Here is a 121,896-nt window from a genome sequence, read left to right as displayed (position 1 = left end):
CTAACGTACAAGATGAAGCTTGCTAACACATATCTCAAAATCATGTTGAAACATTAAAAAACAACTGATATTGCATTGAAATTAGATCCTAATCCAAGCTAAACATCAAAACACGAGTTATGCAGTACCTGTGGATTCGACAGATAGAGTGCCAAAGTTGGCGTCCTGTTCACGGTTCACATCATGGATGTATTAAAGGTTCACCTGCTTGCTCAGGTGCCCAGGCCAGTTTGTTTATTTCTGAGCTGCGCATCCGCAGAACTTGTAGCTAGGGTGTCCCTGATGGATCAACAGCAGCACCATAGCGCCCGCTACTGATGTCAAAGTGTATTACCTTAATGTAAAGATAGTAACGAGTGTTAGAATAGTTCAGTTATTAACGAAAAATCGGGGGGTGCTTGTTTAATAAACCTACACATATAGCATTTCCCACCTCCTACACGTCATAAAAAGTCATAGTATAGTACATCATAAAAAACATATACTCATAGTATAGTTTGCCATAGAATAATAATAAAAAGTAATAGTATACTATGTCATAAAAATGTCATAGTGTAGTATGTCATAAAAAATCACAAAAAGCCATACTATAGTATGTCATAAAATGTCATAGAATGTCATAAAAAACATAAGAAAGTCATAGTATAGTATGTCATAAAAATAATAAAAGTAATAATATGGTATGTCATGAAAATAATAAAAGTCATAGTATAGTATGTCACAAAAAACATAAGAAAGTAATAGTAAAGTACGTCATAAAAAACATAAAAGTCATAGTATGGTATGTCGTAAAAAAACATAAGAAAGTCATAGTATAATATAATATGTCAAAACAATGTGATAGTATAGTGCGTCATTAAAAAGTCATAGTATAATATCTCATAAAAAATGTCATAAAAAGTCATGTATAGTATGTCATATAAAAGTCATAGCCTATGCCATAAAAATGTCATATAAAATGCATCGAGATATAAAGCATTATGCAAGCTGAACTTATTATACACTATGTCTACCACTTATAATACTTTATAAACTCTGTTATAAGTTATCATGCATGATTATTAACATTCAAAAAGAGTTTTATAAAGTCTCATAAATGCATTATAATGTTTTATGAATGTGCTCATAATGCATTATAGACATGACGTTCATATAAAGTGTTACAGATTTTTCTTGCTGTGAGTTTGATAAAGCTGTATTTATTTTTTTATAGAAATTAATATTGTCTTTGTACTTTCAGTTAATGAGATCTAACTATAGATGTTTGCTTTGTTCTTGTATACATTGTGCCACCTTCTCAAACTCTCTGTTTTACGTTCTGCTTTTGCATTAATTTCCATCTGTCTTAACCTTCATTGGTTGATATTTAGCGTCCTCCAGTGGTTAAAAAAGGTAAAACACCAATCTAGGTTGATTCAAAGTTGTTCAGTTACTTATTAGTGATCATATATTTATTTGTTAAGAAACAATAAGGACAAGGAAATAGTGCAAAGTATGAAAATAATTGCTAATGTACAAATGAGGGGAGGTGATATCAATGTAAGAATCAATGTGAAGTAAACTGATCGGCCTTTTGATGAATTTCAAATGATTTTTCACTATCTCAGTTGTATTATGATTTATATAGGTGTAATATTGGTATGGAATATTTAAGTTTTCGAGGTTGACATTTAACCCTTAGATGCACAAGTTCGTTAAATCTACACTCCTCCATAAGTAGCTAAAAAATCTGAATTAACAGTTTTGTTAATAATAATTGCATGCTATCTATATAATTTTTCCCCAAATTTGCTTAAATTATGGTTATGTTAATGCTTGTTTGAGATTTTAAACATATTTGAAAGAAATTACAGAATGAATAACACCCAAGAACAACATCAACAACAATAACTGCATGCATTTGTGTTTCTCTGATCATACCATGCTGCTATATAGCATTTTACACGGCAAGTTTTTACTGTACTGCTATTTCTATTCAGAGGTAAAAAAAAAAAAAAAATAGAAACAAATTTAAAAATTAAAAAAATTAAAAAAAATTAAAAAATTAAAAAATAGTTGTTGTAACCACAGTTAAGGTGTGGGAATTTTTTTTTAGGGTTCTAATAAATTTCCATGGGAAATGTGTATGGGTCGATTTTGGCCCATGTATAATAATAATAATAATAATAATAATAATAATAATAATAATAATAATAATAATAATAATAATAATATAATAATAATACATTTATTTATATAGCACCTTTCAAAATAAGGTTACAAAGTGCTTTACAATAAAAGTATGATAAAAGTAACTAACACCCATAACTTAAAATCTAAACAAAATAAAATCATATAAATCGACACATATGGAAAGTTGCTGCAATAGTACAAAAACTTATTTTATCAGAAAGTAAATTAAATGAATAATAAATGAATAAAAAACTTGAATCTGGGAATATCAGAAACAAGATTTCAGATGAAATGCTTTATAATAAACTTGAATATTATCAGCAAAATGTATTAAAAATATCAAAAGTCAAAGTATTCAATGCAGAAAAAAAATCCCTGTTACTATTAGACATTATATGATTAGATTATTATTATTAAAGCTTATGCATTCATGGCCAAGAAGCATTTCACTGTTGTAGTTGGTCGAGCTAATTTTAATAGATTTATATACTGTTAGGTAGTTTAATACCATTGCATCATATTTCATAAAGTGATCATTTGTTTTGTATGTTAAGTCTTATTCTGTAAAGTAAAGCAGTCAAATGTATAAATGTAGTGGAGTAAAACGAACAACATTTTCCTCCTAAATGTAGTAGAATAGAAGTATAAAGTAAATGGAAATACTCAAGTAAAGTATGGCTCTATAAGTACCTCAACTATGAACTTAAATACAGTAGAGTACTTGACTGTTTATGCACTAGTTACTTAAACCACCACCATGTGTTTGAGGTTGACCTTCTTAAGCAAATACACAAATATAACCTACAGTATATATTCTAGCTCATCTCATTATAAAAAAAAAAGTTTCTAAAGAAAGCCCCAAAAAAATGCTGATCTTCAAGGCTCAAACATCTGAAAAGTTTATTTTTATATTTCCAAACATCAACTATGTTTTCCTAAAGCTCCACCCTCCTCCCCATCGGTTCAGAGGGATTTTTTTTCTCTTTTTTTTTCTTTTTTCTTTTTTTTTTTTTTTTTAATGTGCAGCTGCCATGTAGCAGAGGGAGGAACAGCTGGCTGAGGGAAGAGCCAGCCCGGGGAGTCAGTCACATTCCTGGCTGGGATTCAATGACTGAACCAGACACAAACAAACAGAGAGGGCGAGAGAGAGAGAGAGAGAGAGAGAGAGAGAGAGAGAGAGACTCACACATTGAGTTAGAGAGGAGACAGACTGAGAGCAGCCAGACTGAGCAGACGAGGCTTATTTCTAGCGAGTTTCTTTTATTTCTAGGAGTGCGTAAAACCGCAAGGAGCGCATAGTAACACGGTGGATAAAACGACTTTTGAGTCTCGGAGTTGTCGACTTCTTTTATCGCTTTTTCTTTCGTGAACAGCCCCTCTGTGAATACCAGCAGCAGTGAGCCCTCAGTAGTTTTCTGAATGGACGCGCTGGGAAGCTTCTCCGGTGACATGGAAATGCGCGTTATTGAGCGCGTGTAGCCGGATGCTATAGAGGACGCACCGAGATCCAGAGAAGTCAATTTGATCATTTTGAGTTGTTTTTTTTAAACTCTCTTTTTTTTCCACTGACAACATGGAGGGCACCAGCTTCCAGCCTCATCCCGGACTCCAACAAACTCTGAAGCAGTTCCACCTGAGCTCCATGCGCTCTCTGGGCGGACCGGCTGCTTTCTCTGCCCGGTGGCACCACCAGCAGGACTCCTACTTCGGTAAGGATGGCAGCAACAAATCCGTGGAGATGCTGCTCACAATACCAACTCAGACGTCGACACCTCCCGTGATGTCCGGTCCCCTCTTCATCCCGTCGGACCGCTCCACGGAGAGGTGCGAGACGGTGCTGGAGCGGGAGCCCATCTCGTGCTTCGTGGTCGGCGGTGAGAAGCGCCTCTGTCTGCCGCAGATCCTCAACAGCGTGCTCAGAGACTTCTCCCTGCAGCAGATCAACTCGGTGTGCGACGACCTGCACATCTACTGCTCCAGGTGCACGGCGGACCAGCTGGAGATCCTCAAAGTGGTGGGTATCCTGCCCTTCTCGGCTCCGTCCTGCGGGCTCATCACGCAGACGGATGCGGAGCGCCTCTGCAACGCGCTCATCTACGGTGGCTCCTATCCGCCTCACTGCAACAACAAGGAGCTGGGCTCTCTGGAGCTGGAGAGAACCGAGAGGAGCTTCAAAGTGTACCATGAGTGTTTCGGGAGGTGTAAAGGCTTGTTCGTGCCGGAGCTGTACAGCAGCCCCAACGCAGCGTGCATCCAGTGCATGGACTGCAGACTCATGTTCCCACCTCACAAGTTTGTGGTGCACAGTCACAAGAGACTGGAGAACCGGACGGTCCACTGGGGGTTCGACTCGGCCAACTGGCGGGCTTATGTGCTCTTAGACCCGGACTACACCGGCAAGGAGGAGAAGAGTCACCTGGAGCAGCTGCTTAAAGAGTTAAAAGGAAAATATGACCTGATGAGCAAGAGGTCCAGTAAATCCTGCAGAGTAAGTCTTAACATTATTATTGTTTGTATGTATGTGTGGATATTTCAACAGCCTACTACAGCATCTGCATTCATTAACATTCATTCTGAGGAAGGCTCATCCTTCTCATCATCAGGCCTGTCACTTGTCTTCTCTGATTGATTGTTTGTATCAACCTATACTGTAGGTTATATTTGTGTATTTGCTTAAGAAGGTCAACCTCAAACACATGGTGGTGGTTTAAGTAAGTAGTGCATAAACAGTCTAGTACTCTACTGTATTTAAGTTCACATTTGAGGTACTTATAGGCTATACTTTACTTGAGTATTTCCATTTACTTTATACTTCAATTACATTTAGGAGGAAAATGTTGTTCGTTTTACTCCACTACATTTATTTATACATTTGACTGCTTTACTTTACAGATTAAGACTTAACATACAAAACAAATGATCACTTTATGAAATATGATGCAATGGTATTAATCTACCTAACAGTATATACATCTATTAAAATTAGCTCGACCAACTACAACAGTGAAATGCTTATTGGACCATGAATGCATAAGCATTAATAATAATCTAATGATATGATGTCTAATAGTATCAGGGATTTTTTTCTGCATTGAATACTTTGACTTTTGATATTTTGAATACATTTTGTTGATAATACTCAAGTTTATTATCAATTATGTATAACATTTTTAATGCAGGACTTTTACTTGCTAACTACTTTTACTTAAGTACATTTTTGTTGCCAGTGTCTTATTATAGACACCCCCCAACAGAGTTACAATGCAAATCACATGTCACATCACATTATTTATTTATTTATTATTTTATTTAAAAAAGGGACCATGTACAGTTTAAAACATAAATGTCACCATTTGATGCCAGATTACAGCTTTAAGCTATAATTCACATCTGTAAATCCCTTGGCAGGTCAAAACAAAGAAACATACTACAGTCATATACAAGAAAGAACATACAAAGTGCACAATACACAGCTACACACAATAATAGCACATCACAAAATATGCTTGTCAAGTAAAAGCAAGTCATGAAGACCATGGAGTAAAGATCAGTGAGTACAGAGCTGTGTCTCCTCTCTACTCCTGAAACACCTCATATGAATGCCTCATATATTATTTCTGAAAGAGGTGACAGTGTGAAGCCTCTAACCATCAGCTGACGCCCCTCAGCATCCCCCATCCCATCCCATCCTCCAAAACTCACCGGTCCACCCCCATCACCCTCAGGGTTACCCAAGGGCATCTGCATTATGATAAATGGAGTCCCGATGATATATTTTATTAGTGTGAGAGGGGAGAGGTGGAGAGGGGGGGCAGGGAAGCCCATTATGGTGCCACGAGGTGGGGAAGGGGATAAGAGTTTAATGAGGTTTGGGATATGGAAATGTGTGTGTGTGAGAGAGAGAAGGTGTTGTGGCTGGTCAGGATAGGATAAGATATGAGTGTGTTTATGTGTGTATGTGTGTCACTGTCCAGGCTCCTTGCGTGGGTCCGAGATGTTTAGTGTGGCCAAAGGAGGGCCAGGAGACGAGGTGGCTGTTCCTTCGTCACAGAGCAGCTGCTGTGTGGGACTCTGCTAATGAGTGGACATCTCTGTATGCATCACCATGGTGCTGCTCCATGTCTGAGCAGGAGCCAGGAGATGTCTCACAGGGAAACCTCAGTACACTCTCTTTGAAAAGATGCTCAGGAAAATGTCTTATAGAAACATTTCTGAAATAACGACAGGGGGGAAGGTTATCAGTCCTGGATGCAGCTACACAGGCGTCCACAGCTGATTTATATCATGTTTTCCCCATAAATTGGACCCAGACGTCTTTGTACAGTCCAGAAATATATCTGTCTGTAGAAGAAAAAAAGTTATCGCGGGTCTTGGGTCAGCACCTGTGGCTAATTTCTTCCTAACTGCAGTCAGCAGGAGTTGATGTATCACTTGTGAGTTATATATTTTCTCAAAATGGTGACAGTCTTTTCAGTGTGTGTGAAATACTCGGGGGCTGAGCATCATGGAGGGAGCGTGGCGGAGGGGGCAGTGCTGCGTTTGCTGTGGTTCACTGTCAGTCGCGTCCCAGTTAGCAGACAGGCCTGGTCCTCAGGGAGCTGCACACCAGCGCTCCCCCATACATCAGCCTGACAGGCCGAGCTGCTGAAAGGCCGGACGGGGGCTTCGCAGACCGCGCTTTGGCTCGGCTTACCTATGAAACAAAAACTCAATGTTATCAACCTGCCTCAGCCTCCCTCTGATGTCAGAGTGTTTTATTAATAAGAGATTGCCTCGAAGGTTACCTCCTCTCTGCCTGTATCATCTGTCTAGACTCCCACCTCATCTTCTGTACGTGGTGGTGGTGGCTGCTGATACTGCGGGGAGGAAACTCATTTATTGCTGATGTAGCATGTGTTTTCTTGTGGAATAGTTTTGAAGTGTGATTTGCTAGAGAGATTTTTAAGTGTGATTTACAATTATGTCTTATTGATAGGCAGTGAATGTAGAAAGTGAAACATAACCAGACTCCTCAGGCAAAGCAGAAGCCGGATCAGAGGAGGGAATGAGACCCATTGTGTCTGTTTTGCATCAAATCCAGCATTTGGTCATTTGGCTCTTTGCTTAATGTGCAGATGAGGGCAGATTGCTGAGAGGGGAGGCTGCAGACTCTCATTCAGGAGATGCAGGGTGTGTGTGAGCCAGGCCTTGACATGTGTTGTCAAAGGGCCGTAACCCCTGACCTTTCCCCAAAGACACTGACCCAGCCATCCCCCATTCTTTTCACACCATCCAATCACGTACCCTTGCGTCCAGTCCGCTGGCCAGATGGCTGTCTGATAAAGGACGGAGGGATATACAGTGGACAGATAACAAACTCTAACCTGCAGATTGACTCCAATAAAAACGACCATTTTTGTGACGCTTAAGTCACAGCGCTCTCTGCTTCCGATTCTTAGGTGATTATTTTGCTGACACACTGACAAAAAGTATATGTAAATTTCATGGAAACTGTGTCCAATTCAAATTACTTCTTCCATTGTGTTGAACCTTGCGTGTAATCATTTGAATGTCAACTTTTCTGATTAGCATGAAAATATTCAAGAAAGAGGATTGGAATTGCAAAAACTTGTTTTTTTCCCCTTCAAAGTCAAATACTTCTGAGCATTAACTGTAAAAAAAAATCCCTAAGAAGTGAGGGCAATGTGATCAATCATCTGACTGAGTGGAGAGCAAAAGGGGACTCTGGAGAACTGTGTAGACCCTCCTTAATGGAATGGATATTAAAGCCATTCAACTGAGGCCAATTTATGCCATTTTTCATCCCATTGTTCTCCTCACTTCGATGAAATTAGCCTCGAACCTGGAGCAAGCCAATCAAAAGTGTGTCGAAGGGTAAAGGGTTTGTGTATTTGCAGTTGTTAGCAGTTATTAAAAGTGAATGAAAAATACCGCTTACATCAGGTAACTGTGGGTTTATCTGCACTTGTGTGTCTTTAGGTATATGGCGAGTATACGAGGCGTGTTTGCATGTAAACAGCCGAGTGTAATGACTGGATCAGCTGTGCGAGCCAGATTAAAATGAGCTCTCTGCCGGCTCATTTCCATTCCCATCTGTCTGCTGACCTCTGGGAAGCCCTGAAAGCTGACAGCGTGCATCTCTTTGGTCCTTGATGGGCTTGTCTGCCCAGCGTTGACCCAGCCAGCTTAGACCAGTCCCGCCCACATCACCTAGATACGCATATAGTCATTTGCATTTAGTTCAGATTTAGCACGTCTCTAAATATCGCTCCTGGTGCAACAGATTCACGATCTTGGTAGTTCGTCGCTTGGGTTTGATTTGCCTTCTCCTACTTATACTTCTTTCGGAAACTCATTCTTTTGAGAGCAGTCGCCTGACTCCCAAACCCCTCCTCAACCCTCCCATCACCTTGTCAATGCAGTGACTGCTGGACAGAGCATTGTGGCCAAAGCACGGACAGCGTGTCAAGGCAAAGGGGGTGTCGGGAGCTCCCAGGGGTTGTGGCCTCTATTCTGGCAGGGGTGACCCCATGTTAAAAGGGTGTCAGCTGGGGTTCTGTCATGGGTGATGTGCGCTAAAGACCCGCCGCCTCCTTTGTTTGAGGGCCGAGCTTTCAGAGGCTGTGAAGTGCAGCCTCTTCTCTTTGTTAGTGCCTTGTTTCTTTGGGTGCTGCGTGGATTGGTCTGTAACCTCCAGCCTCTCTCCCAGGGTGGGAAATCCATGCTTGTGTGAGTTTGCCCCGTCACTGGTTTCCTGGTTATGCGCTCAAAGACAGATTGGAGCCTGTAGTGGTGTCTGCATGTCTGATAGAGATAGGGCTGGGCCACAGTTCAATATTATTGTTTATCCACTTTCAGCAGAATCATCAATGATCTTTTCATGATATTCCCACACAAATGTTGTTCAAATCGACGATTCTTTGCAAGTTTTAATTCAAATGTAACTAAATTAGTTATTTAATTAATTTATTATTTTTATATAAAAAAATATATTATTTTATTATTTTTTATTTTTTATATTATTATTATTTGTATTTATTTATTTTACACAAATGACAAGTTTGGCCTCATGTAATGCTTTGAACACATCAAATTGATTATTTTATGTGATTTTGAATACATTTGCCTCCATGCTCTATGTGCTATATATCAATATTGGAAAATATCCTAATTAATATTGTGATGTTATATTGATTTTAACCCTATTACCTTTTTTGTTTGGATATGTTAAAGCAAATTCAAATATATCGCAATACTTTTGCCCAGATTCCTCCATAAATTATGATGTGTTTGCAGTGGTGGAAGAGTAAAAGTAGCAATACCACCATGTGAAAATACTCTGTTACAAGTAAAAGTCTTAGCTCAGTAAAAGAATTGACATCAAAATGTACTTAAAGTATCATAAGTAAAGAGCGAAGATGATACTCATAATGGCGGAAAATGTGGATATTATATTATTACACTGTATATTGTGTATGTGTTGTTAATGTTTAACAATGCATCATATTATTTAACTGATCCAGGGACAAGATCTGCAAATTAGCTACAGCTAGAAGTCTTATATACATTGCATCGGTTGCACTTTAATTAAGTGTAACAGTGCCTACATGTATTGTCCCTGTCAAATAAATAAATAAATAAAATCACATTATTGTTTTGTATGTAAAAGTACAAAATTTCCCTTTGAAATGTAGAGGAGTGTGTAATGGAAATACCAAAGTAAAGTACAGGCATCTCAAAATTCTACTCAAGTGCAGTACTTAGTATTAAATGTACTTAGTTACATCCGACTGATGTGTTGTGGGTGAATATTTACACATATTATTTATGAGAAAAAGTCATTAGGGATGTTTACATAGTTGCGAGTTAGAGGCATTCATAGTTAATTTAGCTCAGCTCCGCCGCTCCAATATGTTCGGGAGATAATGATAAAGCTAAAAAACAAAGTTTATTTGTAAAACACTTATGAAAATCATTGGTTAAAGTCAAACATGCTTGTTAACAAGTTAAAATTAGATTATAAGAAAGCCTCTCCAAGTGTTTCGTAGAGAAAAGATGTTATGACTTTATTGTACACAACTATTTAAAACTGTAAAAGAAAGCATTTCTGCAATATCAGATAGTCTCATTCAATGCAATATCAGTATCATGCCAGTATACTGTATTGCCCATCTCTATTTCTGATCGTTTCATGTGGACAGTATTTAGCTTCGTTCCTCTCTAAACCTCGATGACACAGCAGCAACACAGTGCTAATGTGTGAAAGACTTCTTGTATAACTCGCAGAGTGAGGGAGGAGGATGATTAGTGTTGATCAGCGATGATGAGATGAGGGAGGAGATGAACGCTGGCTGTGACTGCAGTCAACAAGCCAGTCGGTCCGCCGGTCCGTTAGTGGCAGAACAGATGCCTGTATTGGGTTAGTGTTATTCCACAATCATCATCAATTCCTCCTCGATCACCTCCTGATTTCCAGCTCTGTGATTAAGAGTCAGGCCCATCTGGTGCAGAGACAGGAAATCCTGGAGTCTGCATCTGCTGCTGGCTGAGCGACTAAGCTGCTGCAGTCAGGGGGGGGGGGTTAAACTCTGATAATCCTACATAACCCCTGGAATGCAGAGACCACAGTGCACATCAAAACTGTCATCTTCTCTGGACAGCGTCTTCAGGAACACGGAGAGACTGAATGTCATCCACGGACTCTCTCCTCCTTTCGTTGGCCCACTCTAAGCATCCTCACAATTTATAACCCAGTCCCTCTGGAATTTTGTAATTAGAGCATGAATTAGATATACGGCATGTTACAACAGCGTAATTGTACATACCAATTTGAGTCTTCTGATGAGACTTTAGAGGCCAGAGACATGAGCAGGATATTTATCCCCTCAAATTTTCCCTCTGTCTCTCCTTAATGACCCTCAGCTCTGAGCTAGAGAACTGTTAGACCACATTGGAGATGTGCTAATGGAGCTCCAGCCCGAGCAGAAGTAGGCCCTGCTGGTGCCATATGACAAATCGGCATGCTGCTCTCGCCTACAATCCGCCCACCGCCCACCTCTAAAGCTATCATAAGGATTAGCTCACGCAGCTAAACCAAACAGACTGCTCAGTGTTCAGACAGCATTTGGCCCAAATCTTGTTCGTGCCTCCTGTTTCGATGGCTAGCAGATCACAATCGGGGCCGCTATCTTTTCACTTGCGACTGGTGCGGTGCCGAGTTTGCAGCACAGTGCTGTGTGCGGCTGTGGGGTGTTGGGTGTGGGGTGGGAAGGAGAATGAATGTTTTAAGGATTTACACGGCTCCCTTTGCTTTTCGGGATATGCATAATTAAAATTTTTGGGATTAGGATGGTTTAGATTAACTTTGAATTCTCCGCTGAGTTCAGGAGACGGCGGAAGCGGAGGACATGCAGAGGGGCGTGAATGTACTTTTTTTGTCTTGCTAGTGACATAAAAGCTCAGATTCTGGAGAAATAGTTTACCTTGTTCTATGAACAGTATGTGTGTGAGCGTGTGGGCAGGTGTGGACCTCAACGTTCAGAGGTCTCTGTCAGATTCCACACACTCTCAGAAAGGACTCGTCCTCAGTTGGAGTCTGCTCCGTACGCCTGTGATTGGAGGGCGGCTGTGGTTGCTAAGCAGAGCTGCTCTTCCTGTGCTAAATAAGAACTTCGTGCTCTCTGGCTGGTGGGCTCAAAGAAGCGCGCCAGAACACACACAAAACACACACACACACACACACACACATACTGTACGAACGCACAGACCTCACAGTGCATAGACCTCTTACAGTACAGAGACCTCACCCTCCTCCATTCACTGCCCATCCTCTTTCATTGTGACCTCCAATGAAAGTCTCTCCTCCTCCTGCTGCTGCTGCTGCTGCTGCTTTCTCCTCCTCCTCCTCTTCCTCCTCCTCCTCCTTCTCCACTCTGCATCACACACACTTCTCCCACAGGTCAGCACTGTATAAAAGCTCCCCTCTCCATCACCGAGACCTCCATGTCTGACACCTCCTCTGCCCCGCCACCATCACTCACCTCCTCCATTTGACACCTCCTCGACCCTGTAGGACACACACACACACACACACACACACACACACACACACACACACACATACAGACACAGGCTCTCCTCCTCCACTGAGATCTCCTACTGCACTCCCCCTCACACTGCATTATACTTAGATCTCCACCTCCACTGTAGTGAGCACATGCTGTATCAGTCTGTATTCAGACTGGCCTACATACGCCGCACATGTATCACTGTGCTGTTCCAGGGGTGTGAGGGCTGATCGTCTCGTTTTGAAGAGATGAAAACTCCTCGCCATCTGTCTGCGTTTTGTTCATCATAGATAGATAGATGGATGGATAGATGGATAGATAGATAGATAGATGGATAGATGGATAGATAGATAGATAGATAGATAGATAGATAGATAGATAGATAGATAGATAGATAGATAGATGGATAGATAAAAATGGAGAGGTAGTGCTACTTTGTCAGGATGACCTCATAACCATCCTCTATCTCCTTTTCCAGGCTCGTTTCAAGAGCCCGCTAAATGAACAAATGAGTGGGATCCACATTATTTTCGGCTCTCTCCTGTTTTTGCCGTGTGCCATTACGGGCGCCTATCATCTCACGTATCTGCTCTGCCGCCAGGACATTGCATCTCAAAATCTGATCTACTGTAAGAGCACTGTGTCTTCTCCTCTTCTCCGGACCGACCCTCTCTAATAAACGGTTTATTTCTCTTAGCTTAGTCTCGCAGGGGTCAGAGCTTTAGGGTTGTATAGCAGAACAATCAGTCAGTGTTGGTGAAAAGCTGCGAGCCCCTGTGTGCTCTTCAGACCAGCTCGACATGCTTTCTTGCAGAGACGGAGCAATGCAGCATTGTCAGCAGGCACCCGTATCAAATGAATTCAGCACAGCTGTCCTAGCGGACTCTATTGCAGCGAGGGGGGAGAAAGTTATTTATTCAGTATTACAGTCACCCCGGGATCCGTCATGGTCACTCTGTGCCACAGCATCATCTGGTCAGGTGGATCTTTTCTCCTTCTTTGACCTTGTTAGTCTTGTTTATTACCTCATTGAAAAGCAGAATGTTTCTGAATCTCAGCATCCCGATTCGGTTTCTGCCCCACCTTGCTCTCACTTTCTGCTCTTTCTCCCTGCATCAGTGCAGCAGGCTGTACATTTATAAAGACAGGCGTACAGATGGGCCACAGTTGCTCACATGCTGAGGACACCTCTTCCCTCACTACCCCTCCCACTCCCCCTTTTTGCAGGTGTCTAATAGTTGCAGGGTTGCCCCCCGCGCCGTGCTCGCTGTGCCGGCTGCCCAGCAGGGCCGCCTGCCTCCCCTTGTGCTTGTGGCGTTGACAAGCGTCTGGCTTTATTTCCAGCTAGTCGACGAGCGCAGACACAGACAGCCATGGCCTGAAATAGAGCAGGCCAGCCCTTTATCCTATAATGAGGGGACTATTATAAGCCGCGTGTCTTAAGCAGAGTATCGGGCTGGTGTCAAGAGAAGAGGTAGTACATGCATCATCTTGAAAAACGTCAAGCTGCTTTTCAGATTATCATCAAAAACTAAGTAATAATCACCTCTCCTTCTGGCACCAACAGTCCTAATGTGCTGCAGAGGAGTATGTGTTTGAGTGCAAGGGCAAGTGACCTTTTATGATATGCTGTAAACACTCAAGAGAGAAAAAAACATGAAGACTGTATGACAGTTTTGAACTACAAAATATGGCTATGACAACAAAACAAGCACATATTTCGGAGATAATCAATTCACTTCTGACCTCAATTGTGTGAAATCAAATGCACAGATGATAGTGTGGTCGGGGCATCTGTCCCATATGGAATGTATGAATTATTCCAGAGGTAATAGCAGCGCATTGTTGGTGCACTCATCTTCACAAAGACGCCCATCTCTGCATGTCCATATTTAATTCACCCCTTTCAGCTGCCGAACTGTACAGGCTGCTGATATAATGAGTCCCTCCAAAGAGATTAGTCGCCCTATCATCAACGCAGCTCCCTAATTTCTCTGCCTTTTGTTGCGGTGCAGGCTGCACTAAATGGGATAAAGGGGCTTGGCCGGACACAGTGGGAGGAAGTGGCTTTTGTGTTGCTAGCAGGTGCAGTGGAATGACAGTGTGTTTTTTTTTTTGGGATGTATGCGTACATGCATGTACGTGTGTGCGCGTGCGGTTCGGCGTCTGGCCGGGCCAGAAGGGTATTTGGTCCCCGAGCGCCGCTGAGATACACCAGGAACCTCTGGAGCTCGACTTGAACCCTCAATCACAGGGCTCCTCAGGGGTTTGCAGTAAATTCTTCAGGCGAATGGTTTTCTCTCCCTTTCCTCCTCCTCCTCCTCCTCCTCCTCTTTCTTTCTCTCTCTCTTTTTCTGCTCACATCTGGTGAACAGCGCTAGCACCCCTGTCATCTTTTACTGCGTTGAGGTCATTTCCACCCTATCGGTAAAGTGGAAACACATGATGTGCAGGGTTCGGCCTTAATGGGGTGGGGCTGGCATGGACCAGCACTGACACAGCTTTACAGCCAAGAGCTGCCAAAACAGCCTCTCTGTGGAATGCCTCCGACTTTAAAATTAAAGACATTTGGGGTAAATAATGTTAGAATGCTTATATTTACCCGTTACATACATAACTGCTGTAATTAGTTGCTTTTTTTTTAAACATGTATAGGATGTTTACATGTTTTTCCTGTAATGAAATGGAGCAGCAAAGCAGAGCTGAACATGTCATTCATGGACGCTTTGAAACTGAAAACAAAAAGAAAGAAAGCCACCACTATTGTTCGGCTACAGAAGGATAATAAGTATATAATGAATACCAACTCCGGAAAGACATGTTTCTCCTTTTGGAGTTTCTCTACCGCCGTTCCAAGTTTTATTTTTGCTGTAAAATTCCTCCCCTCACTCGCTTTTTCCCTCTTAATCACATTATTGATTCCAACTGGTGAGCTGGGGAGACTTTGGCAGACACTCTGGATAAAGGGTGTGTCCTCAAGTTTAATTGGGATTCTCCTTTAGCAATAATGTGGATTTCCTCAGCTCTGTGCCCCGCTGCGCCATTCTTCTTCTTCAAATGCTTCACACCACAGCTCGCAGTGTTTGTCATTCTCGGGTATCTGAGCTTGTGTCATTTGTGAAGACTCAGCTCCGCCATCTGACACATTTTAGTTGATTTCTTGACAGTGCATTATTAGTATCAGCTCTGTATGAATTAATTGTTCTGTCACGTTGACTACTTTTTATGGTAACAGTTTATTTTCTTTTTTTTCGTTGCTGTAATGTAATGAAAGCACTGTTCTGTTTGCAACTTGCAACAGTTAAAAACATTTTGCCACTTTCTTTGCTAAAGTATCTCAATGGAATAAACAGTTTTACTGTCTCCCTTCAAGGATCCCAATGTGTCTCCAAGCAAATTCCAGTCACACTGTGGTTTCCATTTTGTGGTAGACAGAGCTGCAGTGTAAAAAGGGGTGGGCTGCAGTCAGTCAGTTACTGCTGTCTGTGGGTAGACTACAGGCAGCAGAGTGGCTGCTAGCAGCAGCTGCATGGATTTTTATTCCTGCTGTCCAACAGGACTCCATCATAGACTGCAGCAGCACTCGTTATTGAGGGCACACACTCCTGTGCTGCATGCCTCTGTCCTCATTACCTCTGCAGCAGCTTAGCTCTCTGCCTTTGTTCTCTCTCTTGGCTTGAAACTGGAGAATATGGAGAGAAGTGCTGAGGCTGCAGTTAGCTCGGCTGCCCACAACTTCTGCCGCACAGGAAAAAACACAGCACAGACAACCACCACCCCCCTAAGCCCTCTTGTCTACATATTTCCACAAAGCCAACGCACAGGGGATGCTCTACTTTGATTCATCCTCCTGACTTGGATGTGGGCTGTTTTTTTTGCTCCGTGCTTCTTACATTTTCTGGTCGTCGCCCTGGCTGCTTGTGTCGCTCGTCTGATTTAAAGATTTCATTCTTAAGTGCGTTTGTGTGCCGGCCTACTGACCAAATGCCCTCATGGCCAATCTGCTGTGTGAAAGGTCCCATATAGACTCGTCCCTCAGAGGCGTCAAACAGCAGCCGTGCGGAGTGGCTGGAGGGACAGTAAACTTTTATCACACTAATAACCCACAGTCACAGCTACCTTAATGGCTTAGGCAGCCACGCCAGGGGTTGCCTGGAGGTCAGGTTGAATTGCAGGACATAAATGGCGGAATCCAACCGGTAGAACAAATAAAGGAAGAAGAAGAAAAGGAGGGACATCCGAGGTGAGCAGAGGGGGAAGAAAGTTGTTATTGGAAGAGCAGATAATCACTTAAATTGATTTGCAGTAAAAGGAAGCCATTGATTGGACTGCTCTTTTATAACAAGGCGATCTGTGGCCTTTTAACCCTCTTTCCCACCCAACTCTGCACGCTCGCAAACCTTGGACTCAGTCCGAGCATGCCGTCAAAGGGCACAACTCCTACACAAGTGACAAGTGAGTGAAAACATTTGCCCAGCACTTGGTGAAAACATGGCCGTCGGTCAGAGAAGCAGCAGCAGCAGAAGTATGAGTGTGAGAAAGGGGATTTGTTAATGGAGTTCAAATCTAAACTTTTTCTCAGATTGCTCTCTCTCTCTCTCTCTCTGGCTGAGGTGGACGGGTCTTGAGAGTGTTTGTTTTAGGTGAAGTCAGTGCTGGAACAGAATGTTGTGAACCGCAGGCCAGACTGTGGTTCTGCGGTTCAGCTTCGACCTGAATGCAGACGGCTCTGTTTGTTTTGCTTCTCCGTTTCTCAGGGAGAAATTTAGACGCTGCCAAAGTCCTGCGCTCACACCCAAGACACGCAAATAAAAACCCTTTCACACAGAAGAAGGAGAAAAAAAAATGTACCTGGGTGTAGTCGCTACATCTGGACCTCAGCACCACCCCGGAGCATGCAGGGGTACATTGGTGTCTCTGCTCTCATCTTGTAAAAGGGCTCTTTGGGAGATGAGATGGCGTTTGATTGTTTCAGTGGCAGGATGTTTGTGTGTTTTGTTCCAAAGCCTTTTCATAAATAGCAGTTTTTATGTTGCTGAGGTCAACTGGTTTTACTAGACTAGAGAGGCAAGTCCAGAGGCACGGAGGCCTCCCCACCATCTGGCAGCCATAAAAGGGGGAGCAGGAGGTTTTTAGAGGGGGTTTATGGGATGGTCGGGTGAGACATTGAGGGGAGGAGAGACAGAGTGGATGGTGGACTCTGGTTGCCCCCGAGCTGCAAAGCTTCCTCCGCAGTCTGAATGACAGGTCAGAAGTTCATTGCCTTTTTTTTCATCCTGCATCTGCCTTGTAAGGTGAAGGAGGTGACGGTTGGTTCAGAGTTCGAGGGCAAAGGAGAGGACGTCACCATGAAGCTGTTATCACGGCTGCAAATAAAGATGTATTCCGGGCGAGAGATCTTTGTTGTGATTTAATGAGCTGGCTGTATTTTAAAAGTGTTTCAGGAGACGGTGGCTCAGCGAGTGTGTGTCCCCTTGTTGTTGCATCGCCGTCAGCTTGTTATGCTGTGCAGAAGATCAGATCTGAGCCCTACAGATGGTGCAGAATTATGTGGCTGCGTAAACACCGGTGATTCAATGGCTTGGTGTTGTTTGGGTATGCGTCACCCTCTCAAAGCGCCCTGCACACCACAGAGTAGCGAACAGTAAGTTGTTTTGTACGACTACAGAATCCAGGCTCTCTCTTTTCTGGTCCAGAAACAGCCTTTATACAGTCAGGTGGTGGCTTTATTTTGTTTGCACATCTGACTAAAGTGGGAATAACAGCATTGTTAAGCGATGAAAATACTGGAGTGCGAGGCCAGCGCGATTCTCGTGGCGATTCCTGCGATGAAGACACTCCTGAGAGTCTCAGTTATGTTCTGCTGGAAGATTTCTTTCCCAGTTTTTAAGAGCTGGAGCTGTCTGGTCCATCTGAAGCTGGATGCTCAGCCTTATAGGTTTTCCAGAATGGGGTTATCATTGCAGAGGACTGTGCTGCTTTGCTGACTCTGGCACTGATACCTCCCAGAGAGATTTCATCTTTTGTTATGCTGCAGCTGAGATGTGTTAACCCTTTAGCCCCTTCAAGATATTTAGGTGATACATTATGGAGCTCTGCTTTACCCACTGCAACCCTCCCGTGTCACCGTACGTATGTGTGTAAAATAATAGTATAGTAGAAGCCAGTGTGTTTGTCATATAAATGAGTTATATTAACCTTTTTCTCTCGCCGGTCTGTGGTCGGGTTTTTAGACCCTCTGCCGCTTTGTACAGTTTGTATATGAAGAGACGAAAAGTGCTGACAGCAAAAGAATGAGAGCGTGTTTGGCAGGCACGCCCTTGTAGGTTTCTGTGTCACTCAACTCTAATAAATTTTTAATCGTTTCCTTGCTGTGGTATAGAGCTCAACATGGCTCTGCTCAGTCACACGCTATTTAGGCGGCTCATGCTCGGTTCAACTCATAAAATGGGGGGAACAGAAAGTGTAAGGTAGGTATTTTCACTCATTAAGACCAAAAAAGTTTCTGTTTCAAGTTGCGGGCCGTTTTCTCACTTTACTATGTGGGAAATGTACCAGCAACGTTTTAGTTTTCTTATTGTAGGTTGATTTATATACAAATAAACCCAGAAGGATTTGCTTGTGTCTCTATTAGAGCGGCAAATATGAATCAATCAGTCGTTTGATAGAATGATTGACAACTGTTTTGAGAATCGATTCATCGTTTTTCAAGCAGAAATGTTTGATGGTTTTGAGGTTATAAAATGTGAGAATTGGCTGCTTTGTCCTTGTCTATAGTAAGCTGAATAACTTGGGGTTTTGGACAAAACAAATTAATTAATCAAACAATTAATCTATCAACCGAAAATATAATCAACGATAAAAGATAATTGTCACTTGGAGTATTTCTCCCTGAGGCAGACGGTGTCACCTCGCGTTATATCAGAGGCAATTTCAGCGGTTCATTTCAGAATCCGTATTATGAGGTTTATTTTGGAGTGTCTCCAAAAATTATCATGACAATGGTATTAAATATACTTCCATTGCCAAGAACTTTGATTGCACTTGACAAACTTTAAAGAAAGCATCAAAGACATCTTCAAAAGCCGCCACAGTGAAAGAGTCCCGCCAGAGATCCACTGAGAGCCTCTCAACATACTCGGGGCCGGTTTTATTCCCTCACATTTTGCGTCATGTCCGAGTCTCGAGCTCTAAGAAAAGCAGTGAAATAAAGAAAGCCCAGCAGGCCCTTGATTGAGAGGCTGGAAATGAAGGACTCTGCTCTTGCTTTAGTGGTTCCGTCCACTGCAGTGATTCAGGGGATAAAAATGTGGCCTGTGTCTCTTTAAGAGCGCTGGCCTGTCTGCAGAATGCATCAGTCCTGTGGAGCAGACACAGGCCAGCAGGAGGAGGGGGGGGTGAAGGGAGGAGCGTGGGGCTGTGCGGAGGGAGGAACGAGGACAGGAGGGAACAGCCGCAGTCTGGGCTTCCAGCCTCCTGGCTAGACTGCTGAAAGTTATTATTGAGTTCCTGTGTAGGGCCTCCCCTCCCTGCGGCATACTCCTCTGTGCTCACTACGAGGTAGACGGGGAGTACGGGGAGAGGCAAAGAGAAAAGTTGGCAGCCTCCCATGCCCCTTTGCAATGACCGTATATGCAACAAATAAAGGATAATTTTGTTTGATTGTGCGTTTTTGCAAGGGTGAAGCCTTTTGAAAGACGGAGAGCAACCACACGCGCTAACAGCCTTACAGCTGCTCGACAGCAGCTGAAACTGCGGCCTAGCTCGCTGTTGTCTTAAGTTACAGTTTAGCAGACATGTCCTGTTTTCTTAGGAATGGCCTTAACTAGTCAAGACAAGAAGGTTGGCGGTTCACCAATGAGAAAGCAGCGAACTAAATCCTCTCCTGGCGTGCTAAGTGATGAGTATGATTCAAGGACAGGTGGTGGGAGGACGACGACTCCTTCGGTCTCCTTCAAACTCGTCCTTACAGTAAAGGACGGCCATGAAATAAAAAAGACTTCTTAAAGCATAAAGAGTATCGATAGCTTCTCCGGCACAAAAGCTGGTTTGCATTTCTTGCAGTATAATTGGTAGGTTATCTTGTCCAACCTGCAGATTTGCTGTAGAAAGACCACGGAGATTACATAGTTACACACATCATCATCATCATCATGTCCTCCTCTCAGGCCTGTGCCTGCCTGCAACACTAATCCTCAGCCTGTCTTCACTGTTAGCAGCTACATTAGCGCCACAAAGCGCCTGCGTCCTTCCAGCTCAGCCCACCAAGAGAGAGACAGACTTTTATGTAACGCTCTGTCCGGTGTATTTGTTCTGAACCTGCTGTTGCTTAAAGCGAGGATCCCGCAGGTTAACAGTACCCAGCTGCTGCCCGTCCTACTGTACTGAACGTGTCACGGGCTCCGGCTCGCCAAAACGCCTGAGCCCCATGCAGCACCTGAGGCTCGTCAGGTTTTCCCGCACATATCTTCTGCAGCATGTCACACATGTGCCCTGATTAATCCCAGCATGTGTCTTCATTCATGGTCAGTGCGATCATTCGGCCTCCGTTTTTAAAGCCGTCTCGGCCAGGGTTTTTGCAGGAAAGCTGGGTGAAAAGGGGGGAAAACCCTGGCGCTGAAATGGGTATTTTGTGGAGTTCTGTTTGTTGAGTCAGAGCTTAGTTGGGCTCTACTGTTATGTGGTTGCCATGGAGAAAAACACAGGCTCTTGTGCAATAAAATCATCCAGGAAAAGACATTTCCAAGAATTTTTCAGAGTCAAGAAACAGACGGCAAATTGCAGAATTCATGAGGTGCTGCGGTCCACCACCCGCCCCTCTCAGCCCTCCATTTTAGAGCGCTCGTATTCATTTTATGAAGGCTGCGAGGCCCGAGCCCTCTCACCTATTTACTTCTGTAAGTAGATATGTTTTCCTATGAACGGAGGAGGGAAACAAAACCAGTGTTTAAGGATGGAATGTGTGATCTTAGGAACGGATGTTGTGGGTGTTTTATCCCCTATTTCCCTTACAGACAATTCCTTGAACAAGTGGAAACAAGTGAAATGCTATTTGATCTCTGTCAAATATTACTGTACACACTCACACTGTGAGGCCCTCCTACATTTGACTCAGTGAGGAGAACATTTTCAGAGGCAATGTTTTGACAATTAATTGCTCGAACACTTATAAAACCAACTGGCTTTCTTGTTTTTTTCCTCAAGCTGTAATTCTCTTCAGTTACGTCAAGGCTCCTTATTGCTCTTTAATATGAGGTCTTTCATTCTTACTGTTTCCTGTCTATCTGAATGGAGCCATTAGCCCTTTTCAAACAGCCGGTTGTGCTTTCTAGCATTAGAAATATACCTCTTATGTAGCGGTGCAGTGTAAAAGCTATGATCCTTTCAAACCGTATAAGCTAAATTTGAAGTTCAAAGCTAATGAAACAAAAAGAGCGCCTTTAAAAGCCACATTACGGGTCTCCGTCTGTAGCATTAACTTCAATAGTATTCCATTGTTTGAATGGTCTTAGAAACAGCAGTGGTGGAGAAGAGATTAGGGTTTCTAACCTGGTGACCAGGAAGGCAGCATTTCAACAGAACGACTAGAATGGTATCTATAAATTTCAGCAGGATTTATTACCTCGGTTCAACCAATTAGCTCCCGAGCAGTTCTCAGGACGTGTACTGTGTTGGTGAAATGACATCACATGGGACCCTGAGTGAGCAGTGACCCTAACTTCACCTCGCCCTCTCACAGCTTTTATGACCTCCTCTCCTAAATCTCCCTGTACCCCCGTCCTGTCCTCTCACACCTCTTAACCTCTGGTATTCATCCCATTTTCATCTTTACAAATAAACCTGCCACCTGCCCTCCTCTCCGCTGGCTGCTCGGAGGGCGTGTGGTCATGTGACTCGGCTAAATTAGCTGCGTGTTATACTGTGTGCATGGTTATTATTGCTCAAATTAAATTATTTAAAGGTCTGCTGAAAGTATGTTATATATTTAGTCTGCAATGTATGCTCATGACCTAGAAACGGAAAGAGGGACTTGTTATAGGAGCTGAAACAATTAGAAAAATATCTGCAACTATTTTGATAATCGATTAAAAAAATTCAAGTAATTTAAAAAAAAAAAAAAATTCCAGTTCCAGCTTCTAAATTGCTGCTTTTCTCTGTCTTATCTGACAGTTAACTGATTTTATTGTTGGACTGTTAGCAGGAAAAACCAAGAAGGGTTTCCTCTCTGCATTTTAATGGAGAAAATGATCATCAGATAAATCGATAATGAAATGAACAGTTGTTTGCTGTTGTATCTAGTTAAGAAAGAGAAGGCAGCTAAATGATGGCCAGATAAATCATGGGATTTTGTTTCATGTAATCTTACATATTTAAAGGAGCAGTATGTAGGATTTAGTGGCATCTAGTGGTGAGGTTGCAGATCGCAACCAACTGAGTACCCCTCCGCTCACCCCTCCCTTTCCAAGCGTGTCAGAGAACTACAGTGGTCTTCAGGTAATAACAATTTCTAAAGTCTCTCTCTAGAGCCAGTGTTTGGTTTGTCCGTTCTGAGCTACTGTAGTAAACATGGTGGAGCAACATGGTGGACTCCGTGAAGAGGATCCGCTCCCTATGTAGTCATGAAGGGCTCATTCTAAGCTAACGCAAACACAACGATTCTTAGTTTATACACTAAAGAAAACATAGTTATGAATATTATATTACATTTCTGCTAATGAATCCCCCGTAATGTTACACACTGTTCTTTAAAAAAAAAAAAAAAAAAATCATGAGTCAACCAGGGCTGCAACTACCGATTATTTTCATTGTCAATTAAGCTGTTGATTATTTTCTTGATGTCAGAAAATGGTGAAAATAGTGTTTCTTAAAGCCCAAGATGACATCCTGAAATGTTTTGTTTTGTCGACACAATATTCAGTTTACTAAATATAAAGAAACCAGAAAATATTCACATTTAAGAAGCTTGGATCAGAGAATAATTTTTTTTCTTTTCTTAAAAAAATGACTCACCGATTAATCGATTATCAAAATAGTTGCCGATTAATTCAATAGTTGACAGCTAATCGATTAATCACTGCAGCTCAAGAGTCAAGTATCACAAGATTACTGACTGATATAAAGTGCTATCTGAGTCCTTGGTGGGTGTCGTTGGGGTCAAAGGTGGTCCGCTTCATCCCCTGTACTCAGTTGTTAATGTGGAGATCCATCTGGCCCGTCAATCTCTCGGACGCTGGAGTTCCAGACCCTGGCTGAGTTTGGACTGTCATAACTAGCCGTCCCCCATGCAGTTGCTCTCCCTCCCCTCATGTCAGTCTCTTCCTGTCCTGACTCCTTCACCCTCTCGGCCCTGTGAGGGAGGTGCAGAGGAGGCGTGCGGTACCAGGTACTGCGAGTGATATAATGGTCTGTGTATTTGGAGCTGTTACTGTTTGGGTTGTGGAGAGGTTATCCAGTGACATTTTAATCGTCTGTCAGCCTTCTTTGCCGTGGCATTAGTATTAATCTGCAGGATTAAAACCCAGCCAGTCAGACACTGGACTTGCTGTCTTGCTGTAGAGCAGAGGGAGTACGCTAACCGCGAGAACGGCGGCGCACATTTCCCTGCGTACACAGGCAGGGATGTGCTTATCAGTGACAAACCAAGGTTCCCAGTCTGGAGACATCAGAGCTCAGATGAGAGGATGGTTTGTTACTGTAACACTCCCAGCTGTCTCTGACGGGACACAGTTGGTTTTTATCAGCGAGGAAAAAACAGATCGGCTCTTTCATTACTCTGCCATCGCTATCTTGTATTCAGACATAAAATCTATGTTCGTCTTTTGTTCCTGAAATAATTTTTCTGAAAGTGATTGTACACAAAAAGGTCAGTTTACTCATCATCATGAAGAGTACTTTTTCAGCCTGCGAAACAGTCATACAGTGTCTTCTGTGGCTCTGGAGGAGCCTTCTGTCTAACAAAGTAACCCTGATGATGACGCTTCAATATTTTAAACCGGGGGAATCATCTCAAGCTTCAATTGAGATGATTCTATTTTCATCTTTCTTGTGCCGTCCCCCAACTTTATGAACGTGCAATACTACTGCCCCCTTTTAAAGAAATCTTTTAATAGACCCAGATAATTTGTCTTTGCCGTATTTTGAAACTCCATTTGTTCCACTTCTTGCAAAAGCAAAAAAAAATATCCCCCTTGTTGAAATGTAATTACGGCCGTACAAGTGGAACTGTACTTGCAGAGAAAATAATGATTGTAGGACAACATGTAGTTTCAAAACACCCAAAATAGCCATTTCTTTATTATTATGAAATAGATCTATTAATTTGAAATACCTCCTTTACATTCCAAGAATTATTATACAAATGAAGCCAAAATTAAATATCTCCTTTGTCAGATATCCTTCTTGATCTCATCAAAGCAAACTGAGCATTTTATTTTTAGAAATTAATTCCTTGTTCCTCATACTGATGTCCAAGAAATGACTTATTAAGCCAAAGCTGTGTTGTTTACATTGTAGATAAGAGGTGTAAATGTTGACATCACTCATCTTTACCTGGTTTTTTTTAACAACTTCGAATGATAGAATATCTCAAAGCATTTTAAACTACGTTTTAATTATAATTCTATCAGTAAAGGTAGGTTATATATCATTTAAACACAGAGAGAAGCATCAGCAGCACAGAGTCAGATGAGTGTCAGTGTAATGCCAAGGGATTAAGCTTGCATGGCAAAGATGGCGTTGGCACTGCTGCATCACAGAGATCAAGTTCTGTGGAGGCTAGCACACATGTATGAAAGTCAGGATGGAGACACAGAAATGCTGCGACACTCCTGCATGATACTTTATGTGAAATTATGAGAAATATTGTTTACTTTGTAATTTTGGATCTATAGGGCTGAGCAATATGGCCAAAATCTTCTATCACGATATAGGTCATTTTATATCTCAATAGCGATATATATCACAATATAGCATGTTTTCTGGTAATTCAATAAATAAATAGTCGATATGAAATAACCACATGGTAAAGCCTATTTTTTAAATACTTGACAAATGAAAAGTATTTTCTCATTTTAAGAACTTGAGTGCAGAATGAACATAACAGTTTAAAGTGAAATTATAGAGAATAAATAAATAAATAAATTAATATATCACGATAGAAACAATATAGAAAAATATATACATTTTTATATTGTTTTAACGATATATATCATCATATTGCCCAGCCGTGTCTGGAACAGTGAAAACAGCTGGAAGGCATTGAGTATTTTTCTATTTTAGATGTGGGAAGTATTTTTGCACGCACCTACCTGGAAACCATTTTAGTCGCCCCGACAAAGACTTCCTCACAGCTTTCCCTTAATTCAATTCAAGAGCACAGAGACTGAATCACCGCTGTGTACTCCAGTAGTGTTGCAGCTAAAACTACCTGGTCAGAGCTCTTTTTATTTTTCTTCAATCAGCGGATACTGTTGAAAAGAGGATGCAAAGAAGAGAAGAAAAAGGAATAAGTAATATTTACATGACTAAATATTTCATTTGTTTGGCTTTAAGCCTGAAAAATCTCTCTTTACAGTTACAGTGAGATGTTTTGAACCCAGAATCAACCCAAACCAAAGTGGTAATTGGCTTTTGAATCTAATTTCCTCACGAATTCGCAGAATCCCTTTGTTCTATTATTCATGATGTTCCTGAAAGTTGCGTGAATACTTTTTCGAGTATAAGAATACATTTCACCCTTCAGGAGCACTAAATTAAATTCCATAAACGTAGGTCAGCACGAGTCTGTCTTTGCTCTTTCTCTCTCTCTCTCTCTCTCTCTCTCTCTGTCTTTCTCGTTAACCTTCATCCCCTCCGGCCTCCTGGTTAGCACTGCAGCTGCTCCTACATTATAAGTGTGCTAAATGGGAATAGAAGCATAAAGGCATTGTGTGTGTGTGTGAGGGGGGGGTGTGTGGTATGTCCCAGTGGATATGCAGGAGTGTGTGTGCCTTTATTGGTTTGCAGACACAGCCTGCGTCTTCCCTCAGATCATGAGGTCTGATGTTTAATTCTCTTATTCCAATAGTAGGCCTACAGTGGCGGGGGGGGGGCTCAGACAACTATCTGCTGAATTTGGCGCTATGTGCATCTATAAATACACCAGTCAGAGAGCACGTTTCATTTCCGAAGATAACTTTGCCTCACGACCATACCAAACATGCTCATGCTAATAATGTATAATCTGCGGCGGTATCTGTTTCGTGTCTTTTAGTCTAGGGTTTCCATGTCTGTTGAAATGACTTATGAGCCCTTTGTACTGTGAGGTCATCCTCTGAGAGAGAGAGAGAGAGTGATTTGGACACCACTGTCAACATACTGTGAGAAAGGCAGGCGGGCGGGCATGTCCATGTTGTTATGGTTGCCATGTTTGGACCTGAATTGGAATTCATTTCTCGCCGTGCAGTAGTACAGTAATCTTTCTTTTTGTTTTGCTCTCACCAGCGAGATGATCTTTTCAACAAATTCAATTCAATCAGAAACAGGTTTTTTCATTGTGCAGAAAGAAGAAATGTCATCAAAGGATTATGCAGAGTTTAGTGTGTTTGAATTCACATTGTGACATGTATGATTGCATTGAGTGAAATGACTTAAAGCAAACATAATACATACAGAACAGTACGTCTTCACTGCAGACATTCTGACTATATTTAAGCCCAGTCTTAACTCTTCAAACAAGTGGCAAAAAAACAAAACAGCCAGTACAAAATGCAGTGGAAATAAGTAAAATACTCTTACTTTAACGGCAATTTTGTCTCTCATTTCAAGAATCAAGACTTAAAGCTAGCGGTTGAATATAACTACACAACACATTTATTCAAGTACCGCACTTAAGTAGCAACTCAAGGTATTGGCACTTTACTTGAGTATATGAAATTAGTGTAGATAAAATAGTTAATATTAGCTCCACCTTGACCAAATACAACAACAGTTTGCTAATTATATATTAATACAATATAGTATAACACTCATACAGACCATTTTTTTGAATGGTGTACTTCTACTTTGGAAACTTTACGCTAATTAGTTAAGTAAAGGACAGGAATACTTCTTCCGGGTCTGCTTAAAGGACTTAATTAAAGACGACAATGACTTGAGTGCGGTGTTAAAGTCAAGTCAAGCCAGTTCTATTTATAGAGCTGCAGTAGTACAATTAGAAACGTATACAAGTGCTCTGTTTGAATTAGCCTTACTGGTTCCACTGGGGTCACAACAGTAGCTCTACACAGCTCACTTTATGAATGCTTGACAAACACTCCTTTAACACTCTGTTCTTCTGCCTTTAAGCTATATGTGTCAAGCTGTGTGGACCTGATGAGATATTTTCCACCTTTAGGAGCAGCAGCAAAGTCCTGCATCCGCCCCAGACCTCATCAAGTCTCAATCCCAAAGACAATTAGGGCAATCCAATAAGCTTTACTGTAATGCCGACCTTATGCCAAGCCCTGCAGCTCTCTGTGTGTGTCCATACTGTCATGGCTCAGTTCAGCTACATAAACAATGTTTCCTCTCCAACTGGACACAGCGGAGACAGAATAAATTGATAAATTAAGCTAAGATTTAGCGAGGGGAAATGGGAGCTTGAGCTGTATCTGTGTTGGAGTAGGGATAAAGTTTCAGGGATATTCTGGGCAGACACCAATAATTTTCCCCCAGCTGTTACAAAGCGACCACAGGGCTTTATATAAATCAGGAGACTGTCGTACAATTTATGCAGTGAGAGTTGAATAGAGAGCTCAAGGCATCCCTGTGAACATCCACACCAAACTACAGGGATCAGATTACTAAAACTAGTATTCTCTCACTTCCAACTAAGGCCGCTGCCCGAGCGAGCCGTGCCAGTTGGTGTGCCCTTGAGTGAGACAGCGCCCCACTAAGCACATGTCGATCTGGGGATTACATTCAGGGGTTTAGGAGGGGAAAAGAGGCCGTAATCTGAAACTGTTGTGTCTTGTTGCTGTGCACTTTTCTTAATGCCATGCTATCATGCAGCATGCGTCGGTATTGTATGACTGTTGCCCCGAGGAAGTTCAGCTGGGGAAACTATTTTGAGTCCCACCAGATGAGTGCCGCCCAATGTTTTATTCCTCGATAATTTAATTTGAGTGTTTTTAGCACCACAACAGATGCAAGAGGTTTTTATATTTAGCCTGCTGTTATAATACATGCAGGTAGGTGAAGGTGTTAGAGGAACAGCTCAACATTTTGGGAAATACATGTATTCGCTTTCTTGCTGATAGTTAGATGAGAGGATTGATACACTCATGTCTGCATGCAGCCAGCAGCAGGTTAGCTTAGCTTAGCATAAAGACTGGAAACAGGGGGAAACAGCTAGCCTGGCTCTGTGCAGAGGTAACACTATACATCTACCAGCACCTCCAAAGCTCACTGACATGTTGTATATTGTTTTTTAAGGTGGTCCCGTTTAGGTTAGCTGTTATGGTTAGGCATTGACCTCGAATAGTTAAGGTTAGTGTAGGTCGTCGGGCAGTTTTTGCATGTTTTTGTAGATCTCTGATCAGATTTTGCAGTTTGCGGGCTCCCTTCTAGACACGACCTAAAAACCATAATGATTTGGCTTAAAATGACTACGACATTGAACGTTCACTTTTAGTTTCACACAGGACACAAACAGTGGTCTCCTGAATAGAAGTCTGATGTTTGTTTGATCCATACACCTTTCGCCTGCCCGTACTGGAGTTTCTCGCTTGTTATACTCGTTATTATTCTACTACGTCACCTGCTGTGCGTCACTCGTACTACATCACTTGCTGCGGCCGTCTGCAGATTTACATACATATTTGTGATACGTCAAAACAAACGTCATCAGGGCTGCAAGAAACACAGCAGTCAGAAGACTGATTGAAGATCCCCCGCATTGAGACGTCTTCTTCCTCGGCTTCTACTCCTCTGTTCCTGAAGTGTTCTCAGTGTAATCTGTGGATACTTTTTCTGGAAAGACATGTTGTTGCTGAAGTTTTTAAATCTTGTTTTTTTAATGCTGTGATCAAGATATATCTCTGGTTAAACTAAACCATGCCAGCCCTGGTTTGGTGCCAGATTTACTGCATCAGGGTTCAATAAACAAATATCGTTGATTGGCTCCATGTTCAAGTGAAAAAACAGTTCAATCCCCATCACGCTCCAGTTAGCGCAATATTGACAAATGATTCTTCAAGCGGGTCAAACGCTCTCCTCTTAGAATAGACATTGATATGTTTGTGATTGTGATGTGTTGTGTAACGTGTTTCTCAGTGATTATCTGCCATGCCAGCATGAAAATAGCTGGGGCTTATCCCGGTATTACCATGCTATTATATGGCACTAATTAAAAAATAAAGCATGTCTACTCTTGCCCAGCCGCTATTAGAACCTGTTTAGCCTACAGGTTTGCTTTGAAACGCTCCCTCATTACAGCGCCTCAAAGAAATATCATACAATAGCGAGTTGAAAAGGGCAACGCTTGAATGGAGTCTTAAAGGAGAGGCTGTACTTGGCCTTCAAGTATACATTCCTTCAGCTCAGTGCTTCCTCTGTGGTCCCGCTCCCCTGGCCCACCCCCCTCCCACTCAAGACTCAGTTCCCACAGGGGACTCGGCCAAAGCAAACTCCTCAGAGGAAGTCTCCCTCTCCTACCGGCGAGAGAGAGAGAGAGAGGGATGTCCTATCATCTGGCTCAGTGGGACCTGCGAGGCAGTAGGATGTGCGAGAGGAGGGTGTTATGACTCCGTGGCCATGCTATGTCTATGATGTGGTGGTGAGTTAAGCTTGTGCGGCTGCTCTCCTGTGAGGTCAGTGTCAGATTTAGCCAGCAGGTCCCTTGTGGTGTCTGGGAGTGTCTGTTTTCTGACTCTATTATGTCTAGCGCTCTCAGCCTTCCTGGGGCTGTAAACCTCAGGGTAGAAATAGTACCAGACGGGCAGACATCCTTTTGTCGGGAAAACAACAGTCACGCCAGTAATTACAGAGTCTGATTACACCAGGGCAGCAGTTCTTAGAAAACCACCGGCCTTGAGTCAGACAGGTGAGCCGTCGAGCGGGGAGGCAGTCAGCAGCAGGACGTCTGGGTTAACAGAATTAACCCAGTAGCAAAACCAAACAGAACACTGCTCTCTATGAGTGTGAATGGGTGTGTGTCTAATGTGGTGACTGGTTAGACAGGTAGAGACATCTGTGAGTCAGAGATACGTGAGGGGAGTGTCCAGACAAACATGTCATCTGTGTGCATCTCATAAAGCAATAACCCAGTGTGAAGTAACAGTATGGAGAGGTGTGGTATAATTAGTGGCTGCAACTAACAATTGTTTCCATTGTTGATTCATCTGTCCATTATTTTCTTGATTAATCAATTAGTCGTTTGGTCTATAAAATGCACGAAGCCCAAGGTGACGTCCTCATATGTCTTGTTTTGTCCACAACTAAAAAATATTCAGTTTACTGTCATAGAGGAGTAAAGAAATCAGAAAATATTCACATTTAAGAAGCTGGAATCAGAGAAGTTTTACTTTTTTGTTATTAGAAAATTAGGACAACTAGGCAAAAATAAATGTAAGGAATAGACAGAACTGTTATGTACGCAAGTGGTCATAAAATAGGTGTACATATTATATACATATATATATATTTAACAATAAAATAAGAGTAAAATAATAAAATAAAATAAAACGTCTATATACAAGTCAAGTGTTTTTTTAGTAATCATTAAGTAAAGTTAAATTAACTTAGAACACATTTGAAAGCAACAAATGTAGACCAAAGTGCTGTACAGAGAGAGAGAGATAATCAGATAAATACATGTAAATAACGATGAAAATCAATATATAAAAGTACAAATATTCAACAGGCATATTTCATAGAGAACTAATTAATAATAAAAATAGATTATGATAAGTCATCATAATGACTGATCAAAAAGCAAAGAGGGTGGGTCTTCAGGTTTTTAAGATATCAATAAAGGGGGAAGATGATGATGATGATGAGGGTCAAAGGGTTTTTATCTGGGAGTATGAAACGAAGAGCACGGATTGGTCAGCAGATCTGATGGGTCTGAAGGAAACCATTTTATAGTTTATTCTATAAAATGACAGAAAATAATGAGAAACACAGATCACAATTACCCAGAGCTCAAGGCGATGTATTAAAACCGTTTAACCGTCTAACCGTCCAAAGATATTAAATTTACAACATAAATTATGATATTATTCTATTATAAATCAGAGAACAACTACAAATCCTCACATTATCAAAGCTTGGACCAAAGAATATTATTAAAATTAATCAAAATCAAATTATTTATTGGATTAAATTATTGTAGATTTGTAGCCAATTTATCAACTCATCTTGTTGCAGCGCTATCTGTAGTTCAGGTAGGCTATACAGCGCCAGACCTGACTCACACCACCACCCTTGAGCACACTGTACCAGACACACACACACACACATACCCTCCCACACACACATATGCAAGTCCACACCCGCACCCACCCACCCACCAAACCTCCCCACGCGTCCCGACACCCACTCATAGCTGCGTGCGCACACACTCACACACACACACACACACACACACACACACAGAGAGAGCGGCTGTGTAGAAAAGCTGTGAGACGTGATTCATCACCAGCCGGGCTTCTCGCTTAATGCTAAATGAGGTTTGTCATTAATTTCCATCTTGAGGTGATTACAGCGGAGCAGCGATTAAGGTTTCACAACTACACGCAACCCCGCAGGAGTGGTTTCCATTGAGGATTGTGAATGAAGACAGAGAGTAATCATTTGTCTTGAATCGAGACGAGGAGATGGGAGTGTTTGCCATTCCCCGAGGCAGAATGTCATAGTAGTGAGTAAGAGAGTAGCAGGCAGGTCTCTGCTGGCCTCTGCGCCCGCCTAGGTAAACATATCCTCTGTCTGACAAGTGCAGACCTGAGGGCTGCGGAGGTTAGCCATATCTCAACACATGGCCCTGCAGCTCGCCACACACACACACACACACAGAGAGACATACAATATATACAATCAGGGCCTCTGGAGATTCTGTATTTTGTGGCTCTTAACAAGGCTGATGCTCCCCCGGTTTTCAAAAAGCGCAAACATTTCATGCCTCCGTAGCCCTCCATGAACCCTCTCTGAACACTTCAACTCAATCGTCTGTCGGATCTGAGTGCAATTACTTTAATTCGTCTCCCTCTCTGTCTCCCTCTGTTTCTATATTGCAATATTTCTGTGGTTCGGGCAGTCGATCTGCTCCACCTGATGGCGCCTCTTCTGCCTGGCAGGGAGCAATGTAGCCCTGCTGGCTGCCAGCCAGACCAGCTTGAGTGTCTGCTCAGCTCAAAGCCCTGCGCACGCACACACACACACACACACACACACACACACACACACACAAACATGCAGACATGCCAAGCTCAGACTGAACGCTTACACAGACACATCTTCTATCCCCCTTGTCTCCCTGTGACTTCCTTTCTCTGCTCTTTTACTGTAAAAAGTGACTTCCTGTTCTGACAAATCTGCGCGTTGTGTATAAATAATACCATTTACAGTCATACAGTAGCATTTTTAGAAGTTGTGGGCTCCTGAAATATCCACTGTACTCCATGATGTAATAGCTGCCCTTTATCTCTGTTAAGGATCGCGATGATTAACCGGTCTATTCTCTCTCTCTCTCCTCTCCTCAGTCTCCCAGCCCGGTCCCGGCAGCCAAGAGGTCCAAATTTGACAAATTACAATCTCCATCAGCTGACAAAGACAGGAAACCCGACTGGCTACAATCGCTGTCAAAGTCTGCACACAAGGTTCGTTTTGTGTGTGCATGTTGTTAGTGTGAAACCGGATTTGCCGTTAAGCTCAAGAGGTCAAAAGGGCGATGTAAAAGCCGTCTTTTTGAGTCATCATAACATTATCACCTATGTATGACCTCTCGTCATTCAGCCTTGTGAAATGAGGAGGGGCCTTTGTGTGTGTTCGTCACGGCTGATTTCATGTTCTAATGGTATTTTACTGAGATTTTCTCCAAATTTATTGTTTTGTTTGTTGTTCCAGGATCTGAAACAAGTCCAGCTGAAACAGAGGCCCTCAGCTTTCCGCCCATGGTCTCCCAAAGCAGCAGAAAAAGAGAAACCAGTTACTCAGAATGAGGTGGAGAGGTGAGTCATCCGAGGAAAGCTGTGATCACTTCAGTTTTAAAGAGACGATATTTGTTAAATCAAGCTCAATGCAATGCTTTAACTGGAGCTGTATTGCCTCCACAGGTCCTACTCAAAGAGTCACGAGACTTTGGCGGCTTCCAATCTGACCCCAGCTCCCCTGGCCCCTCCAGTCCATCCCAGGGACAGCCACGCTCCCGGCAGGGGGCCTGCAGCCATTTCCAGGCCGCAGCAGGAGCTGCATAATGGTGACACACAACTTGCAGCAAAACCGCCCACCTCCGGTACCGACAACCAACCCGAAGACATGGACACAGACGGAGAGATTGATGTGGACGACTGTGATGATCGTGAGTACCACCCACCACCCGGAGTCTGGAGTAATCCAGAGAAACAGAAAACTTGAAACACTACAAGAGTCAGTCGATATAAGACACAGATTTGACAGTTACAACTTGTATTACACAGTAAGCCCCTCTGGACATGAGCCACAGCAGAGCTGGGTCAGGGTGACTCCTGTACAACTGCGCCACCTGGTGTTTACTGGAAGAAATACAAGAAGAATAAAAGTTTTTGAATAGATTTTGCTGTTTTGTAGCCTCAAAAACAAACAAAAACATAATATTCTTCTATTTAACTGTTGTATAAACTATTTATTTGTAATGTTTAGCAACAGGAGCTGTAGAAAGGATATTTTAGTTTTGGTTTCATGCTTGTTGATACATGCAGCTGTGAAAAAAAAATTCTGTATGGATGCTTTATCACAGTGATTAGTGATTAGTGAGTAGCTCAACCGATTTGAAAAAATAGAAATTACTATTAGAAAGAAATAAATAACTATACATCCACATACTGAGTCAGCTATAACACCTGAACACCACATACTGCAGTTAAGAGAGTTTGAAAACTAGTAAGCAAGTGAGCAGAGCTAAAAGTAATGGTAAATACCGCAATTGTTTAGTTTAGTTTAGTTTTCACTTGCAGTGCTAACAGCTTTGTCTTAGAGGGATAGATTGGGTGTTTTGACGTGGGGTTGTATGAGGTACTTATCCATAGTAGGTGTATTACTTACAGTAGATGACGGTCGGTGTGCTCCCAGCATCGAGAAACAGACAGGAGCACCGACACCGGAGCAAAGCAATACAGTGCTGTGGACGGGGACGGCAGAAAAATGTATTTTAGCAACCCAAAAGAAAGGCTCACCTAAAAAAAATCTATATCTGTTTAAGTGTATGCTATATTTAGAATATTTTCCGACACCGAACTGAACTGAAAATGAAACGCAACTAAATTGTTTTTGTCATCTGAGCCTGCTGGCTTTTTGAGAGAGCAGAGATAAGTTTCACTTTCAGTTCAGTTCCCCGTCGGAAAGGAGAAAGAAAGGGCCGTCTGACGACAAAGATAAAGCGGTGAAAATATTCTAAATAAAGCGTATACTTAAATGGATATCGATTTTTTTTAGGTGGGCCTTTATTTTAGGTGGCTAAAATACGTTTTCCTGCCAACCCCATCCAAAGCAGTGTATTGCTTTGCTCTGGTGTCGGTGCTCCTCTCTCTCAATGCTGGGGGCGTGCCGACGTTCATCTACTGTTAGTTATACACCTACTATGGACAAGTACCTCATACAACTCCACTTTAAAACACCCAAAATATTCCTTTTATAACAGCCAACCTGTACATACTAACTCTTTGAGAAGGAACACAGCGGTATTCTTGTAATTGCTCTCTTAATAATGTTAAAACTCTCTCTATCTCTCTCTCCCTCAGGTCCAGTGCCAGCTTCCTCCCTGACTTCCCCTCCATCAGCCTGCACCAGCGTGTCTCAGACTCTGACCCCTCAGAGCGTCACTCGACCTCAGGAGGGACCCGGCTGGCTGTCGGGGAACATTTGCCCAGAGTTGGACACCATGAGACAAATGCTGTACGGAGGCACGGACACCAAAGAGGCCCGGGAAAAACTCCTGCAGGAGATTGTCAAGATGAGAGTGAAGCAGGAGGAGAAGCTGGCAGCTGCTGTGCAAGCTAAACGCAGCCTTCAGCAGGTATTACATCCTGTTCCTGTGAAATACTATGTGATAGGAATGACAGTAATCTCTGAATATTTAAACATGAAATGTTCCTAATGGGTTTTTTTCTTTACAGGAATTGGAGTTTGTGAGGGTGGCAAAGAAAGGCCGTCTTCGTGAGGCCATCGAAGCCAAACGCAACCTGCGAAAGGAGATTGAACGCCTTCGCGTGGATTGGGAAAGGAAGATGAGGGACGCGGAGGAGTCTTGTGGGCGGCTGAAGAGAGAGTTGGAGAGGGAGAGACAGCTACGAGTCTGTGACAAAGGCTGTGAGGCTGAACGTCTCCGGGTCAAGTACTCCACTCAGGTAAGATGTCCGCAGCAATCGCCAGTATACACTTTGTTTATTACCCTGTCCTTCAATTGCGTTTACTGACTGCTGTCTGTGTTCTGCAGATCGAAGAGTTGCATGTGCAGCTACAGCAGGCAGAAGCTGATCGTGAGCAGCTGAGACAGGAGCTCCAGCAGGAGAGAGAAGCCCGGCAGAGCCTGGAGAGCGTTGTTAAAGACCTGCAAACCCAGCTGGCCCTGCAGGCCGACAGCTGCCCCCCTGGAGACGCCAAGGACGCGAACACAGACGCACACAGACAGACCACACAACAAGACACCAACGGATCCTAAAGTTGCACATTCAGGACTGGAGAAAGAGACTCGATAACAAGGAGCATGGTTAAGGACTTTGTTGCACCTCCTGCTATGGGGAGAAGAGAACTCGGCAAAATGTAAAGTCAGTTTTGTAGAGGAAAAATCTGTCATATATAATATGATACGATATAAATCAATATTATTATGACACTATATGAATTTTATGAAATGAACTGGAAAGTAGCATGAGCATGTTGTAGAGCGTGAAATTAAGAAAGACTTCTTCAGTGATGACCACATCTCTCCAGTGACGTCAGAGACACCTGACGCTGTCCAAGGATTTTATTTTGGTATAAGCTATTCTAAGATGTGCAAATATAGCCACATAACACTACTTGAATATGAAGGGAAGAAACATGTTGAGTGGATGACGAAACTCTTGGTGCCACAAAATATTGGTACACTCAAAGGTGTCGTTGCAGACCACTGGAAACAAGAGACACCAGTTTACCACTATTTACTTTTAATATCGGCTTGCTTTTTATAACTGTGTAGAGGATGTACTTTTTAAGAAATATTGCTTGCGCAGCACTGTTATTCCACAGGCAAGAAAAACTACATCCATATACAAACATGTACGCATGTATACCAGCTTGTCTACCTTTTGTATTTTATAAACCTGAAGTATTGGAGGTTACGTGGGCCGCCTTCAGGTCCACCACTGTTTTATGCTTAGACATTTTACGGAAGTGTTACTTTTTAATATTATGATGCAACTTTATTTGTTGTTTTCCAGTAATGTTTTTTGCAACCAAACCATGTGATAAATAGCAACTATTCTTGCCCACAGTAGTGCAGATAAGTCTACAGATGCCCTCCTAAAAGAGAAAAAAACTTCAATAGCTGTCTGTTTTTGTTGAAATGCGGTACTTCTGATTTTCTATTGAGTATTGTAAAATAATTTATATTCTATAATAATTTGCTGCCTATCAACAGAAAGCATTCATTTTTAGTCACTGGTTTTAGGGCTCTTAAATCAACAAATGCTGTTTATATGAACAACATTTCTACATATATACAAAATATGGATATATATTTTTTTACTTTAAGAAAAGGAATTGCACTTTTTAAAGAAAAGAACCTTGCATTGTGCATTGTACTCCCTGTTACATTTTTAGAAACACGAGTTGACGTGAACTCTGAATTTAAACACACTTTCCCTCAGTATCCTCTGATGTAAATACAATGATATTGTAAATAAGATATTTGTTGGTATGTTTGCTTGCTCCAGACTTAAATTGATTATGAATATTATTTTTTGCTCTTACTTGAAACCAAAAAGAGACTATATTTGGATTTGCAAAACTGCAATTTTGTTGTTGTGTCCCTGAGTATCATTGCAATCACAGGGCATTTAGCAGAATGGATGGACCTGTTGGTTTAAACAAGGAGAATGAAACCATCGACGGTCGTGAACCTATCAGTAGTTTTTCTAGGTTGGACACACCAACAGAATATTATAATTTGTCCCTTGATTTTGTTTATTTGAGAAGATCTTTATTATTTGATGAACTATAGAGTATATATTAAAACACAGACCAAAAACTGAACAATGGATTTGAAATCTCTGCACCTCCAGCTCCCTCGTCAGATAGAGTAGAAGTGACACCTTCTATTGGTTTCATCCTTAGGTGCTCTCGTATATTTTAGACAAGAAACACTTTTATGTCTTATCATTACTTATGATACCCTCGCTCAGTATTTGTTGGGTACAGTGTAATAGCAATATCCATTTTGTTAGCTGATGCTGTTGTAGTTTTGGTTTGGAAGTGGGGTTTCAATTGCCTCTTGTTTAAATGTTTTCTTTTCCTTCGGAAAACTTGTATAATACCCATTAAAATCTAAATCAATCCTACAGCGTTCTGAGAAGTGTTTTTTTTATTGTTACCACAATGGAAACAGTGTTTGTGCATGTTTGTGTGTTAATCTTTTTAATTGTATTTGTAGTGGCGATGATAATGGGTCCACCACTTTAGTCTCGACGAAAATATCTCAACAACTAGATGGATTGCAATGACTTCGTTGAAGACTTTCATGGTTCCAAAAACAATGCATCCTAATAACTTTGGTAATCCCCCGACTTTTCATCTAACGCCACCATCTGGTCAAAATTTAAATGTCATCATCAGCTATACTTTGTGTTTAGAGCTTATGAGCAAATGCTAGTATGCTAAACTAAGATGGTGAACATAGCAAACAGCATGTTAGCATGCTGTTAGCAGTTAGCTCAAAGCACCCTGGTGCCCAAGTATAGCCTCACAGAGCCGGTACCATGCCTGTAGACTCGTTACCCTAACAGAAGAGAAGAAAAAACACTTCCTACGTTTTGCATACAAGGCTACTATTTTGATTAGAAAATACAAGTTTATATATTGGTATGAGAAACAGTGTATTCAATTAGCATATACATATTTTTTTGGGGGAAAAAAGCATATAGTCCAAGTGAATAAATTCATAAAGGATAAAATATAAGAGTAGAGTTACTCCAAAAAAATAACAGCACTTGTATTTGCTCTGTGGTCTAAAGCAGTGATTCTCAAAGTGGGGTAGGCCTACGTGGCACTCTGGGGGTCCGTGAAAAGCTTTCAGATTCATTTGTTTAAATGATTATGATATTATTATTTTTTTTAATTATTATTCTTTCACATAACTAAGAAGAAGAGAAGAGTAAACAATGGGCTACGCCTAAGTATTCCAAGGGACATGAGGGCGTATCTTCTCTATCTATCTGTATTCTATATTGTAAGGGGTCCTTGACTGAAAAAAGATTGAGAACCTCTGGTCTAAAGGTCTAAAGGTTTCTAAGGAAGTAAAGTTGTTTATATGATGTTAAAGTGGCAGTAGGCAGTATATTTTTGGCATCATTGGGCAAAGATTCCATAATAACCTTTCAGCATATTGTAATTCAAGTGATCTGAGAGAAAACTAGACTTCTGCACCTCCTCATGGTTCTGTTTTCAGGCTTTAGAGAATCTAGCCCGTGACGGGACACTTTGACCAATCACAGGTCAGTTCAGAGAGAGAGTGCTCCTATTGGCTGTACTCTGGTCATGTGACCGGAACTTGGGGTTCCTTCAACAGATTACACAATGGCGGCGGCGTCACAAACTTTCTCATTTTACAGTTAAACCGTGCACTACAAGATGATTCTGAAAAAAATTGAGGCGAGAAATAGGCATAGTAACATAATATTGATTCATATTTGATCAGCGCTGTCTAGTTTGACCGTTTGATCGGAGTTCACGAGTGATTGACAGCCGGCTCTCATAGACAGCAGCTGGACAGCGGACCTCAGATCAGCTCTTACTGCTTGTTTTCCTCCGGTCTGTGAAATCATGCAGAAGCCGTTAGAAGCACTGGAGGACACAGAGGCACATGATCTTTTTCAGGTTACCTGTTTCATGTACTACTGTCACGATATAGCGACCGTTTTATAAAAGTAACTTCTTTTAATCATATTTGCTCCAATCTCGCCTACTTCAGCTTAAAGAGCATCGGGTTCCTCATAGAGTTTGAATTGGTGACTATGGTGCCTTCAAATGAAACTTGTGAGCTTGTGTTTACAACATGGGAAGTCGTGTACACGATATGCTTGGCGTTCAAGTCGTGAGAACACCGCTGCTACGCAACGGCAATATTACCGTTACTGTTGGTCTCTAGAAGCCACAGGGGCTAACAATTTAGCAAGCTAGCAAGTGGGAAACATAATGCAGGAAATGCAAACGCATATTTGTCAGCCATCGGGAATATCAACATTTTCCTCAGACATATTATATAATTACCAAGAAAAACAATATATGACTAAAATTACAATATTCGTGAATACCACAAGAGGGGGGCGTTCATATAGACTCTTCTCGTGAACACGGTAAACACGACCCCGTTTGAAGGCACCAATAATAGCAATAACACAGGTGTTACTATTAACACTAACGATGGCTCAGTGTCTCAGTAAGCCATGACAACGAGCCAACATGCACAACACTACCAGGATCCTGATAACTGAAGCAGTTAAATGAATACAATCATCATTAACTTGATTATTTACACCTGTGCTTTTCCCACTGTAAAATGTCATAATGTCTTCTGTGAAAAACAAGTTAGGTCTGTGACATCACCTGCAAATCGATGCAACTGAGCGATCACATCGCCCTGATGATGGTTTTATCGGCCCCATGCAGGTGTTTTCACTTCCACCGGCTGATTAGATGTCTGCGCTCACGCAGGTTGGAAATAGATGGAGCTACTGGGAATAATGTCATATCACCAGCGTGATATAAATTATTGATGAAGGTGTTGTCCCACCTTAACAGGTGCAACAGAACTTACAGAAGAATGAGAAAGTCTTCTCCTTGAAATTAAATGAAATCATCTGTGTGCGTTTACCGTGAGTATGTGGGGCCTTTAAAGTGAAATCACAAAGAAGTACTCCCATACATGCATACTCATACATGTATTGTATGTCACACAGTTGCCTCTAGGGGGAAATCACTGCACACAATTGAAGGGTGGATACTTCGAGCTTGTTTAGCCAAATGCACCAATAACCTTAAATCATGACACTGTCTATACTAAAAGCAGTCTATTGTCTGTATTCTTTACTGATATAATAATGAATAGGACTGCCATGAGTGTAGTTAAATGAATATTAGCAACCTTCCTGTCCCACTCTCTTTCTTCAGAGGCTTACTGGTTGCGTGAAAATCCCTCCATGAAAGCAAGGCTGAAGTCTCGCTCCAGGATTACAGCTTGAGGAAGATTTAGTGACTGACACATGTTGCACACTCTTCCTCCGCGAGCCTTCTCTGACTGCAAATTAACAAATACAGGAGAACCTATGGCTGCTATGCTGGATCACTGGACACAGGATGCCGAGGAATGAACCTTCAGGATGGGAATATTGTTCCCTGATGCCATATGGGAAGACTTTTGAGGCTGCATGAGAGAGGCTGTGCTGTGAACAAGCTTTGCTGAGGGAGGGCAAGGTGGGTTGATGTGGTGTGAATGGGACAGGAGAGTTGGACTCAAATGTACAGCTCAGGGATGAACAGCACCCCAGCGATGGCACCTCTGTCTCCAGGGCTGACCCCACCACGCTCTTCACCACTGTCACCCAAGAAGACCACCTTTCAGTCTTTAGGATCTCTGTCAACAGGGATGTTGTCCCCCTCGCTGGGTAAGGGCTCCTCTCCTCAGGCGCAGCAGGCCTCGAGCCCCTTGAATACATCCACCACGTCCATTATGAGCTCTCCAAAACTCTGGCAGAAAGCATCCATCTCTAGACTCGCTGAGGAGTTTTTCTGGATTGGTGGCAGCATGGTCGCACAGCCAAAATGGAGACTGGGTCAGATAGGTAAGATTCACTAATGACTCGTTAAATAATGTCACATTCAGATAATTTTTTTTCCACACATTAATGTTATTTTTTTAAACCAGGACATGTGAATTTGAACAATTATATTTTCATGCAATTGGCCTGTAAAATGTTCCAATATAACAAGAGTAGAGTACCAGGGAAGCCTGTGAGTAGATAATGGGCATATGGACAGTACACAATCCTTTAGGATTAGCCTGAATGATCTGCGTCACATGCATCTGAGCTTCAGATTACAAACAAAGGTTACCTGCTTTCAGCAGACACACAAAGCAAACACATTAATTCACCATGACCTGCATGTTACAAGATAATTGTTGGATCTGATGTGCTATTTCAGTATAAGCACTGTACACGCGCCATTCAAAAGTCTCAAGAAATATCAGTAAAGAAAAGTCAGGAGAGATAATTTGAATCACTGTGAGGCGACTGATGATTGGTTTGTTTTTAGGGCAAAGATCATTCCAGGGTTGCACATTTTTTCTTTGTCTTCCCTCTTATCACGAACACATACTGTATACAGCTACTTAAATCCCTGTGTGACGCAGCCTTTAATCTCATAACAACAAGTGCTTGATGGTAAACCTCTACTTGTCTCGACTGCTTCAGGGATTCATTTTAGGGTTGTCATAAGGTCTTCCTGAGCAAAAACACAAATATGCACTACATTATTTCATATATTACAAATTGTCCCAGGCAAAATTTGCCATAATGATAATAATAAGGCACTTTTGAACTGGACAAGCTTTGCCACCAACATGCTACATTTCACTTTATAGTATTACAGATTATTGAATATACAATGAATATTTGATTTGCATTTACAAGCTCCCTCTGATGACAATGTGATGATCCCTGTGGATTTCTGACAAGCTTGACTGATAGATGATGAATAATGTGTCTCCTTGTGCTCCCCTGTAGTGGAGCGGTGTATGTGCAACATGCAGGCCGGCACTCAGATGACCAAAATGAAGGGGAAGAAGAAAGGACTGGTCCGGTTCTTTTACCTGGACGAACACAAGTCCTGCATCCGGTGGCGGCCCTCCAGGAAACATGACAAGGCCAAAAGTGAGCCATCCCCACTGTGGAGTTTCAATATTTATTTTTGCAGCTAGAGCTGAATATCTATGAGCTGGCTGTTCTAGTGGATTTGGTTTTGATGTAGTCGCCATTATGCTTAATGGGAGAGTTATCTGATGGTCATTAGGGCTGTGTATTGGCAAGAATCTGGTGATACGATACGTATCATCATACAGGGGTAACGATTGCGATATATTGCGATACTGTAAGCAAGGTGATATATTGTAATTTTTTTAAAATTAAAATTTAGGAAAACTGTCATAGTATAAAGAACACACCAGAAATACACCATTTTAGAATAGGAAAAAATAATACATTTATAATGCATGCAAAAAACTGCAAACTGCATGTGATTATCATAAAGTGGGCATGTCTGTAAAGGGGAGAGGCGTGGGTACCCATAGAACCCATTTTCATTCACAAATCTTGAGGTCAGATACCAAGGGACCCGTTTGAATATCACCATGCCAGTTTATCCTCACCAAAATTTAGCGTAACTTTGTTATTTAGCGTCCTTCTCTACATCACTCTAGCTTTAAAACTAGCTCGCTACAACCTCCAAAAGATTGAATAGTGGCCGTGCCCAACAGCAGGCCGTCGGATTAATTAAAAATCAATAAGTGTTTTGGAGAATCGATAACAGTATGCGACACTCGTGTATTAATATTTTCTTACACCTCTAATGGTTATGATGTTTATGTAAACTAAACACATTATAGGTGTTCACCTTTGACCCTATAGAGTCAGAAAGGTTGGTGACATGTTTTGAGCAGAAATGAAGTAAAAGTGTTTTAATCGGTTATGATGCTGTTCTGAGCCCATATAGTTTCTTTCAGTTCCACCAAGTAGATTAAAGATGTTACTGATTAGCTGAATGACCGCCAGCACATTTCTTGATCATCTGTTTCAGTCACTATCGACTCCATCCATGAAGTCTGCGAGGGGAAAAAGTCAGAGATCTTCAGGCGGTACGCAGACAACCGCTTCGACCCAAACTACTGCTTCAGTATTTACTATGGGGAGCGAGTGAAGTCCCTGGACCTGGTCTCCACCAACGCAGAGGAGGCCCGCACCTGGATCACTGGGCTGAAATACCTCATGGCTGGCATCAGCGATGAGGACAGTTTGGCCCGGAGGCAGCGCACACGTGATCAATATCCTTTATCATACATTTGTTTAATCTCTAAATGACTAATTATTACTAATACATCACTGGTATTCCTATAAAGAGGTTAACAACACATCCAATAGTAGAAAACACATGAACAGACCTGATCCTTGTAGTTTCCTCCTTAACTGCAGCCTCACGTGGTTACAGCAGACTTTCTCCGAGGCCGACAAAAACGGAGATGGCACCTTGAGCATCGGAGAGGTTCACCAGCTGCTCCACAAACTCAATGTGAATTTACCCAAGCAGAAAGTCAGGCAGATGTTTCAAGTAAGACTTGTATTCACAAAAGGTTGATTATGCAAACTGACATAGATTTACTGAGCAGGATCCACCGTCAAACCTGCCTCTGCATGTGCTTTTGTATATTCAGTAATCTAGAGGGTCTAATATCTCCTAACTGGAGATTCATTCATGGTTTCATAGCAACAAAACCGAATTCACATTGTGTTGAACTGGTGACTTGACAGCTGGCTCTACTTTAGTAATATACAGCAGCTGAAAAATAAACTAACTCAGACTGACAGCCATGCTTACAGCTCTGTGACGCTCAACTTAGTAACAGCAGTGCCACACGCTAAATGCCAACATGTTGGTGTTTAGCAGGTATCTTTTCGGACACACTAAGCCGTAATTTATGTCGTCACTTCCTGAGAGCCTCCTTGATGGATAGAAAAGTGTAACCATGGTAACCCATGCCAATCTCATGTGACAAAAACGTTGTTTTGTGAGAATCAAAGTCTGGATTAATTTAAAAGATATATTACGCCTTGCTTAGTGTAATCTTATACCCACAGTTAAATTGAAGTGTTATTTTGCTGGGGTTTTTTTTGTTGTTTTTTTTCAATAGATTAAATCAATACATAGGTAAATAATACATATAACTGAAATAAGGGGATAAATAAAAATAAACATAAAAATAAAATAAATGATAAAAAAAGTAACACAAAACATGCCAGGGGTTAATATAAATAAATAAATAATAGTAATTTAAGTAAAAACATTAAAATGGGAGCACAAACTCACCGTTTTACTAGCCCTCTGCAGTAAAACTGCAACATTTTGCAGGTTTTTGGTCACACAACAATACTTAGTTTAGACCTGATGGTGGCACTAGTGGAAAAAGTCAGAGATCATCACAACATTATTACAATTCATCCTGAGGGTAACATGGACCTATGTAGGGCTACCAGATGTCATGGCAATCCATCCAGAAGTTGTTGAGACATTTAATTCACTCAAAACCACAACTTCATGGTGTCATAGAGGAAATGTCAGAGGATCACCAAAGTCAGTAGGATTCATCATCTGAGCACCATGAATGTCTGTACAGATTTGAATGGCTACTTGTTTAGATATTTCAGTCTGGACCAAAGTAGTGCATTTTCTCAGAGCAGAAAGAAACAGGGCCGATTTCTTTTTATTTTATTTTTTTTAAGTGGTTTAAGGTGGCAGATTATTGATGTTTCCTAAGAGGCCTATTCTTTGTGTGATCTTCACATAATTTCAGTCAGAAAGTCATTAAAATAAAAGGATGGAGATGGAGCCAGCAGACAAATATGTATATACAGTATTTTGGCAGGACAGCGCAGGAGAGTGCCACAGTAAGGCCATATGGCCGCCGCTGAACAGATGGCTTTAGTTGCACTGCAGTATTGCTATAGTTCAGTAGCTCACTGTCCTCCCCTCCTCATGGTGATAGTCTCTGTGAACAGCTTTCATCATGTTTGATGGTGATAGAGATATGTCCTTCAGATGGGTCTGTGGTGGTACATATTTTCTTTGGAAGGGGGAGTTATCTCAAATCGCACATACTTACTGAGAGAGTTATTTCTTGCTCATAAAATACGTTTTGTCGTTATCTGTAGGAAGCAGACACAGACGACAACCAGGGCTCTCTGGGCTTTGAAGAATTCTGTTCGTTCTACAAGATGATTTCCACTCGCAGAGACCTCTACCTGATAATGATCTCCTACAGCAATCAGAAAGAAGTCATGGATTTTCACGACCTTGCACGCTTCCTGGAAAATGAACAGAAGGTATACAAACAAAATGTAAAAAGATTCAGGCCAGTTCTTTGTGTCTGTGGGTATTTATTTTAAAGTTTTTATATTTAAGATTTTCATTAAATCAAACCCCATTTTTTTACACTATTCAAGGTCAGCATTTTTTCAGCAAAAGCCATTCAATGTATTTACGTTCTGTAATAACCTCCCTTCATAGTAGTTTTCATTGTTGGTGGCGGAGTCCGCCATACTTGCACGAGATTTAAAGTGCCTTCACATGCAGAAGAGATTCACAGGAAACATTGCTTCTAGTGTTACTGTTTGCAATTTTATCTAATTGATGTCAGCCTCGTTGTTTACTAGGATCTCAAAAGAATAAAAGAAAAAACTGAAGATAAAAAATAAGCTAAATTTGAATAAAATAGTAGAGTAAAAGTTACAGCACAGCTACAGTGCAGTGCAAGATACGAATGTATAGTCACAAATTTGATTTAATAAAAGGCATAGGCTGCATGGCAAACAGACATATATGATATAAAGGAACTTAAAAGAACTATAAAAGAACATTTCCTTCTTCACAATAAAAGCATTCAACTTCTGAAACATATGTGTAAAATGTCGGTTGTGTCTAGAAGGTAACCTGCAAATTGCGAAAACTTGCAAAAACGTGGAAAAAAACTTGCGAGACTCGCTGCCCGACAACCTAACCTTAAAAGTCTAGTGTGTAGGATTTGGCGGTATCTAGCGGTAAGGCGAGGAGATTGGAACCAACTGAAGCCTCTTCCGTGTGCTTACATGTTGGAGAGCTACGGTGACCGATGAGAAAACGTGAATTGCCCTCTCTAGAGACATTTGTTGTTAGAGTAGCAGAGGTCAATCGGAGCAGAGCCAGTGCGTAGAGTGTGTGTGTACGTGGGAAGTGAGTGGTGAAGTGAGAGAGAGAGAGAGAGCGGCGGTGGCGACGGCCCAAGCATGAAAAGATAACAATTTGGTTTGTCCATTCTGGGCTAGAAACCCGCTCTTTAGGTAGATATAAAGGGCTCATTCTAAGGTAACGAGAAGACAACAATTCTTATTTTCAGGTGATTATACACAATAATATCATATTCCATTTCTGCCAATAGATCCACACACTGGTCCTTTAACTATTCAAGGTCAATGCCTAACCTTGCGAGAGTTTCACAATTTGCGTGTTACCTTCTAGACACGACCCAGTTAAACCAAAAAAATTACATTCCTGATATTGTTTTATTTGCAGATGCGAGGTTTGGCCAAAGAGTATCTAATCGACATAGTGGCCAAGTTTGAGCCGTGTCCTGAGAACCTGCAGCGTACGGTACTCGGTATTGATGGTACGGTACAACTTGCTAATAACATCACATATGTCGCTCGGACCAGATGCAACATCAACAGACAAATAATACACCTGCTCTGAAACTTTCTTCCTTCAGGTTTTACCAACTACATGAGGAGCCCTGCAGGTGACATCTTCAACCCCGAGCACAATCAGGTGAACCAGGACATGACGCAGCCTCTGAATAACTACTTCATCGCCACCTCACACAACACCTACCTGACAGGAGACCAGCTGCTCTCTCAGTCTCGAGTGGAGATGTACGCCTATGTTCTCCAGGCAGGCTGTCGCTGTGTGGAGGGTAAGAGCCTGAAAAACAAGAACTCCAGCTCTCTTCACTTTGATTTTAGGACATTGCAGACAACATGAGTCACTAATCCTTTTACTCTTTTGTTCTTTCCGTCTCCTCTCTCAGTGGACTGCTGGGACGGACCCGACGGGGAGCCTATTATTCATCACGGCTACACCTTGACATCCAAAATCCTCTTCAGAGACGTCATTGAAACAATTAACAAATATGCCTTCACAAAATCACCGTAAGTGCGTCTGGGTCCTGATGTGTTTTGTTAAGCTTTCACAATAAAGTTTTTCTCATTCGCTTTGGCTCAATTATCGAATGACAATTATTTTTTTTTCAAAACAATAAACTCAACTCTCTGAACAATTAGTTTGTTGTTCACAATATATTAAAATTTCTCATTCATTCAAGCAAATTGCACTAGTTTTGGCACATTTGCAAAAGAGCAAGTACAATAGTCTACAATTTGCACAATAACCACTTGCACACGTCTTGCTGATCAAAACTGATGAGTTGATTCTCAGTGAGAGAAACATTTTCAGGGTTCACTGTTATGGAACATCTAAACATTTTGACCAGTACGACTCATGCAATGACAAAACAACTTTTCATTTTGGTGGCGTTGGCCAATTTACTGACACAATAACTGGGGTTTGAAGCATGAATACAGTGTTTGCTGTGAGTTACTACCTTTTGCAAAAATGCAATAGAGTTGTAATATCCCATCAAACAGTTTGGAGAAAGTTAAGTTTGTTTAAAAAAATGAGCCAAAGCGATAGAGAAAACCTGTAAAAGCATCATACCTGTAGCTCAGGTGTCATCACTTCACCCCTCAGGTATCCAGTGATCTTGTCCATAGAGAACCACTGCACTGTGCCTCAGCAGAAAAAGATGGCTCAGTATCTGAGAGAGGTGCTGCAGGACAAACTGGATCTGTCCAGTGTCAACGTGCACGAATGCAAGAAGCTGCCTTCCCCTGAGATCCTGAAAGGGAAAGTTTTAGTCAAGGTAAAGTTGTATTTAACTACATGCGTTGCCATAAAGCCACAAAAACACATCACAATCAAACATTAATTCTTGTTTTCCAGGGAAAGAAGCTGCCAGCGAACCTTGATTCGGATGCAGATGAAGGTGATGTGTCTGATGAAGATACTGGTGATGAGGAAGAAGAGGAAGGCGATGATGATGAGGATAACTCACAGGCAAATGATAGATAGATAGATAGATAGATAGATAGATAGATAGATAGATAGATAGACATAATGATGCATTATGTTTGAATGTTTTAGGAGGGGGATATCTTTACCTCTGCCAATCAAACCAAAAAGAAGAGGCGATTTGGCAGATCGATCATGAGGAGCTTCAAACGAAAGGTCAGCCCTTTGCTTATATTTTCTCAACCTATCTCTATATGCCCCTTTTTCTTGTTGTACACTTTCCCAGTCATCACAAAAAATGCAAATAATGCATTTTTCTTTTTTCAGAGGAAAAAGAGAATCCGAGTGAGAAATAAGTCTGATGGTGATTTAGACCACAGCGGCAGCAGGGAGAGGACACAAATTGTTTACCATCCCAAGTAAGACTATTCATTGAATTGCATAGTTTTAGCCATTTAATACAATTACTATCAGCGGTTACACTTGTAAGTCTATAACTCTTCCTTCAGGAAGAGGAAAACCATGAGGTTGTCCCGAGCTCTATCTGACCTGGTCAAGTACACAAAATCTGTCCGTGTGCATGACATAGAAACACAAGGTAAACTTCAAAGACACACAAATATTCTACAGTTCATGGAATACTTTTGGAAATGAATGTTAGAGGCTGTTTTTCTTTCTCTCTGGTAGCACTTGTGAACAGTTGGCAGGTATCATCCCTCAACGAGACTGTTATGAACCAGATCTTGCAGCTGAAGCCGGGGGAGTTGGTCCGTTTCAACCAACGCCAACTTCTAAGAGTCTACCCGTCCAACTACAGAGTGGATTCGAGCAACTTCAGCCCACAACCATACTGGAACACAGGATGCCATATGGGTAAGACAGTCACAGAGAGTACAATACTGCCTACGTTAAAATTACAATGAGAGATGTGTTTAGCATTGCAGCAGCTTCTCATTTATGTGTTTCATTTTAGTTGCAATGAATTATCAAACAGAGGGCCGAATGCTTGAACTGAACCGAGCCAAGTTCTCAAGCAATGGAAACTGTGGATATATTCTGAGGCCTAAATGCATGTGTAAAGGTATGTACATGTGCAGATTGTGCAGAGGTAATAGCTACTGTCTGTGCAGGGGTAGTCAATTTGTTTTGTTTTTTCTCAGCTGCCTTTAACCCCATGCTGGAGGATCCTCTACCAGGACATAGAAAGACTCAGTTAGTGCTGAAGATCATCAGCGGACAGCAGCTTCCCAAACCCAAAGACTCCATGTTTGGGGACAGAGGAGAGGTGAACATGCAGCAAACATAATCTATTATTAAGACAAGAAGATGTTTTTCATCACTAAAATGCTATTTTTGCTCTTGTTTTTCTACTTCAAGATTATCGACCCCTTTGTTGAGGTTGAGATAATCGGCCTAAATATTGATTGTTCCAAGCAGCAGACCAGGGTGGTGGATGATAATGGTATGTCTCATCTCATAATCTCACAACAGAGAGTCAACTTTACCGTTTTTCTATCTGTGTAACTTCCTTTAAATGGTCATTCAGGTTTCAACCCGATGTGGGAGGAGACCCTCGTCTTCAACATTCAAATGCCGCAGATCGCTCTGGTGCGTTTCGAAGTGTGGGATCATGATCCTATTGGACGAGATTTCATTGGACAGAGGACTATTGCTTTCAGGAGTATGATGCCAGGTAGATTACATAATGAGAGTCAGACATTTTGGGAAATATGCTCATTGTAGAGATTTAGATGAGAAGATTTATAACACACTCATGTGTGTCAGATCAATAAGTTTATAGCCAGTTAGTTTAGCTTAGCATAAACACTGGAAACAGAGAGAAACCATAGACTGTATATAAAGATGGACGACATGACGGCTCCCCAAAAGTGAAGCCAAAACATCTTGATCGCCCCCTGGTGGCTGGCTGCAGTAAAGGTCATAAACCCCGCCCCCTCAATGTTAGTGGATGGCACATGGGCCAAACTAAAAAGCCAAAGTACACATCAAATACATATTTCCCAAAGATGGTTTCTGTCATTTTAGGTAGTTCTTATCACGCTGGTGTATGTTCATGTGTTAATTTTTTTGGTCAGTTGGTTTAAGTTAGTTATTTGATGCTATAAAAAGAGGGTGAGACATCATGATTGGCAGCTGCTCTGAGTGAAGTAGTCCCAGCCGGAGGCCTCGGGAAGTGTACGAGAGAGGAGATGTAGCTTTAACTTTCCATAACTGTCACAAGTCTGTGTAATTGAACATATTATGGTTAGTTGTTGTTGTCTTTCCCACCAAACAGCTACCGTGGTGCTAACGCAGCCGCTAGGTGGCTCTAACGTGCTCGGCTCATGATTGGCTCGCATGAGTGTGTGGGTGGGACTTTGTCCCCCGATCACTGCTACACCTCTGGCTCCAAATGACGTAAAAATCTCAAGATGGCAGTTCCCCTATCAGGGATATTTCGGCTTCACTTCCATCTATATAAACAGTCTATGGAAGAAACAGCTAACCCAGCTCTTCCCATAAGTTACAAAATCTGCCCACCAGCACCTCTAAAACTCACGACTTAACAAGTTATATCTTGTAGTAACTTCCTGGACTCTCGACGTAACACATTTGACCATTTGAAAACCACGACTTGTCGTTTCTACACTTCGGTTTTTGCACAGATCAAACAAACAAGACATTAAGATGTTAATTAGCAGCAAACTCCCAGCAAGAAAGCAAATAAGCATACCAAATATATACCATACCAATATATTTCCCAAAATGTTGAACTGTTCCTTTAATATGAATGAAATTTAGGTCAACATGATTTTTTATGCAACATTCGTAGGTTATCGGCATGTGTACCTGGAGGGGATGGCGGCGTCATCCATCTTTATTCATGTCGCTATCAATGATATAACAGGAAAGGTAAGCATCTCTAAATAAACTCAGAAATATTCATTTCAGCTTCATCTGACAACTTAAAACATTTGGTGTCCTTTATGAAACAGCTCAAACCCACAAATGCGGTGCAAGCGGCCAGAAAACACATCAAAAAAGCAGCCCAGAAACATATGAAGGGTCCTCAAAAGCAGACTTCTCTTGACTGCTCTGTCCAGTCCTCAGAAGACGGATGCGCTCTGTTCTTCCGCAAGGATCTGGATACCATTTCTCAGGACAGCAGGAATGGAGAAATGTTTCCTTTTGTACAAGGGCCAGCAGCCAAGGCTGCCATCCACAAAGGGGCCATGAGTGAGCCAATGAGGCGAGCTCACAGAGTTAAGATTCATGAACCGCCGGAGACGAGGAGAGGGATCTTCAGCCGGATGTCCGCCATCGACTCCCACCACATTGGGACTGCTCCCTGTGCGAAAGAGGATAGCTTTGACCTTGAGACCTCACCCCAGGCTTCTTCTCCTGATGGTCTTGCTCCTGACAGCCAAAATCCAATTCAAGAAGAGTTGGAGAATGAACCCGATGAGTCAAACTGTGCTGAGCAGGAGACAGTTCAGATGATTGAACCAAAGCAGCAATCTCAGGAATTACCAACAGAAACAGAACCAGAGCCAGACAAGGTCACCGCCATTGCACCTGAGCAACCAACAGAAACTCAAAGTCAGCCTGATTCAGTCCCTCGGCCTCGGCCCGTGCCACAGCATATGTTCCAGCCTGAAGCCAAGTTTTCTCCACTCATCCCTCCACCAACCCCCGCCATGGTGAGACGCACCTTAGAGGCTCCAGCCACACCCGCAATACGAACAAAGGCCCGCTCACGCAGTTGCCCTCGAAGACCGACTACCTCTGCTCAGACACCGATGGTGAACCGCAAGCCCGCTCTCCTCTGGCAGACGCAGCGAGCACAGAGCTACAACAGCTACAGCAGCAGCCAGGTGAGGCCCATCCCCAACGGCCTCTGCCTGTCTGACAGCTCATCCAGCAGCACCGACAGCCTGGAGTTTGTTCCCTCCTGTGTGCCAGCTGGGGCCGAGCAGCGTGAGGGCACCCTGCAGAGGGAGATGAAGGCCCTGTTTGACCAGAGGATGAGAGAGATCCACTGTAAATCACCACTTTTTCCAAATGGTGAGTCAGAGATGCATTTGTGATTCACATTTGCAAAAGTTAAGTGGCTGTATTAAATCATGGCTTTTGTTTTTATTGTGTTTTTTTTTTTCTTTTAGATTAAAGCACAGTTTAGATTTGACTGATGACTCCAAAGACAACAATTCAACCTTCAGAAGACAAAGAAAGAGAGTAACAACACAACCACAAAAAGGAGGAAGAAGTTCCCTTTTTTCTTTCTCACTAGGAAGACATCACGCAGAGTTACACAATTAGACCGTTTTATTGTTTTAGGCATGCTGTAATGTTTACAATCAACAACGTTTTTATGCATGAAATAGTTTTTAAAAAGAAATCGTTATAATCCTGTGATGCCATTGCCAACTGTACAAAACAGCATGACGACAAACAGTAAACTTACATGAGCACTATTTGTTAGTCAAACTGTGAACACTGATCATTTTAATAACTGTTTTTATAATATTTAAACTATCATGTTTGCTTTTTCAATGAAATTATAGCATTAACACTTGAAAATCAATAAATTGATTATTTTAATAAAATGTGAGTTTTTTTTATTTTTACATGTAATATTGTTTTCATTATTTTTATCTGATGTATTTCTACAACTAAAAAACTTCAAAACCTACAATTAATGTTTCAGTCAAATATTAGATCAAATTCTCAAATAGCTATCAAACAAAAGAAAACTGAAGTTTTCAGACTTGTTAATACGACATGTTTCTAGGATGTTTCTATGCTTTTTCTTTATCTTTGTCCACATTTTCTTGGGGTTTGTTTGCATTGCTGGTCCTCAAGCGCAGACTCAGTTCTTCAGTCAGCACAGTGCAGCAGGATTTCTGCAATGAAACAAAACTAATCATGAATATGGTGATGAATTTAATGTAAACATGGTTGAGTGGGTGAGAGAGCGTGACTGTCTAAGTCTGCGTGTGCATTTTGTTCTACAGCTGATGTGAAAACTGTTGGTAAGTGACAGTCTTTAAATGGTTGAGCAAACGTTGCAGCCCTCCAGGCTTATATGATACATTTAAAAACGTATTGGATAAACACAACTACACACAAAAGACAAGGCTAGTTCAGTTGCTGTAAAGTTAACACGTTTGTGATGGATGTTGTTGTTTTTTCGCCTGACAGAAGTGATTTGTGAATGTGCTTGCACGCACCCTCTGCTCAGCTGCACTTGTGCGGCTCTTGAAGGTGAGCTCCAGGACGGCCAGCAGTGCTCCCAGCCCCAGGCCCAGGGACAGAACCAGAAACATCCCCTTGAGACTGTGCGGCTGCACAGCTGAAGACTTGGCCTTGCCTGCTATGCAGCTGCTGGCCCACCACTTGCTTCGCAGGTAAGCCAGCTCCCCCGCCTCGCTCAGCTGCAGGATCGCCACGCTGAGGTTCTTTATGATGGGTGAGCCTTGAGGAAATTCATAGATTTATTGTTAATTATACTATTTAAATCATATATTCATTTTAAATGTCATCATATTTTCAAAATGAATAACCTCACCAAGGGTGGCAGCAATGCTGTATCCCCTCATTCCAACGACTTCATGTGCTCTGACCAGCTCACAGTGGCGTGCTACTGCCAAGTCCAAAGAAACAGACTCTCCAATAAAGGCAAAGTCTCCCTCTTTTGCACGCCGGACCCCTTCGTCCATAGACGACACAAAACTCTTAGTTCTCTCCATGTGTTCATAGATTCTGCGGTAGACTGGATTGTTTGAATTCTGCATGAAGGAAAAACAGAATTAGAGAAACAGCAGTGAGACGGGGGGGAATCCATAAGTGATCTGATGTCTGTATACCTTGAAGAAGGCGAGGGTGGAAGAGCCCGCCAAGCAGCCGTACTCAATCGTGTCCTGGTTGGCCAAGTCCTCAAACCCTTTCACTCTCAGGTGAGTGGACTCGGAGGTCTTAGAGGAGCTGAGGTTGGAGAAATAACAAGCCAGGAGGACGATTGTAAATATCCACCAGCTGCAGCAGATGACACGTCCTGAAAGAGCTTTTGGGTGGGGGCCGGCACCTGACAACACAAGAAGAAGTATAAAGAAAAATGTCTCAAGCAAAGAGGGAGAGGATTTCCAGAAAAGAAACAAATCAATGCATTCATTATTGCCTGTGTCTGGTTTTGCTGTTTACCTTGTAGAGTCAGAGCTCCAGCTGTGTACCACAGGCTGTGGAGGAGGCTGAATCTGTTCAGCTCACTCTGAGGCTGACTCCACTCACATGGGCTGAGTCTGCATTTGCATAAAAATATAACTTATTAATGTGACCGCACTCAAAGGGAATCCACTGCCAGCAGAAATGTGAAAATATCCACGGACAAGAAGTATATAAATTCATATTCAAATCCACAGCACATCAATAAACAACAACAACTAAATCATAATTATCACTTTTTGAATATATTAAAGATGCTAAACACCATATTGGGAGCATTTCTATTGCCTCCGCATGGCTCTCAACATGGCGACGGCTTAGCCAGCGGCTTGTAGCCATGGATGTATGAAGAGAACTGGATACAGCGTTGAAGGCGGGGCCCCGTTCATTCCTATGAAAGTTGCTCAGTGGCGTATGAAGCCAAAATGGCGCGACTTCTGACTGGAGAAGTACCTGGATCTTCCGGCAATCTGCCGCATCTATTGGGCCCATGGAGCAGGCGCAGTAGCGTCCGCTTGGTCACATGGCTCGGTGACGGGGTCACAGCCGTCACGCCGTTGTCACGGCTTGCTTACTCCGCCTCATTCACATGAACGGAGGAAGGGAAATAACTCTGGATTCGGCTATTAGTGCATTTTTACAACATTTAGGACCTAATGATTTAAATAAGGGCTATTCAAGTGTTCGTACTGGGAAGTTGATTCACCTAAACAAATAAATGATCCGCTGAGTTACAGACGTCTCTTTTTCAATGTAAGTCTATGGGAAGAAGTCTTTTTGGGCCGAAGGGCATCATGTGACGGACACGGAAGATGTAGTACCGCCGTTAGGCCACTACGAAAATTGGTATCAACGACTGGCGCTCCTCCTGGGGGCTTGCTCGTAGCTAACAGCGCTAACAGCACTAACAGTGAAAACAACAGCAACAGTGCAGACAGAACTAACAGTGTTAACCTGAGGGAGAACCGGAGGGTGGGTGCTATGCTTCCGCAACGGCTCTGTCGGTCAGGACGGCGTTATCAGCTGTAACTGCCATGTGAGCGCAGTGCAGAGCAGCGGTCGTGAGCTAGCCAGTGGGGAAACACTAACATGCACTAAGAGCACGCACGGCCGGCTCGGCAATGTCAACAAAGCACAGAGAAACTCGGATTATAACACACACAGAGGGAAAGCGACTTCATTCTCTGCTCAGGTAGACATTACTCCTCTATATCTTTACATAGCAAATACTTGTTTGATGCTATATTAATGCTCTGGGTATCATATAGAGAACCTTTAAACTACTTGCATTACCAACCTGGCTACTATAAAGATGCAAGCAGCGGTCCCCAGGTAGGCAATGAGTATGCCGACCCAGGTCTCAGCAGTGAAGGGGGACAGGAAATCAAAGAAGCCCGTTCCATCTGAGATGTCCTTCCTCAGCAGGATGCTGATTCCTGTCTGCATGAACGGTTTGGTCATCCCCACCGCTTTCTCCCGAGCTGCAGTGAGAGTCAGCGGAGCAATTGCAAGGTCGGCCTCCTGTAGGGAACACATAAATACTTACTGTACATTTATAGAAACTCCTTTATAGATTCTAATTGCACCAACAACCTGCTGATATTGTTCACACATTCACTGATTTTGAACGTATCCTTTGTGCTCTTGCTGAGTGATCGGCTGCCCTTTGACCCCTCCAAATGTCAGTTTTGCGTGCACTCACCCCTCTCACCACCTCTCCAATCATCCCGTTCCAGTTCCCGTTCTCATCCTGTCTGCCGTATGAAGCATCTTTCACCAGACGCACATTGTACCCGAAGCCCAGTTTCTTGGCAACTTCAGACAGCAGGTCAATGCAAAAGCCTTCCAGGTGTGAGCCTTTGTATATTGCATACGGCTCTTGCTGAAAGAAAATACGTCAAAACATAATCAGTGAAATGTGTTTTATCTTAAATTCATTTACCTTTACCAGAGGCTTAAAAGAAACAAATGAACTACCTTTATTGTTGTGATTCTCATCTCCGATTGCACTGATGTCGAGGGGGAAAAGTAAGGAACACGTTAGTACGAACAACCTTTTAGACAAAAGCACCATTCATGAGGTTACAAAGATATGAGGGGGAATAAATCAGGGGTCTCAACCTTGGAGTCAGGACCTCAGGGGGTCTTAAGATAAATCTGAGGGGTCACTAGATGTTTAAAAGGATATGAAAGAAAAATGTTTTTTCTTTGGAAATACAATGTTACCTCTTATAGTGTATTTACCGTCTTCTAATTAGCCTCATATAACCCTGTTCACTGCTGAGCTATTGCAGAACATGTTTTTCTGTGAATATCCTTGGAGGTATTTAGAAGAGATAATACTGTCTTGTTCAAGGTCGATGAGTACGAGCTGTTCTCCACTAGCTAAGAAGAAGACGAAGAATGTAACCACTACCGTAACATAGCAAACAGGTGTAGGTCAGCAACAGCTCTCATCCTATGATAAGTTAGAAGTAGAATGTGTCATAAGCAGGAGAAATTAACCCATTGGACGAAAGGACCAAACAGGGTATTGGCGTACTGTATAAAAGATCATGTATTCTACCATTTGTCAGGATTTCGCACTCTGCAGACTGTGTGCCTCATCTCTCGAATAAAGAAACAAGGATCTCAAGAATCTGTCTCTTCATTTGTTTAATGAAAAGTATACTACACTCTTCAGGCCTCTAAAAATCCTTTAAATAAAACAAAATTAAGACGAAAACAATCCCCCCTTTGGTTGATCTGCTCACAGCTCAGAGCTGATGTTTTCCGCCATGCCTGGTTCTAGTGATGGCAATGTCTGTTGGTCGGCCCATCGCTTTGGTCCAGACTGAAATATCTCAACAATTATTGGATGGATTAAAGGGGAACTATGCCAATTTTCAACATTCATACATGTTATTCTAAGACAGTCCAAAAAATATTAGTAAACATGAACAACTCTCTCCCAAATCCAAAAACTAGAATGCTTAAAGTCAAACTTGTGATGTCATAGTGTATAAAATGTGTAACTGCTCTATAGACAATTATTGGGGAGAGACATTAAAGATGACACTGAGAGCACCCAGGGGATGATCTGAGTTTATGGGAACATTTTCTGTTTCACATCTGACAACACTACAATAGAATAAAACTCATTTGGTTATAAAAAAGAAAACAAACAAAACCAGTCTGCCATTCATTGTCCATGTAGCAGCTCCAGACTTTACACCCTATGACATCACAAGTTTGAGACTTACTCCTCTGGTTTCTGGCTTTGAGAGAGAGTAGCTCATGTTCATACATATTGATTGGTCTTTATAGGCCTTGAAAATACATATTCTTAATGTAGGTGGTGTTCCCTTTAAGATGAAAATGTGTCCTTCATGGTTCAAGACTTTGGTGAACTTTTCATCTAGCGCCAGCAGGTCTTAGTTTTCCCTTATCCGATGAAATATCTCAACATCTACTAGATGGATTGGTACATCACTTTGTAGAGACATTCATGGTTCCCAGAGGATGAATCCTACTGACTTGGGTGATTCCTTGACTTATCTGACATTTAGCTCAAAGCACTGCTGTGCCCAAGTACAGCCTCAAAAAGCAGCTATCTGATTTGTGAGGCTCTTAGTCTTGTCAATATGATTTTTATTTGTATTGCTTAGTTTGAGAGCCTGTTTTGGTATGTTTGATAAAGTAATGTCAGATGTTGTAGATGATGTAAATGTTGCCCCATTTTTTATTATGTGGTGAAACATTATTAAAAATGTAAAACAATAAAGGAAAATAAACAGATCATATGGCACCGGTGGCCAATCCTGGTCTCCCACTTTGGGAACCAATGTCTTGGATATATAAGCATCATTTGTCTTGATTATGAAAAGCGAGAAAGATATGAGGGGCAACAAATAATGGGGATACATTAGAGTAAGAGAACAACAGATTTATTTTGACTGACAAGTTTTTCACAGCTAAATTTAGCAGAATCAAAGCCCCCTTTGTGCCATTGACCATCTTCAGACTTTACTCTGACATGCAGAGATGTCTGAGGTGAACTTTGGGGCGCATGTATTGACCTTCTAGTCACTACTGGTTTCCGGTATCCTAGAGATCTGGCCGCTCTTCTCTCCTACTTGAAAACGGCTTGCACACCACAATCTATTTAGAGCAGTGTTTTAATTCAAAGAGTCTCAATGCCGTGGCACTGTGAGATGGGAGGGAAGTCAAAGAGTATCAAAAGCTTCGATTCAGGCCAAGGCCTTGGGGATCCGTCACCACGGGGTGATCCTGACAACCATCAGATCCTCCTTTTCAGAAGATGACACGTATACAAGCTCTTCAAGGATTTTTGGCCACTCTGAGACACAAGGCCTTTGTTTGCTCCATAGAGTTGATTTATTACCGTTTTTTTTGTCAACTGGCTTGCTTCCCTTTCTGTTTTTCTACAAGAGTTGGACAGGATGTGGCGCTACGCTTTGATATTGATCCGAGCTGACTGTGACTGAGAAATTTCTATCGAATCCAGCAGTGAAAACATGAGGAATTTGGCAGAGAAAAAAAGGAATCTGCCACCACACTGAATTATAAACGCAGTGACCGGGTCAAACTTTGAAATATTGGTGTAAAGTGACTAAACTAAATTCTCTAGACCAACTCCTACATCAATGCTCACTCAGTCACTTTCAACATGGTTTGAAATTGTTCAGTGTTATCTAACAAGCCTTGTTAAAGGGACTGTTTGTAACTTCTTACACATATAAATCAATCCGGGTCGGTGTCCCATGCGCGCTCACGTGTGGCTACGCTGTTCAGACAAGACTCCAACACAAACTACAAGGAAGCACCAAAACCGCAAAGTTCTATCTAGTGAAGCCCGTCTTGCAAAACAGTGTTGGCCGCGGTCGTAGGACGCGGAGGAGACCGTAGTTTTGGTCTCCAGGGCCGGAGTCTCTGCTGTACTCTGCTCCTCTGCTCCTCTTCCTGCTTGGCTTCACTCAGCTCGCTCCACTTCACATGCATGCGCGCACACTACACACTGCAGAAGAGTTAGTTTAGCTCTGAGAATATCTAGTGAATGTACAGTGGACGTTTGTGCAGAAATAAATGCTGCAGCTCCTCCAGACCAACAGAGGTTTCCCGTGTCTTGTGAAGTGACGGGGCTCCGCAGAGAGAAATGTTATCGTCTCCGAGCTGGTGCCGGTGTCTCCCTCCGGCCGCGGTCGGGAGGTTGAAGCAGGAAAAGCCTACACTAGGATCATCAGTGATTCATGGAGAGACCTTCATCTGGTCAGCTAACATTACTGCCAAGCAGGTGAAATATAGAGTGATATTGTGGTTTTAGCTGACATGTGTCGCCTCACTGTGTTGATCAATGCTCGTTCATGTCTATGTAGCGCGAGCCCGACGCTGATTTTCGTTGACTTAATGGCCACAATTGTCGCTGTTAACAAGCATTTCTGATTCTTACAAACAGTCCCTTTAAATATGTTCTATTGATTTATTGTGTCAGTATTATTTCTGCAAAAGTACAAATAGTTCCTTACCTGCAGTGCACACTCCCATGTCCAGGAAAAACCCAACAGATAATACAAAGAAGCCTAACAGCATCCTGATTCTCCTGATTTGCATCCTACAAGTTACAAAAAGACAATTAGTGGTACAAATGCAAAGATGTGAATCAAATTGACAAATTCATTGAGGAGAGTACATATGATGGATGTCCGTACCACCCTCGACAAGAGTTCAAGATGTGGCTGCTGGATTGGCACGACGTCAAGACTTCAGACAGACCCCAGTGAGCTCGACTGTGATGCAGCGTGGTCTGAAGTTTTTCAGATTCAAATGTGTTTAAGACAGCCAGCGAAGTTTTTGTGGGTGGAGAAATTGGAAGAAATTTGAAGGGGTGGGAAGAAGCAGCATGAGGTATGAACATGTAGCTTTCACTGTGGAACAAAATGTGGTCATTTTTACTAAAAACTACTTTGAAGAATATCTTAACCCTCATCCTACCTCTGGGGTCACCACAGACCCCAGAGGTATACTCAGTGTCATATCTCCCAGGTGCTTTATTCTATTATTGTTTGTTCCTAATGACTTCATAAAATAGAATAGATAAATAAATTGTTTGCCATGGGTCCTAATCTAAAGTAGGCTATCACACATTATCAGGGAGGTTTCTCTGTCAGTCATTTTTAAGGAGACACACACAGTTGCAGCAGACACAGTTTTACTCATGCACATGTCTATTTTCGTTTTACACAATATGCAAATGAACTGCAACTTTCCTAAAATAATAATCTTCAGATAACATTAGTTACATGTCTAATAATGGTTAGAGAAGAAAAAAGTTACCATTTTGCTGTGATGGTTGTTTCTTACAGTAGTTTATTCTTGAGACCCCTGTCGGTGCGAGGGTTAATAATAATGGAACAGTAGCAAACTTATATTGTAGTGAAGCTGAGTTTCACAGGTTTTATGATATTACACAAAGCACAGGGATATCACCCAGGAGTTTGCAATGTGTAGTTGTCTTTGTGTTAGTAGTTATTTTAACCCAACACAATGTTTTTCCCTAAATTTAACTGTTTTTTTTTGCCTAAACCTTAAGAAGTTGTAGTTTTGTTACCTAAATCTAAAGAAGCCTTTTTGTTTGTGTACAAATTTAACATTTCATTCAGTTTTACAATGTGTTAGAAGGTGTTGCTTTTAATTTTTACTTTCACTTTTACAACATAGTAGGCGTAGTAGGCCCCTATTGACCCACATTTATGATGCTTATAGTGACTGATAACACCTATTTAATGGCCTGATAACAGTCGAATCGGGTGCAGCGTTGATGCGGCTATGAACCCACAGATGGTTAACACGCTGTAACATCAGTGTTTGCAGCATGACGGCCCTCTCTGCTCTTTATTAACACTTTAAATGGAAAACAGGAGACCACAGAATTGACTGACTGGATAAAGATTTTGTTGGGCCCTGAGGGTTTATCAAACATGTTGCAAAACAGGTGGAAAAAAAACATACTGAGTGAACATATTCGTGCAGAGAACCAAACATAAGACATATTTGCGATGTGGCTCAAAGGTGGCCTTGGAAAGATGTTGGCAGCTCAGAAAAATTGTTGAATAAGAATCTTTTATGGGCACAGATAAAAACTACCAATCTGTTTAAAGCGAGCAGGGAGCCAGGACTCGGTACTTCTGTGCAGCTCCAAAATCAATATTTGAAACAGTCCTTTTTGTCAGACTGGCACTCTGGATCGGTCTCGTCCACACGACAGTGTATGTTTAATGAATTATTTAATTTTCTAATGCAAGCAAAATACTGACAGGCACGCTAGCAAGCTTGTTCAGTCCAATGGATACATTTTCATTTGTATTTTACCATTAACATCTGAACTAATAGGCTGTATGGTTGCAAAATAAAAAGAATAATTTTAGAGTGAGAGCAAATGCATAACATTATAATGTATAATAATTTGTTATTTCCAAAATTATTTTGTTATAGATTATAAATTATGTTATAAATTCAAGTTACAATAGTAGCCTGTGCTCAGTTAATGGCTGAAAAATTTGATATAGCTCGATATAAATAATTTCAGTGTCTAGGCAACAGGAAATGTTTCTATAGCAAGATAGCGGACTGAATTAGTCCCTGTGTGTGTTCAGCAGACATGTTATAGCTCCTGTGGTGAAACTGTGACCTATACAACCAGTGATCAGCTCCTCAGTTTGAGCTAGATTATGGACTACAAAGTGAGTGATAATATATAAATAAATTCAACAAAAGCCTGCTGGCATGGTGAAATTATTTCAGTATTGGCAAGATGAAGTGCATCTACTCCTGCCAGTGGATCAACTTAATTAAGTTAAAATCATTGTTGGCTTTGATGGAGCTTCACACTTATATCATTACAGTCAAATCCAGTGCTGGTCTGCACCAATGGAGCAAGTAAGGTCAGAAAAGTCTACACTTATTCTAATGGAGTCATTTTTGTCAACTCAGCTGATGGAAGTACAAAGAATTGATGTGAATAAAATATGTAATGCAGGGTCACAGACATGATTTTAGAAATACTGAGTTGATGATTCTACATTGTATTGATTAATTTAAGTGATCAGTTGTATTTCATTTCCTCACATTATGGCCTAAATGCTGTTTCAAAGAAGTCTTCACGCGTACAGGAATATACATTAAATCATATACATAAAAATAATTTGGATTAATTATTGTTTTATTGTGTTATTATTAAATCTGATTTAAGATTTTTTTCATAATTTCTCTGTAATTGTATAATGTAAACTTTGTCCTCTTTAGGTCACTGAAGACTCAAAATCCCCAGAAACCAGGGATGCACCGATACCGGATCGGATATCGGGCCGATAATGACTCAAACAGCTGGATCGGATATCGGTGACAATGGGGCCCATCTTTTAAATTCAATTCTATGTTTATATACTGTATATATTATATACTGGGATTTTAATTCCTGTTTAAGTTTTGACCAATTTGTTGCTACATTAAAAAGGTTAACACCAGAATTGTAATTCCTTTTAATTAGGAAGATATTTTTTACCAAGTTTTTGGTATACAATTTATTATTTTAATGATAAATAACAATTCACTAAATTTATATCTATGTATTTATTTGTTACATTTGTTTTTACAATGTAGGAAAGCGATGTTTAAGTCAAGCCTGATGTTGCTTTACACATAAAAGAATGATCCCAGTCACTTCCACACAGTGAGGCATACAGCTTATTAATTACACACTGGTATCGGTTCGGTACTCGGTATCGACCGATACCCAAAGCTATAGGCATCGCTATCGCTATCGACACAGAAAAAGTGGTATCGGTGCATTCCTACCAGAAACAATACTGAGGACATGACGTCACTGTCCCTGATGTAATGTAGAAAAGGAGAAACATGCTAAATATTTTTTATATGTCAGGTAAACTCATAATGGTGGCTTTTGTTTTCAAAGGCTCTCATTGCACCCACATGCAGTGAAAAACCAACAGAGACATAGAGCTATAATAATAGACACAGGTCAAGCAGGAGATAAACAAAGAGAAGCTAAGAAAAAGGAACAATACAATGTTCGCCTAGAGCAGGGGTCAGCAACCTTTACTATCAAAAGAGCCATTGTAGGCAAAAAAATAAAAAATGTGTCTGGAGCCGCAAAACATTTGATCATTGTGATGAAGGTAACACAGTTTATAGTCTAAGTATAAGTCTAATGCAGTGAGGGCCAAAGTGTACATGTACTATGGAGTATTAGGGCCACATTGAGGGAAAACAAATTGGAGATTTCCAGAATAAAGTCATAATATTACGAGAATAAAGTCACAATGTTACGAGAATAAAGTCATAACTTTACGAGAAAAAAAGTTGCAATATTACGAGAAAAAAAGTAATAATTTTAAGGCAAAAAAAATTGTAATATTACGAGAAAAAATAAATAATTTTACAAGAAAAAAAGTTGTAATGTTACAGAAAAAAAGTAATAATTTTTACGAGAAAAAAGTCGTAATATTACAAGAATAACGTCATAACTTTACGAGAAAAAAGGCTTAATTTTACGAGAATAAAGTCATAACTTTACGAGAAAAAAAGTTGTAATATTACGAGAAAAAAAGTAATAATTTTACAAGAAAAAAAGTTGTAACATTACGAGAAAAAAGGTAATAATTTTACGAGGAAAAGAAGTCGTAATTTTACGAGAAAAAAAGTAATAATTTTACAAGAAAAAAAGTTGTAACATTACGAGAAAAAAGGTAATAATTTTACGAGGAAAAGAAGTCGTAATTTTACGAGAAAAAAAGTAATAATTTTACAAGAAAAAAAGTTGTAACATTACGAGAATAAAGTCATAACTTTACGAGAAAAAAAGTTGTAATATTACGAGAAAAAAAGTAATAATTTTACAAGAAAAAAAGTTGTAACATTACGAGAAAAAAGGTAATAATTTTACGAGGAAAAGAAGTCGTAATTTTACGAGAAAAAAAGTAATAATTTTACAAGAAGAAAAGTCATAATATTACGAGAATAAAGTCAGAACTTTACGAGAAAAAAATAAAACAACACGTAAAATTACTACTTTATAATATAATGACTTCATTCTCATAATATTACGACTTTTTTTCTCGTAAACTTATGACTTCATTCTCGCAATATTATGACTTTATTCCCGAAATCTCAGATTTATTTTATTTTTCCTCAATGTGGCCCTAATACTCCGTCGTACCGTCGTACCATAGACCTACAACAATGATAAATAATAATGAAAATGTAAACATAAACAGTTATTCATTTCCATGTTGATAAATCCACAGGGAGCCACTGGAGAGGAGCTGAAGAGCCACATGAGGCTCCGGAGCCGCAGGTTGCAGACCCCCTGTGTTAGGGGATGTTAATATGTTGGGTGATGGGTTGAAGCGGAGCACAAATATAAATCACTTTAAAAAGCTATACAAAAAAGCTATATTTTTGGGAGGTATATGGTTGAGGAAGAGTTGTGATAAGGGTTGCGTTAAGGGTTGGTTTATATCTACTCTTTAACTCCAGATGGATATGTGGGTTGTAAATAAACTTGGGATGCTGTTCATATATTTCATTTGGGATGTAAATAAATCTGGGATAGTTTATATATTATATTATCATTCTATGATATATGAGTTATTAGAGGAGAAGTGAGAAAGGGGTAGGGAAATATAAGTTTTACTTCTACCTACTCCTTTTCGGACACTATTACTCTTGTTTTGTTTGTCATTATTTTGCATCTGTTTTTATTTATTTTTATGTTCGAAATAAAGTCTTTCATTCATTCAATATAAGTAATGGATAGATAAACATGCATTTGACCCCTGAACTAGAGACAGCAGGTGTATGCATATAACAGGTACAATATGGGTCTATATGGGAAATAAAGACGAGGCCGTAAGGCGCGCAATACACCTCGTTGTTTTTCTCATCGCTTTCTTTCTGCTATCCTCTCCACATTGAGTTCGATGAACTCGCTTTATCGCGTTGACCAATCAGAACACTCTGCGCGTTGCCCGCGAGGTGAAACGGCGCCCTCCTATTGGCTGAGGCGTTTTTTCCCCTTCCTAAAGGGGCGTATTTTTGTTCAAGCCATCTTGACTTGAATATTTAGCCCCATCCTAAGGAACATTTAATGTGATATCTTCGGGCTTTTTGCTAACCCCTTAAGTTTGGGAACCAGAATCGTGTGAAAGGTTGAAACCATAACTATGAAACCGGGTCGAGTTAGTGTGTTTGGAGGAAGTCACGGAGGAGAAGTGAAGTGCTGAAGATGACGCTGTCGACATTATCACCGGCTAGCTAAGCTAAGGGCTGGCATAGCATGTCCGCCTCGGCTGTAGTCTGTCACTAGCTGACATCTATAGCGAGCTGCAGGTATCTGTCTGTCTCACAGCGCAGAGGACGACTTTACAAGGTAAACCACTCTCATATGTTCAGCTTTAACAGCGTTGCTAAGGAGCCCTGTTGCTATGTTTCACAGCTACGTGTCCTCGCACCAGAGAGACTAGAGACAGTCTTTCTGCAGGGGTCTGGAGCACAAAGCAGAAACCTGGTGTCGTGTCGTGATATCTAATGTATACATGCAAGTCATTTATGCATTTAAGGCACGGTGCATACAGTGCGTCTGCTGTCTGGGTTGCTGGTTGTTGGCATGGATATAATTGGGCTGCTAATCAACTTGCAAATCCAAATGTTGTCTCTGCTGTTGTGCGCTTAAAATGGCTGACAGATGTTAGATACTCGGGTTGGTATTTAGCACTCTGCAACCTAACTACGCACAGCAACAAGGAACAAAACAGCATGTGATTGGTGCTGAGGGAAATGTGGGGATGTTACAGGCTTCTGGTTGGACCAATGGAGAGACAGCTGAGCTGCAGACATGCAAGAGACTGTGGTTGTGTTTGTGCAGCAGGAGTACTTGAGGTGACATGCTGTGTTTTTATTACAGCAGCACCCAGAGTTGACCCCCTTTTACCTAGTAACAGTAGTGTCCACGATTGAGAAAGAAACACAACAAATGTCACAATAAATGCATAAGAAGAAGGCACACTTGGCAGCAGTAAATGAGTATTATTACTCCTGATATGACCAATGGAGAGACAGCTGAGGTGCAGACATGCAAGCACTTACAGCAGACTGTGGTTGTGTTTGTGCAGCAGGAGTACTTGAGGTAACATGCTGTGTTTTTATTATAGCAGCACCCAGAGTTGACCCCATTTTACCTAGTAAACTGCTGTGTCCACGATTGAGAAAGAAATACAATAAATGCATAAGAAGGAGGCACACTTGGCAGCAGTAAATTAGTATGATTACTCAGGGTAACACAAAATTCATTATAGGCAGACTGATGGAATAAAAAACAAGCTCTGAGAGCAGAATATACCAGAATTGTTACCAGATTATTGATTAACACAACAAATCTTACAATAAATGCTTTTTTTTTTATTTAACCTTTATTTAACCAGGTTAGTCCAATTAAGATTAAGAACCTCTTTTCCAAGGGAGACCTGGCCAAGACAGTCAGCAGCAAGAACACAAAGTTGCAGACACGGACACAAATATAGATAAAATACAATTCACAAACACTAAAGCACTAAAATTTGCATTAAAATAAAGACAAATGAGGGGGACAAAAAGGAACTTTTCTGGGAGTCAGCTGTACAACAACGGGGCTAAAAACATTGGCATTCAGTAAATGAGTATTATTACTCCTGATATGACCAATGGAGAGACAGCTGAGGTGCAGACATGCAAGCACTTACAGCAGACTGTGGTTGTGTTTGTGCAGCAGGAGTACTTGAGGTGACATGCTGTGTTTTTATTATAGCAGCACCCAGAGTTGACCCCCTTTTACCTAGTAAACTGCTGTGGCCACGATTGAGAAAGAAACACAACCAATCTTACATTAAATGCATAAGAAGAAGGCACACTTGGCAGCTGCAAATGAGTATGATTAATCAGAGTAACGCAAAATTCATTATAGGCAGACTGATGGGGAAAAAACAAGCTCTGAGAGCAGAATATACCTGAATTTTGTTACCAGATTATTGATTAACACAACAAATCTTACAATAAATGCATAAGAAGAAGGCACACTTGGCAGCTGTAAATGAGTATGATTACTCCTGATATGACCGATGGAGAGACAGCTGAGGTGCAGACATGCAAGCACTATACAGCAGACTGTGGTTGTGTTTGTGCAGCAGGAGTACTTGAGGTAACATGCTGTGTTTTTATTACAACAGCACCAGAGTTGACCCCTTTTACCTAGTAAACTGCTGGGTTCACGATTGAGAAAGAAACACAACAAATCTTACAATAAATGCATGAGAAGAAGGCACACTTGGCAGCAGTAAATGATTAATCAGGGTAACACAAAATTCATTATAGGCAGACTGATGGAATGAAAAACAAGCTCTGGGAGCAGAATATACCAGAATTTTGTTACCAGATTATTAATTATTCATGTTTAAAGGTAATATTATATAATTAATTGTTTATAACATTTTAACCACTGGTATTTATGCTAAAGCAATGGACAGCCATGGTGTGATAATAGGGAGGGTTGCCTGAATTAGGTCAGAAAATGATCAGAAAATGACGATCAGTGTTTCCCAAAGCCCAAGATGACGTCCTCAAATGTCTTGTTTTGTTCACAACTCAAAGATATTCAGTTGAGGTAACATGCTGGGTTTTTATTACAACAGCACCATAATTGACCCCTTTTACCTAGTAAACTGCTGCGTCCACGATTGAGAAAGAAACACAACAAATCTTACAATAAATGCATAAGAAGGAGGCACACTTGGCAGCAGTAAATGAGTATGATTAAGCAGGGTAACACAAAATTCATTATAGGCAGACTGATGGAAAAAAAACAAGCTCTGAGAGCAGAATATACCAGAATTGTGATTAACACAACAAATCTTACAATAAATGCATAAGAAGAAGGCACACTTGGCAGCAGTAAATGAGTATTATTACTCCTGATATGACCAATGGAGAGACAGCTGAGGTGCAGACATGCAAGCACTTACAGCAGAGACTGTGGTTGTGTTTGTGCAGCAGGAGTACTTGAGGTGACATGCCGTGTTTTTATTACAACAGCACCAGAGTTGACCCCCTTTTACCTAGTAAACTGCTGTGGCCACGATTGAGAGAGAAACGCAACAAATCTTAAAATAAATGCATAAGAAGAAGGCACACTTGGCAGCAGTAAATGAGTATGATTAATCAGGGTAGCACAAGTTCATTATAGGCAGACTGATGGAAAAAAAACAAGCTCTGAGAGCAGAATATACCAAAATTGTGTTACCAGATTATTAATTATTCATGGTTAAAGGCAGTATTGTATAATTAATTGTTTATAACATTTTAACCACTGGTATTTATGCTAAAGCAATGAACAGCCGTGGTATCATAATAGGGAGGGTTACCTGAATTAGGGCTGCAACTAACGATTATTTTCATTGTCGATTAATCTGTTGATTATTTTCTCGATTAATCAATTAGTTGTTTGGTCTATAAAATGTCAGAAAATGACGATCAGTGTTTCCCAAAGCCCAAGCTGACGTCCTCAAACGCCAAATGTCTTGGCACAATAATACTACCAACATTGACGTTTTAATGTTCATTTATAATTCAACATTTACTGCAGGTTGTACTGGTGGTGTGATGATGATATCACTACAGTTATTTCCCAGTAATTCAGATCTCAGATTTTATCTGACAGTACAAACAACATATACGACACAATAATAAATAAAACAGCAGCTACTGTAAGTCTTACTAGATAATGACACAAAGTAGAAAGTGTTGACACAAATTGCATTAAATAATTGTTCTTCCTTTGTATCCGTTAGGGAGCTGGTGTAAACTCCCATGCGGAAGGTGAGGAGTTGGGAATGTGAGACAGTTGTTAGCGGACTCAACATGGGTAGGGGCCGAGGCAGAGGGAGAGGAAGGGGCAGGGGATCGTCTGGCCAGCTGCGGCCCCCCTCGCCCTACAGACTGCAGCTCTCTCCATCCAGGGAGACTCTGACGTACGCTCAGGCACAGAAAATAGTGGAAGTGGACCTAGAAGGAAGGCTCCATCGGATTAACATCACGGATCCTCTGCCAGTTATTACAGAGGACGAGATGATGGCCCAGGACATTGCCGAGTGCAACAGCAACAAGGAGAACAGCGAACAAACGCAGAGTAAAACCAGATCGTGGAGGAAACCGTCAAACAGTAAAAGCAGGAGGAGTAATAAAAATAGTCACCAGAACCAACGGTCCAGCTCCCAGCAGCACACAGGACCTACTAATTCCCTCCAGCAACCGTCCCAGCAAATCCCTCTGCCCGAGCCCATCTTTCGTGTGCTGAGTTCCGTTTGCCCCTCAGAGGCGCCTCCTCTCCCAGCAGCCTACTATCGTTTCATAGAAAAGTCAATTGAGGAACAGGACAGCGTGGCTGAGTACGACATGGACGAGGAGGACCTGGCCTGGCTGGAGATGGTTAACCAAAAGAGGGTGTGTGACGGCCATGCCTCCGTGTCTGCAGACACTTTTGAGCTGCTGATCGACCGCCTGGAGAGGGAATCCATCCTGGAGTCCCGCAGCCAGGCTCTGTCCCAGAGTGCCGTCGACGAGGACGCTTTCTGTTGCGTCTGCCTGGATGACGAATGTCTCAACAGTAATGTCATCCTGTTCTGTGACATCTGCAATCTGGCCGTCCACCAGGAGTGTTACGGTGTGCCCTACGTACCTGAGGGTCAGTGGCTGTGCCGCTGCTGCCTGCAGTCCCCCTCCCGTCCCGTAGACTGTGTGCTCTGTCCCAACCGAGGAGGTGCCTTCAAACAGACAAGCGATGGACGTTGGGCCCACGTTGTCTGTGCCATATGGATCCCGGAGGTGTGCTTTGCCAATACGGTGTTTTTGGAGCCCGTCGAGGGGGTCAAGAACATCCCTACTGCTCGCTGGAAGCTCACCTGCTACCTGTGTAAGCAGAAAGGCAGAGGAGCATCCATTCAGTGCCACAAAGCCAACTGTTACAGGGCCTTTCACGTCACCTGCGCCCAGAAGGCCGGCCTGTTTATGAAGATCGACCCAGTCCGGGAGACGGGTGTCAACGGTACCACCTTCTCTGTGAAGAAGACGGCTTTCTGTGAGCATCATTCTCCAGTGGGGTCTCGGCGGGACGGGTCTGGAGACGAGTCAGTTGAAGGGAGGCTGGTGGGGGGCAGGGGTACCAGGGGTCAAAGGTCCTACACTCAAAGCCCCCCATCACCACCACCAAACAAGAAGGGTACCAAGGGCCAGAAGAAGAACGCAAAGGGGTCTGGTCGGACATCACGTCGCTCAACTGTGCCTGTGCTGCTCGTGCCTCAGATCCCCTCTCACAGGTGTGACATTTGCATACTGTTGAAATTTACATACCCAGCATGCCTTGTTAATTTCCTGTGTCTGCTGCCTTACAAGAGATTATTAGTATTCTTGCAGGGTTCCAAAGGAAACACTCTCTAATCTAATTAGGTTTTTGATCCAGTGCATTAAGAGCAAGTATTTCATGCACGTATTGATACTTTAAATGACCTTACCATAAGGTCATAAGTTAGTGGTGTTATTATGACCACCACTACTGCCACACGGTTTTTAATGTAGAACTGTTACATCTCCACAGGCTGAACAAGATCTGCACAGGAGTTGAAGTCCAAAGGAAGAATCAGTTCATGCAGCGGCTTCATAACTACTGGTTACTAAAACGACAGTCACGAAATGGGATGCCTTTAATACGCCGACTTCATTCCCATCTACAGACACACAGGACCGCCGAGCAGGTGAGGACACAGATAATGTAGTGTGTCAGTGTGTGCCTTTTAAAATGAAAATCAAACAAATCCTCTGATAAAAAAAAAAACTACTATTAAAGCTGGCCTAGTTAATATATCTGTGTGGTGGAGCATCATACAATATTAAAACATTTACATTACAGTCATTACAGTATCAGGCCTTCACAGAACCAATAAAGTCTATTCAGGAGGACCGAGTCAGCCAAGTCACTGGAATCAAACCGCTTCACACCATGTTTGTATTCTCACACACTGAAATCCAAACATAAGGCCCAGACATCACACTTGCAGTGGCTGATTCAAATAGATGGCGTTGCTTCCACACAACCCTTCACAGCTCTGTCATCTTTGCTGTAGACCTCTCACTGCTGCAGAGGGCGACGGTATAAAAAGTTAGGGATATCGGTTTTAATCTATTGCCCACTTATTAATGATGGCAGGGTAGGGCTGGGTGATATGGCCAAAATCTTTTATCCTGATCGAGGTAATTTCATATCTCAGTAACGATATATATCATGATATAGCATGTTTTCTGGTAATTCAATAAATAAATAGTCTATGAAATAACCACATGGTAAAGCCTATTTTTTGTACACTCCTGTGTAAATTAAATACTTGACTAATGAAAAGTATTTTTTTTCTTTTTAATTTTTAAGAACTTGAGTCCAAAATGAACATAACAGTTTCAAGTAAAATTATAGAGAAAAAAGGAATAAATATAGGCCAAGTCTATAAGGCGATAGAAACTATTTAGAAAAATGTATACACTTTAATATTGTTCTGACTGTATATATTGGCATATTGTGAAATGATAGCATACATTTTTACAGTAATGTCCCTACGGTAGCTTTTTATACTTGAATTTGGTTACATAAAAAGATTGTTTAATTTTCTTAAAAAAATGTTATTCACAAATTTAAACGAAATTGTGGTCCATTTATTTTTCGCAAATATCGTCATTACACAGCTTTGGCTTTTTGGACATTTTGACCTGATCATTATGATTTTCTTTCTTGCTGGAAAACTCATGGGGGTTAATAAATAAACTTTCCAATAAGAGTCGAGAACCTGCAGCACAATTGGGTTTCCGAGCCAGAATATCTCCTCACTGCTCTCCAACACAAAGCTAGAGGGAAGACTGACTGTGATGGGTTTTAAAGCTAAAGCTCTTTGTGTTTGTTCCTTTTGTGTTCAGAGGGAGCCTGATGAGAAGCTGTGTGCTGCAAGAGAGGAGCTACGATACTGGCAAAAGTTGAGGCAGGACCTGGAAAGAGCCAGGCTTTTGGTGGAACTCATCCGCAAGAGAGAGAGGCTAAAGAGAGAACAGGTGCATTACAGGAAGGAAGTGTGAGACGAGCTATAATTACTTGCGGTATTTTTTTTACAAGACTCCCGTCAGTCAGTATTGTCATTCATAAGCATATATATTAGAGCTGAAACAGTTACTCAAGTAATCAGTCGAAAATTGCCCAAAAGTCCAGCCTCTCACATGTGAATATTTGATCATTTTTTGGTCATCTATGATAGATATCTCAATATGTTTGGAACTGTTGATCATAAAAAACATGCAATTTAAATACCTTGGGCTCTGAGAAATTGTGATTGCCATGTTTTACTGTTTTCTGACATTTTATAAAAAATCATTTAAGAGAAAATAAGGTAACACTTCAATTTACAGGTCCGCAATTTCATGGTAATTAGGTGATATTTAGCGAGTTACCTATTTGAAATTTCTTTGGAGTTACTGCCAAATTACCCCAATATTTACATAAAAAATTATCAAAAATTAATTTATTATAAACATGATTTAGGAGGTTTTTTTTTAAATTTCAAAGAAGTTATTTACTAATTATTTATTTATCAGCAGACATGTAAATAAAGCATATCAATTAACTTTGTATTCTTTTCCTGGAAATGTATTAAATAAATTACCAGTTATTGGGAAATAGCGGAATATAATTATTAAATAATGTTTATAATAAAGTAATTTTTGATGAATTTTGACGTAAATTTGAGTAATTTTGCAGTATTTCCTAAGAAATTTCATATTGGTCTCTTGCTTATTATCAACCTATTACCATGAAATGTGCAGACATGTAAAATAAAGTGTTACTGAAAATAATAAGCAGATAGATCTGTAATGAAAATAATCGTTAGATGCAGCCTTAATCTCTGTTCTATTCAACGTTTGTTATTCATTTGAACCCTGTAGAGTGACCTTGTTATTGCGCTCCTCTCCCCTGTGTGTTTACGTCACCACTCCTCAGCTGAAAATTCAGCAGGCTGCTCTGGAGTTGAAGTTGACCCCTGCGTTGGTGCTTCTGCGATCCACCTTGGACCAACTGCAGGAGAAGGACTCAGCGAAAATCTTCTCTCAGCCCGTCAATCTATCAGAGGTTGGTGCAGTTAGAAAACAATCTGCTTTTAAATACACACTTTATATCATGCAGCATATTTGCTTTGGGTTTGACTCGGCTAACACTCTTATTTCCATGACTCACTGAGGTCCCAGATTACCTGGAGTTTATTTCCCAACCCATGGACTTCTCCACCATGTGCACCAAACTGGAGGGACACGCCTATTGCTCCATCGCCGACCTAGAGAAGGACTTTAACCTCATGATCTCCAACTGCCTCAAGTACAACTCCAAGGACACCATGTTTCACAAGACAGCCTTACAACTCAAGGAGGTGGGTGGAGCCGTTCTCCGTCACGCCCACAGGCAGTCTCAGAGCATCGGCCTGGATCCCAGCACCGGGATGCACCTCCCAGAGTCTCCCAACAAACACGGCTTCTACAACTGTACGTGGGATGACGGTGAGTTGAGAGTGGGAACTAGCTATTTCTTCGTGATCATAACCCTCGTGCCTCATCTGTTCATCTGCCTTTTTCTTCCTCCTTTTTTTTCCCCTTCTTACAGTCGACTCTCTCTTGGACCCGGAGAACAGACTGCACTTAACCACGGATGAACAGCTCAAGGCCTTACTGGACAAACTGGACGTGGTTGCATCCATGCGCACCAGTGGTGGTCGAACCAAACGCATCAGGCTGCTGCGCCGAGAGATCAACTCTCTCAGACAGAAGATGAGCCAGCAGAAGCAAAATTCCCAGTCTGTGAATGGTAATGACAAGGAGGATGAAGAAGAGGAGGAGGAGGAGGAGGAAGAGGACGAGAAGGAGGAGAAGGAGAAGGAGAAGCAAAAGAAAAAGAAGAAGACAAAAGTTGATAATGGACCTTTGACAGCAGTGTCAAACTCTGGGTCAGGTAAAAAATCTTTTTCCTTTAATATATTTTATACCATTTGGCCATTACTAATAGAATTTCGGCAGTAATGGCACTGTTGAAACATTATTTGATGTATTTATAGAGCTGCAACTAACGAATATTTCCATTGTCGATTAATCTGCTGTTTGTTTCTTGTTGTTTTTTTTGTTGTTGTTTTTTATAATAATTGTGTCTAGTGCATGTCCAATTGTGAGAAATGGCCATTATAATTTCCCTAAATCCAATCTGACATCTTCAAATGTCTTCAACAGTCCAAAACCCACAGATATTCATTTTACAACGATATGGATGATGAAAGCAGCAATACCGGAGAAGCTGCAACCAGTGAATGTTTTGAGATTTTAGTTAATAAATGATTTCTAAGATACACTGACTAATCGTTTCAGCAGTATTTATCATCCTTAAATACATTTCTCATTGATCCAGATGACTCTCCACCTGTGCTAGAACTCACCTGCCCGGTATCATCGCCGCTGCCAGGAGATGCTCCTCTGGAACCCCCCGTCCTGGGCATCGTACCTGGAGGACGAAGGTCTCCCGGACGCTCCTACAAGCGTCAGAGGTCGTCCCGCAGCGGAAACAAAAGCCAAGGCGACCAAGGTGAAGATGAGGCTGAAGTTGGCGAAACGCCATCTTCACAACCGGAGGCTGTTCACGAGGTCACTCCGTTGGGAACCCCCCCGACTCTGCCTCTGGTTGGAGTCGGTCGTCGTACGTCGGTTCTGTTTAAGAAAGCTAAAAACGGGGCTCGAATGGTAAAAAACAAGTCCGCGCCACAACAGAACGGGAAAACATCAGAGGGTAAAACCAACGGGTTGGACAGCACCCCCACCAGCCCAAATTCACCCAGTGTGACCAACATCACCACCTTACCTCCCACCCCAAACGCTTCCCCTACTCCTCCCTCTCCCTCCTCACACCACCTGAGGTCCAGAGGCCCGAGCTCAGAAAGTGAAGCAGACAAACTCCCTCCACCACCCAGAGAAGGAGGTAAGGACAAAACAAATCTCTATATTACGGCGAGAGATTCTAAAAAAGTCCATGTTTGTCACTATTTAATTTGTGTTTTCTCTAGGCCTGACTAATGGAAAGCACACCTCTGCAGACCATGACGATGACGACCAAAAACTAAAGTGAGTGTGGCGTCACAGAGGTAATGAGCCTCATGCAAGAACCACTCGTACTAACAGCTTTGTTCTTAAGTGGCACATACGAGCGTTTTAAGTGTCCTCTATTACACTACTGACGCTGCTAAACTTATCTTTATGTCTGTCATGAGCAGGTGGCATTCATCCGGCTGAAAACAAGCTACTCGCACAAGTTAATGCAGCCCAGAGAGTTTAGTGAATCCAATTTGAACATTTGTAAAAGCAATCCTCAAAGAAAGAAGTTTAGGATAAGAATACGAAGATGTTCTTACATGAGGCCCATTGTCTTTGAAATTCTTAGCCATTGAATTATAGCTATAGTCTCACCATAACTTGTGCTTTAACTCTTGCTTTTCTCTCCTCTTGTTCACAGCTGTAGCGTCTCCCCACCCAAACGAAGTCGTGGTAAACCTGCGTTGGCAAAAGTTCCTAGCAGTGAGAATGGAGACATCTGTGGGTCTGGTGTGTATGATGATGAGAAGGCAATGAAAATACAATGAACTACCTCAGTTGTTGTGTGTCTATTGGATGCATATTAGAAGATTCTGCACACAAAACTTTTTATGAGCAATAATATTTTGTTAAATTTTCAGTTTAAGTCTCAAGCTGAGTGTCTCAAGCTGTGTCCTGAACACAAATTAACTGTATTTATTGGAATATCCTGTTCACAGGACAGTCTACACTCCTGTCTTTAGATAGTGAGGCCGAGCTGGGACCTCTGGACCTAGTTTGGGCCAAATGCAGAGGATACCCATCATACCCAGCAATGGTGAGGATGTATTTGCTCTGGCAGTTTATAATAATAAATTCAACTTTATATAGCGCTTTTCAGGGACTCAAAGACACTTGTTTATGGTGTATGTACATAACATAAAGCAAAAAGGCCTCATTGCATCCCATAGAATTCAGTCAGCTTGAACTGACATGATTTATTGTTACAGATTGTTGACCCGGACATGCCCCAGGAGGGGCTTCTTCACAACGGCATCCCCATCCCAGTGCCTCCCGTGGAGGTGCTCAAACTGGGCGAATGGAGAGAAACGGAAGAAGGCGAAAAGCTCTTCTTAGTGCTTTTCTTTGACACCAAAAGAACTTGGTAAGATTCAGACAGGCGGGCAAAACCTCACGCTGAATTTTAAAAACAATCGGGAGCAGTCTTGAAAATTGTGTCTCTTGGTTTTCAGGCAGTGGCTTCCTCGTAACAAACTGCTGCAGATGGGGAGAGACGACACGGTCGACAAGCTGCGCTTAATGGAAGGCAAGAAACCCAGCGTTCGCAAGTCGGTACACACTGCATACGACCGGGCCATGGTGCATTTAAACCACGTGAGAGGAAATCTAAACTTCACTCCCTCCAATTTTATATAAAACTTTTAGTTTAAAGATTTTATCCTCTTAAACAGGCTGTCTGGTTATATGTATAGAAGCTTCATCAATGCTCTTAAAAGGTGGGGAAAGTAAATCAAAGGGGTTATATTCAAAGGTTTTCTGCATAAAACTTGTTGCTCTGATTTATAAAATGGAGAGAAAAAGTGCTTGAAGACATTTTCTTAGATGAATTTGTTCATTTATTCATGTCATTTTTGTAAAAGATTTTACACAACCACTGTTGCTATGTGTCCATATAAAGTTTTTATTTTAGGCCAAAGTGAGTCAAGACTAAAGGTGAGAAAAAGTGTAAATATTAAATCGTCAAAGGGATCGTCTTGATTCAAAACATATTTAGATTGTATTTGCCATTGAAATGTCACTGTGTTTAATGAAGTGTGAAAGCCCCGTTTAATGTTCACGTCATATCTGGACTCCACAGAAGTTTGGCTTTGGAAAAAGCCATCAAAAAATAATTAATTTATATATATAAAGCATTTTTTTTTAAATGAAAACACAAAATACAACAAATTTAAAACCATCCTCGCTCCATTAAATCACACAGGCTTCGTCCCAAATCGCATACTACGCACTGCATACTCAATATGTGTACTATCGTTCAACATACTTTTGTGTGAAATACAGTGTGTCTTTTTGGACGCACCGAACTGTAATTACCATGCCACTTCCTGAGAGCCTCGTTGCCGGTTGGAGACGTGTAACCGTGGTAACCCACATCAACCTCATGTGACCAAAACAAAGTTTTGTGAGAATCAAAGTCTGAATTAATTTAAAATATATATTACGCCTATAGCAAAGTGACTTATCGTTAAATCTAAGCATAATTGATGTTACAGAGCTGTCCGTCAACGTCTGTTATGAACGTCGTTGTCACTACCGTATTGCATTGTGGGATATTTATACCACCGTAGTGTCCAGCGTTGCATACTGTAATATTTAATTGGAAATAGTATGCAATCGCGTACTATTGGTTTCGGACACACTCAAAAAATCTTACTCTTTTAGCGCACTTAATAGCTAGTATGGAATTTTGGATGCAACCGTAGCCTTTTAGTTACCACTGATATTAAACAGAGCATTATTCAAAAACAAACACATGAAACCTGCTCAAGCTTGACATTACATTTTAAAGATAAGCCGGCAGGTTTGACTCCTAGGATATGTTTCGAGTGTGCACACATTTTATTCAGCAATTCTGAGAATTGCTCCGTAGATACAAGACACAGTATGTGTGAAAGAACAATTTGAAATGAATACCGATAGTGGCAACCAAAGCAAACATTCTTGTAGTCCAGCTATGACGTGTTGTTTATGGGACTTTGGGTTCTTTACTTATTTTTCCATATTGTGAAACTGTGTTATGATACTAGAATGTGGGAGTATGCGGTGCAGCTACTTGGTTAGTGAGATGTGAAGCCACTACGGAGGTTATATTGTGGTTATGACGAAGTCTACTGCGATCTCTCACTGAAGGACTTTGCAATTTGTTTGCAAATCTGGCTGAAATGACTTGAAAAGCACAACCGGTCTGTTTTAAAAAAAGAAAACTTTAAGGATTGGTGACTCCTGGAGCCACATATGTGGCAAAGACGTGTGTGTGTGTGTGTGTGTGTGTGTGTGTGTGTGTACAGTATATATACATATATGAATACAACCTCAGTGTAGTAAAGGTGCATGTGTATAGTTTTGTAAATATGTAAATGTATGTTTATATTGGCTTACATGAAGTAATTTAAGGAATGCAAAAATCAAATTTAGATTTTAATTTATAACTTGTGGCAGTCGAGAGTGTTATTTAAAAAAGTAAAATATTGAAAAGATTTATGTATGATGCTAAGTAGCTCTTTGTAATAGTGATGGTATTCACCAACATGTCAGAATATATTCTCTAGAAGTGAGGTGGCACAAAGACCTGAGCTCTGTAGGCAGCAACGAACGCACTAGTCTACAAGAGTAGAGGGTTTTCTTTTCTTGGGTGGCACAGGAGATTTTTTGATCTTGTCATTTGAATTGTACTGCAAGATCTATAATCTGCCTGAGACAATATTTTCTCACACAAGAATAAATGCTGTTTGAAACAACTGCGTGTGTAGGTCGTCTATTAATCACGTTTCACCTGCTCATAGAGGTGCAGCGGTTCAGTTTGCGTTGCAGTTTTTGGGTCACGGTTTTGGTTCGGTTTGTTTTGCACATTAGGGAGAAGAAAAACAACCATTTCCAATGTGTTTGAACTAATATATATTGTAAATAGATAGTATTGAATGATATTTCTATATGATATGAAGCCATAACACTGATTTTATACATGAAGTAAGGCAGGTTACTTAATGGTCATAGCAGGCCTATTTATTAGTGTGTTCAACAGTTCAACAAGCCCACAGTTTGGTTTGTACGTTATTGAACGTTTTGTTTTTTTCTTACGGTTCGGTTTTGCATCCCTACTTGGTACTTTGTATTGTCGGAATTTCCCTCCTTTAGGTCAAGCTCTCATTTCAAGACAGAATAGCATAAGAAGAAAAGATAACATGAAGGGTTGAAGTGAAAGTGGCCTTCTCAGTGTCCCACATCTCGGACCGGCTCCTCCACATTTCTAGGAAAACGAAAGGTAATCTGCAAACTAAATATTGCAAGCGCCGAAGAATTTAATGATGCAACATTTTGTGCAATGTCTTCACCTGACAAAGACCTTTTAAGTTTGGGTTTTTGTATGCTGCTTTAGTCGTGCACCTGTACCCATCTGGGGTTGGACGTGCACCCTCTGCTTCATCCAGACTTCTAGACCGTATAGATCAGAACCGGTCGACTGCCGTGAAAAACTTCACTGCAAGTCCTTGTTAGATCCTGAATATGTTGTGAGAGAGTTACTGGAAAATTAAAACAATATTTACCAAGTGTCCACAGTGTATTAGTCACAAGTCACAGCTTGTACTCTCAAGAGTTCATCCTGAAACTTGTCTCTGTAATTACACTTGTTGACCATTTAAAGGGAAATACTAGGTCACGCAATTTTGAGTAACACTGCCCAAACTAGAGCTGCAATAATTAATCGATTAGTTGTCAACTATTAAATTAATCGCCAACTATTTTGATAATTGATTTGAGTCTTCTTTTTTCTTTTAATCTAGAAAACAATAAGCAGATTAATGGACATTAATGAAAATAACCGCTAGTTGCAGCCCTAGCACAAACACAACATTAGTTTTGGCTAATGTCTTTAAAAGGGTCAGGTGAGGGCTGAAGTTGTACGCAGCAGAAACACCAATCAAAGACACTGACAGTAAGAATATCAAATGTTGCTAATGCTTGGGTCCTTTAATTCCTAATAATGTTCTTGGATGTTTCCTGTAAAGAACTATGTAATATGGTACTAATTACAATATAATTCACTGAAAGAAACCCAAGTAAATATTCATTCATTATTCATTTGCTATTGGAAACTTGATTCTTCATATTTATTGAACTGAATGCTTGCCTCTAGACTAATTTCCCATAATTGCATGTTCAGCTCACCTGCTCTGCTCTGTCTAAAAGACTCAAGGTTACGCAAGCAATTAACTGGACATCCAACTGTCCGTTATTCCTATAATATTAATTACTACCAAATTAAATAGTCCAAGAAACTCATAGAACATGATTACAGAAATGCCAGACCTGCAAAATCAAGCGTTACTTGCTGTGATGGTAATTTGTCATTTCCTAGTAGATAATAAATGAAGCTTATTTAATCAGTACAAGTGTAGATTTGTGCAACCTGGGATTTATTTCATAATACTATAGACATACTCTTTAAGACTTGAATTGACAGGGAAATTTCCTCAAAAGACACAAGGATGAGGCTACTGTTTATAGACCATCTTTACAAAACTATTATCCAAAACGACAAGTCGCCTGAAGTCACTACTACAACTAGTGTCGACTGATAACCGGACCAGAAGTATCTGCAGGAAAAACACTGCGTGAGCTCGGTGGCGTCTTCTTAGCTTAACTAGATGACGATGAAAACACTAACAATGACAATGATGACGATCATGTAAAGTGGTCAGGTGTAACAGGCTGGGATTTCCTACTTTGTTTTCTGCACAAAATGTAACCTGATCGACTTAAATTGAATAAAAACATCAGTGGGATGTGAAACAACGTCATGATTTCACGTTCTGCCAGAGGGACGTGCAACCAAATCCACAGAGGGGCCTGTTCATGACCCTGTATTACACATCTGGTGGCCCATCCCTGTTCTGGCAGTTCCAGTTGTTGTTATTCCAGTTCATGTTAAGCATCAAAACACAACATACATTCATTTCTTGCATATCCTGTTTTGTAACATATTTTTGTTTCATGAAAGAAATCTACATCTAAGAACTAGTCTGAAAAAAAGGTAGTTTAAGTTCACTCCTCACCTCAACCTACTGCGCTGAATAGTTATAGCATATGAGCGAACTGTCATCTGTGTGATACATTCACTGTCCGTGAGGAACTTGTCTCTCTTGTTGCAGTAATAAAACAATATAAAAAAAAACATTTAAATATCATTGCAATTCTTTTTCTACCACAGTTCAATTTAAAACGTACTAACTGCTGTCGTTTCTGATCGAAAGCAGCGATGCAATGGCATGCTTTCTTTGTTAAGGTAAAGAAACAATGCTAGCTTGAAAGAGTTCATTCCTTCTTAAATAGTGTAAAACTTCTGTAGTGTTCTGATTCCAGTAGTCAATGTCTGTCAAGTCCAACAAAGTGTCAAAAAAGGGTTTCAAAAAATATCTTGGAACCAGTGTACAAACTATTGTTGAATGAGGCCGAGCGCTGAGAGAGGGTCCTATAGAAGAGATAAGAAGCCGTTATCTGTGGAGTCTTGCTGGTCAGATTTCCCACCTCGAGAGCTCTTGCTGGGGTTCGGGGTGGTTGAATACTTTGGGGGGTATCTGATGAAGAGACGGTCTTCCTCCTTCTTAATCCACCGTAGAAGCTTAGTGATAGCAGTAATAGCGCAGGCCTTCGTCACCAGAGGACTGAAGCAGGTGTACAGCTCGAATTTACTGGTGACCTACAGCAGACAGGAAAGACAGGACATTTTATTTGTTTGCTTTTTTAAGGAAACTGAAACGATGAGTCACTGTCCGCATGATTATAAGAATAGTTTGACATTTTGGAAAATGCTATTATTCACTTTCTTGCTGAGAGTTAGATGAATTTCAGCTTCGTCCTGCTGGACTGAGGTTCAGTGTCCCATGGTGGAGGACAGAGCAGTATAAAAATAGCTTTGTTCCAGCAGCCATCGCTCAGATGATGATGAAGTTGTAGCAACATTGCACAGAAGCTATAGAAGCAACGCTTGCTTATTTATTTATTCATATTTATTTTAGGGCTGTCAATCGATTAAAATATTGAATCGTGATTAATCGCATGATTGTCCATGATTAATCACGATTAATCGCAAATTAATCGCACATTTTTATCTGTTCAAAATGTACCTTAAAGGGAGATTTGTCAAGTATTTAATCTCTCATCAACATGGGAGTGGACAAATATGCTGCTTTATGCAAATGTATGTATATATTTATTATTGTAAATCAATTAACACAAAACAATGACAAGTATTGTCCAGAAACCCTCACAGGTACTGCATTTAGCATAAAACAATATGCTCAAATCATAACATGGCAAACTGCAGCCCAACAGGCAACAACAGCTGTCAGTGTGTCAGTGTGCTGACTTGACTATGACTTGCCCCAAACTGCTTGTGATTATCATAAAGTGGGCATGTCTGTAAAGGGGAGACTCGTGGGTACCCATAGAACCCATTTTCATTCACATATCTTGAGGTCAAAGGTCAGGGGACCCCTTTGAAAATGGCCATGACAGTTTTTCCTCGCCAAAATTTAGCCAAGTTTGAAGAGTTATTTATCCTCCTTCGTGACAAGCTAGTATGACATGGTCGGTATCGATGGATTCTGCCAGTATTAGTGCCGTTATTAAAGCGTTAACATTATTAATGCGTTAACAATGACAACCCTAATTTATTCATTATATTTTAGTGGTTCTAGTGATCAGTGGAGCCTTGAGCATTTTTTTATCATGTTTGTCTATCGTCTTTGTTTGTTACGATGGATACCGTGTCTTTTTACTGAAAACCAAATTTACCTATGGGTACAAATAGAGTAACCTGAACCTGAAGATTGATACTCTCCTATCGGTTCATTACATTTTTAAGCTACAGCCGGCTAACTGAGCTTAGCATAAAGACCGGAAACGGGGAACAGATGGCTTGGCTCTATCCAAAGGTAAAACAAATCTACATACCAGCACTTCTAAGCTCACTTATTAGGTGATGTATATATAGTCACTGTGCCCAGCCAAGAAATAGTCTAGCAGCACATAACCCCCACTTAAACCACAACAGCCAGCTGTTTCCTGTTGTTTCCAGCCATTATGCTAAGCTACCTGTCTCCTGGCAACAGCTTCTAACTGAACAGACAGATAAGCGTAGAACATCGATTTTCTCTTCCAACAAAAATGTCTCCTTTAAAGAAATACAAGTATGCACCTGAAAATAAGCACAATAGGTCCTATTGTGCTTATTTTCAGGTGCATACTTGTATTTTGGGTTTCTACTAGAACATGTTTGCAGGGTAAGGAAAGGGGGAAAAAGCAAAAAATCATAACGGGTCTCCTTTAAAAATATATTCAGACACCCTCATGTCATAGATAATTGAATACACGCAAAGACAGTATTGAGAAGTTGTATATATAGTGACAGTGATAAACACAGCTACATACCCAGGCTAGTAGAGTTTCCCTCTCAGCGACGTGGTAGATGAGCTTGAGGGGTCGTGAGGTGCTGTGGATGCGGCTGTGCATATAACGATAAAGATCAAGCAGTCTCATCTTCTCCTCTTCACTGGCGTACGGGGCCTCCATCTCTGGGCTACGTGCAGCAAACACATTGTAAAGGTTACAGACAGAAAGGGCATACAATACAACATAAACACAGTGATAAACAGAAACATGAGGGCTATGGTGCTGAACTTATATCCATCATTAAAACTATTGATTTCTGATGAGACAATGTTGCACAGCCTAACAAAACAGCCTTTTTTGCTCTTTGTAACATTATTCTGAGCCATTTAAATTAAATTCTTATCATTTTAAAGTGCAGAGCTGTGATTATTTGTATAGTTTCACTGTCATTGTCAAGGTTTCGATTGGCTGCTGGTGCATGTAATAAAAGACCTAATGCTTTCGGTTCAGCTCATTAGGAGCTAAGTGGAGTGTTAATTGGAAGGATTAGCGAAGGAAGACAATTTGAATTTCTTACAATTTTTATGTCTCTGTGTCCTTGTTACTGGGAGCTCATTTAAAAAAAAAAAAACTTGTATTCTGAACAGGACACTTTCATTTATGTAAACACCAACCACACTAAGCTATATTTATTTCTTGGAGGAACTGGGCTTTCAGACTTTCCCCCATTGAAGGTATTACAGATTAAGGAAGTGTTATATTACAGGCACACTTATGAAACCAAAAAGAGGTATTATACAAGACAAATATCTAATTTGTCTACATGCATGGAAATTTGTGTTCTAATGTTTTACAAAAGAACAAAATTAATGACTTTTCTTTAATTGTTTTAAACACCAGTTTAAGCTCATATGTCCCCGCTGTAGTTGCATAGATAATGACAGATACACAAACACACACACACACACACCTGGTGAACTGAGTTAGCTGGCGGTAGGTGTCTGGCACATCAAAGGGCTTGTACATGAAGTGTCTGAGGTCTGAGACGCCCACCTGACTCACGCTGTACGACTGGACTTTGGCAATGAGGCTCAGGGAGTTCAGAGCCGTCATGGCCTCCTCTATCTTCCTCTTGCACTCGGCCACGGCGTAGAAAGCCTCCTTGTCCGTCGAGAGCAGCAGCAAGCAAACAGTGCATTCTGGAGGGTCCAGGTAAGAAATGTATGCATAAAAGTAACAGTCGGGATTAAAGAGGGGGAGGCAGATGGGAGTCCAGATCTCCCCGGCCTGAAAGGCGGAGGAGGCTCCGATGAGGTTGAGCAGGAGGTGGACGTCGGCGGGCTCCAGCCTGGAGTCCTCGATGACAGTCTTTTCTTGGACGATGGTGAGCAGCTGGTTGTTGGCGATGAGGATGGAGAAAACCAGATTGGGGGTGATTGCTTTCTGCAGGATCTGGCTGAGAGAGTCCCTGAGAGAGGAAGCTAAGGGCAAGCAGTGCACTGCTGCTAGCAGGAAGCTGGGGTCGGAATCCACCAGGTTGAGAAGACCGTCCAGGATCTTCTCGGAGCCCGCCAGGAGTCTCCTCAGGTCGTAGTTTTTCTTGTGTTCAAAGATGCGGGTAATGCTGGCCTGGGTGAGCATACTGATGATCTGGTAGTACACGTAAAGGAGCTCTCCACGCAGCTGCTGCTCCGTCTGGCGACTGCTGGAGACGCACACCAGCACCAAGGGCCCTTTCTGTAAGAACACCACGGTGTGCTCCGCTGATGGGAGGAAGAAAAGACATAAGCAAAGATTAAAGATAATACTGGAAGTACTGGTGAACAATGCCCCCCAATGATCGACAGCTTTGCACTCAAAAATATTGGACAGGAATGTTGTGGACTTGTATTTCTCAATGGCGCAGCACTTTTTTTGTCTGACTGGTAATAATTAACTTGCCCTCTATGGCAAGCCATAGCGGCCAAATTTACTGGCTGCTCCCACCTACAGTCCTCTGTGAAATGTCTACACTTGCTGTCATCTATGTAGATAGAAAATTACATTTACAATAATGTTACAAAAAAAAAAAATCACACCAATGCTCTCACCTGAATAGACAGAGCGGATGATATTATCTCCACTTTGAACAAAGGAAACCAGCGCCATCATGACTCCCATTGTAGATGAAAGAGCCTCTTCACTGCCGTATCGGGAATAGATGGGTTTGCCTGCCTCACTCAACACAAAAACATGCTTCCTGTGCTGCCGCCAACTGTCAGATGTCACATCCTCATCACGATGAGAAATAAACGCAGGACATTCCTGGGTGCCCGCCTCCAACAAGGGAGATGACCTTCCCTTCACACCTATCCCTTGCTCCTCCAGCTTGGCCTTGGCCAGCATTGTAACGACAAACTCCCCAGAGTCGCTACGGTCATTGTCAGTGGCAGCATCCTCTGCAGCATCCTCAGCAGCATCCTCGGTAGACAAGTTGTTCTGACTCTCAGAGTTATCTGTCTCTTCAGTCTCTAGCTTTGTTTCCTGGTTAGAAAGGGGCTCTGCGTCCAGACTCTGCTCCTCTTCCGTAACATCTGACAGGAGAGAATCTGCAAGCTCCTCTTTGTCAACAGTGGTACCGTCCTTTCTCTCCACCGGATCAGGAAACATGTGATTCCCCAAGAGGGAGAGAGAAGTCGCCAAAGTGTCAGCTGAAATGAAAAACCACACTTAAATTATGAAACGAATGATAAAAAATGAAGACGTGTGAGCTTCAGATGTTAAGCGTAAGATTCAATAGTTTACCAGGTGGATGGCTCTCACAGGGTGGATCACAAATCTTCACTCCGTGTACCTCTCCTTCTTGATGATTGTCTCTCTCCATGATACCATCCCAGTCGCTTTAGGAGATTTAAAAAGAGAAACACCAAAACAATTCTGCATAAACAGCTTTATACATACTAATGCATGTCAGTGGATGTGGATGTAGCTGAACCTTGCATGCAATCACAATCTCTTATGAATAGGAGCACTCATACTGTGGGCATGTCACATGATAACACAGGGAAAACCAGTTACAGAGAATTACAACTCCCAAGATACCAAACAGACTGAGGAATTTAACAGTGATTGCAGCAGCAGCCTGGCTAATGTTACACTGCAGATACACAGGACAACCTATAGCGCTGGTTTAATAACAGCTTAACTCACTAAAAGCTACTTTTGGCTTGTCTGCTAACTTTTCTCACCGTCAACAAAGCTTGCTGCTTCATCCTGAGACATATTTGACTGTGAATTCCGATGCAACTCTTGTAAATACCGGCTGTAGTTGCATTGCTAATGTTAGCAAGCGACACACACACAGATCAATTTCATGGCCTCGGCTTCACAGAGAGCAGGCTAGCAAATCCTGGTCAGCTACAATGAGACAGATACAGACAAAGAATACAACTTACGCTGTTGTACCGTCGAAGCGTTGTGTTGAATATCTACTGCGCTACATTAGCTTCCATCAGCAGCAGCAGACAAGCTGTCAGCAATGAGAAGCAGAAAACAAGTTCTGCTCTGACGACAGCACACATCCGGAATCTCTGATGACAAGCTGAACCGACCAATCAGGATGCTCGGTGGCAGAGGTTAGCCCCGCCCCCCTCAGGGTACAGTAACCTACATGTTAGTTAGTGATGGGAATTCCGGCTCTTTTTAGTGAGCCAGATCATTTGGCTCAGCTCATCAAGAAGAGCCGGCTCTTTCGGCTCCCAAACGGCTCTGCCTTTTATAATTCAGCCAAATTTAGCGCTGTTTTGACATATGATTAGTATGTTTGCACATATATCACTTCAATATAATTACACTAAACCTTATAATTTCCAGAATACCATAATTTTACCTGCTGCTTCGTTTCCGACTGCCACTCATCTTGTCTGCTATTCATGCACCGCACCGCAACGCAACGCACCGCAACGCAACGCACCTCAGGGCACCACACCTCAGCGCAACGCACCTCAGAGCACCGCACCGCACCTCACCTCAGCGCACCACACCGCACCGCAACGCACCGCATCGCACCGCAACGCACTCTTCTCTCTCTTTCTCTCCTCCTCTCCCTCCTGCTCCGTACCTGTAGACCATCAGCGCGCCGCGCATCCCCGCCCCTCCCCGCCCCTCCCTGCTTGATGGTATGAGTCTTGTCTGTCATCACCTGATTGGTCGCACAACATCATTAACACAACATTCAGTCACAGTCAGTGCATGGAGTGCCCTTGGCACAGAGAAGATCATCCTATCATTCTGCCTGGAATTAATTAAAAAAGAAGAAAAAAACGTCTCTCGGACGGGAGCCGGCTCTTATCGCTCACTTAAAGGAGCCGGCTCTTTGAACCGACTCGTTCGCGGCCGACACATCGCTAGTTGTTATGTTCCCCCTGTTATCTAGCAGCGTGTTGGATGTCAGCGATGTCTTCGTGGTCTGATGAATGTCCAATGTATGTCCGGACAGATAACATGTTTGTCCGGGGGCGACACTAACGTTTAAATCAACAACATGTCCAGGTTGCACCTTGGCTAATGTCCCGGCCTGCTACAAGTAGCATGATAAATACAGGGATTTAACTTCAGTCCGGCCCAAGCATCTTATCACCCTGACAGACAGTAGCTAGATGTATGTGGGCTCATGAAAACACGGCCGCAGATCCAACCCACTGCTGGTAACCATTAAAACAGCACCGTTTAGCTGGTTCCCCTATGGTTTGTGTAGGGAACACTATGGTTTGTGTAGGGAACACTATGGTTTGTGTAGGGAACACTATGGTTTGTGTAGGGAACATTATGGTTTGTGTAGGGAACACTATGGTTTGTGTAGGGAACACTATGGTTTGTGTAGGGAACACTATGGTTTGTGTAGGGAACACTATGGTTTGTGTAGGGAACACTATGGTTTGTGTAGGGAACACTATGGTTTATGTAGGGAACACTATGGTTTGTGTAGGGAACACTATGGTTTGTGTAGGGAACACTATGGTTTGTGCTGAGCTCACACATAGTTATCTACCATCTTGTGCTGGTACTAGTCTACATTTCAGTTGCAAATCGTACTAAATAATAATGGGGTGTCTTGTATACACATAAATACTGCATTATAGCAGTAACTAAATGTGCAGCTTAGCTAAAGAACAAATATTCTTCTTCTTCTTTAAGGTTTATTGGTGGTTGTTAAACAACGATTTGGTGCATTACCGCCACCAGCTGGTCTGGAGTGTGGATCATTCTGGATAATAATTACTATATCCAAAAAACAAAAACAAAAGTAAAAAGAAAAAGAAAAAAGAAAACAAACAACCTCATATTTTTACAATCATATTAATTTGTCTAAGATACTGAAATAATGTTTTATAACTCTCACTTAGTGAGTTCTTTTGTAGAATATCTATTAAATCAAAGTGTACTTTTATCTCTTTGAGAGTTTGACTCAATTCTTTCTTTCTTCCTCATATCTCTCACAATGCAACATGACATGCTCCACCGTTTCCTCCTGTCCACAATAATTACATCTACCTGTGTCATGTTTACCTATTTTAAATAGTGTGCTGTTTAGTCCAGTGTGTCTAATCTAAGTCTTGATATTATTGTCTCATCTCTCCTGTTCCTTCCAACTACACCTCATTTCTCCCACTTTCCTCTGAACTCTGTAAAACCATGCTTCTGCCACCTTTCCCTCAGTCTCTGTTTAACTCTTCATTTCTGTTTTGCTGAAGCTATAACTGTCAAATTAATGTCTTTCTTTTTTGTAGCCTTCTTTGCAATCGTATCTACCATTTGATTTCCTTTGACCCCTGTATGTGTGTGCTGGTATAAATACTGTAAGCCCCATCATTTGAATTCTGTTTAATGTTTGTTGTATTTCTATCAAGCTGTGTGGTCTGCTGTCTGAATGACTGAACTGTAAACTAGCTAGTGATGAACTTGAGTCTGATCTCAATGGTCTGTAGAACAAATGTAAGATAACACTATTTTTCTTTGAAGGATGTTTATCGTTGCGTCCGCTACGTAACCTACGTCATGTACGTAACCTACGTCATGTACGTAACCCACGTCATATCCGGTTCTTCAACTGATACACAAACATGGTAACGGTAGAGATGGCTGGTCTCTTCTCTTTTCTGTCTGTCAGACGCTAACGTTACCGAGCCTAAGCGATGTGTTTAATCCATCGGAAGAACAGTTCACCGTATTGAAGCTGACTAACCGGACACTATGGAGGAGCCGTGGGACTTTGAGTTCTTGTCCCGCATCGCTGACAGCTGCTTGTCCTTCCTCTCTGAGTTTGTTGACGACTGGCTCGCCAACGACATGAGAGTCTCCATATTCAAGATCCTGCTCAGCTGGTTGATCTTTAGTCTGATCGCTATTCACTTTGCATGGAAAGTCTACGGGAACACAGTCAACGACATGTACTATCGACAAGGTGAGTTGTCTTCCACCATATATCTCTATTATCACCTGCTAAACTAGTGCTAGCCATGTTGGTTTCACCTCTGTCTGTCTGTCTGTCTGTCTGTCTGTCTGTCTGTTGGTGTTCAGGGACTGGACAGAACGGAGGCACACCTGATACAGCTCCTCACCTGAGTGGATGGTAGGTTACCGAGCATCCGTGTCGCTTCACACAGGTAGATTATCCTCCTCAACACTGTCTGCTGCTCCAGCTTCAACTGGGACAGATAGATGGATAGATAGATAGATAGATAGATAGTGAGACAGATAGATAGTGAGATAGATAGATAGATAGATAGATAGTAACTTTATTGATCCTGAGGGAAATTCAAGTTTCCAGCATCACAGTTCCATAGTGCAAAACATGTTAGTAAAAAGGCAGTAAAAAAGTTAGTAGTGCAAAGTACCAACAAATATACCAGATATAAAAATACAAGGAGATGAAGAAAACTGTTAAAAGTGAATATAGTGCAGGGTAACAGCTGTGATACACGACTATTAAAAAGTGAATATAGTGCAGAAGAGACTGTTAAAAGTGAGTATAGTGTGTGTGTGTATATATATATGTATATATATATATATACATATATATATAGGCCACCATTAGTGCAAAAGCTAGTTTAAGGATCTTTGCCTAGGTTTTTTTTTTTTTATGTTTTATCATATCTAAATTGCATTACTGTTGCTGCTTTTTAAAATTGTGTCTTCAGTAATGATATCCTGTTATTGTTGCAGGGAAAGCAAAGCGGGAGAAACCCCAAAGACTCATCGAGATTAACAGGACCATGGTGTTGGACTTTATCCTCCTGTGATGAGACATTGAATGCACCCTCAAGTTTTGCTGATAATAATAAAGCATCTTCAGTGCATTCAAGATCGATGCACCTTCTGACAAACTGCCCGGAGAAACATCAGTTATGCATACAAACAGTGTCACACTGATATCCACTACATCAACTACATAGTGCTGCTGTGACATTTTTATTTTGGCTTATTGTCAACATTAATCTGTTTGGCTGGTCAATGGTCAACTTTTTTCAAGAGGCTTCAGTACTTATGTGACAAATGTTGATGAGCAAATTAAGGGTGCTTTTACTGTATAATACTGTGATGATAGCAGACTAAGTGCAGATATACAATTTTCCATTCTGACCATGAGCAAAATAACTGGACTTGATATGAATGATGTATGGAAGGAACAATAGACAGTATTTTTTTTGAAGTGTGTTGGAATACAGATCCACGAAAAACAGTTCATATCGTTTGTCTTCTGTGATTTTTGCATGAAATTTGTGTCAATCCTTAAGATTTCGGATTCCTGGTTGCTTTAGGATTTATATTGGAGTGAAAACAATGGAAATATGCTCAGAGTTTAGCAGTCTGGAGTCTTTTCGTTGATACATGAACATAGAACTAGAATAGAAAAAAAATATATTTATATGTACATGAGCTTCAAGTTTTCAACATTGTGTGCACATTTCTAATTTGTGTGTGTACACAACAGCATTTTTCAGGGAATGTCACCACAGACACCCAGTTCATAATTCTGCAAATATATAAATATTGCAATAATTCTACAGTGGGCCATAGGCTCAATCACCATTGTGTAACCTCATTCAGCGATAGATAGTGACTTAACAGACATTTATTTAAATAAAAATCTTTGAGATTGCCACTGTAACCGCTGTGTTTATCGTAACATGTAAGGAGCATTGTGTGCGTTCAATGGGAGATACAGAATGCCTGATTAGAGTATTCACCCCCCTTTGACTTTTTGTTTCATTATTTATTTTTTCAACATTGAACAATTTAAGATGGTCATCCAAAACCGTAGTAGGCCGGTGCTGGACCAGTAGAAGACAGCAATGAAAAACACAGAAGAAGGTCCGCACACAGTAGAGCTCCCTTAGAGTGTAATTTATTGGCACATCTTCATTAGTAACATTTCGAGCCCAAGTTCTTCTTCAGACCTTTTTTCAACATTGACTCACAGCAAACTCCTGAGTCAAATGGAAAACAAATATCTACAAATTGATTAAAAATTGGGTTCAAATATAAAATACGAAATAATTGATTACACAAGCACATTCACCCTGTTTATGACACACCTGAAGCACACAGTGTGAATGAAAATCACCTGTGTGTAATCAAGGTGTGACAGATGATTTTATGAGATGTTATCTGAAAGTACCATCAGCTGGTTAATCAATTTCTTGGCAAAATACTACGTCATGATGACAAAAGAACATTTTTAATAAATCTGTAACAAAGTAAAAATTAGGGAATGGATACACAAAAAAAAATCCAAGGCACTGAATATTAATGAGCGAGTTTTCATTACGGTTGTTGAGAAGGGAGACGCTGTACATATCTTTTTTTACTGTGATGCTTCACCAGTTGTAGCTTTACATCTACAGGGCGCGAAACACTTTCACGAGATATGGGCTGTACCACAAATCACCAGGAACCCACCATGAAGTATGGTGGCATGTTGTGGTGAGGATGCTTCTGTTCAGCAGACCTGAGTGGCTTGATGACTTCTGAGTGTAGAGGGTAAAATGAATGCTGCAAAATACAGGGAAATCCTGGAGGAAAAGCTGCTGCATTTAGCAAGAAAACAAAGTCCTCTGTGGTGAATTCAGTGTCCACATCTCTGTCCAATTCATGATTTGAAGCAGGACATGAAGATTGCTGTTGTTACCGTCACTCAAAAGTGCTTAAGCAGTTGGTGGCGTGGGTAAAAAAATAATATATAAAATAGCAATATTCAGATTTGCAAAGAACCAACCTATCCATATTGAGTTGATTCAAAGCTGTACTCGCTACTAAAGGTGCCACTTTACTTGAGGATTAATAATGTTTATATATTTGTGCTCATCAGTTGCATTTTGACATTCATTTTTTTCCTGTTAAAGGGATTATTTGTAACTTTCAGAATTGCTTGTTAACAGCGACACTTGTGGCCGTTAAGTCAACGAAAGTCAGCGTCGAGCTTGCGCTTGCTCGCTCTAAATAGACATGAACGAGCATCGCTCAAAACAGTGAGGCGACACGTCAGCTAAAACCTCAATATCACTCTATATTTCAGCTGCTTGGCAGTAATGTTAGCTGACCAGACGAAGGTCTCTCCATGAACATGATTTAGATCTGATCCTAGTGTTGGCTTTTCCTGCCTCAGCGCAGGCTGAGGCAGCGGGGCTCCGCAGTGTGTCTCCCTGCTCTCTCCGCCCGCAGCCGGAGAGAGCAGGGAGACACCGGTCGGTAACGAGACGATAAAGTAACTCTCTGCAGAGCCCCGTCACTTCACAAGACACGGGAAACCTCTGTTGGTCTGGAGGAGCTGAAGCATTTATTTCTGCCCAAACGTCCACTGTACATTCACTAGATATTCTCAGAGCTAAACTAACTCTTCTGCAGTGTGTAGTGTGTAGTGAACGCGCGTCCACTGCGATTTAATGTAAAATAATAAAACGTGAAAAAGTCAAAGGGGTTGAATATTTTAAATGTGCGTTGAGCCATCTTATAATCAGCTATTATAACTGACAAGTTATAATGCTGTTATAATGGTACAAAGACAAGTCGGTAGTACAAGACAATGTACTGCAGTGTGTATTTACAGAGATATTTAATGATGTACATAGACCTTGTTGTCGACTGAACTAAACTACAAAATCATCAGCATATTTTAGATACTTTGAAGTGCCTGCAGCAAAGCTGGGAGAAAATACGACTGCGCAAGTTTTGTGCAAATAGCTTGATTTATATTAAACATGTTGTGATTGAAAATACTGATTAAGGCAGTGCAGTGATTTAAAAAAGATAATCAGCAAGTCTTCTCTTTATAAGCTTTTTGTTCCTGGATGAAACCTTAAAACTGATAACAACACTGGTGACATTTTTTACATCTTATATCTTATACATTCAAATTTAATATACGTATCAATACCAGTCCTGCTTTCATGTAGAATTACAAAGAGTTTGGGTCAAAAATGTTTGTATAGAGTTGAAAAAACAGGTAGTACAATGGCAAGTCAGATAGACTAATAAAGTACTTTATTTATCCGGATCCACTGGACTTGGATCATTTTATTTAGTGTGCTTTGGGATTATCTTATGATAATGGGAATTGGTGGAATAAGTAGCATGTGCACATCCATCACGTTGGTGCAGGTGAGGCCAGGTACGAGTAAGCGCTGCCCAGCAGAAAGACGTGTGAAGAAAGTGTAAGAATCATTGTTGGTGAGGAAGCTGTCGATGTCCAGCCCCTGTGCTTGTGCCTCTTCACACATCCCCCCATCAGTGACGGCCCCGGCTGCCTCCGTGGGTCCATCCTGACCATCAGTTCCACCGCTCAGGAAGACGGGACCGTTAGGAGGAACCTTCAGGCCTCTCAGCTCCTGTCCCACCCGCATAGCCAGCTCCTGGTTCCGACCACCTCGACCCATGCCCGTCAGCTCCACGGTGGGCTCGCCGCCGGCCAACAGACACGTGGAGCCCCATCCTTCTGTACGCCCTTCGCCCAACACCTGCATGGTACGGCAGAGGTCCCAGCTCTCCACGCCGACGTCAGGCCCCAGCCTCAGCAGCTCAGCGGCAATCTCTGGAGGAGGTTCCTCTCGAGAGCAGGCGAAGCGGGCCAGGAGGCCGTAGAGTCTGGAGACCGCCTTTACGTCGCCACACACTCCCGGTGCCAGCACGACAGGGCGGAAACCCAACTCTCGAGCACGGCGACCCGCCCACTGGAGCGCAACGCTGTTGGAGCCGATCACGGCGTTGAGAACGTGTCCTGATGTGTTGGATTCATCTTTATCCTCCCTCCACCTGGGACTTGGTCTCCCAAGGACTTCCTTAATGGAGGCTGGTAGAGAGCTCAACAGCTTGTAACGTTCAAGGACGGACAACACTTCTTCACTCCACACCTCGCTACGCACCGTGGGGCCGCTGGCTATAGCGTCCAGAGGGTCACCGATGACATCGGACAATATCAGTGAAACCACCTGTGAAGAAGTGATCAGAGGAGTGATATTCAAAGAGTTCTTCTATACAATATAAAGCTGATTCAAGAAAAGTATGTTACCTGGGCAGGGTGAGCACAATGAGCGAGCCCTCCACCCTTTAAAGAAGACAGGGCGCGTCGCACAGAATTCAGCTCTTGAATAGTGGCACCAGCACCTGCAAGTTTGCGGGTGACATCCTGTTTCTCTTGCAGTGTGATTGGTGGGATTGGTGCAGGTAATAGTGCTGAGCCTCCACCTAGACACAGTTTCACCACTTTGTGTTAAAGATTTACATTTCAAGGTATGATTTTTGTAAAGAAAAAGCAATGAGAAGATATATTTTTACCTGAAATAAGCACAAGCAGCAGGTCGTTCTCCGTCAGTTCACTGGCTAACTGCTTGATCCCTTCAGCGGCCTTCTGGGCGTCAACGTCAGGCAAGTTGTGTTTGGCTCCCTCCATCACTCTGATGCGACTGTTTTCTTTTAACAAGAGATGCCTGTGATGGAAGAGAGACATTTTATTATGCTGCTTAATCTTATTTTTGTGTAATACTTTAAGTTGTTTAAGGCGTTTGCTTACTCTTTTCCATGCTGCTTTAGTGTCTGCTGAATCCCATGTGGCACGCTTATTACTCCTCTCACTAAATGATCACCCATAATCCTCTCTGCCTCGGCAGCCATACCCAGTACAGCTTTTCCGAAGCCCACCAAGTGCAGGTTGTGTTTGAGTGTAAATTTGTGACCACTGATAACGACTGAGTCCTCTTTGCGCTCTATGCTCTGCCGGACCACCGTGTCTGGCTGCACAGCTTCCACTGCAGCTGCAAACATCTGGCGTGCCCTCGAGTCCATTGACATTTTGCACAACGCTGGTTTTCTCCTGCCCACGTGGGCCAGGAAAGGCTGAGGCCGGAACAGGGAAAGGACACGGGCCATGGACGATTCAGTGGGTCTGAGCAGAAGCTGCCTGATGTATTAAAAAAAGCATCGTTTATAAAGACAGTTTTCACAAAAGCATGTTATTTTAAAAAGACCACATATATACAGTAGAAAAGGTCAGATATTCTACAGTTATTCACAAGTATTTTTTGTTGGTTGGAGCCCACTTTTACCTCTCATGTAAATGTTGAAATAATCAGAAGGTTAACTGTATATTAGCGCTGTCACAGTCAACGCCTTCTTTAACGCAATCGATCTTTCAGAGGTTGTAGCGGGCTTAGTTTTAGAGCTAGAGTGGCTTAGCTTGTCGTGAAAGAGTCTAAATAACGCTCCAAACTTACGCTAAATTTTGGTGAGGAAAAACTGTCATGACCATTTTCAAAGGGGTCCCTTGACCTCTGACCTCAAGATATGTGAATGAAAATGGGTTCTATGGGTACCCACGAGTCTCCCCTTTACAGACATGCCCACTTTATCAGCACACTGACAGCTTGTGTGTCATGTTATGATTTTAGTATATTTTTTATGCTAAATGCAGTACCTGTGAGGGTTTCTGGACAATATTTGTCATTGTTTTGTGTTGTTAATTGATTTACAATAATACATATATACATACATCTGCATAAAGCAAGCATATTTACCCACTCTTATGTTGAGAAGACTACTTGACAAATCTCCCTTTAAAGTACATTTTGAACAGATAAAATGTGTGATTAATCGTGATTAAATATTTTAATCGATTGACAGCCCTAGTGTATATTAAGTTATTCATTATTGTACACACTAACCTTCTCCAAAGAATTTCTGCAATTCTAAATGAAAGCATGGACTCAAAATTCAATATTTTGTAGCATTTATGATGTTTATGTTAATGTCAGAGGTCACTGCTGTACTAGATGGTGTGGTGAGTACTGTTGAAAGGCAAGATTTTATCAAGGTGAGGTAGTTGCACAACTTGAATTACTACAGTGCATTGCAGATTAAAATGACAGTGACATTTGCAGTAAAGCAATACATTTAACAGCCAAGTGGTCAAATCCAAGTCAAAAACAATTGGCTGTGGCCACAAGAAAGCTATACTTAAAATGTAATATCATACAAGTTAATAAGCTGCACAGTCCTGTCACTGATTGGTAGCTCTGATCTTACCTGTTGTTAAATCCAAAGACTTCAGGAGTACACTAGTGTGGTGCTGTTGTATAGCCTACCTACTCTACTCACAATAATTTGTTCATGTGTTGCCTGTTTTGTCGACCTTTTGTGTTTCAATCAACCAAAACGAGGTTGTTATCATCCTAAACCAGTTAAACATTTCCTACCTGTGAAGGTTGTAAATGGGCTATAAAACCTGTAGATTCCTGTGGATTCCTGTTATGTGCGCTCCAGCTCAGCAGTCAGTCAGAGTAGCAGAGATCTGACCACAGACTGACAGGAGTTGTGTATTCTGTGTGTAATGATTGACTTGAATGGACCACAGGACACATCAAACCAGACGAGCACATGTCCGCCCTCTTGACATTTACCAAAAACACACACAGGCTGCTGACATAACAGTTAAAGTTGGCTCCTACCTCAGACTTTCATCCTGTGTGGACAGACCTCCTGCTGATATCGTCTTCTTCACTTCTCCTGCATCTATTTTTTGTGACTGGAGCAAAAACTAGAAGCTGACAGAAAACAGAACAGGTTAACAATAGTGCCAGAAAATGCTGGAGGACCAGAGGGGCAGCTGATGTACTGTTCAAACCAGACAGACAAATGATGGGAAAGCTTGAAGGGGTCGTGACTAGAAGGTAGCCCGCAAACTGCGAGTCGACGACCAATACTAACCTCAACTATTCGAGGTCAAAGCCCTCACAATTTTCTCACAATTAGCATGTTACCATCTAAACACGACCGCTTGAGGGTGCATACCATACTACAGTATATATACTATATATTATAGAGCCTATGGTGCATACCGCCACCTACTGTACAGGACTGTGCAAACATTTCACCCTATTTCTTATTTCCCACTCAATGGCAACCAAGCCAACTTTCCTGCATTTTATTAATGAATTCAAATAATATAGCACCATCTTACCAAATGTTAAAAACACACAAAAAAATATTGATATTATTATCATGACCTCATCATCATCATCTTTATTATCATCATCTTTATTATTATTATTCATATTATTAATATATATGTGTATGTATATATACTGTATTATATATATATATTTTTTACTCATTTATTTTCTTTTTCTTTTGTTTTTGTTCCCCCTATGCTCTACACATAAAAGGAAGGATATCTGTATTTGTGTGTGTGTGTGTAGATATGTGTGCATGTGTACAGTATATGTGTTTAAGAGTAGATATATGTCATATATGACCATCTAGCCTCATTCAATGCCAAACAAACACCCATTATCCACATCACACACACACACACTCACACACACACACCCTCACTCTTCAACCTGCTTTTATCTCCTTGTGTTGTTTTTGTTTTGTTTTGTTTTGTTTTTGTACTTTGTTATTTGTCTTTCTCTGTATAATATATTTTGGTCTTTTTTATATATGTCCCTGACCATGTCTTCACTTGTTTTGTAATCACTTTATAACACAATAATAAAAAAAATGTATATAACATAAACTCCGGCATTATGAAATGTATGTGTCATTTTTGATGTCTTCTTTTTGTTTTGTTTTTTTCAATTGTCTATATATATATATGTTTGTACCTCAGTTAATGGGCATGTGTTCAATAAAGAAAGCAATACAGTGCATTAAAACATGTTCAACATTTCAACTTTAACTCGTACACTTGTCACTGTTCTTTCCCCCCCAGCACTATAACATAGTAGGCTACCATTTAAACGTGTGTCTTGTTATGATGTATGTATTTTGTAATACCTCGCTCAGTTTTTGTCTTCTCTTCTCTCCATTCCTTTCTTCTTAGCTTCTCCTTCTCCTCTGCCAAGTTATTTCGTTTTGTACGGCTCTTTTTTGCAAGCTTATAAGCAAACTTATTGCCTCTTTTAGTTGTCGTTACCCAACAGATCTATCTGCACATCTACAGCTCTGTTTGGTCAGCAGTTCAACGCGAAGTTGCAACTATCGCGATAACTACAATATAGCGTGATTTGCGACCAATGCGAATGTCCTTTTATGAAATATCGAAGGCGGTGCTTGCTTTTCCCTCCTCCTCCTCCTCCTCCTCCTCCTCCTCCTCCTCCTCCTCCTCCTCCTCACTCAAATTGTAAATACGTAGTTTGCGGAAATAGATCATTTGTCTATTCTTTTTTTATATTTATGTTTAACATTAAATCATTTCTTTGTAAGATGTTGATTTTGTTAATGTATTATTGTGGTGTGTGTGTACAAGCATTACACAAGTCATGGAGAGATCCAGTGTTGCAAGAAATATGTATCTGATTCAACCTCTGATTTTTTAAATGAATGTTTTTATGAATGAATCTGTCCAAACTTTCTGAAACGTGTGTTATATTTTTGCCCTGATTCACTTTATCATTTTAGAAAGTCAGTTTAAAATGGCCGAAACCTCAAGATTGTATAGTGAACTTTATATAGCATATTTTCTATATTAATCACATTAATATAACTTGTTAATGTAACGTTTATACATTAAAAGGAAAATACAGTTACATGGGTTAACACGCATGCACATATACATATGCTTGGAGGTGACCTGACGTGAAGGAGGATGCGTGTGTGCCCATGTAAATGATATTACTATATATTTGCACTCCCCCCCTTTTTATTTTCTATTATCTTATTTGTTGATTTAATGTATTATTACTCTCATATTTTTGTATTATTATTTTTTTTTAATGTTTTTTTTAGTTTTTTTTAACTCTATTCTTTCTTCTTGTCATTATTATTATTATTGTTATTTCTTTTCTTGGTTTTGTTTCGGTTTTGAATGTTGAGGTTGTTTTTCTCTAGCGTACTTGATGGGTTTGTCTGTAAGGCTCATATACTTAAAACTTGGTTTATAGACTGTTGTAATTACGAACAGTGGATTCAATATATGAAAACAGCCTTAAAAAAAAAGGGAAAAAATAAAGTATAAAAAAAATATATATATATATCCTTGTTAACTTATTTGTTGATTTAATTTATTATTACTCTCGTATTTTTGTATTATTATTGTATTTGTTTTTTGTTGTGTGTGTCTTTTTCTTTGTTTTTTGTTTGTTTTGTTTTTTTTAACTCTATTCTTTCTTCTTGTCATTATTATTATTATTGTTATTTCTTTTCTTGGTTTCGTTTCGGTTTTGAATGTTGAGGTTGTTTTTCTCTAGTGTACTTGATGGGTTTGTCTGTAAGCTCATCTACTTAAAAGTTGATTTATAGACTGTTGTACTTACGAATTAACAGTGGATTTTATATATGAAAACAGCCTTAGAAAAAAGGGGGAAAATAAAGTAATAAAAAATAAATAAAAGGAAAATACATTAAACTATCGCGATAACTACAACATAGCGTGATTTCCGACCAATGCGCGTATCAGATGATGAAATGCGCGTCACCGCGGTGTGGAAGGCGGTGCTAGCTCCTCCTCCTCCTCACTCCCGGGGATCAGAGTACCTCAGGCGGGCTTTCATCGCTGCTTTTGAACTATACTGCTTTATAAAGAGCACCGTTAGCGCCATTGCAGTTCCTATATACAGTATAAATATAATAACCCGTGTTATCGGATCTGCCAGTAGAGGAGGGCCCTCTCCAGACCCTCACAGGCCGTCTTCACCATGAAGCTGACGGACAATGTGCTGCGGAGCTTCAGGGTCGCGAAGGTGTTCAGAGAAAACTCAGACAAAATCAACTGCTTCGACTTCAGCTCCAACGGAGAAACCATTATCTCCAGCAGCGACGACGACTCCCTCGTGTTGTACGACTGCCAGGAGGGGAAGTAAGAGCGGGGTTATCCTCATCTAGCTCTGTTGTTGTTTATCACGGAGCTACATGCTAAGCTAAGCTATGCTAAGCTAGCGAGGCCTGCTAACGCTCCTCTGATAACCATCAGCAGCGGTGTGACGTCATGAGATGAAGCATGTTATAGTTTAACAACATTAATCATTGTCTAGGAGGAAGTCATATGATAGGCAGCCATCCTATTAGAAATACACCATAATCTGTTGAAATTGCTTGAGTTTAATTAATCAGGCTAGCACGTTTTCCCAGTAGACTATTTACACTTACACACCAAACACTCACAATAACCTGACATTATTTTCAGGTGGAATTTCATTCATTCATTCATTCATTCATTTCATTCATTCATTCATTCATTCATTCTCAGTGTGCAATATTATTTTCCACTTGTGCAATTTTGTTAATAGTCTGTTTATTGTCATTACTGTATATACTGATCCTATTTTTATACTTCCTTCTATTTAAATGGTTCATATTTTGTTACACTTTGTGACTTTGCTCTTTTTTACTGTGTTAGCTGATGCATCTTGTTTTTTGCATTATCCCTGTACACTGCAAATTTACCCACTGCGGGACTAATATAAGAATATCTTATCTTATCTTACGTTAATTGTTAGGTCACAGTGATGTTATGCAGTGGTGGAAACAGGGCTGATTACTCCTCAATATCTATTCATCCATCAATACTGTTGAGTAGATGGCTGATATAAATAGTCCTGAAACGATGAGTTGATGCACAGACACTGAATTGCCAACCATTTTGATATTTTTGGTAATTCACTAGTCGTCTTAAGTCATTTATTTTATAGCAAAAAAATGTCAAACATTTGCTGCTTTTCTCTTTTATATAATTGTAAATTAAATACCTTTAGGCTTTTTGGGTGGGCAAAACAATCAATTTGAAATTGACAGATATTCTTCATCGTTTTCTATCATTTTATAGTTAAAATAATAAATCAGTGCATTACACAAAGTAACCAATAATTGATCCATCATTACTTTTGAGTAGATAGCTAACATAAATAGTCCTGAAACGATGAGTTGATGCACAGACACTGAATCGCCAATGATTTTGATATTTTGGTAATTCATTAGTCATTTATTTTATAGCAGACATGTCAAACATTTGCTGGTTCCAGCTTCTCAAGTCTGAACATTTGCTGCTTTTCTCTTTTATATAATTGTAAATTAATTATTTTTTGGGCTTTTTGGGTGGGCAAAACAATCAATTTGAAATTTTGACACATATGTTTCATTGTTTTCTGTCATGTTATAGTTCTAATAATTAATCAATGCATTACACAAAGTAACCAATAATTAACATAAATGCTAGTTGCAGCATGCAGTAATCTCAGTGTTTATCTGATTTACAGGTTAAATTAACAAACACTCACCATTAAATGGACTCGAAGCAATGTCTTAAAATTGCTGATCAACGGCCCAAAAAAATCTGTCAGTATTCAGAATATACAGATTTAAAACTTAGGAAAAGTATCTGTACATTGAGGCTGTAACTTTGATGTGTTTGGTATTTTTGTGAAATGGTAATAAACAGGAATAATTATAAAAAAGACAAGATTATTTGTCAGCATGGATTGATATCTTTTAGTAATTGAAATGTTAATTCTCTCTTTCTCTGATTTATGACAGACCCAAGAGGACCCTCTACAGCAAAAAGTATGGAGTGGATCTGATCAGGTACACACATGCTGCAAACACTGTGGTCTACAGCTCCAACAAAATCGATGGTATGTTGACGCACAAATACTTTTGTTTGGTAGCGTAGCATGAATAAGATTCAGGTTGTGTCCAGTGTGATATTGTTGATGCATCGCAGAATGAAGAATTCATATAAGAATCAAATATCACAATGTTTTTGGACTGTAATAGAGCTTTGAGTAATTATTTAAGAGAAAAAAGTCACAATTCACTTAAATGTGAATATTTTCTGTTTTCTACTCCTCTGTGAAAGTAAACTGAATATCTTTTAGTTGTGGACAAAACAAGACATTTGAGGCTTTGGGAAACACTGATCGACATTTCTCGCCATTTTCTGACATTTTATTTACCAAACTTTTAATCGACAATGAAAATAATCCTTAGTTGCAGCCCTAGACTATAATGATAATGTGATATATGTAGTTATTAATAATGGGAAAAGTCATTAATAATGGGAATATAGGGTCAAACTAGTAGAGATATTTGTTGTGCATTTCACTCAGCTAGAGCTGTCATATACATCCAGAGAAGTGAGTCCCTTCATTGTAATGCAGGAGAAGACACCATTTAAATTAAATCACAATGTTTAGGATTATCTAAATTATAAACATTATCTTAACATTCTTGTCTTGACATATTAGTTCAGTCTACAGTACAAGCTGTAGGGTACAGTTTGTTTTATTACTTGGACTGTGGTTGATGTATACAGGACCCCTATGAACCGCTGCTGGATCGGCGTGGGACACACTACTCTCTCACTTTGGTCTGAGGTAGTTGTTTGTACAGTTTGAGGGTCTGTGATTCTGCCCCATACAGGAGCTAACTGTACAAGTGACTGCCTTGCCCACGGTCGAGTCAACTCATCAGACCTGCCCGTCATCAGCTTCATGTTTGGATGCCAGCTTGTTTCTTGCCTTGTTTGATGTATGACGTAGTAATAGTGTTATTTTTCTTACAGATACTATCCGGTACCTGTCCCTTCACGACAACAAATACATCCGCTACTTTCCTGGGCATAACAAAAGGTGAATGCTGTATTGATGCTGGTCTCTCTGTACCTTGATTTGATGTTAAGTGTTGCATTCTCACACTTTTCTCTTTTTTTGTGTGTAACCAGAGTGACGTCTCTCTCCATGTCTCCTGTGGACGACACATTTATTTCTGGCTCATTAGATAAAACTATCAGACTGTGGGATTTGCGATCACCTAACTGCCAGGTGAGTGTCCTTTTTGTTTTGTAATTTGGTGAGCATCCACTGGTGTTGCACTAATCAGTAATGTGAAATTATAAAACGGGGATTTAGCAAGCTGATGTTGACCTTCTCTTTGTCATCTGTCAATTTTAGGGTTTGATGCATCTGCAGGGGAAGCCGGTGTGCTCCTTTGATCCAGAGGGTCTCATTTTTGCTGCAGGAATAAATTCGGAGATGGTTAAACTTTATGATCTGCGGTCGTTTGACAAGGTGAGTTTAATAGCAACAGTAAAATTAAATAGCTTTAATTTAATAGGAGCATAATACTAACGATGCCTCTTGTCAACAGGGTCCTTTTGCAACCTTCAAGCTTCAGTACGACCGGACGTGCGAGTGGACGGGACTCAAGTTTAGCAATGACGGAAAACTCATTCTTCTTTCTACTAACGGCGGAGCCCTTCGCGTCTTAGATGCTTTTAAGGGTGCTGTGCTACATTCCTTTGGGGTAAGAGACAACTCATAGACACGCACAATGTGTGAAAACAGAGAGGATAATGAAGATGTGAAAACTTCCCAACTAATTGTTCACTGTTGCAGTACTAATGTGTGGAAAATACTTGCTCATGAATGCTGTTGTTCAATCACCCACAGGGCTACAACAACAGTAAAGGTGTAACACTGGAGGGATCATTCACTCCAGATTCTCAGTTTGTTATGATCGGTAAGTTCCTCAGCGTTGGAAATGGATTCATATACTGTTTCATGCAAAGCGCTTTATCTCAATCATTAAAAATCCCCAAGTCAGTTGATTTTTTTTTTATTCTACTAAAACCACACATAGACAAACAAATGATAGGAATAGCCTGAAGTACAAAAAACAATTCTTAAACCTTAGTGATGCTGCAGAACATTTTGCATATTAAAACAAAACGATGCTATGCTCACTCTATGAAATGCCTCACAAACACCATTCTTTTGACAAATAAAGGCATTTAGCTTAATCATCATATAACCGTCATATAATCATGTCTTCATCAAATATTTGTTTTTGTTTATTTGTCCGTGTATTTCAGGCTCTGAGGACGGAAAGATCCACGTGTGGAATGCAGAGAGCGGCATGAAGGTGGCTTTATTAGACGGGAAGCACACCGGACCGATTACCTGCCTGCAGTTCAACCCCAAGTTCATGACGTTTGCAAGTGCCTGCTCCAACATGGTGAGTGGGGGGTGGTGCCGTGGACAGTTAGCATTATCTTTTGAAGCTGCATTAGGTAGTTTAACATGTCCTCTAAGTTGTTTTGTGGGACTTAAGTACCAATAACATGTTAATGCTCATGTCACTAAACTGAGCATTTCATGGACTTAAAGTTAAGGTTGGTAATGTTGAGAAACTAACAAGAGTGCACTCGATTTAAGAAAATGATCCAACCGGAAAACCCAGCCCAGTGTTGACAACTCTATTCCAATGATTGTAGCTAGCAGCACTAGCTCCAAAAGTACACTGACAGTCCGGCCCTTGAGGCCTCCTTCCAAAGCCACTCCCCCACAATTATCATTATGAATGTAAACAACGAACATAACTACTTTTAGTACTCACAGCTGTCAAGCTTGCAGCTTGTATAAGACTCCGGTGACGCGCAATGAGTGCACGACCAGAGTGCGAGCAGGTGGACAGGTAGGTAGCACGTCCAGTCATTACGTTCGGCCTGAATGAAATGATTGGACGGGTTATTACAGTTCTGTGACAGCCACAGATACCTGATGATACCCAGAATGCAGTCTGGATGTAATAAGAATTTCAACTAATATAACAAAAAAAAACAATTTTGAAGAAGATTACCAACCATAGCTTTAATAATCATCTTCTTAGTCACATTATTACACTTTTACAACACACAACCGTACGTGTGAGTGACTGTGAGCGAGTCATGTTGTTCAGTTCAGTGTCAGCAGACAGAAAAATGGGAAGCAAGACGTGAAAGTAAATTGGATATACAGACTGCAACTTCACCTTTATGAAGCACACACAAAAACACCAGCAATCACAGATTGGTTCCAATGTGATGAAACATTGCTAATGCTTTTTCTCATCTTTCAGGCGTTCTGGCTCCCGACCATCGACGACTGATGACGATGACGAGGCGAAGGATTCTGCTGAAGGCCAGAGTCAAAGCGAGCAGCAGGGGTCAGCCCAGCCAGCTCGATGTAAATTTCACAAATTGTAAATACGTAGTTTGCAGAAATAGATCATTTGTCTATTCTTTTTTTATATTTCTATTTAACATTAAATCATTTCTTTTGTAAGATGTTGATTTTGTCAATGTATTATTATTGTGGTGTGTGTGTGTATTATCTGATTCAACCTCTGATTTTTTTTTTTAAATGAATGTTTTTATGAATGAATCCATCCAAACTTACTGAAACGTGTTATATTTTTGCCCTGATTCATTTTTATCAGTTTAGAAAGTCAGTTTAAAAAACCTCAAGATTGTATAGTGAACTTTATATAGCATCTTTTCTATATTAATCACATTTTTATATAACTTGTTAATGTAATGTTTATATATTAAAAGGAAATAAGTTTAAGAAGTACAAATTATTATTATAGGTAATTAAATGTTAACAGTTTTTGATCTAGTTCATATGACTTTTTACATTTATATCTAGAGCCTCTGGGCAGCTGTCAATCACTGCTTTTAAAACTCGTGAACTCTGATCAAACGGTCAAACTATGCAGCGCTGATTAAATATGAATCAAAACTCTGTTAGTGTAATGTGTATTTCTCACCTCAAATGTTTTCAGAAACATCTTTTAGTGTACTTTTTTAACTGTAAAATGAGAAAGTTTGTGACCCGGGCAGTGCTTGGTTTGGCTCGACTGTTTTCAACGTGGCAGTCGGGTCACAAACGCTCATTTTACTCGGCTCTGTTTGGTTGTTTCCCTTCAGGCATGGTGACATTTTGCTAATACCATTATGAGGACACAGAGGAAAACATGATTTTTTTTTCAGATTATCTGTCTACCGTCAGAATATAGTGACAGTTTCATAAGAATAACTTTTAACCACATTTGCTCACAGTTACCGACTGCAGCTTTAAAGCACGAGTTCTAAGGAACCCTAAATATCAGTTTTATTTGTGGATCAGTGATTGGGAAAGTGTTGTCATCATGTCCAGGTGATTTGTGGTGACCGCAAAAACATCTTACTCAACCTGTTGACCATCACGGTTGTCATGTGTGGCGTAAACTGAGATTGACAAATTTGAATAGGTTGAGTAAACTTTCCAAAACAATATGATCCTTTTTAAATTGGATGTAACCGCTGCTTTTTTTTCTGTTTTTGTTTCAGCCCAAATCATTGGGATGTCATTCATAAACAGCAGAGAATTGGTGTTAATAGTAAAACAACAGTGCAGTGTTGTGACTGTCTCACAGATCTTACAAGTACTATCACAGGACTCTACATCTGACTTGTTCTTGGCTCAGAAGTTGGTACAGTAATTAGGTTTGCAGGTCAGAGTCCTCCAGGTCCTGGTGTGTGGTGGGGGTGTCACAGTCCAGTTCCCGGGGCTGGACCGTCACTCATTGGGAGCTAAATTTGGTAGAGAGGTGATCGGGTTGCCAGTCTGTGTACACATGATACTGTCCTAGTTACTTGAGCGATGTCCCTTCTCACACTGTCGCACTCTCTCGACGAGTCCAGACACACTCAGCGATCCTCTTCTTCAGCAGTCAGAACCTGTACTCGGCTTCATCATCTGAAGTAAAGGACTTCTCTTCTTCAACAACCTCCTCTGGTTGGACTTCAGTGTCTCTTGACTGGACTGAATACCGTGGAGCTCCAGTTCCTGCCTGTTGCTTCTTCTGTCTCTCAACGCTACAGTGCTCGGCGGGAGGAAAGAGACTGCTGACCCGCCATGTTTCTCGCACTAGTGGTGACGCCGGAGCTGAGGGAGTTCCTGGCCAGGGCGAGAGGAGGAGCAGTGCGCCTCATCAAGGTGCGCATCCAAGACGGTGAGTGACCCCAGGACGATGAGGCAGCCCTCAGCGGGATGTAATACACGTAAATCATTCATTATGTATCATAGTTAAAGTTCTTAAATGTTACTTAAAAACATCTTACACGATCTGTTGGGCAGCTGTCCAGAGATGTATGGTCACATTACAAATCACTGTCATCTGGGAAAACAAGTTCTTTATGCAAGGATGAATTCTCTATGGCAGTGGTTCCCAAAATGTTTGGATTGTGACCCCTTAAAATGTCTACTAGTGACCACTGATCACACATTATAGTCTTTGTGTGGACACGAGTTGTGAACAGTTTAACAAACAGCAGGTTTTCCTTTTTAGACTGTTTAATTTGACAGATTTTTAGAGGTGAAAGTATTCAGTGTTCAGGAGTATTATATATGAATAGTTTTCTTTTCTTGGGACCCTTTGAGGGGTCCCAACCCCCAGGTTGGAGACCACTACTTTATAATATAATCTATACCTAAAACATGGCTGTAATGGCCTCCAGTGGCTCAAAATGTTTTCAGACCACAGTCACGTTTTCTCATGAGCTGCCAACTCTTTGTTCTTAACCTTTAGACCTTTGGTTTACAACCTGGGGGTCGAGACCCTCTTCAGGGGTCATGAGGTTAATCTAAGTGGTCACACGATGATAATCGGGGTAGGAAATATTAAAATAGGCCTACAAAATGATGTTTATTTTAAAGTATCTTTTCTAATCTTTGCTTCTTTTTTTTTTCTTGTGAAATACTTGCGTAATATTTAGTTTTGCTTCTTCAGCAAATCACTCCAATTTATCCCCAAAGTATTACCATTACATTTGAGTAACAGAGCTATCCGTTTTTGTGGAAAAATAAAGAACCGATGATCAGAAAGTTGTTTAACTCTTAGTATATTCTGTTTGCTGCACGATCCAAAAAGATTTTTAACCCGCTTCTCAAGTTGCGACTATATTTCCTCATGTATGTAGCTGGAAATGACATCTCTCCTTGCTTGTTTTGTGCGACACACAGAAAAACACATTATTTTGTATTAAAAAAATACAGAATAATACAATGTAACATCAGTATAGACTAATAACTGATTGTACAAGTTTTATAATTTTGTATGGTATTACATATATGTATGTATGGTATTTCCGACTACCATATTTGTTTGGGTTAAAAAGCGTTCTTATCCTGCAGCAAACCGAATATGTGTTCATCCGGGTAGCTAGAAGATAAATACCTTCAGAATGACAGCAAGTGTTGCTGGGTATCTATTTTTTCAGGCGCTTGGCTCTGTGACTCGAGTGTAATGGCAATATATGAGGCACAAATTGTGGCTTAATTGAAGAATAATTTTCAATTCTCAGATTGTTTTCCTGTGAGTAAGACTTGCGTCACAAGTAGACGTGGCTTCCTTCGTATTAAAGGGTCATAAACAAAAAACAAAGTTGCTCCAGACTTTATTGCGACAGCTGTGTGATAACAGTTTCCAGTGTGTCAGCTGATGTGAGAAGTGGTTCAGTGAGGCAATGGGTCTCTAGGTAGCAGATTATGGATGTGGACTGATATGTCGGTGAGGTGTCTATATCTTGTTTTGGTATCTGACGCTGTAATCTGATCCGTGACAGATGCATTCTGGGGGCTATCTTTGTGGACTGTGCCTCGTATCAAATATTTGCTCTCATATTTGAAGTACTGATGTCAACAGAGATGAGCTGCGGTGCTACAGAGACAGAGAGTGTCACTCAGGCCTGTTTTACTTCCTTACTGAAGCACTGATCGTGATCTTTTTCCGGGCGTCACTCGGCTATTTTGAGCGACATGTGACGTGACATGGTCGCTCGCTGCTGCTGCTGCCCGGTGACACTCCTGTTCGCTCCAATGTCAAAAGAGAAACAAGATCATTCTGGTGGATTTCATCACCGCTGGCTGTGGTTTCCTCTGTCATCAAACTGTCCCCTGATAGCTTATGATATTATTTCTTTGTTTTAAACTTGAAGGAAAAGAGATACTTAAAGTGAGGTTTCTACATACAGTCTAATACTAACATATAAAGACTAAGAGAGAATGGCTAATGGAAAGTATGTGTGTGCAGAGCAGGAATGTGTTCTGGCTCAGAATAGCAACAAGCCCCGAGAGACCGTCGGGAAATCCCCCTGCACCCCACAAGGACATCAGGCTTTAGCTGTGTTTTTGTGATTTCCAGGCTGTTGTGATTACGTTGTTCGGTTTTGTCAACTCCACTGAGAGATTTAAAATCATCCTGTCAAGTCAGTCAGAAATCAGTTAGAGGTTAGTCTTTGCCGTCTTTCACCATGGCATGTGGAGCAACAACATGAGACCTCAGACCGTCTTTATTAGTTTACACATGAGGTGGTGACCCATGAGACCGTGTTGGTGGTTGACAATAGAGCTGAAATAGTTAGTCAATCAGTTAGTCGGTGAAAAAATATTTTCATAATCCACCAAAAATTCCAAACTTTTTCAGGTTTTAGCTTCTCAAAGGTGAAGATTTGCTGCTTTTCTTAAATTGAATGCTGCAAATTTGGACTGTTGGTCGGACAAAACAAAAATATTTGAAGGTGTCACTTTTCATCATTTTCACTACTTTCTTATACTTTCTTGACCGAGTCATTAATCTATTAATGGAGAAGATAATTGTCAGTTTAATCAATAATGAAAATAATTGTTAGTTGCATCTCTAGTCGACCAAAATACGACACACTTTATTTGGATTGTATGCCTACAAATAGTTTATCAACCTGTAGAGCATATGTTGAGTGAGTATTTCAAGTTCAACTAAATTATTCTGAGAATATGCAGTTATGAATTGTCACATTTACTCTATAGATAATCTGTTGAATGTTGAATCTCAATCAACTATCAACTATTTTTAGGCAGACTATCCAAATAAATTATTACCCTGTTTGCTTCTCTCTTTTTTTTGACAATGTGGACCAGGTTGGAAGTTTGTATTTGTGTTTGAATGCCGCGACATAAATATATACTAAAGTTGTTTATACTGTGCTTAGAAATATAAATACTGTACTTAAAATGTGGAGACTCAGTAGAGATCATGACTCAAATGACTACCTGAAAGTGTCATGTGCACGTTCAAGTATCATACACATTCCTCTATAATGTAAAACGTCATTGTACTTCAGTGAAAATATGGAGCTCATTCGAGTTTAAAAAAGTAAAAGAAAACGATAAAAGTAAAGCTAAAATCTAAGAATAAAATAATAGTAACAATTTTGAATAAAAATAACATTTAAAAGTTTGCCTGATGTCACATTTTTAACATCAAATAGGTTGTGCAGTACTCCTCCTACATGCAAATCAATATTGTCTGTGACTGTAGACTATGCCTGTTGTCTAACTTGTACTATATGTGTCAATGTGATCTGCAAAGGCCATGCTACATATATAGGGGTGGGTGAGGTATGTGATGAGTAGTGGTCTGATTTTCAGAGCAGCTGGTGCTCGGGGCCTTCAGAGAGCCGGAGAAGAACTGGGAACAGGATTATGATCACTTCATGCTTCCTCTCCTGGACGACCAGGAGCCCTGCTACATCCTATACCGCCTCGACTCCCAGAATGCACAGGGCTACGAGTGGATCTTCATATCGTGGTCTCCCGACCAGTCTCCGGTATGTTGTACCACATACTCTTCGTTAGTTACCACATACTGGAGGATTTGTTTTGGAAGAACCAAAGAATCCTGCACACTGTCCATCGCTTGTACTCACTTTATTAATGACGTGTTGGTCCTCAGACAACATTCATACAGGCAAACAGCATCACTAACACATGTGAATAAACGTAGCCCAGGGAGAAACCACCGAACTGCTCCAGCAGCACCTCCCAGGAACCATACTAATGAAGGTCAATGAGTCTAATTGTAAACACAACCCTACTGGGATCTTCCTGTTGTAAGCAGTAATAGTATGTTAATCGTACAGTAGGAAATATAAATGTCAAAGTATGGATATGTATCCTACAGTAGAATATTATGAGAACATTGTATTTGGCATTGGTTTATTTGTTTATTTAACATGGGCCATATTTAATAATATTATGAAAGTAGTTACTATAAAGGTAGGTTAATATTGTCTAAAAATCTGGGTGTGAATCATACGAGTACATAATAATCACAATAGTCAAAAAGTTAAAAGTCTAAATTATAGGAGTAGGTTAGATGTTAAATGAGTATAAGGACCACATCCACAATCTCATAAGAAGAAACCTGATTCACACGCCAAGACTGCTGGTTCCTACAATTCCCATAATGCAACTCAGTAGCATCTTTCATAAGACGCCATCTGCACCGGTGAGTGCCTGCGTCTTTCAAGCCCGACACCCCCAATTTGTAACACAGCTTTCAAATACTTGTAGCACCATCTAAGATGACTCTGATGACACCATCAGGGTTACGGGATAAAGGCGGTGGTGTGCCCCTTTAAAACCAGTCTTGTGTGTAGCTCAGTGACCATAACCGATTAAACTTATCGGTTCGGTTTTCAGGGTGTTTACAAGTGGTGGAATGTAACTAAGTACGTTTTTTTTTTTCAATATCATATTTATTGTTTTTTGTTCATGAGAAACAACAGAACAAACATTCACAAACGTCCCCAACAATAACATTCTCGGTACAAAGAAACTTAACAAACCTAATATTAATATAAAAGAAGCCAGTATAGATACAGGAAAAACACATTATATACAAAAAATAGTTAAATAAGTAAAAAGAATATACACAAGTAAAAAAATCAAATTAAAAACAATAAAATTAAACAAAATCTATTTATATATACCTATATATACTGTATACATATATACATACATACACATATACACACATGCAAAAACACATATACATATAATCAATTAAAAAAAATCTAACTAAGTACATTTACTCAGGTGCTGAACTTTAAGGTACGGTAACACTTCATTTTACAGGTCTGCAAATTTCATGGTAATTAGGTGATAATTTGGCAGTAATTTCAAAGAAATTTCAAACAGGTTACTTGCTAATTATCACCTAATTACCATGAAATTTGCGGACCTGTAAAATGAAGTGTTACCTAAGATACTTGTACTTCAGTACTTTACTTTATACTTCTACAGAAGATTTCGATTATAGGTCAAAATATAAATCAAATAGCCTACAAATTATGGTGTATTATCATAGATCAAGCTACACGGCAGTATATGAAGTTGAAATTAGTCCCACATTTACCAACTGCAACATTAAAGTGCTGTACACATGAATGCATCACTAGCTATAATTCAGTAATGGAAATGGAAATGGGACATTCTGCTTAATGAGTACTTTTACTTCTGGTACTTAAAGTATATTTTGATGTTAATACTTCACATTACTTCAGTAAAAGAGATGAATACTTCTTCTATAAGTAATGTAGCAACTCCGCCTGACAGCAGCATTATATACAAACAGTACATATATATTTATTTTCCCCTCTGTTGGCTGCAGGTTAAACAAAAGATGTTGTATGCTGCCACCCGTGCCACACTGAAGAAAGAGTTTGGCGGTGGCCATGTGAAGTATGAGGTGTTTGGCACAGCTGAGGTCAGAAATATTTAAATTCATTTGAATCTATTGTGTGACAGATTGTTGTGTTTTAGAGGTGTTTGTCCTGCGCTGCCTGTTAAAGGGCCTCTTGTTTTGCTTGCAACACTAGGAGGACATCTGTTTGCTGGGCTACCAGCGTCATGTGTCATCCTGCTCAGGTCCTGCCCCGCTGACGTTAGCCGAGCAGGAGCTCCAGAGGATCAAAATCACAGAGGTGAGAGGTCAACCTGCCCTCAGAAGTGTTGTCATCGTTGCTTGTGCCAACCAAGGTCGGCTTGTGTCTGTTATATAACGTCCTTTATTTGAAATGTAACTTTTTGTTGTGATTTCCTTTTCAGGGCCTGGTTAAACAGGTATGTTGATGCATTATTTACCGTATGTTTATATTGGATATGAATTCAGATTTAAGTTGAATTGGGAAAAATTTTATGAAAATGCATTTTGTACTACAGTATTGAAAATGTAAAGCTATATTATCCCATAAAACACTTTGTGGATCTTCCTTTTGAGGCTTGACTAGACAGTCAAGACAGTCAAGTGTTTGTACTTGCTGCCCTCTGCAGGTGAAGACAGAGATCAGCGTGGAGAGCAAGCACCAGACGCTTCAGGGCCTCGCTTTCCCCCTGCAGGAGACAGCCAAAAGAGCCCTGCAGCAACTGTCCCAAAAACGCATCAACTACATACAACTGGTGAGTTGATATAAGAGTATATAAGCTTACTCTCCAGTCTTAAAGAAAACACACCATCAGAAGCAGTTTGGTGTCAGTGTTGATATACTTCTTACTTTGATATACTGTGCATATTACTGTGTTCCAGAGGTTGGATGTAGTGAAGGAGATCATAGAGCTGGTCCACTCCAACCCGACAGAAACTCGTGAATTGCCCCGCAGAGTTCCCAAAGACACTCCCAGATACCACTTCTTCCTTTACAAACACTCCCACGAAGGAGACTACTTGGAATCTGTCGGTATGTCACTGACTCCCTGTACACTCATAATCCTCCTCTGTTCACACATCTGTACAAGATGTACAAGCTCGCACAAGGAGGTTTACATCCGTACACCTGGAGGCCAGATGCTGAGAGAGAGCAGCAGTAGTAGTAATGCATACCATATCATCTATATATTATTGGTTCCAAACCGGTTTGGCTACTTAAAATTAAGCAATAGTCAGAGGTGGAAGAAGTACGCAGATATCTTTTACTTAATTAAAATACCACAGTGCAAAAATACTCTGTTTCAAGTAAAACTCTTTCATTCTAAATCTTACTCAAGTAAAAATACAAAATTATTGGCATCAAAATAAACTTAAAGTACCAAAAGTAAATGCACTCATTATGCAGAATTTCAGAATAGTATTTTGTCACTAGATTATAATTGTTGATGCATTAATGTGTTCATCATTTTAATGTGGCAGCTGGTGAAGGTAGAGCTGGTTTTAATTACATCATATACTGCTGGGTACTTTAATCTATAATAATATGTCAACCTTTATTAGTTGATTTATATGTTGTATTAATAATCTGAATCAGCAAAGTAACTAAAGCTGTCAGATAAATGTAGTGGAGTAAAAAGTTCAATATTTCCATTTGAGATGTAGTGGAGTAGAAGTATAAAGTGGCAGAACATTTTAATTATCAAGGAAAGTATGAGTATATTCCACCACTGGCAATAGTTACTGGTGACTTTTCATCACAGTAAATGGCCTTGTTGTGTAGACGGTCTGTGAGCAGTTCAACCAAATATTGATTTTCCTTCTCTCATTGTTTTTATTTGTTTTGAGGAATTTGTATAGGTCTGAAGAGGCGAAAGTATTCAGTATTTCACAAGAAAAAAAACTAAATTTAGAAACAAGGAAGGAAAACACATTTTTATGTAACAGAAATATATTTTTTAATTATCTAATCACCGTCCAGATTAATCTTTTTTTCCCAGGTTTCAAATCACTGATCTACATCAACATAAAATTCTAATTCTTATAAATGGTCTTTTTCTCCTCCCCTGTCTGCAGTGTTCGTATACTCCATGCCAGGATACAGCTGTAGCATTAAGGAGCGGATGTTGTATTCCAGCTGCAAGAGTCGACTACTGGAGGACGTGGAGAAAGATTACCACTTGGAAGTTGCTAAAAAGGTGACGGATGGATAGAGGGATAGAAAACTACACAACACTGTTTCATACAGGGCTGTAGCTACCAGTCCTCTTTGTTTGTTTTGGGTATTTGAGAGGCTGATTTCTGTGTTTTTAGACTCTATATATTTACATTTGAGTACTTTTAGACCTACAGAGATAAGCAAATAGAGGACAACCAGTGTTTTCGTAGCCGTGCAGAGAGGCTTTGACATGTCGGAAGACAGAATTTACAGAAAATCTAACTGAGCTGTTAATATATAAAGTATAGGGCTGCAACTAACGATTATTTTCTCGATTAATCGATTAGTTGTTTGGTCTATAAAATGTCAGAAAATTGAGAAAAATGTCAATCAGTGTTTCCCAAAGCCCAAGACGACATCCTCAAATGACTTGTTTTGTCCACAACTCAAAAATATTCAGTTTACTGTCATAGAGGAGTAAAGAAACCAGAAAATATTCATGTTTAAGAAGCTGGAATCAGAAATTTTTTACTTTTTTTTTTCTTGGAAAATTAGTAGTTGGTGATTAATTTGATAGTTGACAAATAATCGATTAATTGATTAATCGTTGCAGCTCTAATAAAGAATGAAAAATCAAAATAATTGAATAAATATGGAGGGTTGCATGGGGGGAATCTGAACTCATGACCTGAACGTTTCTAAAATCCTGTTTGTTGTACGCGCAACCTCAAGCTTACTAACAAATGTTATTTATGTTCAGCCCTGTTTATATACATGGTCTATGGTTCAGCCTACATTCTGAGTACTACGTTTGCTTATTGTGCTTATTTCAATTTGTTGCATCTATGTCCAGTTGGAGATTGAAAATGGAGATGAACTGACGGAGGACTTTCTGTATGACGAGGTCCATCCCAAGCAGCACGCTCACAAACAGGCCTTCGCTAAGCCCCGCGGCCCAGCAGGGAAAAGGGGACACAAGCGCCTCATTAAGGGGACAGGAGAGACCAGACAGGACAGCTAGAGGCGGACATATGTCTCTCATATAGTCCAGTCTGCCGTTCCAGCCCCCACACATTTCCCCAGACCCACTAACACCTCGTCAGGCTCAGAGGAACGAGCATAGTGATGGATTTCCTCGGCTGTTTAAACACTTGTGTAATATAACTAATATGTTTTTGATGGAAAATATGCTGATAAATTATCTGCCTCTCCAACAGACAAATCAGGTCTTACATGCAAATAAATATAAGGACATTTATATATAACATATCTAAAAAACATAACACAAATCACTCATGTTTATTGATAACTTCCTCCATTAAAAAAAAAAAAAAAAAGAGTCAGGCTGAGATCCTGACAGATGGCCTTGTTATTGTGAAGATCATCTGTTTTTTTTCCATGCTTATAAAAATACATCTGCAGTTTACAATATAATAGACTTGTAATGAATTGTAAATGTTTAGTCAGACGTTTCAGTCCTCATGTCTGGCTTTCAATAAAAGTTTTGTATCAACACTGTTTGTAAAACACTATGAAAGGAAGTTCCAAATAAATTTTGTTTATACTGTGGTGTTATAAATATTCATGGTACAGATTTGCGTATTTTTATTAAGCGTGCATCGTTTCATGCATGTTAATACTTCCTGTCACATGTCTGTAAATATCCAACATGGTTTGGATTTGTTTGTGGCCTGTAATGTTGAAATAAACAAGGGATAATTAGATCGAGGTTTTAAATGAGACCAACATTCAGTACATCCAGACGACAAAAGCCTCTTGTCACGGCAGTGCAGTTGCAGTGTTTGAAAGACGCCACTGTGTTGATTTAACTGCATGAAAATCAATTCAGCAGGAGATCTGGCCAGTGCAGTGTCATCTGAGAGTACAGTACAAGTACATGTGCAGTCATGGCTACGTCATCAAACGACAAACCCTGACCAAAAATAAGTTTACTCAAGTTGGCTATTACTATAATTCTTTTAAACTTAAAATAAGAGAGTATACTTAAAATTTACTTTTTATGTACTTATTAGAGATATACTTAAAAAAAAGTATACATAAGTATACTTGGCTCTTACTGAAAATTATACAGAACATCTAGGTATACTTGGTTTATACTGACAAGTATACATGAAAATCTAAGTATACTTGGCTTATACTGACAAGTATACAGAAAATCTAAGTATGCTTGGCTTACCTCCTGGAGCGAGGTTATACCTGGAGCAGGGGCACACTTGGAGCGGGGTTTCACCTGGATCCGGATGTCTCCGGTATTGTGGCTGCATCTGCTACCGCGTCCGGTGCCTGCTTGACACCAACTGCTACCATCATAAATTAACTACGTCTGTACGAGGGACTACCAAGGCTAATGAGGGATTACCAACACTTAGTGACAAAGTGGCAGCCTGGAGAATGACAGATCTCGGTCAACGCCAAAGACATCAAGAACTCCCAGCAAGCATGCTGATGCTGCGGGAACCAACGCACGGGCATCGATCACAGGGACGTCCCACACCAACACACATGGACGTACTGAGGAGAGATGCTGGACAGTGCTGGCGAGCTAGCCAGATGTATGGAGGACTGAGACAGCTGGAAGCTCCGCTTGAAAGCCCGTCTGAGGACGACCCAATGACATCAATTCCGATAGTTGTATTATCACTCTTTCACATCCACTACTATTGGTTTTGTGTTATCAGTCCTACTTGTATTAGTTATTACAGCTGCTAGGCTATTATTGTGGCTGCTTCCCTCTCTCTCTCTCTCTCTCTCTCTCTCTCTCTCTCTTTCTCTCTCTCTCTCTCTATCCCCCCCAGCCGGTCTCGGCAGATGGCCGCCCACCCAGAACCCGGTTCTGCTCCAGGTTTCTTCCCAGTAATCGGGGAGCTTTTCCTGGCCACAGCGCGCTTGGTGGATCTTATTGGGTCTCTAAACTATGGTGTACGGTCTAAGACCTGCTCTATATATAAAGCATCTTAAAATAACTTCTGTTGTGATTTGACGCTATACAAAAATAATTTTAATTGAATTGAATTGAATTGAATTATACTGACAAGTATACATAAAAGTCTAAGTATACTTGGCATATGGCCTACTTGTACTTAATCTTATGATCGAGATATACTTAAGAAAAGTATAATTAAGTATTCTTGTCTTATAGGCTACAGAGACGTATACTTGGCTTGTAGTTGTGCTCACTTTTTGATAGAGTAGCCTATTAAAGTGTGCGAGCTCAAGACTTGGTGACAAGATCACTGGTAATAGCTCTATTAATGCAGAACCACTCGTTTCAAGTTGCTCTGGAGGTCATCTCTGCAGTCAGATCAGTCTGTGTAAATACTATAAACTTATTGCCTTTGCAAAGCCAGCGAGGAACAAGGTCGCTGTTTACACTGACACTAACGATGTGCACACACAGGAGAGTGGCTGCTCTCTCTTAGGACACATTCGCGTACACACTGCTGAATTACTTATTGGTAATGGTAATACTCAGTCATTACTGAAACAAGACTTATAGTCTGCAGCCTGATAGCAGCTCTGTGAGACAACGCTCACAATGACAATGACACGTATAATACTTTTAACAATCTTAGTTTAGCATGTTACATTTTTTACACATGTACAACAGGAAACAGTACAGGATGATAGGGATGTCATTAGTTTTGCAGGTAATAAACAAAAGTAGGGTAGACCAGGGTAAGACGGCCCATTATTCCCCTCTGATCTCTAGATAGAGCTGGTTTCTCTTGGATGCTAGTGGCCTTGCTAATCTTTGAATAGCGACGCAATCGTTTTACTGGTGGGGCGAAATCAAAAGAAGTTGTTTTGATGTAATTTAATGTAATATTCTGACAACACAAAATAACCCTCTGTGTTTTTTTTAACTTGTTTTTACTGTTAATGTGAGAATCATATAGGATGTGGTATGAATGGGGTGAGAAGAAGTCATCCATGGACATTAATGATAATGTTAGATTTCTGAGAAAATATGTACACAATCACCTAACACAATAACATAACTGCTAACCAACGCTAAAAAAAATATTGTTATCTGACTAGCTGACTTTGTTACGATAATAACATTATAGCTAGCAATATTGAATTCTTCGCAACAGGAATGAGTCCTCAAACCCGGAAATGAGTTAGCATTAGTTAGCACTAAAATACATCAGTAAATGTCCCACTCGTAAATTTCTTGTGTGAATTTCTGTGTCTTAAAAAAGGCGGTTGCTAATAATTGCCTATAAATGAGACTACAAAACATCATCACGCTGACTCGTCCACCTTTACAGCTTTGCTGTTTATACTCGCGCTCATGTGACCGTGGTGCAGTTCGTTTACAGTCCAATGTTAGCTTTTTACTTCTGGCGATTGCGTTCCTGCTTCAAAAATCATAAAAGCGGATTAGAGATTATTTTACAGAACAAAACATGTAAGTATCATAAACGCGTGTTTGTCACAAAGCTCATTTTCTGCAATAATCCAAAACCCAATGTAAAAATCCCATTGGCTATTTGTCGAGGGAACCAGGGCGATTCCAACTTCCTGTTTGGCCTACAAAAATACGTCATCCCTGGAGCACTTTATAGGCCAAGCAGCCGTGGTGATGTATGTGTTATGTCACATTTATCATGCAGTTAATGTAAAAGCAACATTTGAAAATAAAGTCAATGTTATGCATAAATACCAAGTTTGAATAGATCAAAATGACTCGTGAGGCCAGATCTTCCCGGGGTCGAGGATGCACTTTAACAAGATTTTACTTTTTTTTTTATAATAACTTGTAGTCTGTTATGATTTACTTGCCCTATAAATGTGTTTACTTATACTTCTTGTTTACATATTATTTAAATGATACGCTGTTACGTGCCGTAGTGTGTTTTGTGTTTTTGTGCCCTCTCCTGTGTCTCTTCAGGTGCCGCCCTCCCCCGCTGTGCAGCTGCAGTAACCGGATAAACGTGGCTGCGCCTAATCAACAATCATGGCCGGCCGTATAAGAGACCAGGAGAGAGGAGCAGATGGTGCCAGTGGGCCAAACGGCAGTTATCAGACTGTGTGTGTACGGTGGTTACATCGGTGGTTGGCTTGTGTGTGTCGAAGTCGGCAGTGGTTTCCCTGTCGTGGATTAAGTGTGTATATTGTTGTAGTGCTGACTTTAGGGTACACTAGCCTAACGTTTTCTGTTAGAAAGTAAATTTAAGCTGGTTGTTGGACATTTTCATTTATTGTTAATACATTTTTACCTTTCTATGTGCACATCCGTTGCCCATCTCTCTCTTTCCTGGGTTAAAATATATTGTTACTCCCTCCATCCCCTGGATGGTAAACGGGAGAACGTAACATATACTTTAAAAGAAAATAGGCCAGACATTGCTCTTAAAGGTCCCATATAATGCTCATTTTCAGGTTCATACTTTTATTTTGTGTTTCTACTAGAACATGTTTATATGTTGTAATGTTCAAAAAACCTTTATTTTCCTCATACTGTCTGCTTGAATATGCCTGTATTTACCTCTGTCTGAAACGCTCCGTTTTAGCGCATTTTGACGAAATTGCAACAGAATTGCGTTGCTAGGCAACAGCTTGGGTCCATGTGTACTTCCTGTCAGCTGATGTCATTCACATACGCTGCAACCAGGAATAAACTGGGACACATTTAGAATGTTTATGTTTAAAATGATGTCAAGGGTCTAGATATTGTATATTCATGACATCACAAATGGACAGAAATCC

The 121,896-nt window shown here is 40.8% G+C and overlaps 9 protein-coding genes and 1 long non-coding RNA gene across 12 annotated transcripts; 6 read left to right on the top strand and 4 right to left on the bottom strand.

The window, feature by feature from the left end:
* The first annotated feature begins 3,228 nt into the window (after positions 1-3,228).
* skib (v-ski avian sarcoma viral oncogene homolog b) lies at positions 3,229-37,990 on the top strand. Its single transcript, XM_037776695.1, has 7 exons — positions 3,229-4,660; positions 32,957-33,073; positions 33,321-33,424; positions 33,530-33,774; positions 35,192-35,466; positions 35,567-35,797; positions 35,887-37,990. Exons 1-7 carry the CDS (start codon positions 3,746-3,748, stop codon positions 36,109-36,111), a joined length of 2,112 nt encoding a protein of 703 aa, XP_037632623.1. The 5' UTR covers positions 3,229-3,745; the 3' UTR covers positions 36,112-37,990.
* Positions 6,328-15,551, bottom strand: LOC119492337. Its single transcript, XR_005207758.1, has 3 exons — positions 10,998-15,551; positions 6,957-7,028; positions 6,328-6,865 (listed from the first exon to the last, which is right to left on the bottom strand). It is a non-coding gene; the product is annotated as an uncharacterized LOC119492337 (long non-coding RNA).
* A 2,673-nt stretch (positions 37,991-40,663) lies between the features above and the next one.
* On the top strand, positions 40,664-53,200 carry plch2b (phospholipase C, eta 2b). The gene is made up of 21 exons (XM_037782419.1): positions 40,664-41,488; positions 42,431-42,577; positions 43,500-43,743; positions 43,898-44,027; positions 45,626-45,796; positions 47,022-47,115; positions 47,215-47,418; positions 47,533-47,653; positions 48,252-48,423; positions 48,504-48,617; positions 48,705-48,788; positions 48,900-48,991; positions 49,082-49,170; positions 49,260-49,445; positions 49,546-49,653; positions 49,733-49,857; positions 49,950-50,034; positions 50,119-50,265; positions 51,406-51,485; positions 51,569-52,637; positions 52,736-53,200. Exons 1-21 carry the CDS (start codon positions 41,140-41,142, stop codon positions 52,738-52,740), a joined length of 3,816 nt encoding a protein of 1,271 aa, XP_037638347.1. The 5' UTR covers positions 40,664-41,139; the 3' UTR covers positions 52,741-53,200.
* Positions 52,881-60,723, bottom strand: si:dkey-183j2.10 (glutamate receptor U1). Its single transcript, XM_037782425.1, has 10 exons — positions 60,503-60,723; positions 60,320-60,405; positions 56,772-56,803; positions 56,497-56,676; positions 56,092-56,315; positions 54,774-54,871; positions 54,440-54,657; positions 54,142-54,361; positions 53,804-54,048; positions 52,881-53,476 (listed from the first exon to the last, which is right to left on the bottom strand). Exons 1-10 carry the CDS (start codon positions 60,706-60,708, stop codon positions 53,372-53,374), a joined length of 1,614 nt encoding a protein of 537 aa, XP_037638353.1. The 5' UTR covers positions 60,709-60,723; the 3' UTR covers positions 52,881-53,371.
* A 5,180-nt stretch (positions 60,724-65,903) lies between these two features.
* Positions 65,904-78,271, top strand: brpf3a (bromodomain and PHD finger containing, 3a). Of its 2 annotated transcripts, none has more exons than XM_037779397.1 (13): positions 65,904-66,240; positions 69,689-71,212; positions 71,491-71,647; positions 72,855-72,986; positions 73,927-74,055; positions 74,165-74,462; positions 74,581-74,925; positions 75,373-75,936; positions 76,022-76,079; positions 76,468-76,556; positions 76,766-76,863; positions 77,036-77,190; positions 77,279-78,271. In XM_037779397.1, the coding sequence occupies exons 2-13, from the start codon at positions 69,708-69,710 to the stop codon at positions 77,460-77,462; spliced, it is 3,714 nt and encodes a 1,237-aa protein (XP_037635325.1). In that variant the 5' UTR covers positions 65,904-66,240; positions 69,689-69,707; the 3' UTR covers positions 77,463-78,271. The 2 variants fall into 2 exon arrangements, with proteins under 2 accessions (XP_037635325.1, XP_037635316.1); XM_037779388.1 differs by having other exon boundaries at positions 65,905-66,240; positions 74,165-74,477.
* A 2,949-nt stretch (positions 78,272-81,220) lies between these two features.
* On the bottom strand, positions 81,221-87,802 carry mon1bb (MON1 secretory trafficking family member Bb). The gene is made up of 6 exons (XM_037776443.1): positions 87,653-87,802; positions 87,003-87,097; positions 86,309-86,908; positions 85,189-85,981; positions 84,258-84,405; positions 81,221-82,524 (listed from the first exon to the last, which is right to left on the bottom strand). The coding sequence occupies exons 2-6, from the start codon at positions 87,079-87,081 to the stop codon at positions 82,297-82,299; spliced, it is 1,848 nt and encodes a 615-aa protein (XP_037632371.1). The 5' UTR covers positions 87,082-87,097; positions 87,653-87,802; the 3' UTR covers positions 81,221-82,296.
* A 2,491-nt stretch (positions 87,803-90,293) lies between these two features.
* On the top strand, positions 90,294-91,943 carry tcta (T cell leukemia translocation altered). Its single transcript, XM_037784386.1, has 3 exons — positions 90,294-90,660; positions 90,777-90,828; positions 91,422-91,943. The coding sequence occupies exons 1-3, from the start codon at positions 90,450-90,452 to the stop codon at positions 91,462-91,464; spliced, it is 306 nt and encodes a 101-aa protein (XP_037640314.1). The 5' UTR covers positions 90,294-90,449; the 3' UTR covers positions 91,465-91,943.
* Positions 91,944-94,425: 2,482 nt separating this feature from the next.
* On the bottom strand, positions 94,426-99,711 carry glyctk (glycerate kinase). Of its 2 annotated transcripts, XM_037780909.1 has the most exons (6): positions 99,525-99,711; positions 98,195-98,290; positions 96,265-96,651; positions 96,030-96,181; positions 95,764-95,939; positions 94,426-95,683 (listed from the first exon to the last, which is right to left on the bottom strand). In XM_037780909.1, exons 3-6 carry the CDS (start codon positions 96,618-96,620, stop codon positions 94,793-94,795), a joined length of 1,575 nt encoding a protein of 524 aa, XP_037636837.1. In that variant the 5' UTR covers positions 96,621-96,651; positions 98,195-98,290; positions 99,525-99,711; the 3' UTR covers positions 94,426-94,792. The 2 variants fall into 2 exon arrangements, with proteins under 2 accessions (XP_037636837.1, XP_037636845.1); XM_037780917.1 differs by lacking the exons at positions 98,195-98,290; positions 99,525-99,711 and adding an exon at positions 97,943-98,093.
* A 1,441-nt stretch (positions 99,712-101,152) lies between these two features.
* On the top strand, positions 101,153-106,789 carry wdr82 (WD repeat domain 82). Its single transcript, XM_037774349.1, has 9 exons — positions 101,153-101,544; positions 103,218-103,315; positions 104,245-104,311; positions 104,404-104,503; positions 104,633-104,749; positions 104,829-104,984; positions 105,131-105,200; positions 105,553-105,695; positions 106,578-106,789. Exons 1-9 carry the CDS (start codon positions 101,384-101,386, stop codon positions 106,605-106,607), a joined length of 942 nt encoding a protein of 313 aa, XP_037630277.1. The 5' UTR covers positions 101,153-101,383; the 3' UTR covers positions 106,608-106,789.
* Positions 106,790-108,102: 1,313 nt separating this feature from the next.
* On the top strand, positions 108,103-117,885 carry LOC119490836 (twinfilin-2). Its single transcript, XM_037774336.1, has 9 exons — positions 108,103-108,494; positions 111,950-112,128; positions 113,973-114,068; positions 114,181-114,285; positions 114,410-114,424; positions 114,635-114,760; positions 114,888-115,038; positions 116,082-116,203; positions 117,017-117,885. The coding sequence occupies exons 1-9, from the start codon at positions 108,398-108,400 to the stop codon at positions 117,182-117,184; spliced, it is 1,059 nt and encodes a 352-aa protein (XP_037630264.1). The 5' UTR covers positions 108,103-108,397; the 3' UTR covers positions 117,185-117,885.
* The last annotated feature ends 4,011 nt before the right edge of the window (positions 117,886-121,896 follow it).

This window comes from Sebastes umbrosus, chromosome 1 (genome assembly GCF_015220745.1).
Source record: "Sebastes umbrosus isolate fSebUmb1 chromosome 1, fSebUmb1.pri, whole genome shotgun sequence".
Taxonomy (NCBI): Eukaryota; Metazoa; Chordata; class Actinopteri; order Perciformes; family Sebastidae; genus Sebastes; species Sebastes umbrosus.
This window is presented reverse-complemented; position numbering and strand designations above follow the sequence as displayed.

What these genes read in the sequence shown, in the direction of transcription:
- skib (XM_037776695.1), top strand. Translation starts at nt 3,746, where the DNA reads ATGGAGGGCACCAGCTTCCAGCCTCATCCCGGACTCCAACAAACTCTG. An exon ending in ACTCAGAATGAGGTGGAGAG is followed by an intron (nt 33,425 to 33,529) that starts GTGAGTCATCCG and finishes TTGCCTCCACAG; the next exon opens with GTCCTACTCAAAGAGTCACG. An exon ending in GGGTCAAGTACTCCACTCAG is followed by an intron (nt 35,798 to 35,886) that starts GTAAGATGTCCG and finishes TGTGTTCTGCAG; the next exon opens with ATCGAAGAGTTGCATGTGCA.
- plch2b (XM_037782419.1), top strand. Translation starts at nt 41,140, where the DNA reads ATGGGACAGGAGAGTTGGACTCAAATGTACAGCTCAGGGATGAACAGC. An exon ending in ATGATGAGGATAACTCACAG is followed by an intron (nt 48,618 to 48,704) that starts GCAAATGATAGA and finishes TGAATGTTTTAG; the next exon opens with GAGGGGGATATCTTTACCTC. An exon ending in GCCTAAATGCATGTGTAAAG is followed by an intron (nt 49,654 to 49,732) that starts GTATGTACATGT and finishes GTTTTTTCTCAG; the next exon opens with CTGCCTTTAACCCCATGCTG.
- si:dkey-183j2.10 (XM_037782425.1), bottom strand. Translation starts at nt 60,708, where the DNA reads ATGTTCATACCTCATGCTGCTTCTTCCCACCCCTTCAAATTTCTTCCA. An exon ending in CCACCCTCGCCTTCTTCAAG is followed by an intron (nt 54,362 to 54,439) that starts GTATACAGACAT and finishes TCCTTCATGCAG; the next exon opens with AATTCAAACAATCCAGTCTA. An exon ending in CAAGTGCAGCTGAGCAGAGG is followed by an intron (nt 53,477 to 53,803) that starts GTGCGTGCAAGC and finishes GTTTCATTGCAG; the next exon opens with AAATCCTGCTGCACTGTGCT.
- brpf3a (XM_037779388.1), top strand. Translation starts at nt 69,708, where the DNA reads ATGCGGAAGGTGAGGAGTTGGGAATGTGAGACAGTTGTTAGCGGACTC. An exon ending in CCTCAGATCCCCTCTCACAG is followed by an intron (nt 71,213 to 71,490) that starts GTGTGACATTTG and finishes ACATCTCCACAG; the next exon opens with GCTGAACAAGATCTGCACAG. An exon ending in ACCCATCATACCCAGCAATG is followed by an intron (nt 76,864 to 77,035) that starts GTGAGGATGTAT and finishes TTATTGTTACAG; the next exon opens with ATTGTTGACCCGGACATGCC.
- mon1bb (XM_037776443.1), bottom strand. Translation starts at nt 87,081, where the DNA reads ATGGAGAGAGACAATCATCAAGAAGGAGAGGTACACGGAGTGAAGATT. An exon ending in CTGTGAGAGCCATCCACCTG is followed by an intron (nt 86,909 to 87,002) that starts GTAAACTATTGA and finishes TTTTCATTTCAG; the next exon opens with CTGACACTTTGGCGACTTCT. An exon ending in CAGCTAACTCAGTTCACCAG is followed by an intron (nt 84,406 to 85,188) that starts GTGTGTGTGTGT and finishes TGCTGCACGTAG; the next exon opens with CCCAGAGATGGAGGCCCCGT.
- tcta (XM_037784386.1), top strand. Translation starts at nt 90,450, where the DNA reads ATGGAGGAGCCGTGGGACTTTGAGTTCTTGTCCCGCATCGCTGACAGC. An exon ending in CGACATGTACTATCGACAAG is followed by an intron (nt 90,661 to 90,776) that starts GTGAGTTGTCTT and finishes GTTGGTGTTCAG; the next exon opens with GGACTGGACAGAACGGAGGC. An exon ending in GCTCCTCACCTGAGTGGATG is followed by an intron (nt 90,829 to 91,421) that starts GTAGGTTACCGA and finishes TTATTGTTGCAG; the next exon opens with GGAAAGCAAAGCGGGAGAAA.
- glyctk (XM_037780909.1), bottom strand. Translation starts at nt 96,620, where the DNA reads ATGGCCCGTGTCCTTTCCCTGTTCCGGCCTCAGCCTTTCCTGGCCCAC. An exon ending in CTAAAGCAGCATGGAAAAGA is followed by an intron (nt 96,182 to 96,264) that starts GTAAGCAAACGC and finishes CTTCCATCACAG; the next exon opens with GCATCTCTTGTTAAAAGAAA. An exon ending in ATTGTGCTCACCCTGCCCAG is followed by an intron (nt 95,684 to 95,763) that starts GTAACATACTTT and finishes ACTTCTTCACAG; the next exon opens with GTGGTTTCACTGATATTGTC.
- wdr82 (XM_037774349.1), top strand. Translation starts at nt 101,384, where the DNA reads ATGAAGCTGACGGACAATGTGCTGCGGAGCTTCAGGGTCGCGAAGGTG. An exon ending in TACGACTGCCAGGAGGGGAA is followed by an intron (nt 101,545 to 103,217) that starts GTAAGAGCGGGG and finishes GATTTATGACAG; the next exon opens with ACCCAAGAGGACCCTCTACA. An exon ending in TTTCCTGGGCATAACAAAAG is followed by an intron (nt 104,312 to 104,403) that starts GTGAATGCTGTA and finishes GTGTGTAACCAG; the next exon opens with AGTGACGTCTCTCTCCATGT.
- LOC119490836 (XM_037774336.1), top strand. Translation starts at nt 108,398, where the DNA reads ATGTTTCTCGCACTAGTGGTGACGCCGGAGCTGAGGGAGTTCCTGGCC. An exon ending in GGTCTCCCGACCAGTCTCCG is followed by an intron (nt 112,129 to 113,972) that starts GTATGTTGTACC and finishes TGTTGGCTGCAG; the next exon opens with GTTAAACAAAAGATGTTGTA. An exon ending in AGACTACTTGGAATCTGTCG is followed by an intron (nt 115,039 to 116,081) that starts GTATGTCACTGA and finishes CCCTGTCTGCAG; the next exon opens with TGTTCGTATACTCCATGCCA.